Source organism: Rhinatrema bivittatum, chromosome 9 (genome assembly GCF_901001135.1).
Source record: "Rhinatrema bivittatum chromosome 9, aRhiBiv1.1, whole genome shotgun sequence".
Classification (NCBI taxonomy): Eukaryota; Metazoa; Chordata; class Amphibia; order Gymnophiona; family Rhinatrematidae; genus Rhinatrema; species Rhinatrema bivittatum.
The window spans coordinates 192,047,610-192,191,788 of NC_042623.1; the positions used below are offsets into that span (position 1 = coordinate 192,047,610).

Consider the following 144,179-nt stretch of genomic DNA (forward strand, 5'->3'; position numbering starts at 1 on the left):
TTTATAATAGAAATAATATTATTAGCAAAACTGCAGAACTCGGGTAGAAGGGTGGGAGCCATCAGGCTACATCTCTCCAGAAATCAACCAGGTCAATGCCGATGGCTTGGTGGTGGTGGTGGTTGGATATCATTCAGCAAGACCACAGGAACCTAGGCAACCAGATGTCTGAGCAATAGTCCCGCTGGTGTTTAGGCAACCAGCTCACTAATTTTGGTACCTGTTGAGATGACTACAAAGCTTGGTATGTTCTACCCAGAATGGCAGAGAACCAATCACGGAACTAATACAAACTTAGATATGGAGACATAGCCTACAAGCAGTGATGCTTCTACAGCTGGCAGCTGGGACAGTAGTGCGCAAAGGAATAACTGGGCAAACTGGATGGACCATTTGGTCTTTATCTGCCATCATCTACCGTGTTACTAGACCTGGGCACCAGCACCTGAAAACTGTGCATGCAGGGAACTTTCCCACTTTTTTTTTTTAAGTAGATCAACAGATGTTCAATAAATATCAATGTGTTCTTGGTTGCTTTCCTACAATTATTCTGCTCATGTCTCTTAGAATTCTTGTTTCTATCACTGAGCAGGATCCAGGTAAGAACCAGCTCAGTTTGGGGTCATGGTAGGTTTGCCCTGGTTGCCTGGTGGAAGCACTCTGCACAAAGGGCTGGGATTTGCAGGGTATAGGGGCTCACTACACGAGCCTGGCTGAAGGAGCTGGCTCATCAGACTCCTCATAAATAAACAGGCCCAAAGCTGCCTGCCACGGACGTCGAGCTAACGGCAAATCCAGGTCATGCCGAAAGGGGCCAATTCCTACTGGAGCTCCCAGCGCCTGCATCCTCCTCCCCTGTCTACTCACACACAAGGCTGACTGAGCTAGTCTGCGGGGGGGTGGAAGACACTGGGCTCCCACGCTGACCCAAGGGGAAAATTCAGCCTTGGAAAAAAAACAAACCAATAAAAGCAAGAAGAAAAGAAAGCGTTCTTAGCTCTGAACGATTGATATAATCATTACGGCAGCCAGATACGGCCACACACTGCACAGACGGGTAACCCTGCATGATAATGAATGGAATGGAGACCAATTGGTAAGACCTTTAGGGAAACTCACCCAGAATATGCAGCGGCGTTAGCCCTTCTGTTTAAGAGCTGTAGGTTTACGCTGGTGAGGACAATTTTCCAAAGGATATTGTTTATTTGTTTTTTTTTTATTTTTATAAATTGCCATCCCTTACCCAGGCAAAAGGGCGTGGAGAACATGTGCAGTTTTACCTGGGTAAAAGGTAGGAGGGCTCGGCGGGGGCATGGTTAACAATACGCGTGCATTAGATTTCCAAATGTACGTGCGCTGCTCTGAAGGGGAGAAATTAGCCACAGAACAAGCAGGTGCAAAGCTCTGCGGGGATGTTTTGAAAGGGAAAGTGGACTCAAGTGTTCTCTTTGGGAAGTGGTGCAATCCACCCAGATAAGTGTGCACCAGATAGGCGTGCACACAGATAAGTGTGCACACAGATAAGTGTGCACCCAAATAAGTGTGCACAGATAAGCGTGCACACAGATAAGCGTGCACACAGATAGGTGTGCACCCAGATAAGCGTGCACCCAGATAAGCATGTCACATTGAAACCAGAATTTGCATGTGATCTGACATGTGCGTCTCCTTGCGTCCCACGGAAAGAACTCCTGATACTATCCTTAGCAGCCCATGAGTTTTCTAACAAAAGAAATCCATGGAGTCGGATATCAGTTTACGGCTTCATCAGAAAAGCAAATAAAACCCTTCCCTCCACGCTGTAAAGCAGGGATGGATCGCTGAGGTGGGAAACTTTGCTGAAATTAGTGAAGTTCGTGAATGCCACCCTGTGCTCTCAGTGACCAAGCAGCTATCAACCCTTGCCGGACTCATGTCCAGTTCACTAATGAAGCTCACAGTATGGGTTATCCATTTCACCAGGGGACACTCGGAGGACAATGGCCTCCTGTTCTTTCGGGTTGCCAGCTCAGTCAGCACCAGGCTCTATGGTAAGAATTCACTTTACAACTATCTGTGATTCCCCCATCCCTCCCTCTCCCTTCCAATAATTACCTTCCAGTCCTCACAACAATAATCCTCGGCCAGTCCTTCCCTTTGAAGCCCACTATGTAGATACCCTCAGTCTAAGTGCTGCCACTAGCTGATGACCTGGGGCTGTGAACGCTACCTCCGCAGAATACCCAGAATCCCGGCCTAGTAATCAAACACAGGCCTCCCACGTGGCAGTGCACCGAGCCACTGGGCCAGCCCAGAACAACTTGTACAATGTAGAGGGGCTTGGAATGTGGGTGGGTGGGGGGAGGGGAGGGGAGGTTGTCAATTTTGTGTCTTTTGGGAAATTACTTTGTAAATCACGCCCACGTTTCGCTTTCACCCCATTTCGTTTCTAAATGAACAAGTTCTCTGCACGCACTTTCACGCTGCTGCAGGAGGCTTGGATATTCCTGATTCAGAAGATATCATGCCATAGTCCCATTTCCATGAACTGCTGGGAGCAAAGATCCCACATTAGCTCCCGCTCGCTTGCTCCGATCGGTTGACGGCGGGTACGGGGTCGTGCGCTCGCCGCGACAACACAGCTGGGACAAAACCTGATCACGCGCTGGGATGCATGAAGAGAGGCGCCGCTGGCGGAAAGAGGGAGCTGGAATTATCCCCGCTCAGATCTCCAGTGAGACCCCCCCCACTTTGAGCACTCACCGCATCTATAAAAAAAAGGCATTGATGAGGCACCAAAAACAGTACACGGCCTGCACTGTAAGCCAGACATGGAGAGATTTAAGCAGAGAAAGGAGGGGAATCTGATGCAAAAGTTCAAGTATCTAGCAGTCTATAAGGTACAGAGAGGTCACATTTTCCACAGAATGAAAAGCTCAAGGACAAGCTGAAGGGAGCGAAGGTCAAAAGGAATGTGAAAAAAAACACCTTTTTTCACTGACAAAATAATAATAATAATACTCTGTTATGTATATTCCACCTTCAAAGTGCATTACATTCAGGTACTGTAGGTATTACCCTATCCCCCACAGGGCTTACAATTTTACATTTTTACCTGGAGAGGCAACAGAGGGTGAAGTGACTTGGCCAAGGTCGTAAGGACTATGCTTCGACCTGCTGCTCCAGCCTCTTAAGCTAATCGTGGAGCAGATGTCCAGCAGAGGTGGCAGGGAAGCTAAAACAGTGGTAGAAGTCGAACAAACCGGGGACAGGGGGAGCGAGGGGGGAGACCACAGGCCGAGGAAGACCCGCGACAGTACAGTAGGTTAAGGTAAAAAAAATGAGCAGAATGGCAGAGCCAAGTGGTTTCATCTGCTGCTATCTTCCATGCTTGTCATTCCAGAATTAGAGAAGGGAAGCAGTAAAACCTAACAGAGAGCAGAACTGCCAGCATCCCAATGTGGCGAAATTATAATGTGCTCTTTTCCCTAAAAGTCCTAAAATTCTAAAACATTCGATTGAGAGAAAGAAAAAAAAGTCCATCCTCCTCCTCCTCTGTTTCTTAAAAGCTTTGAAATGTTGGCACATGTACAGAATGCAAATAGAAAAATATATAGGAAAGAACGAAAATGCATTCTGATCTCTTTCTATGCTGCGCTAGGAGTGTGCAGAGTCAAAAGATGTTTTGGTTGGTTCATTCGTTTCGTAGGTCACAGTCATTCATCAGGTTTATCTCAAATAACAAAAAAAAAAATGTTAGTTTCTTCGTGTCATTCGTTTTTTCATTTTGCACTGAAGTCAATGGGGGAAGCAATCCATAGACCCCCATTGACATCAACGTAAACGAAAAAAAGGGACCGGGTCAGGTCCCATTGCCAAGGCCAGGGTCTAGGCACACACCTAATGCCGGGGGGCCCGTCCCGTTGTGGAGGCTTGGCCACGAGCCCTGAGTCCCATTGCACAGGCCCAGGCCTGACGCTGAAACCATGGCCTAGGCCAAGACCCTGGCTCAAAAGCCCAGGACCAGGCCTTCTTTTCTTCTTCCATCAAATAAGCCCAACAATCAGGAACTCTTTGCCGGGTTTTATTGACACTGTCTTCTTGTACCAAGGACTTTTAGAAATTATTAAAAACAAATATGTTTGAGCTAGCTTTTAACACCCGATGCTCCAGTGAAGGTTGCAGTGTGCAGCCTGTCTGCTTGTATTATTTGATGCTGACGTTATGAGCCAGGTGCCGAGATATTTTCGTGTATTTTGTAATGAACATTTTATTGTGTAAACTACTCGGGGCTTTGAATGTGCGGTATAAAAGAACTTTTAAATAAATAAATGAAAATGATACTGTTACATTCAAGCAGATAGCATCTTTTGTATTTGATGGAAGAAAAAGAGAAGATGGCAGAAGACCTGGTCCTTTGAATGGGCCTAGGCCTGGGCACTGGGGGATGGGACCCACCCTTGGACCAGGTTCCGGTGCTGGGTTTGTGCCTGGGCCTGGGCCTCGGTGACAGGACCTGGCCTCAGGCTTAAGTTCCGGGTTCAGAACCTGGCATCGAGCCTGGGCCTCCAGGTTGGGCCTTGGGCTAAGTCTAGGCCTGGGCCTTTGTTGACGGGGCCCGGTCTCAGGCTGTTCCCTGGCATCAGACCTGTAGCTACGACTGGGTCTCTGTGACAGAACCTGGCCTCAGGTGGGCACTAGCAATGGGCTGAGCCTGGGTCCAGGCTTTAGCCTCAGGCCTCAGCCTAGTCCCACCAGAGTCCTGTTGTTTTTTTAAAAAGAAAACTACCCAAATACGAAAATACCTGAAAATTTTGGGGTATTTTCAACAGAGGCTATTTTTGGTTCATTTGATTCGTAACAAACCGAAATGGCCTCATTTGTTATATTTTACTCAACACGAGAAGTTGCCATACTGGGTCAGACCGAGGGTCCATCAAGTCCAGTATCCTGTCTCTCCAACAGTGGCAAATCCAAGTCACAAGTTCCTGGCAACTACCAAAACATTACATAGATCCCATGCTGCTGATGCCGGCAATAGAACATCACACTCATTTCTTTAAAACAAATGTGCATCCCTATACTGGAGGAGCCTGGAAAGGGTCTGGGGTCTGACTTGTAAAACGGTCTCTCACTGCCTCAAAGGAAAGAAGGCATTTAATAAAGGAGTTAAATTAAAAAGAAAGAATGATAGAGAAGGCTCCTCGGTGCAAGAATGGACTCCTCATGCTGTATCCCATTCTCACAGTCTCTCCATGCTCTCTTGTTTTCGACATCCTCCTTTGCTCTCCAGAATCCTCAGTCACTCCCTGCCCTCTATCCTTAGACCCCCCCCCCAATCTCCATTCTCACTCTCCCATACCCCTTCACCTCCTCTTTCTTTCTTTATTAAAAATGTATTAATCGCCTAAACACGCGGCGATGTACGAAGCAAGAACATGCATACAATTTCAATCAAACACGGGCAAACAACATTCCACATTGTTAGAAAGTGAATAAAACGCAGCGTGGGCCGCTAGCAGAACGCCTGCCTGAACAGGCCGTGCTTTCGGAGGCTGCTTAAAGGACTTTCAGGCTGTCCGCCAGTCGCAGGGGGTCTCGGGGAAATGCGTTCCAGAGATCCGGAGCCACGGTGGAGAACGCACGGCCTCTCTCTCTCGCGCGGCTGAGCCTGGCGTGCGCAGGTGAGGGGCCCCTCCAGCAGGCCTCCCCCCACTCCGAGAGGAGCGAAGATAGCGGGCGGGGCGGAACAAGCGCAGCAAGGCAATTACAGCAGCAGAAATTAGTTTGAAAGCAACCACTGCCACCCCCCCTGTATTCGAGACGCTCAGAGATGGGGACGCCAACGCCAAGTCACTGAGAAGCGGGGGGGGGGGGGGGTAATATGTTCTCGTCTTTTGCTGCCAGTAATGTCGGGCCGCGGCATTTAGAAGCAGCTGGAGAGGTTTCAAAGTTGGCTTTAAAGTCGCTAAGCCCACCAAAACCTGAATTACCGTAGCGTGGTGGATCCCAACATGGGAAGGCAGAATGAACAGGCGCTGAGTTTTAGCAATGTCGAGGGGCAGTTTGTTGGCGTCTTGATGGCTTTCATACCAGGAAGGACGGGCCCGGACAGAAAACTGGATCATCATCTGCGCAAAGCTTATAGCCGTCACGCAACCCGGCTAGAACGTTACGCAGAGGAGCCAGGTAGAAATGAAACAATGGTTGCCGAAAGGGGCCGAGCCCCTGTGGCAAGGCCGGTTGGTAGCTTGGCCCAGTCAGAGTATTTGTTCTTGAACTCAACTCTTACGAAACGATGTGAAAGAGAAGATGAGAAACCTGTTGTAAAACTGTCCCGGGTAAGCCACATTCGCGGAAGCGAGGAAGCGAGGATCGCATGGCCGATGGTATCGAATGCAGCTGTAATGTCTAAGGGAAACGAGGATGTAACTATTGCCAGAATCTAATCCTCTTCTAAATGAATCCAGCAGGGACGGTATTAGTAATTTGGCTTTCCGTCCTTAACTCTCCATATCTCTCCATCCTCAGATCCCCGCAATCATGCCCTGCTCTCCATCCTCACTCTCCCAATCACTCTCCATCCTCCCCGCTCTCCATCCATACTCTCCCAATCACTCTCCCTGCCTGCCCTCCCTATGTGCTCTCACTCCCTGCCCTCCATCCTCACCTGTCCTGTCTTTCCTTGCACTTCCCTGTCTTCCCAACTCTCCATACTCACTCTCCCAATCTCTCTCCCTGCCCTCCCTTCTTTGCTCTAATATCATTCCCTGCTCTACCTCCTCACTTGCTCTAATATCTCTCCCTACTGTCCATCCTCACCTCTTCTAATATCTCTGCCCTGCTTGCCATTCTCACTCTCCCAATTTATCCCCTGCTGTCCATCCTCTCTCCCAATCTCATAAGAACATAAGAAATTGCCATACTGGGTCAGACCAAGGGTCCATCAAGCCCAGCATCTTGTTTCCAACAGTGGCCAATCCAGGCCACAAGAACCTGGCAATTACCAAAACCCTAAGAAGATCCCATGCTACTGATGCAATTAATAGCAGTGGCTATTCCTTAAGTAAACTTGATTAATAGCCGTTAATGGACTTCTCCTCCAAGAACTTATCCAAACCTTTTTTGAATCTAGCTATACTAACTGCACTAACCACATCCTCTGGCAACAAATTCCAGAGCTTTATTGTGCATTAAGTGAAAAAGAATTTTCTTCGATTAGTCTTAAATGTGCTACTTGCTAACTTCATGGAATGCCCCCTAGTCCTTCTATTATTGGAAAATGTAAATAACCGATTCACATCTACTCGTTCAAGACCTCTCATGATCTTAAAGGCCTCTATCATATCCCCCCTCAGCCGTCTCTTCTCCAAGCTGAAAAGTCCTAACCTCTTTAGTCTTTCCTCATAGGGGAGCTGTTCCATTCCCCTTATCATTTTGGTTGCCCTTCTCTGTACCTTCTCCATCACAACTATATCTTTTTTGAGATGCGGCGACCAGAATTGTACACAGTATTCAAGGTGCGGTCTCACCATGGAGCGATACAGAGGCATTATGACATTTTCCGTTTTATTCACCATTCCCTTCCTAATAATTCCTAACATTCTGTTTGCTTTTTTGACTGCTACAGCACACTGAGCCTACGATTTTAAAGTATTATCTACTATGATGCCTAGATCTTTTTCCTGGGTGGTAGCTCCTAATATGGAACCTAATATCGTGTAACTACAGCAAGGGTTATTTTTCCCTATAATGCATCACCTTGCACTTATCCACATTAAATTTCATCTGCCATTTGTATGCCCAATCTTCTAGTCATGCAATCTCCCAATCTCTCACCCTACTCTCCATGCTCATTCTCTCAGTCTCTCACCCTCTTCTCCATGCTCACCATCCCAATTTATCCCCTGCACTCCATCCTCTCTCCCAATCTCTCCCTGCTCTCCATCCACAGCCTCTCAATTTCTCCCCTGCTATCCTACTTCATTCTCTGAAACTATCTCCTTGCTCATCATCCTCCCTTCCTCTGTTCTCTCTGCTCCCCATCTTCACTCCGCCAGTCATCTCCCCTGCTTTTCAGCTTCCCTTCCTGAGTCTCCACTGCTGCTTTCTGGCTTTACTGGCCCCGCCCACATCTTCTGTTTTACTCTCCTAATGACTTTTAGGAATGAGCATTTGTTTGAAACGAATGGGTACTCCGAATCAAAATGGCCCATTTTCAGTTCAGTTCAGATAACCCGAAACAAATGCATTCCCAAAATGAGAACCCCCAAGGTTTTTTGGGGTATTGTTCATTTCTGAAAATAGTGTGCACACATCTATTTCCTAAAAAAAGGAAAAAAAAACCCCACGCACACTGCCATGAGTCAGGGCTGGGGCCTGACCGGCTGGGCTAAGCCAAGCCCAGCTGGAACCGGCCCCCCCCCCCCCCCCCCCCGGACTCCTTCGACCACTACCTGCCGCCAATATAATGGGATCTACCTGGCTGGGCTGAGATGATCTTAGTTGGGGTCCTCCTAGGGCCCCGACAAATCTTCTTCCACCCCCAAAGATAACCACCCTGGTCCCCATTTACCCCTTCCTTGGGAGTCCATAACCAAGAAAGGAGCAGGAGCAATACCTCCCTCCTCCAGCCCCTCTGCAATCCTTTTATAAATGGCCCCGGCGGCTATCAGACCGACGCTGTGTGATGCCAACATGACATCAGTTTCAGGGCCGGCTTGTGCTACTTTGACTTCACGCTGCAGCGGTTTCAGAGCCACAGGCACCATTTTTTCAAAGGATTACACTGGAGCAGCGGCACGTAGGCATCACTCCTGCCCCTTTCTTGGTCATAGACCACCCTGGAAGGGGTAAAATGGGGCTTGGGGAGGTCCCTGATCCTGGCAGATTTCTCATGTGATAGGAGGGGGCGTCAGAGGGGGGGGGGGGGGTCTGAGGAGGCCCTGGATGGGTTCTGCTCAGCACAGCCAGATAGGCTAGGACCCTGAGATGTGTGGGGGGGGGGGGGGGGGGGGGAGGGCCGGGGAAGGCCCAGGACCAGCTGGAAAGCAGTGCTGAGGGCCCAGGAAGGCCCCAGCCTATGTTTGTTTGTTTGGATTTTTACAAAAATGTTTATTTTGGTTCGGCAAATGAATCAAACCGAAATAAACCGTAAACAAAATGAAAACAAAGAAAAAAGCGAACGAACCCCCAAACAAACAAACTGAAACAAAAATCACTTCCCTGATGTCTGTCTGTCTGTCTGTCTGATCGGCTGCGATCACTGCCGATGCTGCGAGGCAAAGCTTCCTGTTTCTGGGCCCCTCTCAGTGGTTTGTGTAGAGGCCCAGGATTTGCTGTCCTAGTCGGTCAGAGACCCCCCCCCCCCTGCGTCTTCGCTGCTGCTGTAGATAGAGGCGGGACCCCTGCCAGCCTCGGCTGTGAGTGCTACTGCTCATCTGCCAGAAACCCACACAACCTCCCCTCCCCAGGTCTTCATCTCATAAGACACAGGCGCCCGATAATTCAGCGCTCTGCGGCCTGCTCCTCCACAGATGCTGCGGCAGTGAGCTTCGCTGATTTATAGGCCAGCCCCGACCTTTTTTTACGTGCTTGCTATGGTTTATTAATATTAGGCGGAAGGGTGCAGTTTTTGGGAGACTGAAAGAAGGTTTCACCCTCGCCGAGGCTCAGCCAGCCGGCTCCGGCTTTGGACCATCCTGCCGCCATGAACGCCTGCGGGTAACTGGGCTTTAACGACCGCCAAGAAGAGCGACAGGAGGGCCTTGTGGCCTCAGCACTCCCGTTACAGACCTATGTCAATCCAACAACTTGAGGACAAACGCTTTATCCGGAGAATTAAGACAGGCCCACAGGACCTCCAGAGATACGTAAAATGAATCGAGAAAGATGAAGTCAGACCCAACTGAGCAGCTGACGTATGCTTTCTATGCAGTGACCTCAACTATAAAGGAGGGGGCAGGTTATTATCTCTAAATGTCCTTTCAGAATCCCCCTATGAATTAAGCATGAGCTACTCGGAGGCTGGGTCTTTGCTGACATAAATTTATCTGAGTGATGATGACTCTGATCAATGATTAATATATGAAACCGTGGTTGCATTAGCTCTCCATTCCCCCCCTCAGAATAAAAATAAACACAGAGGGATCGCAACTCATGTCTGCAAAATAATCAGAAGAGTTTGATTTATTTTTTTTTTATATATATTGCACTGAACTAATCCTGATTAACATTCAGTGAGTGGGGAGAGATAAGAGGATGGATAGTGCAGCAGTACGTGCATGGTCCAGCCCTGCTTTAATCTCATTTCATGTAAATTTGCAGCTGCAAATCTTTTTTTTTCCTTAAGAAAAGCAGGTGAAGTCCACGGATATGGTACAAGAAAGATCGGGGAACTGACAGGTACTTGCGACCCGGACTGCTGAGCTCGATGGAACCCTTGGTCCGACCCAGCGCGGCACTTCTTCTGTTCTTGTTCCCGCTGGTAACCCCCGTGCTCTGGTTGAACCGTTTGTACTTCACGCTTTCACTAGTTTCTCAGGTTTTCACAGGTGGTGCCACCTCACAGGTAAGGCCTTCTGGACCTTCTGAATGTGTTCCCCTCACCCGCCTTGCACTTCTCTTTCAAATTCGGCAGGGTCAAGTTAAGGGGGGCGCAGCAGAGGTGAATCATGGGGGCACTTCATCTCCAAGCGGTGAGTTACTGTGCTGGGATCTGCCTGGATAAACGCTGGACCCAGTAACCCTGTTCTAATCAGGGAGCTACATGTCCTAAGCTGCAATGAGAGAGAGAGAGAGAGGTCACAATGGGCCATCTTTGGCACAGGTTCCTCTGCCAATGGGAAGAAACAAGATTTCTCTGAACGTATGGAATTTCACAGGCGAATAATTTGCCCAAATTACCTCTAGCATTCTCATCCAGCTCTGATTTTCTTATGCTATAAAATTTAGCAACTGGGACGGCTGTAGAAGACACAGATGCCATGAGGTCCTGTGATCCCGGCACCCACTGTCAATGTTCCCTGCACAACCCAAATACAAGAGGACGTGCACACGGAGGCTCCCGCAGCCGCTCACGGCTCCGGAAATAGCTTACCTTCGTGCCTTTGGGAGTGGCACTGCCATGACAATTGGCCATCATCAGCCCTTGTTGTAAACGCTAGAGTTTATTGATTAACAATGGCCTTCCAACTGCATCTGGGGATTATCAATCCTTTTTTTTAATGTAAAATCCATAAATACTGTGAAACTGGGTATAAGGCAGTCAAAACGTAACCAGTTCTGCCAGGGATTAGTGCCATTGCTGCTGGGTGGAAACAACAACACCAGCCCCCTTTTGATCTCTGCAGAGTTTGTTTCGTAGACACGGTAAACTCTGATTGCACAAAGCCCCAGTAAATTAAAACCACCACTGCTTCTTTTCTCGTCCTTCTCGTGAACAAGCTGGTCCTCTCGCCGCGCAATCAGTGAACTCCCTTTAGTCAGCAACATTGCACGAAACGAGATTCATACATCACTGCCTGGCATGTGGCACATTGCATCACAAAAGCCGAATCGCATGGAAAAAAAAAGGAAGCCAGGAAAGAGAGCAATCTCGGAGAAAGGCCAAGCATTTACTGTACAGAATTAACATCTATTGTTCGGCATTAAGCTGCGATCAGGCAAGAGAGCACACACATACACAATACGACAAGCTGCTGGCTGCTGCCGAACAAGAGCTCCGTCTGAGACGCACGCCCACACAGCCGAAATTACAGTTATCCAGACTGCATTGTCATTCCGGGCTCCTCAGCATGCACTGACACTTAGGCCCTCAGACCCTCGCACTCCCAGAATAGCACAGTGCAATACATACACCAATGGATAGGTGGCGCAGCAGAGCGAGGGGGGGGGCACGTCTGCAGGCGCAGCGCCGGCACTGCTTCTGTAGCCGGAAGGCTACAACGGCAGGGGAGAGAGACTGATGCTTCACGCTTATCCAGCATAGCTCTCTGCTTCAACGGCAGGGAAACACTGATACTTCACGCATATCCAGCATAGCTCTTTGCTTCAACGGCAGGGGAGAAAGTCTGATACTTCACTTTCAATGCATATCCAGCATAGCTCTCTGCTTCAACGGCAGGGGTGAAAGTCTGATACTTCACTTTCAATGCATATCCAGCATAGCTCTCTGCTTCAACGGCAGGGGAGAAAGTCTGATACTTCACTTTCAATGCATATCCAGCATAGCTCTCTGCTTCAACGGCAGGGGTGAAAGTCTGATACTTCATGCATATCCAGCATAGCTCTCTGCTTCAACAGCAGGGGAGAAAGTCTGATACTTCACTTTCAATGCATATCCAGCATAGCTCTCTGCTTCAACGGCAGGGGTGAAAGTCTGATACTTCACTTTCAATGCATATCCAGCATAGCTCTCTGCTTCAACGGCAGGGGTGAAAGTCTGATACTTCACTTTCAATGCATATCCAGCATAGCTCTCTGTTCAACGGCAGGGGAGAAAGTCTGATACTTCACTTTCAATGCATATCCAGCATAGCTCTCTGCTTCAACGGCAGGGGTGAAAGTCTGATACTTCATGCATATCCAGCATAGCTCTCTGCTTCAACAGCAGGGGAGAAAGACTGATACTTCACTTTCAATGCATATCCAGCATAGCTCTCTGCTTCAACGGCAGGGGAGAATGTCTGCTACTTCACTTTCAATGCATATCCAGCATAACTCTCTGCTTCAACGGCAGGGGGAATGAAGAAAGGTGGATCTATATACAGACAACAACCAACAAGGACTGAATTATTTAGTCTGGGGTGGGCAGGTGGGCGTGGCTTGCTTATTGCAGTGGTTGCTACCCCTAACTAATTGGGCTAGATATTTCACTTAGATGCAGTTCCAACACTGCTCTCTACATTAATGGTGGGGGTGGAAGGGAAAAAGAACCAAAAGGTTACTAAGAGCCAAGAGAAACAGATAAGTATGAGAAAAAAAAAGTGTGAAGCTTGCTGGGCAGACTGGATGGGCCATTTGGTCTTCTTCTGCCGTCATTTCTATGTTTCTATGTAAAGTCACGTGCGGCGCTGAATAAATAAATAAAACCCCAAACCTTACAGGCGCTGTCAAACACCAGCGCTTGGTTCAGGCTGAGAACAACTGCACGGGCACAAAAGGTTTCCGCCGGCAGATCTAATCTCCCAGTGAGACTGCTGCACGCCAGTCCCGACAAAGACAGGCTTAGGACACTCAAAACGTCCTCGCCGGAGGAAGGGAGGGACAGGGTAGAAACAGTGCATTGAGGATTTGACAGACTTCAATAAAGGATGGGAGGGCGACATTTTCCATAGTGAAAGGAAAGTCAAGGCACATGATCTGAACTTGAAGGTTCAGAAGAAGATAACATAACCAATTCTAAACTGCAGGGACAGATTTAAGATTTTGGCACCTACAGGCAGACTGCAATGGTGGCTTGAAGTTGTGCTGGCGCACGCCCCTAATGCCTGCACATCTGCTAATGCCTAATGCCTGCACAGCTGCCTATGTTGTCTGTGCCTAAGTCCAGACCTAACCCCCTACACTAATACCTAAACCTCACCTCGAGTTACTAGGTGGGCCTCCCATAGGGATACAAATACCTGTCTAGGGAGAGGACATTATGGCCAGTCTCTCTCTCTCTCTCTCATGCAGAAAATACAACAGGTCTGGTAATTAGCAGAAATTGCAATAAACTGTCTACTAGCATGTAAACCACACCCCTTTTGCTATCACATTTTGATAAATCCAGGCCTATGGGAGATGCCTGGATTAGCCGGACCCCGCCACCGAATCCCAAGCTCGCTTGAGTCAGATATCGAGGGCAATGGTAAGAATAAGGTTAGACGTGCAGCCTTCTAACCCTTCACGCACTCTGCAAGGGGGGAGGAGGGGAGAGAGGGAATTCCAGCTAGGGGCACGTTGGCCTTCCTATGCACTCCTTGTGTCGGCCGGGTCGGCTTGGCAGGTGAACAGCAGCTGGGTTTGTCTTAGCAGGTGGCAGCACCTGAGATCGGGGTAGAAGACGCGGTGCGATGGTTTTAGCAATTGTGTACAACTGAGCCACAAGGGGACAGGAGCCGAGAGTGTGAAGTGCAACAGAAGTTAACTTAAGACTGTGGACCCAATATCCTATACGCAAGCAGCCAAGCTTCTACAGTTGGCAGCTGAAATATATCTTTGGCAGTGTGTAGACCAGAGAAAACGCTGGGAAGACTGGATGGGCCAATTGGTCTTTTATCTGCCTTCATGTACTGTGTCACGTCATCATTAAAAGTATCGGCCTAGAGGTACTAGGGTTCTTCTATCATTTTGTCCCCGTGGCAGGAACGCTCTGCAGCACGGGGCAAACGGACTTCATAGGGACAGGAGGTAAAATCCTATCCAGAAATGGCTATTGTCAAAAATCCTTGGCTGGGCCATACAGAAGAGCTGAGCCGGATACTCAGGCCAGGTTTCTGTTGCTCGGGTTGGCTGGGGACTGACGATGCTGCGGAGGCGATGCTCACGGCCCCTCCCCGGACGGAGCAAGGACGTCCCGGTCATCACACAGCCCGCCTCCCTCCCCCTGCACTTCCCCACCAGGTACCGCCCCCTCCCCAACCTCCATCATCAGAGACCCCTCCACTCCCATCCCTCTCCTTTTGGGCACCTCCTTCCTCATTAGCCACTCCTTCCCTCCATCAGGCACACCTTCTCATCAGGCATTCCTCTCTCCCCCCTTCTCCATCATCCCCTTCTCCCCTCTCCCTGAGACCCCGTTCTCTCTCTCTGCTTCCCAGAATTCCGGCCTCTTCCCCCCCCCATTCCGCACCCGGTACTGCTCCTCCCTCCCCCCCCCATTCCGCACCCGGTACTGCTCCTCCCTCCCCCCCCCCTTTCACACAGTTCAGACAGAAGATCACTGAAGTGCGCAGGAGAGGGGGGCAGCTCGGAGGGGAAGGGGGCCAGGGAGCAGCGGGACTTCAGGGGCCCCCGCCTGTTTCGTCATCCTGGATCTTCACGGCTGCTGCTAGTGAAAGCATCGGGGGGGGGAAGCCGTGAACGTGCCCTTCTCCTGCCTCGCCGACGCCTTCCTCCCTCACCCCCCCCCCGGGGGACCTGGATACCGCATGCAGTGCCGTGCTACGCCGGACACCTACGACTGAGGCCCTATTGGCCACAGGCCAGCTAAGGTACTGCCGAGGATTGTCATCGCAGGGGCAGGGCTAAGGGAGGGGCATAAATAGGGTGCGGCTGCTTTTTTTCCCCCAGGGCACGATGGACAGAACTGGGCATCTGAGGAGAGCCTGGGCTTGGAGGGGGACAACTGAAATAACTCGCGGGGCCGTCGTGCGGCTGGAGCTTCGGCATTTTGGTCACGGAATCGGTAACTTTCTCGTGCGCAAAACAGAAAGGGAGCCCTCGTGCCAGCCACCGAAGGGATGAACAGAGAGGACGTGCGGTGCTGCGTCTTCAGTGCTTTTTGCATTATTGTCGTCACAAGAACTCCCTTGGCTTAACAAATATTTCAAGATGCAAGGCCTTGCCTGAGGGAATTTCTTCAGATGTTCGGCAGCCAAAGAAAGGTTAACGCGCTCCACCCAAATACTTTTATCACGTTTGGTTTCAGCTGTCCTGCTCTTACACAGCAGCAGTTCTTTTGAATGAAATTTGGGTTGTTGTTTTTTTTAAATCTCAGTTCCGGAGACGCTGACCTTCACAGCTCAAACTTGCAGCAATGTTATCCTTGGTTTTTTTTCTGAATCGCGGGCCGGGTTTCAGCGGTAGTCTGAGCAGGCGTGGTCCTGCCACGGGAGACGCGCCACGCGGAAAAGTCAGATGTCTCATTTTTCAAACAACGGCACGCGCGTTTTAAAAAAAAACAAAACACTCACGCGGAGGAGGAAGCAAGACAGGACATTCCAGGAAACAAGAGCACAATCTGACTCCACATCAGGAATAATGATGGACTTCCCTATGGAGGTTTATCCAAGCAGTCTTAATTCACGAGGTTATGGTGGCACTGAACCACAATAATGTTTTAGGTCTGATCTACAACCAATTTCCTCTCTGACGTTTTTAACCGTGGCCGGTCCGGAACCGACAGCCTATCCTCACAGCCCTCCTGTAATATTGTAAGGAGAACGCTTCGATGTAACGGGATAACCAGACAAGACCAGGTGTTATCCAGAGCAGAGATATCCATCCCGGCACCTCCTGCAGTGCCCTGGGCTCCGGCAAAGGCTGCAGGTGAACACAGGTGTGAGCGCACCAACTCTGCTCACCACCTCCGTCGCAGAACGGCCTATTTTTCCCAGCAAGCGCACAACTGGGAGGAAGGTGAGGGAGGAAGGGATTCAGTGAAATAAAGATGAAGTTAAAAGGACATAGTCCATTAGTATAGTTTCAGTAAACAGAGATCCATGAGACTTGTTCCTCAAGTTAAAAATAATCATATATCACATTGTCTATTTAATTATGTAGTTTTCTCGTATGAAGTTAATTTCTACTATGTTAAACCTTCCATTTATATGGCTTTGTTATTACTCTCTTAAGTTGGAAAGTTATATGTAAAACACTGCTGCTAATCCCGTTGTTTATTTAGCGCTGTTACGAAATATTGTTGGATGTGAACCGATGTGATGTTACTAAACGAATGTCGGTATATAAAAGCCACAAATAAATAAAATAAATAAAAAATAAATTTCAACGTAACTTTTTTTTTTGACTGAAATTCTAAGTTATCATTAGGTAGCATCTGGACCGATTACAGGTTATGTAGATTGCTTGGAATCTGCCTTGCACAATGTATTTGAGAAAGGTGAAACAGAAAGATGTTTAAATTATACAAATAAATATTAGTAAAGAGGAACTCTGATGAGACATGACCGTTTAATAAAAAGCAGACTCGAACTGGGGAGCAAAGACCTATTTACTGCATCAGTGCTAGTGCTCAGGACCTGATTTTTACTCTGGTGTGGCAGGATGTCAGTAGAAGGGAGCCTCACCCCAGCTCTGTGTGCCATGAGCTTTTCCCCCAGAGTTTGCGGCTATCCAAAGGCTGCTGCACATCAAGACAACTGGCGTTCAGACCTGCTTCCTGTATAATCATTCCACGTCTTCTGTTGTCAGAAAACTGGTGAAGAAAAACTTCTCACCAGAACGTGAGAGGTGCCGACCTGAGACAGGCCAGCGGGTCCGTCGAGCCCGGCATCCTGCCTCCGACGGTGGGGGCAGCCTGGGCCCGCTTGGAAGAGCTCATTGGATCCTAACAGGGGAAAACCCATTCCCTATCGCTCGCTCCCAGAAGTTAGGAACGGATTTCCATATCGGTTTGCAACCCTCGATCCTTGCAGGTACGGGACCTCCGTAACTCCTCCTTTCGTGCTGGCCTTCCTCAAAATGCCCTTGAGATCCCTTCAGCTCGTCCAAGACTCTGCCGCCCGCCTCCTCACCAGCACAAAACACCAGGATCACACCTCTCCCGCTTTCTACTCTCTCTTCCTTGGCCACTCATGCAAAGGCGCACAAGCATATATCGTTCACAACCTTCTCCGTAATGGTCAATAGCCCGTGGATTAGTTTCCATTTTGCATTTCTAAGTCCCCCACCCATGAAATCTCAAAGATCAGCCAATCCATTTCTTCTTACGGTCCCCTTGGCTAGGCTTTGCCCATGACTGCCAGCCCCCACTGCTTGGGGCTCAGTTCCACTTCCTTATCCGGGGCTCTGAGCAGCACTGGGGTGTTGGAGGGGGGGGGGAAGCGCTAAAAACCGTTCCTGAAAAGCGCCTGCTTACACAAGGACTCCGCAGCCTCGTCCTCTCCATCTTAAGCCATCGACGCCGATCTGTACGGCACGGTCGGCCCTCTCCAGCTCCAAGATGCCGGTGCTACCCTTTCGTTCTTATTCTCATTGTTGGCTTGCTTGCTTTTATTAGTTTCTTTTGTGGCCCGCCCCGAATTCTGGAGGGCAAGCAATGCTTTTAAATAACTAAAACAAACAAACTAACTAATAAGTATGTAAGTAGAGACCACACCCCACCACCCCCTCAAGTCTGTCCGGCTAATAATTGTTTCTGGATCCATTTGCCGGAAACTTGTCCAAAACCGTGTTTTTTTGTTTTTTTTTTAACTCAGCTGCATTACTATTCATTGTTTTACTATTACTATTATTACTATTCATTGTTTTAGATTTTTATTTTTATTATATATTTTTGTAATTTTGAGCTTTTATAATTTGATAATCTTTATGTTCTTTTAAATTTAAATCTTTATTTACATTTGTTTTTTATTTAGTTATGTAAACCGTTTTGATTAAACACTGTTTGTAAAGACGGTATACAAACACTTTTAAATAAATAAATAAATAAATAAATAAATACTAGCCTTCATTCTCGGGCAACAAATGCCATTAAACAGTCCTAGTCCTGTTTAATGGAGCAGATAACCCCCCTCTCTAATAACTTGTTCCACACCACTCATGACCTTGTAAATCTCTCTCCCCTCTCTCCTCAGTCATCTCTTCTCCAAGCCCACCAGCCCTAACCTATTTAGCGTCTTCCCCCCTGCTACGTGCGCTCAGCATGACCCCCCACACCACAGGCGAACTGGGAGCGGTGGATATCAAGAAGCCGGGACTGACCACAGGCGCCGAGAGTCCCCCGAGACACGGTTTTCTGAAAAAAAAAATCCCGATCCCTGTAATTCTCGCTAAGGCCGTACAGAAGCAAAGTTTACCTTTCTGCATCCTAACATCTGCGTAATTTAAAGCCAGACTAGCGAAGAGGGCGCCTATCGCTTGATGCGTTCTCTAGAACCGGCAACTGTTCTCCCCCCCCCCTGTCCTAGGGCGTCCGGCAAGTTTGAGTTTACGCCTTTGCGAGATTTTTTTTTTTTCTCCTCCAAATGACGCGAGGAGCTGGGACCCCGCGAGTCGGTGGTACCATAAGCTGGCGGGGGGCTGGAAGAGGCCTTTCTCTTCGCTCCAGCGGGTCTCCTGAGATGGGGGCTCGTCTGGGCAGGGGATGGGGGGGCTCCTCGGCAAAGCTGTTCGTTCATTCTCAGGCGACTCTTGTACTCACGAGAGAACCACCACTGCCCATACCGGCATCTCAGCTGTAGAGCAGGAGGCTTAAATGTCTGTGGGTGAGTTTTTAAACCGTCAGCGCGAGGAGCTGCTGCTGCTATCCAGAAACAACTCTGGGCAGGATCACCCCCTGGCCGGCGTGTCAGGAGAAAGATTTGCCTGCTCAGAGCCGCCAGAGCAGATCCCTCAGGGACTCGCTCCAGCGTTCCTTAATTTCAAGACCTGATCCAGAGGATTCTCAACGGGGGAAGATCTCAGGGCCTGAGATAGAGCGAGAGGAGCAGCGCCTGACATCAGGTCCCCTTGCCTGGGTGCCCTGACTGAAAGGGACACGGCACTTAATACTAATCATTTCTATTTCTGAAGTTTGCAATGCCAGGGATAGTAAAATGGGACCACAATTCCAGCAAATCCTTTCTCTGGGTCGGAGAGGTCCGGAAGATTCGTTAGGCGGTAAGGACAAGGCTCTCTCTAACCGGATCTGAACCAGGGGTCCCTCAGGCTATGCTATGGAAGGTGCTCATTTTATACCGGCGCCGTGTTTACCAGCTCGGTGCACAGTGCCGACCAGGCACCCCGAGGTGAGCAAAACAATTCTGCACTGGAGCCGAGTATGTCCCCAGCTGCCCTGAATATCTTTTTTTATTTGTGTGTGTGTGTTTCAGGAAAAAAAAAAAAATGCAATGAGGCCACAATGGTTACCCTCAAGCAAATGTCATGGGCAATAGTGAATACACAAACATGTATGGAGGGCTTCTGGCAACCACACAGGGAGCTCTAAGAGCAAGTTTGAGCAATTTATCATCCCCTGCGACCCTTGAGATTTGGCTAATACATTAATATACATTAAATACGATCATCTGCTTGCATTTTTGCTGGGCTGTATAGGACTTAACATTCAAAACCGGATGGCACCACCGCTATATAGAAACGAAGGGAGATTTCCTCGGTCACGTAGAGACAGACAACTTTGTGGCAAGCCCCTTTATAACAACCATTGGCTATAACAAACATAGGGCCTTGTCCTCTAAATTTAATCTTGCGGTCAAAACCGACTGTACAGAGCAGCCTGTCTGACACTCACAATACCATTTATCATTTTATTCTCTGTTTCTTCCTTCTCCTTTGGGCCTCCAGCTCGTTCAGTCCGGGGGGCGCCAGGAGCCTGCCCAGGGGGAAGGTTTTCCCTTTCATATCCTCTCCCAATTGACTTGGCCCTCTCACCGCTCGGACAGTCCTCCACCAGGGGCCACGCCCCAGGGCTCCTGCCGGGACCTTGCAACCATAAGCCTCACAGCTGGCCAGTGGGTGTCACTCTTGTGCAACGCCGGAGACTCCCTTCCCCCCAGGGCTGTGAACGCTGCCTCCCCGGGAGAGTCCCTAGCCCCTTCCCTGGCCCATTTGTATATTCATTTAGAAATGAAAGCGTCCAAACCCCAAATCAAAGTTTTGATGGCTAATCAGATCTTCATCAGCGTTAGCAATTATTTAAAAAAACAAAAAGCCATCCAATTTGGGGGAGCAAGGCTGTATGCTTTTTGCCTGAGTCGAATCCGACAGCCTGCTACAATGAGGGAGCAGGAGATGCTTAGGGTGGACAGCAGGGAGGGTGAAACAGCGCTGTATTGCTGTATAAGGTACCAGCAGAACTCTACATTGGCGACACCTTGACGAAAGAGGGCACGACCCCCATCAAAGGCACTAATTTATGGTTTTCTAATTTGCCCACTCCATAGTCGACCTGTGCTTACAGTGGGGTAGCATCGGCCTGCAACTCTTCCTTAGTCTCCCTGGGAAAAGCTAGAGGCCTCTGGTGGGTGGGGGGGTCTAAGCTCCCCGTGTAATAAATGACCCTTGCGCTTCTGACTCTAAAAACGGCACCGCATGACGGGCTGTTTGCATTCCTGTGCAGTTCGTTTGCATCAGCAGATCATTGGTTAAAAGGAAGCAGGCTCAGAAAATCACTCCCAGCCCGAGGAGGTTTCATCGCTGCCTACTAGTGCTACAGCTCTTGCAGCAGTAGGGTCAGTAAGCGCGAATCTCTCCCGGCTAATCACGTCTCATGTTCAAACACTTACCTGGTCCCCCTAAAACTAGAGATTAGCACTGTCCTTACTGGAAACTGATCTGAGGCGAGCGCAGCCGCCTGCTCGCTTATCAAAAACAGCATTCAAATGTGTTATTGCAAACTGCAGTATCCGACAGAAGGCTCGCAGGGAGCCGGCCCGAAATGCAGACGTCGGTACTCCCTACCGCACGTCCTTAAGGCAGGAGAGGGAGCTCCCGCCAGAACGCGATTTGCACGGCTCCACGGTGCGCTCTCGCTATTCTGCACCGGTTTGCGCGGCGAGATGGTGAATGTTACTCCCCCCCCCCGGGAAAGGCGCTGAGCGATTTCTCGCTGCTGGAAACCCCCCCTCCGGGAAACCTCGTGCAGGCTGCCCGTGCCGGAGCTGGCGCTCGCCTCCAATGCTGCAGTGTGCAGCCCCGTCCGCAGCCTCAGTCACCGCAGTGTGCGCCCACGGCCACCCCCCCCCCCTGACACCCCCCCCCCCCCTTACCTTTGTTCTCCATGTCCGCCCTGGCCAGGTGTCCGGAACTTTAGGCAAGTTGCAGATCTGGGGGGGGGAAGGCTGGCTCTCGCTCGCTCTGCCTTTAATCTCTGGTCCCCCAGCCCCCAGGCCAGGATCCGAGCCCGAGTGCCTTCCGCAGTGGCTCCCCCCACCACCCCAGTCTCTTCTCTTCCCCGGGAGCTGCAATCGAAGAGGAGAGAGAGAGCGGTGAGAGGAGGGGGGGGGGGGAGCGGCGCTGGGGCGGGGGCTGCCGCAGGGCGGGGGCTGCCGGGGCGGGTTACCTGGGTCCGGATCGGGAGCTGTCCTCCGCTCCTGGTGCTGCAGGTGGAGCCCCAGCGCTGCCGGATCCCAGGGAGAGGAGGGGGGTGGAATTTGCATAGGGGGCCGCGGTGCGCAGGCGCGAGAGACTCCCCGTCCCTTACCGAGCGAGTGAAGCTTCAGGGTAGCGCCGGATCGGGGGGGGGAGAGGGGGGGGCAGCGTGCCGGGAGGAAAGTCCGGGGCGGATCGTGGAGCCGCAGGCAAACTCCGGACCGGATCGTGGCTCTTTTTTTTTTTTCAAGCGCCTTCCTTCGGTGGAAAGTGGATGAGCTGCGCTTTCCGGACCGACTCTGGCCAATGCCTCACCTCCGCAGCCTCTCCTTTTTGCTAGCATGCTGATTGTGTTTATTCTGCTTTTCCGCTTTTAAATTCGACCTGATTTCATTGCACGCGCATGTGATTGCTCTTTTTTTTGAGGGGGTCATTTATATATATAATTCTCAAAAGGTGCGTTCACTGCCTTAGCCATAAGCTTTGGAAGTATTTGGTTATTCCACTTTTCACGCTGGCCTGGATTTTGCTTTTTCTGGGGGGTGTTTTAAGTTTGGTTGTGGGTCACATAGTTGTGTGATCCGGTTCCACCCTTCCTGAAATATAAAGATGTTCAGATAATCCACAGCAAAGTAAACTATAAAAAAAAATATATATATATAGATATATATACATTCATTATTTATAAAAATAATATTGTTATATATTGTAACTCGCTGATAAAGCGTGTGCTAGATAAGATGTCATTTTTGGCTCTTGTGGTTGCCCTGTTAAGAATTAAGGAGCGACAGACAAGTTGTAGGCGAGCCCTTTGGCATCTGAGGAGAGGGTGCAGGCCCGCTGGGCTGCACCGCATTTGGAGCTCAGGGAAGGGGAAAGGATGGGATGTTAGACTTCACGGTTACAGGGAGATCATGTGTCAGAAAGCCGGTGTCCTCAACTGCTTTTTATGTTCTTTTGCAAAGCTTTTGCTCACCTTAATTTCAAATGTTTTAGGTTCTTGGGTACTTCTGAGATTACCTCTAAGTACTCCCCTTGCGAGGTTTTCCAGGAATGGCTTTTTTCCCCCTTGAGAAATATTCACTCACAGAACTGTCATTTTGTTCTCTGTAATGAAGGTTTATTCTTGTCCTTGTTTAACCTCCTCACATTTCATATAGGCGCCTGAGTGGATAGCTGTATACTCCGGTTCCGACAGTCCCTGCCACAAAAAACGCTGTAACAAAACACCCCCTTCTTTCTACAAGGGCCTGTCTGCATTTCTTTTCTCTATTCTTTAATCTTAGAGGATTTTTTTTTTCTGGGGAAACACTGGTAAGATTTATATGGTTGTGGCTGGTGCCAGGGGCTCCCACTACATAACCATGCTGACCCTGATTTTGCCCCGCTGCGTGCATGCACTCGGCAGCCCTACCTTTCCTAGAGAAATCGGACTTAGGAGGCACTGGATCGGCCTGTCGGGGTTGACCTGGGTCAATCTTATCCATGACGGAAAGAGAGATGGAGGCCTCTGTCCATACACTGAATCGGAGACGTTAATGATAGTGCTATTTTTTTTTTTAATTTATATTTTTATTGATTTTCAATTTGCATTAACATAATAAAAGTACAAAAAAAAAGAGAAAAAAGATATACATTCCAATGCAATACTTCATATAATCATAGGTAATTAACATTCTTTGAGAAACCATATTACATGAAGAAATAAAGATGATTTGTGATTATACATCTATATTATAAGGATATAGGAGATCCAAAATTTCCATAATTAGGCAAGCAAGAAATATAATATAGTAAACATAAGAACATAAGAAAATGCCATACTGGGTCAGACCAAGGGTCCATCAAGCCCAGCATCCTGTTTCCAACAGTGGCCAATCCAGGCCATAAGAACCTGGCAAGTACCCAAAAACTAAGTCTATTCCATGTAACCATTGCTAATGGCAGTGGCTATTCTCTAAGTGAACTTAATAGCAGGTAATGGACTTCTCCTCCAAGAACTTATCCAATCCTTTTTTAAACACAGCTATACTAACTGCACTAACCACATCCTCTGGCAACAAATTCCAGAGTTTAATTGTGCGTTGAGTAAAAAAGAACTTTCTCCGATTAGTTTTAAATGTGCCCCATGCTAACTTCATGGAGTGTCCCCTAGTCCTTCTACTATCCGAAAGAGTAAATAACCGATTCACATCTACCCGTTCTAGACCTCTCATGATTTTAAACACCTCTATCATATCCCCCCTCAGTTGTCTCTTCTCCAAGCTGAAAAGTCCTAACCTCTTTAGTCTTTCCTCATAGGGGAGTTGTTCCATTCCCCTTATCATTTTGGTAGCCCTTCTCTGTACCTTCTCCATCGCAATTATATCTTTTTTGAGATGCGGCGACCAGAATTGTACACAGTATTCAAGGTGCGGTCTCACCATGGAGCGATACAGAGGCATTATGACATTTTCCGTTTTATTCATCATTCCTTTTCTAATAATTCCCAACATTCTGTTTGCTTTTTTTGACTGCCGCAGCACACTGAACCAACGATTTCAATGTGTTATCCACTATGACACCTAGATCTCTTTCTTGGGTTGTAGCACCTAATATGGAACCCAACATTGTGTAATTATAGCATGGGTTATTTTTCCCTATATGCATCACCTTGCACTTATCCACATTAAATTTCATCTGCCATTTGGATGCCCAGAAAAAAGAAGGCAGATCAATATATATCCTTATATCCCGTGGGAAGATCAAGTAGCGTTATTTACAGCAATACGAGAATCAAGAAAATTACGTAATTCTTGAGGATCAAAATACACATATCTTTGAGATTGAATTTTTAATACGCATTTACTAGGATATCGAATAACCATATAAGCGCCTAGGTTTTTAACTTCCTGGGCCATTAGTGCTATTTAAATTGAATTATTATCAACACGTTTCTCAACTAATGCTAAGGAGCCCTGCCAGTGAAAGAGTGCTCCGAATGGAAGGGCCTGAGATCCCAGGCTAGCTGAGCGAGCCTTTTAGATCAGTGGTCTCCAACCCTGTCCTGGGGGCCCACCAGCCAGTCGGGTTTTCAGGATAGCCACAATGAATATGCATGAGAGAAAATTTGCATGTGCAGTGCATGCAAAGTTTCTCTCATGCATATTCATTGTGGCTATCCAGTGCATGCAAATTTTCTCTCATGCATATTCATTGTGGCTATCCTGAAAACCCGACTGGCTGGTGGGCCCCCAGGACAGGGTTGGGGGACCACTGTTTTACATGATCTTCCTCGCTCGGAGCATTTAACCAGAAACAAGAACATGAAAACAAAGAAGCTGCTGGTCCCTCTGGAAGGACCGGTTTCAGGTTCCACGTGAGCACCGTGCTCAGCATCCACGCAGCTTTCCCGCAGAGCTCTTACAGCAGGCATAAAAGCAAGAGGACCAGATGTGCCAAGCACGTTTCATCTACAAGCAAAATGGGAGAAAGGGCTTGGCGGGGGGGGGGGGGGGGGGGAGGGGAGGTGGCACTCCCAGAGCCCTGCACCTGCAAGGAGAGAGCTCGCGCTCAGAGGATTTCCAAATCCTAAGGCATACGCTTCCCACAGGCTCTCGCCTGGCATGTGCTTGTCTTGACTCGATTCTAACTCCGTGGATCAGGAAGCGCCTCTTAGGCAGGTCCGTATAGCACTGTGCACATCTAACGGTGCTTTAGAAATGGGAAAAAAATACTTTTTTTTTTTTAATTTAATTTTTTATTTACATTCTGTCCTTCGTGACTGGTCAGTGACTTCGGTGCGGATTATACTCGGGTACCTTGGGTTTTTCCCTCTCCCCAGAGAGCTTACAGTCCAAGGGAGTCATTTATTAAGCATTTTTCTCACAGCGTAGGAGAAATCATGCCCTAAGTTTGTACCTGAATGGTAAAAACTCATGGTCTCTTCTAACACAGATTTCTGGTGGTCATAAGGTGGCCTCCTCACCCCGGGTTAAGGGAACAGGCTGGTCTAGGCCTGGTGTTGCCCTGTTGCATTGTAAAGAGGGAAAAATTCAGCGCTGCAAATCCACACATGCAATGGGAGAAAACCAGACCGGGCGCAGCCTGTTAGATTGAGGTGGGGCAAGCAGAGATCTTCATTTTTAGTTTAAATTGATTTCCACCTAAATTGGCAGGCGTTGAAGTGTGTGTGTGTGTGTGTGTGGAGGGGTCGCAGAAGCCATAGCAACAGCCACAGTGTAATAAACAAAGCCCCTGGCCTGCTGTACCCCCCATGTCCCGCTGCTATCGCTAGCCCGGCCACTCGCCCGGTGCTGGCCTTGCAGTGCCTCGGCCCCTCTTCCGCAGCTGCCGACGCCTGAACAATGTCACCGGGCACGGACGGCCACGGAGCAGGAAGAGGGAGGTCTGGGGGAGAGAGGAGGGGCTGAAGGAGAAGAGGGGTGGAGATAGAGGTGGGATCCTGGAGGAGGGCTAGGGGCAGGAAGAAAAAGGGGGCTGAGGCCTGGTCAACATTTGGGAGGGGGGCTCTCTTCTCCTTCCCCCCTCCTACCACCTCTCCTATCTGTAGCCTTATCCTTACCCTCCACAAGAAAAACAACAAAGGTTTGGTAGGCTCAACGTAGTGCCTTAAATTATGTTGGGGCCTCTGAGCCTTCGTTGCTGTTCTTGGGGACAGATCTCTCTTCCTGCCCCTCCTCCCCCAGACCTGCCTCCCCTTCTTTCTCTTCAGCATCCCAACTCTATCCCCATCCCCTTTAAGCATCTCATCTCTCCCCCTATCTCCACTCCTTCTAGTTCTCTCTTGCTCTCTCGCCCCTTGTGTCAGTCCCTTCACCCTTCGGCCTCCCTCCTTTTCTCTTTCTCCCTGTCCTGCGCCCTCCTGCCCACCCCACTAAGCTCCGATATTCACCCACTAAAATGATGAGTAATTTTTTTCCCCACTGATTTTCTCCCGTTTTTTTATTCATGTTGAAATAAACCCTGGTAAATTCCCAGGAAAAAAATAAAAATCGGAAACGAAAGGTCCGTAGGGATGAGGTGAGACCGCCGGGGGCTGAAAGCGTGGTGTGACTGCGTGCTGGGAGGCCACCTTCGAGCGCGGCCTCCGTTACTGCTAGGGCGTCTGCTTGAGAACAGGAAAGCGACTGGGGCAACCCTGCCAACCTCCCTCTTCTGCTGCACGCACGACACCTCCCAGGCCAATTCACTTGCCACTCCCCGTTTAACTTTATCGGCTGAGTTCCTGCAAAAAAAACAACAACAAATAAATAAATAAAAATCCTAATACAGTTCTGATTCATTTCTAAAGCCATAATGTTAGAAATTTGTAATTTATAGCTTTCTATTGATTCAGGGCACTAGGTTGAAATAAACTGTTATAGAGTTTATTACATAAAGGCTGCACTATTAACAAATTCATTTTTTTTACATAATTCAGTGGGCAGTCAAGATAATATCATTAAAATCCCCTTTTTGCTTCTTATTTAATTTCTAAGATGGTATTGGAGTTTAACAAGTTTGCTAGGTTCTTTCCCCTCCCCATCCCCCCTCCAAATCCACGTATCCACCCTATCATTAGGAATGGAAGTGAATAGCTGCTGCTGTGCTGATAGTCATCAGAAGGCCATGAAGTCATGTGAGGCATCGGTGGCAGGGCGATTTGAAGAGAGGGTTCAGGGGCGGAAGACTTTTAAACACAAGACTGGTGGCCACAGTAAAAGGTGCACCGTGCATTCGTTATATTCCTAAAACTTATAAAAACATAAGAGATAAGATTATCACGGAAAAGCAAAAGGATACCGTGAAATAAGGTAAGGACCTGGATGTATAGCCTAAGAGTCAAGAATGATATTCTGAGGAATGTAGAGCGTGCTGCCGCTGCATTTTTTTTTAAATTAACATTTGTTGTTTCAGAACATTTTAGTTAGTGGAGTCTACTGCGTGGGGTTCTAGGAGGTACGAAGGTGGTGCACTTTGACTCCAGGGAAAGATTTGACAATTACACACTGGCCCTGCACTAAATCATTTTCTTGCTCTGTTTTGTTTTTGCTGGCAGCATACTGTGTGTGTGTGTCTGTGTTAATTCCATACCCTATAGATCTTTTTGGCCATTATAGGCTCACCACACTCCTCCACAATAAATAAGGTGTTTTGTTTTGTTTTGTTTTTTTACTTGTACTTTAATTCACCGTATTAGTTCCAAGCCAGCCCTGGGTAGAAGTTTCCCTCCAGAGATCTCTATAGCATCTGGGTCCATACGAGCGAGTGAGTGATCGGCTCTCTGCACTGTGACATACTAACCACGGGGGGAGTTTTTAACCTGCATTTCAGCTGAAATCTGCCAAAAAAATATTAATAATTAAATAAAACTCCCTCAGTAAGGCAGACGTTCCTTCCGGTCATCCCACCCTCATCATCGTTAGATTTACGGAGGATTTTCCCCGTAGACGTGAACGGTTTAGGAATGAAGACAGTCACGGCTCCCCGGACTCCGGATCGTGCGCAGAGCTCGGGACGGGGCTCTGCTCTTCTCTTTGGCTCCTTCTCGCCCGCAGTCTCCACCTTAAACATCGAGACCCCGCGCGATTGGCTGGGGGCGTGAGAACGGAGGAGGGGGGGCGTGGAGAGCACTGTCCAATCAGAGGAGCGCGTTCTCCGCTGTAAGCGGAGTCCACCCCTGAAGAAACCAATCAGGGTGCAGTTAAGGGTTGAGCCAGGGCTTTACCCTGGAGGCGTCCCGGCTGGGGGCGGGGCTTTGCTATGGGATTTGGCCCAGAAGATAAACATCAAAGGTCCCTGCAGCTTTCAGGCTCCATCTCCCCCCCCCACACTAGATCCAGTCCTGGTTTTCCGCACCCCCTACCCCTCCATAGTGCATGCATGGAGACCTAGGAAAATCCGAGCTCTAGCTCCAGGCATGCAGCAGGGCCAAAAACCCGGGACTGGCTCGCCTCCTCAGGCCATCGGGGGGGAGGCAGCAGTCCAAACTGCAAAGGAAACAAAAAAAAAAAAAAGGAGGCTCCAGTTTTTCAGCTCCCACGCGAGGTGGGCGAAGATTTATGCGACCCAGCGCAGAAGAAAAATTATACAATGTCTGGGTTTCCACAAACTTCTACACTTGACTCCTGAATAGCGAGGCTCGGGGGTGAGAAGGAAGCAGAAAGGTCCGTGGAGCCAAACCACCTTGTTTTGGTTGCTGTCACCCTCGTGCGCTTCAGGTAAGCAAAAGGTAACTTCACTTTATTTTTTCCCAGCACCGCCTGTGCCCTACCCTAGCCTGCCCCTTCCCTAAGGTGCTCGGTTCTGTAAGAGCTGTGAGCCTGCCGCCCCCCTCGGGCTGTTCCGTGTTACTAGGGGGAATCTCTGGCTATAGGATTTGGTGTAACCCCGATGTGGTTTATTGCACCCTTTACGCCACTACGGTTAATGCTTTCAACAAGCATTTTTCCTTTCCTGTAGAGGCTTCAGCCTCCTGCAGCTGTGACAAGTGGTAAATACCTACATGTTCTTATGATTGCTCGCGATGTTTGTTCGGGGCTGCTGTGTGACATCTGGAAGCGCGACCAGAAACAATAAGGAGTAGTAATAGTAGTTCGCAGGTCGTAGGCTCAGACATACGGGTACTTTTTATATTAAGTATGCTTGGAAGGGAGGTGGGTGGCGCTGCAAGCATTGCCACCTCCCCTCGGGTTAAATAAACCGGTTCTGGCTGTGCCCCGTTGCATGCATGGAAGTGTAGTTCCGCTTATCACATTGGTTTCCCAAAGAGAAGTAGACAGGTTCTATTCCTGCTTTGGTAGAAATTGGGAAGGAGACTGAAAGTGGGTACTAGTCAAGCTTTTCCCTCTTTCCCATCAGCGGCTCACAGGTGCATGCCTGGCAGTGGCCCCCCCCCCTACCCCTCCCCTTTCTCCCAAGCCTCTGCGCATGGTACATCTTTAGCCAGCTGTGTCACATTTTTGTGATCTTGTTCAGACCTTTTCTTCTGTGTCCCCTGCGGGATGCAGGGCACAGTTATTTGTCTCATATTTCGGTGGGAGAGTGGGCTGGTGCCCCTCTCCCGGGCATTTTTCTGTACGGTCTGAAATAGGCCCAAAGAGAAGTAGAACCTCCTATTCTAAGCTCAGAACTTGGGACACCTCTGGCCAGCTATGTCACCTCAAAATCTTGTGACTTATGTTCAGGCCAATTAGCGTGGCCCTGCGGGATGCAGGACCACAGTCGTAAGTCGTATATTGAATCTTGTCGGGAGGAAGGCTAATGCCACCCTCCCGGATTGTAAAGGGATGGCCAGAAATAGTCCCAAAGAAAAGGAGGCCAGTTCCAGAGGAGCTGGCTGGGGTGGTGCAGGGGTCAGGGCTGGGTCTTGTCAGCTCTGGACCCGCGCTTCAGTGGTACCACAACCTTATGCATGTGATTCGATCCCACGAACCCGGTTCTTTACCCTGACTCCCCTACCAGCCCACCTCCTCCTGCACCCTTATATGATCAAATTAATCCCTCCCCCCCCCCCCCCCCCCCCCAAGACATCGCATCTTACCTTTACATCCCTCACTTGCTTTGTTAGATTTCTTCATACAATAGTGCAAAATTAACATTTAAGTTTAATTGTAGTGCACTCTGACACTAATTTGGAAAAGGCAGAATATCAAAGATCTTTGGAAAAACACAGTGATGGACCTCCGTTTTCGTTTTTTCCCCGATGGAGATGGCAACCCTAGGTGCTGTCCCTTTAAAAAAAAAAAAAGAAAACAAAAACGCAGGTTGGCATGATTGTGACTGAAAGTGACCATGTAGAGACTGGCCTGCCGGTCTTAGAGTCCGTTCTTGGCTGGCACAAGCGCCTGGCTCCAGGTCATAAGGAGCAGGTGAGGCAGCTTAGATTTTTCATCTCCTGTGCTAGGAGTTTTTCGGAACACCCTACCTCAACACCTAAGTTCACTCGGTGACATTAAATCTTTTAAAAAGGAACTCAAAACCTGGTTTTTCAACCTAACTTTCCGTGACGGAGTCGGCTAAGCCGTCACTCCTCTCCACCCCTTAGCAAGTCTTTACCGATTCCCCCCGAATGTCCTCCCCCCCCCTCTTCTACCTCCCCCCGCCCTTTCCAGATCCCACCCCCCCACATCCCCAACACTTTCTTCCCCCGGTTTACCCCGCCCCTCCCCATGATTTCTGCCCCCTGTCCCCCGTCCCCCCCCCCGACATTATACGAAGTCACCGCCTGCTGTAAAGTAACCTTTTCAGTTTGTTATCGTTGCTCTCCCTTTTAACCCTTCCCCTACTCTGTTCACTGTTGTTTAAATCGTTCAAGTGTTACCAAACTGTATTAAGTTGTTATCTTGTAAACCGGAGTGAAGGCAACCCGCTATACTTCGGTATAAAAAAAACCCCTCGAAATAAATAAATAGATAGAAAAAATAAACCTTACTCCTGCAGGAGTCAATCCATGATAACCTAGGCGGTTGCTTATGAGGGTGAGTCAGCCAATTTCATTTCAGCTTTCGGCAGGAGCTACTGCGAAAGGTCGGAGCAGTGACGCGGACCCCCAGCGTGGGTGAGAGGAGGTTGCTGTAGCTCATACCAATCCCTCCAGACACGAGAAAGAAGAAGCAATTTAAGGCTATTTAACACATTTCTCAAGCATTCACGCTGTTACCACCGGCAGGGTTCACAGCAAGTGTGGGCCTTCTTTTTATGGGTGGAATGCAAATTGTTAGAAGCACTGCTCGTGTCGAATAGCTCTATGGGATTTTTTTTTTTCATACTGCAGATTGGTAATCCACTGTCGCCGACAAAGCTGATTGCCCTAAGAAAGTGATGCTACAGCTCCACGAATGCAAAAGGGAGCAAAACCAGGACCGGAGCGGGTTAGCTATGCGGTGGTTTGGAGGCGCATTTTGGACACGCTAATTCCCGTATTGCGTCGGGGGTTACGGATGCCTGTCCAAAAGGCCTGTCCAATCGCGTGTTAAGCCATGCACTAGCCGCAGCACACGGTATTGCACCGATCTGTGTGTGTGGATGGTGGGGAGGGGAAAAGCAGGTGCGAGTGTGTGGATAGGGGGAGGCGGGAAGAGACCCCTTCCCCTTTGTGCTCCTGCTTTGGCAAATACTTATCCTAAGCCAGTATTTTGCTCATTTGGGTACTGCTGAGGCCGGGTGGCGCGCATGTGCCTATCATGGCATTAATACTTGACTCATCACTGCAAGCAAGCTCAAATGCTGAGGGGCACATTCTCGGATTCAAGAGTATGTATGTAGGTATGTGTGATCCTAATATGCATGGGAACAGCTCACGCTGGGGGATCATGGCAGCAGGGCGAGGGGCTCCAGGATCCCGATGGGAACCCCAGAGGCTGGCAAAAGAGAGCAGGCCTCAAACAGAACCGCAGGCAGAAGAAAGTGTAGGGAGATAGCCCATGTTTTACTACGGAAAGCACCAACTATGAATCAGAATAGGCAAGAACTATGCAGACCACTATACTGACAGGCCAAAACCCTGTCACAGCTAAAGGAGAGAAACTTTGGCCACAAGCACTGAAGGATACTTATCAAGATCTGACTGTTTGTAAGGGCCTGTGTAAATAAAACCAAGGCAGAGGGACAATGCAGCAACTTAAGCTCATAAGCGGGAGTCATGGACTGGCCACGGGAGTCCAGAGGTCAGAAGGACCCCTACCCTTGGAAGAAGGGGGGAGGGCAGTCTCAGACACTGACTCTGTCATACAGCTTGCCATACGTGGCAGGACCCCCCCCCCCAAAGAAAAGGGGAAGGGGGAAAGACCTGCAATGCGGCAAAGACCCTCCACCCACCACGTGATTATGCATGAGCTTATGCATATTTATCAGCTGGAAAGTATAAGGTGGGGGGCAAATAAGGAGAAGCCGCCACCCTGAAAGAAAGAGTGGACCTGAAGTAGCCCAGCTATCGAGGAGGGAGAAGACTTAAGGAGTGGCCAGGAGACCGGAGAGGCCCTGCCCAGGGTCTGACGGTGGTACGGAGCCTGAGGTGAAGGGGAGCCAAGAGCAGCCCGACAGCTCTGCCAGTACTGGACCCAGAAGTAACCCAGTAGCTTTGCCAGTACCAGACCAGAAGCAAGTCTCCTCCCCTGCCCACCTTCTCCAGCCGGAGCCTGCTTCAGAGGTAAGCAGGGAGATCGCCTGAAGTTGGGACCAGGGATAAGAAACTCAGCCATAAGCAGGCTAAGGTTTATGGCATGTTTGAAACCCCCTATGCGACAGAACTTTCTTAGGGTAAATTGGTGCTTAGTGGCCAGGATGTTAGAGACAGGAACTACTGTTATCTTCTAAATGCTAAATCCTGCCAAACCTGATAAATAAAAGTCTATTTCTGGGGAGAACACAACTTTTTCCTGCACTTAGGATCATGAAGTAAAGTGGTTGGTGAACTGGAAGTGTCCTGTAGCAGACAGGTCCCTGCATCCCTAAACTTACTTACAAGAGCTGGTGGAAGCCTCTGGATTAGAAGGCGGCGAGAAAACTGGAATAGCAAGGCTCAAGGCAGTTGCCTCAGAGGGAGCCAGTGAGACAGGTAGAAGGGAATGAATGCATAAGCAGGGCCAGTGCTAGCATTTTTGCTGCCCTGTGCGAACAATTACTGTGCTGCCCCCCTCCTCGCTTTTTTTTTTTTTGGTTTTTTTTTTCACAGAATGCCTCACCTTAGTTATACATGCAGAACACAGACTCACCCTTATCAAATACAGAATAAAGAAAGTAAAAACAGAAACAACTGGAAATTGCAACAAGCCAGACTCTGTATTCAATACAGCAGTGGAGAAACAGAAACATCGCCAGTTCTCATAAATCATTCCTCAAACAATAAAGTCAAGGAATATAAATCAGTCCTATTCGTAAAACTATACTTAGAAAAGGAGTATTTCCAACAAGCTAAGGAATAGAATAACATCCAATAATTAAAACTGCTACAAAATTTAAAAAATTTTCCAAACAACATTTCAAAATGGCAGGCACACACCCAATAATTAAAAGCTAAGGATAGAAAATTAACCGCTCTTCATACCTGAAAACTTCATTTCCAGTCATTCTAATTATAATGAGGATTAGCGGAGCGGCATCAACTTTCTTCACACACGCACCCAGGCAGAGCCCTCTCCTCTCACACGCTCACAAATACTCCAGGACAGGTTCCCATTCACACACACACACACACACACACACACACACACACACACCCTAGTCAGATTCCTACTCATACACAACACCAGGCAGGTTCCCATTCTCTCACACACACACACCCTGCTCAAGCAGGTTCCCGTTCACACACACACACACACACACACCTCGCGCTCAAACAGGTTCCCATTCTCTCACACACCACCCAGGCAGGTTCCCATTTTTTTCTCTCTCTCTCACACACACACACTACAGGTTCCCATTCACACACAAACACACCCTGCTCTCACACACACATACACCACCCAGGCAGGTTCCCATTTTTCTCTGTCTCTCACTCACACACACACTACAGGTTCCCATTCACACACACACACACATACACCACCCAGGCAGGTTCCCATTTTTCTCTGTCTCTCACTCACACACACACACGACAGGTTCCTGTACACACACATACATCCCAGTATTAATTGCATCAGTAGCATGCAATCTTCTTGGTGTTTGGGTACTTGCCAGGTTCTTGTGGCCTGGTTTGACCTCTGTTGGAAACAGGATGCTGGGCTTGATGGCCCCTTGGTCTGACCCAGCACGGCAATTTCTTATGTTCTTAATGCACTCATTCATTCACTCACACACACATATACACCATTGGGAGCCATTCTGCTGCTCCTCCTTGTGTGCTGGCCCCTGCAATAATCACATCTCACAGGGTTAGCACTTTCTCTGTGCTGATCTCGTGCATCACAAGATCAGCATGGAGCACATGCGAGCTACACCCGTTTTAGCCAGTGCATACTGGCATTGAGAAGGAGCAAGAGAACAAACTCTTTTTTAAAAATTTCTTTGGCTGCCAGTGGGTCCACTGGCAGCCTTGCAGGCCTCTTCCTCTTCTAGGCCGCCAGTGGGATGGCAAACTGCCTCTTCTTCCACCGCCCCCTGGGGTGTGCATAGAACGGGTTGGGTAGGATAGAGGTGGGTAAGAGAGGCTAGCATCGAGCTATGGGCAGCTATGGGGCAGTGAACATCCAGGGCAGAGACCATGGGGGAGGGGGGAAACAAGAGTGCCTGGCCTGGGCAGTGGGAGGGACTGGAGTGCTTGATGGGGAACGGGCAAAGCATGCTGGGGTCAGGCTAGGGCAGAGGGTGGGCTGGGGGAAGGGAAGGTGGAGGTCAGACTAAGGGAGAATGTGTGCAGAGGTCAGGCAGGGAGAGTCGCAGTGTATAGAGGTTAGGGTGGGGGGGGGGGAGTTGGAGGAGTGAATAAGGGGGAAGTCTGTATCTGCATGCCTAAGCCAGAACACAAAGGGGCGCTTAGTACTGAGCGCCTGTTTTCTTAACGTGTGCCCAGCCACCTCTCCTGGGCGCGTGATGCAATATTTAAATTAGGGGTCGCGAAGTGGCATAGATGGGTGGTGCAGCTTTCGTGGTCCGGCTTATTTATGTTCTTACCTGTTTCCTCCATCGAGATGCCCCCTAAGTGCAAGGGGAAGGTTAGCGTCTTCCCTTCAGACCCTTTCCCCTCATCTCGGCAGCCTAATATCGTCCGCTACATGAGCTCACCAGTAGTTTTGGGAACCGGGGACTCTGATGTGCAACACGATGAGGGAGAGCTGCATTCACCTGCAGAAGAGGCATCCCTTAGTCCAGACCTTTGTCTGCCTCCGGCGCATCGTGACTCCCAGGAGAGCGTTCCTGCGGCACACAGAGACGATGCGCCGTTCGCGCTCGCAGCAGAAGGGGTGACTTTTCGAACTCTGCCAGCTGGATCGGCTTCTCCTTCCCGACCCGAGAGCGGTGGTGGTTCTTGTGAACGGGCCACTGAAGCTGCTCTGGTGGCGGGATTATCATCCTCGTGGGTTGGCAACGGGATGGTCCCCGCCCTGTTCATCTCGGGAAGCTGCGGCTATTGAAGGTTGGCGAGTCCTTCGCTTTTCCATCTCGTCCGGAAGCTGCAACCTTAGAGGCTTTGTGGGACTTGGTAGCTGGCTTCGGGAAATCTTTGAAACTGCGTAACTCCAAGTTGGATTTCCTCTCCTCAAACTATCATCAAGAAGCATTAGAATTGCAGAAGCAAGTTAGCTCTACTTCTTCTAAGGTTTCTGAAGTTGAAGGCAAGATTAAATCTATTCAAGAATTTAATCCTGCTACTTTCGCTTTCCAGATGTATCGAATCTCTACAAAGTACCACGAGACATCTTAACTTGCGTTTTCTGAATTTCCCGAGTTGCCGGGGAAATTCCTTTTTCAACATTGAAGAGGTTCTTGCAAGACGTTCTTGGATTCACGCCTGAAAATATGCCTTCTGTTAACTCTTGTTATTTTCTTCCTAAAAGAACCACCTCCGGGCACGGCCGCAAGCGTTGGAATCCAGGACTACTTGTCCAATTTTCTCAAACTCTACCTTGGAGGTCCTGGCTAGGAGCACTTTTATTTCTACGTTAGATGTAAATAACGTGATGCGTAATTTCTTTAGAAATCTTTCCTCTCTGTTTTATGGTCAGCCTGTGAGGATTGATCCGGATTTGGCTCAAGTAACACAAGTTAAGAGGAGGGGGGTTCCCATCTTTTCGGCAAGAAGTTATTTCCCTTGGCTTTTCTTTTAGATTTCGCTACCCCTGCAAATGTGTTATTAAAAGGGGTGAGGAATGTTTTATTTTTTTTTTTCCTGCCCAAACAATTATGATCTTTTATAGAGATCCAGAGCCCACTTACCTCCTCCTCTTCACCTCCGATAACGTTAGTGCTACGTTATTGTGAATTCTTGACTTAAGTTTTCTTTAGCGTCCTCCCATTGCTTTTCTCTTTCCCCCTTTAGTTTCTTTCTGTTTTTCAGTTTTGAAATGGATGTTTTCATTGTAAATGCTTTTATCTTAACTTGTTATATTTTGTTGTCTTTTTTGTTTTCTTTCTTTTTTCAGATTTCTATTTGTAAACTATCCAAGTATTTCTGGTACAAGCGATTCGCTTTGTAAATTTAAAAATCTTATAAAGAATTAAATAAAAAAAAATCAGGGGTCGCGCCAAAAAAAAAAAAAAAAAAAGGCGCTAGGGAACGTTTGTATGTCCCTAGCGCCTCCTCGGCATCGGGTGCCCAGGAATGATGGCTGTCAAGCGGGTTGGGAAAACGGACTCTCAATTTACGAGTATCCATTTTCTCCTGCTACCGGTATAGACACGCACAAGATGCACGTCCTGGACCGCATCTCTTGTGTGTATCTATTGGACGTCTAGAATAGTTTTCAAAAATGTTTTTTTTTTAAAACTAAATCTGCTTTATTTGTTTTCTCCTACTTAGTATCGTTACGATACTATAAGGAGGAATCACGCAGCAGGATTTTTCAATGCACCCTTGAGCGTGGCATGCCTTTACACTAGCCCCGGGCTGGCGTAAAGTTTGCCGCATTGCACTGGGCGCATTGGCCGCGTAGGAAACCTTTTGCATCACGGGGATTAGCTGATAGCCTCATCTACATGGAATTTATATGCCAAGAGCGCTATTAGCTGTGTTGTGATTTGGACGCGCTAATCCCCGTATCGCATTGGGGGGGGGGGGTTATGGACAGACGCGCGCCCGATCGCATGTTAAGCCGTGCACTAGCCGCTGCACACGGTATTGCATCGGCCCCAAAGGGAGCTGAACCAGGACCAACAAAGGTCAGGCCTCTTCCCACAGTGTGAGGACATTAACCTAGTCATATGTAGAATCTTTGCTGCAAGAAATCACTGCAATTGCTTTATGTTGAATTTTAACTATTAAAATCTGTTTTGCCTTTATTTATTATCATAATTATTTACTACAATTTTTGAAAAAAAATTTTTGGAGAAAATTTTTTGTGATAGAGAGAAGACCTCAGTGTTGGCAAGAGATCCGAATTCTCAGAAACTTCTTATAAGCCAATTGTTCCAGTCACTGGTCTTTTGCTCTCTTATTTTTATTTTTAATAAAATTGCTTGGAGTCACTCTTTGTTAATCACAAATTATAGTACTGTTGTGTTTCCAAATAAAGTTCTTATGATACCTTTTGTTGATCTTTTTTCACACAGCTATAGAGTTTAATATCTTCACCTGATGTAGATCTTTCATGTATTGGTATCTTCAATTTTTGCAAACTTAGACCGTAATTATAAATTTTCACCACAGCAAATCATCTATATTGAATTTAACTTCAGCCCTTCTTAAGTTCTGAATGAGAAACTTTGATGCCGTTCCGAATAACTTTTCATTTATATGTCCTGTAACGGGTACTTCATTCCCAACAAAATCCCGACAAGTTTTAATGGCAAGGCACTTATCTTTTTGCTTGTCATGTGTTGATTTTTCTTGACCGCATAACCGTGCTTTTTGCCAAGAAATGCTTGTTAACCGCCGCCAACGTGGCCGACGTTTCGCTATAACGCTGCTTCAGGGCGGTCAAATCTAACCCTCTTCCCTGGAGGCCAGCTCCCCACAGTCGATCAGGACCTGGCCCAGGCAGGTCTGTCCACTCAGTCTTTTTCTTTAGGTCCAGTATTACGTCGTTTTTGTTCTTCAAGGTTAGAACCAAAGCGTGGAGTTTCGCCCATGGGTCTTGATTTATAAATCAGCCCAGGGATTTTCTCCTAGGTTTTTGGACACACTGCCCCACGTCTGATCATGACATCAACGGCCTCGAGACCAGGAACCCATCCAGAGCCCTGCATGAAGGGTTGTAAAATACAGCGCTCCCGTGCCCACTCTTTAACAATGACCATGGCCCTCTTGAGAGCGGATTCGACCACTACTGACTGGCAAGGCAGCTGGCTCTTATCAAATCCGGCAGTCTTTGGGACTAGGTAGACCCCGTCTGTGTTCTTGTTATGTGAGGGGGGTGGTTCCCATATCCTCAGCAGTAACTCCTTAAGGATCTCTGTACTGGGACTGCCAGTATCTCCTTAGGAGGCTTCACAAACTGGAATATCTCTAGCATTTTTTGCCTGGCATCCTCCTCTGTCAAATGTTGAGGAAAAAGGGTGGCCTCTGCCATCACTCTCACAAACCTTGCGCACGTTAAGTCCTCAGTGGGAGACTTCCTTCGTTCATCTGGAGGAGAAGGATCTGATGGGAGACCATCAGAATCCTCAAAGGAGAACACTAACCTCAGATTATCCCCCCCCCTGGGTCAAGGGACCCTAATCCTCACTGCATGCCATAGAGGATGGGGCCCTAGATGCTCAACCTATGTCCAGAGGTGCAGGCACCAGTGGAACTGGACAGGGGGCTACAGGCCTCTGTGTCCCTGCCATCGTCAGTGGAGCTCCCTCCTTGGAGGAACCAGCAAAGACCACTATATCAATAGGGGGAAGCCTCTGTGCCTCACCGGGCATCGATGCTGTGCCAGGAACTGATGTCAGCTGGGTCAGTAATGCACAGATGAGGACATTGAGCTTCTCCATAAGCAGCACGAGGACAGGCTGCACTGGATCTGGTGCCATCGATGACACAGAACTGAAGCCCTGCAGTGTCTGCTCCACTGCCAGCTGAACTCGGAGCTCCAGCTCCTCCTCAAGCATTGCCGATACCAACACCAACTGGCAGGAAGGAAGGGTGGCCAGATCATCTTTGGACCTGTGAGAGGAATGGGCGACTGGCACTAGGACCAGTGGAGACAGATGCAGACCCTGGGCATCAATAGAGGATGGGCTCTCCTTGCCATGGGATTGCTCGGGGGCATTGCAGCAAAACCCAGTGCATCGATGGGGACTGGTAGTGATGTTTGTTTCCCTCAATGCTCGGCCCGGTTTTTCCCCAGCATCCTCGGCCTGGAGAAAAAAAAAATAACGGTTGGTCTCCAGCGCCCTTATCCACCTACAGCATCGACGGAACAGATGGTGCTGCTGATGGCGATAGCATTATGTCCATCAGTGCTGCTCCAAGGTCCTTTGATGCTGATGGCTTGGACTTCCTCAACCCAAAGAGCTGATCCATCTTGTTGAGTCAAAGTTGATGTCTCTTCGGGGTCATTTGGGTGCACAAGCGGCAACCCCGGACATCATGCGATGCCCCCAAGCAGAGGATGCACACCCTCATGAGGATCAGTGATAGACCTGGTCCTCGGGTACTGGGGGCATTAGTGGAAACCGAACATGGCCATAACGGGGCAAAACAAAAGGGCCGCAAAGTCGGGCAGCGGGTGTTGATGCCCTGAGGGCAAGAGGCACTGCCACCACAGGGGGAGTCGATTGCGAAACAAAAGAAAAACTTACCTAAAACGCCAAAAACCCTGACTAGGGACACTATGGGAAGGCACCACTGAGGGACCCAGAGATGGCGTGAAGGAAAAAAAGCCATGAAAAATGCGAAGAGCAAAAAGTTTTCCACAAGGCAAAAAACAACCAGTTGAGCTGAATCACACTGCAAGGCTTACAGTTCTGCAGAAGAGACTGAAGAGGGATCCAGCGTGGACGCTTGGTACAAGGCATGCTGGGCACGCTCAGTGGGCCTAGCCAAAGTTCTAGAAGTTTTCCGCATTGTGGCTCCATCCGATGATGTCACCTATGTGTGAGGACTAATAGTCTACTCTCCTCGGAGAAATGTTTCAGTATTTTTCTTCTTAAATTTGGTCTACTATGGTATAAACATCACATTTTGTTCTTGTATTAATATTGTACAAAATTTAAATTTAATAAAGATTAAAATCAATAAAAGTGCTCAGGATAGGGCCATGGGGAGAAGGAAGGAGGGAGAGAACCAGGGAAGGGACCACAGAAGCAAGAGAACAGGAGGCAAAGTACTCAGGAAAAAAGGGGTGGAAAGGCACTTGGGAGGACCCATGAGGAGGGAGGGTGCAGCACTCAGAAAGCGGCCGTGGAGGATGAGCAGAGGAAGCAGGAAATGCAAGAGGGGAGCACTCATGGGGAGGCCTCAATGGGGAGGACCAGGGAGGGGGGGAGACACAGGAGGGAGAAGGCATTAGGGAAGGGGCCATGGGTCACATGAGGAAGGCAGTAGGGACAGAACCAGAGGAAAGAGCAGGAGGGAGAGTACTCCGGAAGGGTTCAGTGGTGGAGGGAAGCAGGACCGGAGGGAAGGCAGGAGGGACAGAACCAGACGAGAGAGCAGGAGGGAGCATACTCCGGAAGGGTTCAGTGGTGGAGGGAAGCAGGACCGGAGGGAAGGCAGGAGGGACAGAACCAGACGAGAGAGCAGGAGGGAGAGTACTCCGGAAGGGTTCAGTGGTGGAGGGAAGCAGGACCGGAGGGAAGGCAGGAGGGACAGAACCAGACGAGAGAGCAGGAGGGAGCGTACTCCGGAAGGGTTCAGTGGTGGAGGGAAGCAGGACCGGAGGGAAGGCAGGAGGGACAGAACCAGACGAGAGAGCAGGAGGGAGCGTACTCCGGAAGGGTTCAGTGGTGGAGGGAAGCAGGACCGGAGGGAAGGCAGGAGGGACAGAACCAGACGAGAGAGCAGGAGGGAGCGTACTCCGGAAGGGTTCAGTGGTGGAGGGAAGGCAGGAGGGAGAGCACATTTCCTATATCAGGAATCATTCCTTGTTTAATATTAAAGTTTTATACCTTACAAATGATTCTGGAGTGCACATTATTTATCTCATTAAATCAGTTTTGCATAAGGTATTCAACTGCGCGTAAAAATTAAGCAGATGTATGCGAGGACCCGTAAAAGTTTTGGAGGTTAAAACAGGATCCACGCTCCCCAGAAGGTTGGGAGCTCCTGGCCTAAATATGAAATTTTCATGAACACTTAGATGAAATGTGGATTGAATCATTACGACTGTACGCAATGTCAGACCTGCATGTACAGCAGGGGGAGAGCGAAGCCTTTCTGCCTTCCGTCAAACAGTTGTGTGCACATTTTTTTTTCATCAGGGCACAGACAACTGCAGTTGTTTGCCACCAGTGGTGAAAGTGGGGATTGGGCCAGACTGTGACACCTGCTCTGTCAGCCTTCCTCCTGGCCCTGCACGCAGGCATCTGCCGGGGCTGGGCTTCAGCCACGTGGATTTACCTGCCCCAGTGAAGGCACCAGGTGAGTACTGGGGGGGGGGGGGGGGGGGGGGGGTGTTACATGGGATTAGGAGACTGGAAAAAAAAAAAAAAGGGCTTCGTGTACCCCGTGGAAAATCATTTAATTCACTTGCCATGCTCAGATAAACAGAGGGATCAGACTGGTTTAATACAGTGGGACCTGTATTATTATTGTAGTATTTGGCCTGTTGAGTTCGACTTTCAAATGTAGAACCGTTTTCTATCCTTTTTTCCTTCCTGTACTTAGCAGTGTCTGCAAGAGAATCCAAGGCTATCTTAAAACTGAACTGGTGGCCAGTCTGGGCTGCCCTATTTAAATAAATAAAAAGGCACAGTTCACTTTTCCGACAGATCCTTGTGGAAATGGCTGTCAGCAGGTTGGAGAGGAAAGTGAAGCGCGAGCAGTAAAATGGGGGGGGAGGGGAGGAAAAAAAAGAAACCAGTGATCGGCGTTAAGATGAGATGGTGAAGACCGTCCCCCTCCATTCGCAAGGCTCAGACTCTCTGGTCAAGGCGTGTATAGAGCCCAAAGCCCCAAGTCAACACCCAGCACCAGGGCCAGATTAACGGGCAGGTGGCAAAAGCACACGCCCAAAATCAAGGACCTCTCCAGTTCCCTGGTCCTGCCTGCGAACACCAAAATCTGAAACCCAGCCCTCTCCCACATTGAGGGCTTGATCCCGATTCTCTGACTATGGGAAAGGAGGCTTGAGAAAGTGGGCCGGAAGCCAACAGGCAGCACCGTCTCAGCCTTGCAATTTAAAGCCCCAATTTACGACGTTGGTGCAGCTGTAGGGGCTTCCGGGATCTAAATCCTGCATTGCCCGTGACTTTCCGGCCTTCCAGGGCAGCTGAGCACCAGCCGTAGGTGGGTAAATCCGCCTGTAGAAATCACTTTTATAGCAAAACAGTAATCCACGTTATACCTCATAGTTCAAAAGCAAATTACAAATGTTAAAGTCTTCCCCCCCCCCCCCCCCCCCCCCCAACTCTGGAACAGCGCCAGCCCAGCCTTTTTCGGGCATTATTTATGGACTATCGATCACTTGGCGAAGAAGGCCTCCATTTTACGCTAGGATGGGGCCTGCAACTCTAGATCCAGCCTCAGCTGCTTAAATAACACCACCAGACTGCCAGTTAGATACGAAGGCTTTAATTATTTCTCTGAGTCATATAAAATTTCCATGTGTTGCTTCCATGTTGACAAAGAGTTCATGAACCAGCCATGGGATCGGTTGAAGGCCTGACGTTTCTCCACAGTCTGGAACGCCACCGCTGCTGCATCCCCAGGGCTGGTCCTCGAGTCAGTCCCAGAAACCCAAACCTTAGCCCAGGGAGCCAGGCGAAACGTTGTCCGGATCTTGATAAAATAGGCTTCATAATCTAGTTACCTTGTACAAGCTTCTCAGCGAATGCCCAGGCCCTCGTAGGTCATGAAACCCCCCCCCCCAATCCACAAGTCACGGAAGACTTCAGTGATCTCCTTGAGGCCCGAGAAGCCAAATTTCCCCTACACCTAGGGAACAGACGTTATGGTTCCTTAAATTACAATAAAAAAGCAGCGGTAGCGCCCATCAGTCAGTTAGTATTTTCCTCCCACTCCCACCCCTCAACAGCGAGCGCTAGGGATTCACAGGCTGACGTGTGCTTTCCAATCGGCTCCAGCTCTTCGGAAGGTAAAGCACCGAGTGCAGTGTTCGGGCTGGACTCTGCAGTGTTTATTTTACACTTCTCGCCATCCGAAAAAGTTTATATAAAATGTGTACATCTTAAAATCTGCTAGCAGCACATCCAGGAGCCTGAAATATACATCTCTTACGGTTTAGGTTTGGCCATCCTGCATATTATACAATAAAATCTTTTAAGACAACGGAGACGAGGAATCTTCTGCAGACTGAATGCAAGATCTGCAGGAGCACCACACACACACACACACAACTTTCGCTCAACTGTGTCAACGAACTTTAAAAAAAACCCCCAAAAAAACTCCCCCACCCCAGAAATGGTCATTAAAGCAAGCAGACCCTCAGCATGAAACCAATGCATGAAGGTGGGGGCGGTGATCTGAGGGGGCAATCAGAGCCTTGCTTCCTTGCACTTTATCATTTTATTGTATTATTTTTACCAGGAACCGTTGTCGGGTGGAACAGGGCTGTTTTCGGTTCACAGATTGACTACAGGTAGGTTTTAATGCTTTTTCCCTGGTTAAAAAGTCCCCTCTCCTCCCCCAGAAAGCCCGTTTCTGTAAAATTGCTCCCTTGTTTACCAGTCTGGGAGGTAGCAGGAGCTGCAGGAATGGTTTATTCTGCTCTCCTCTAGCAGACTAACAGGCCGACTGTTAACCCGCGTTTGACGCGCTAGCTTTACCCCTTATTCAGTAAGGGGTAATAGCGCATCAAACGCGCTTCCAACCCCTCCGAGACTAATAGCGTCCGCAGCATGCAAATGCATGTTGATGGCCCTATTAGGTATTCCCGCACGATTCAGTAAGTAAAATGTGCAGCCAAGCCGCACATTTTACTTTAAGAAATTAGCGCCTACCCAAAGGCTGGCGTTAATTTCTGCCGGTGCCGGAAAAGTGCACAGAAAAGCAGTAAAAACTGCTTTTCTGTGCACCCTCCAACAATATCATAGCGATATTAAGTCGGAGGTCTCAAAAGTAAAAAGTAACTAAAAATTAAAAAATTTAAATCAGCCCGCGGCTTGAAAACCGGACGCTCAATTTTGCCAGCGTCCGGTTTCCGAGCCCGTGGCTGTCAGCGGGTTTGAGAACCGACGCCGGCAAAATTGAGCATCGTCTGTCAAACCCGCTGACAGCCGCCGCTCCTGTCCAAAAAGAGGCGCTAGGGACGCACTAGTGTCCCTAGCGCCTCTTTTTGCCGCGGGCCCTAATTTCAATAGTTTGTTTTTTTTACTGAATCGCGCACACAGGAGAGTGGCCTGTGCGCGCGCCGGGAGAGTGGGTGCTCTGCCGCGTTTCTTTCTGTATCGGCCTGTAAGAGCGGACAGGCTAAGCCATTATTCCCTCCTGGGATGCGCACACCTGATTCACGCCCAGAGAGCTTTCCAGCTTGGAAATACTAAGTAAACAAAACCATTACCGAGACGGCAAGCTGCAACCTCCCTTTCAGCAGCCTCTACCCTAAGTCTCCTGCATCCTCCGTGTGGAGGGTCCTGAGAACCATCCCGGCCCTGCCACAGCTGGGCCCTCCCGCGTTCCCCCGCCGGTTGCTCTTGGGCTGCTCCACACCAAGGGTTCAGGTATAGGAAACCGGAGCCCCCCCTTCCCTGCAATGGGAAAGGGACCCCCTCATTAAAAATGGGCAATAAAAAAAAAAGTCGCTCGGCCCATCTGCGAGAGCTGCGCGGGGCCTGGAGGTGGCTGCCCTGGCATCTTCGGATTCTCTCTCTCTCATCGGTCTCACGCAGGCATTGCAATGCATCTGAAAAGTCAGAGCAAGTCACGTCTGACCCTAGGAGCCGAAGCTTCCAGAGCGCCCTCTTTCCATTTCACTAGAGATCACCTACAGTCAGCTCTCAAATGACATCCCCCACCTCTTCTTCGAAACCAAAGCAGCAAAAACCCTCCCTCTAGACACGCTCAAAGCAGACATTTTTTTAGGGAAGCTGCAAAGCCCAGTCCTCTTCCTCAAAAAAGAAAAATGGTGGAGATTGCAGGTCATTTTTTTCATCCCCACCCCCACCCCCACCCGAGGTCCCAAGCTTTTCCCCCTGCTCCCTGACGAGACCGCACCTGCGCACTTGCCGGCAGCCTTCACGCACCGGACTTGCTTTGGTGCGCCTGCACGGGAAGGCGGCGCATCGCCTCTTAAAAAAGCCACTCGCTCGCGGCGCGCCGCTTTCACTTCCCATGCTCACGCAAGGAGGGAGGCTGTGCCGACGGTTCTCCCGGGTGGTGGCAGTCGCGCAGCGCCGATGCCTGGCGGCCCCGGCCCACCGTCGCAGGGTTCTGGAGAGAGTGCTGGTGCCAGGCTGTGGCTGCGGTGACCCCGGGCGAGAGGACGCTGGGAGGGTGGGGGAAACGAAGGCTCACGGGACCGAGTCCCAGTTCCCCCCTTTCTGCCGAGGTGCAAGCCCCGAAGGAAGAGGAGGGGAAAAACCGCTGGGCCGAAAAAGCCGCTCTGATTCTCCCGGACCTTCGGTACAGTGCGGCTCCGAGTGCAAATGCTGCCTCTGTGGCTACAGCTACAAAAAAATGGTCAGGAAAAAGGGACACGCAAGGCTAAGGAAAAAAAAAATCTAGGTCTGTGCGGGAGTTAACCGTTAAAAAAATAAAATAAAATAGAACGATTCAAAAATCTGAAAGAATAAAATGGATTTCCACAATATCCCGAAAGCTGTAATAAGTGGGCAGGGAACGTTCACAGTTGCTGGAGCAAAGGTGAGCGCACGACCACCCCCCACAGCGGGCGTCTGGCTGAGACCTAAACGCTCTTGGCTACAAAGAGGCTGCTGCAATAGCCAGACGAGAAGGGGGCGGGGGACAGAGAGAGAACATTTCTGGAGCATGGAAAAGGACTTGGGCCTTGTGCAGCCTCTGCAGGGGGGGGGGGGACAGTGAATTGCATTCATCCTGGAGCAGGTAGAGGGGATGATACAGGAAGGGCATGGGATGGCTGTGAAGGAGCCTGCCACCATCATCCTACCTCGCCTTCCCGTGGTCCCGGCTGAAAGAAAGAGGGGAGGAGCATGGGAAGCGGCTCGGAGAACCCCCACCTGCCACGCCGCCGCACCAGCGATGGTTTCTTTAATTTTTTTTTTTTTTTGTGGGCTGGGTGTGCAAAATAAAAACTTCTCGTGCGCGCGCGGCGCCGTCTGAAATGCCGCCCGTTTTCCCTAAGCGCGAAGGTGCGCTCACAGCTTACGAGGGACGCGGGCTGACGGGGAGCTGGGATTTCAAAACCCTTAGCTGTGAAACCGAACGCAGGGTCCGAACTGTCAAGACAGCGGTTCAAAGACAGTCGCTGTCGTGCACTGTGCAGGCCATGCCAGACAGGAGTCTGGCATGGTTCATAGAAGCGATGGCCCACCGCCGCTGACCACAGACCCGTAGGGACCCCCCTTCCACCTTCCATGGGGTGTAATGCTGCTCTGGGCTGCTCTATGCACTTTAACTTTCATTTTATTCTTTTCTCCCGCAGACCGTTGGGTGCTGCCTCCTCAATCCTTCTGTAACCCGGCCACCGTTGTGGGAAGAGGAATCAGGCTGGTGGGGTCTCTCCCCCCCCCCCCCTGTGGAAACCGGTACCCCGAAGCCTGACCCAGCAGATGGCACTGGTGGACGACCTCTGGGACCCCCCTCCCTGGCTGGACGACCCCAGCCTTTGACAGCTCAACTCTAGCCCTGTGCTAAACTTTTTTTTTTTTTTTTTAAATAAAAAGAAAGGAAAAAAAAAATCATTAAAAAAATACATTTCACTTTTTTTTTTTTTTTAAAAGCCTCCTGTTTCCCTTGCTGGCTGGGACCGGTGGGAGGACTACAGTAGCCCAGCCTATGGTTTATGAGCCCCGGCCTGCAGGAGGAACCTAAAGGAAGGCATTAGTGATTTAAAAACAGTGTTATAGGTAAACACATATACTGAGCAAACGAGAAAGGATCAAAGAAACATTGCACATACACAAAAACATATCGTCATCTATTTCCCCCATTTACTCGGTGTACATAGCATAGCCCAGCTGTCCATCTGCCCTTGGAGGCCGGGCCCCGGCAGCTGAGTACAGAGCTCGTGCAAGTCAATCCAAACTGAAAGGGGTTATTTCTAAAAGTGTTTCCTCAAGGAGAAGGAAGCTGAGCCCCCGAAAACAGGAGAGAAACTCCGACCTAGGTGAAATGCAGCTGCGAAAACAGAAGAGGGGGGCCACTTTCGCTCTGACTCAGCTTCTCCTTTTAAAAACTGCTTCCACTAAAAATCGGAGCCAGACGCCAGCGAGCGATTTATGGTTTCAAGTCGCACGGAACCACCCTCCATTCAATGAATATTCCCCCCCCCTCTCCACAGGTCCGATCCGTGCTGGATTATGTAAAACAAGACATCACAAGACACTACACCTCGTAAGTCTTAGAATAAAAGAGCAGCAAAAGAAGAAAAGAAAAAAAAAAACACTCAGAAAAATTTATCGTCGATTCGGAAGTGGGGCCTGGTTACATCGTCGGGGTTGATGAAGACGGAAATGGATTTCCCAGGGTTCTCAGTCACGAGCTGCTGCAGCTTTTTGGCTAGGCGGTCATCAGGCTGGCCGCTGTCTCCTCCGTCCGACTGAGGCGAGGGGATGCTGGTGGCGCTCCCTCGCCGCTGGAGCTCCACCGTGAGGCGGTTGGCGGCCTTCACGTGCTCGATGGCAGTCCGGAGGTGCTCCGCCGGGTCCGAGCGGACGGAGGACAGCTTCCGGGCGTGCAGCATGACCGTCTCCTCCGACAGGTGCTCCAGCATGTTGCACTGCGGGATGAAGTAGTTGGGGCACATTTTGTTGACCAGGCAATGCTGCAGGTCGTCGATCAGCCCCAGCAAGAAGTGGGCGGCGTAGTCCTCCTGGGCCAGGTAACTGGCGGGAAGCCGATCGCAAGCCCAAAGCATCATGCTGCGAAGATGATAGGGGCTGATGGCCTTGGGCCTGGACAGCAGTTTGATGATGATGGCTTTGCAGGCCTGGTAGGCTTGCATGAGGCTGCTCGAGATGCACTTTTTCAGCTGAACTTCGCTTCTGGCAAAGGACAACCTCCACTCGTTCTCTTTCTTGCCTTTATGGAAGCAGGCCGGCACCAAGTAGAAGCCGCTAATCACTTCCTCTTCCGTGATCTTGCCATCCCAAAAGTGGTTTTCCATGAGCCAGCTCTGCGCCACCGCGGGCCAGCCTTTGAACGACACCACCGGAACGATGTCGTACAACATGCGACTACTGCCGACCCCCAAAATGATGGAGATCAGAGTCCCGTTCTTTTCCACCTTCTCCACCTTGGGCATCCCCCGTTGGGGTTTCTTCTGAATTTCCGACAGCACGATGCTGATGGAGTCGTAGAACCAGTCCGCGACCTTCGTGGGCGAGAAGAAATAGTTGGTGGCGCCGTTGATGTGGTCCACTATCGTGCAGCAGTCCTTCCACTTGCCGATGGTCCCCTCATCGAAGAGCCGCAGGCTGAGCCAGGAGTGGCACAGCGCGGAGTGGCGCATGTCCAGGGTGACGGGCTGGTTGCGGTCGTGCAGCTTGAGGGCCGGCACCAGCAGGGTGAAGTCCATGTCGTAGTCCGTTCCTCGGGCATAGACGTTGAGCTCGTCCAGATCCAAGTCCACGACCCCTTCCCGTACCCCTCCCGAAAGCAGCAGGTACTCGTTGGCGACAGGGAGCTTCAAGTCAAGTTTCTGCACCATTCCTAGGAAGGAAGGAAAGAGGAGAAGGTGAAAAACAGCCCTCTCCGGGGTAACACTGGCAGATTTTAACCACATTACGAGTCATTTTAAGAGGCTTAGGCAGCTGAGAAAACTCACTGGTGCTCTGCACAAATTGATAATAGGGTGATAAGCAGTTTTAAAAAACACAAGGCAAGTTCTGGACTTCCTTTTTTTTTTTTTTTTAAATTGAGTGTGAGAATTCAGATTGTAGGTCAAAGTGTTGCTAAACTAACTCCAGGCTGTTATTAGAAAACCTATAATCCAGTCCTAATTCCAACTCCCCTGCCCTTGGATCGTCCGGTCTTGTCTCATTGCCAAATAACCAACCTTACAAAACGCTGCCTCCTATTTTGTGTAAGCCAGAAACCTGCACCGAGGAGGCAGCTTATGGAATGCAAGCAAAATAGGAAATAAAGTGCTCTGCCAGGAGAGATTTTAGAAACAAACCCTAATCAGATACAGATACTTAAAAAAAAAATGTATTTAATCAGATCTGAGAACTTGTCCATGTGAAACAGAGAAACGTGATGGCAGAAAAAGCCCATTTCCCATCCATCCAATTACTGTGGCTGTATAATCCTGAGCACTTCCTTAGAATAGGAAGCGTCTCAGTGTGTCTGGGACAGGGCAAAGCTAGGGAGGTCAGACTGACAGGCAGGACTAGCACTGCCTGCTTACGCCCGCTTCCCCCCAAACCACTACTGTTAGTGACAACTCAGCGTGGCGAGGGCGGCACCGCGTGTGGCATTCGCTGCCCGGTACAGCCGGAGGCCAAAAACGCAGGATGGGAGTCTGGGACCTCAGGCAGGACAATTCTGACTGTACCAAGCCATTCGGACAAACAAACCAAACGGTCCTGGGATTCGCCACGAGGGCCACGCTGAGGCTGGGGGTCCCACCGGAGCGCCTTCTGCAACCCTGACACTAAGGCACCTCTGCGAGCCGCCAGTGGTTTATAATCTTTTGCTGTCTGGGAGTGGATCCTCTGGAGGGAAGTGAAGAGAATTTGACCGACCCAGGTCTCAAACCCTGCCCCGGTGACGAGCTGGACAGGCTTTCTTCGTTGTCGCCTCCCCACCCACCCCTCTATAAGGCTTACAAGTTCTGCGAGTTTCAGGACACGAATGCACTGCAGCCTGCCTCTTCTTTAGCGCAGTCCTGAGGGTCCGCACGCGCTCTCTCTCACCCACAGCCCTAGCTCGAGCATCACAGGACTGGGTGCTCTCTGGCAAAAGTGCAGAAACAGGAAGCTCCCTGCCGGTGCTCGGTGGACGTGGGGGACAGACGGTGAAGCAGACTCCACTCCGGGCAGACGCACCGCGAGATCCGGATGTCACGGCTGGATCCTGCGTGCAACGCCAGATCTAAGGCAGAGATGAAGGCAGACCTAGAGATGGGTGCGGTCCCCGTCGCCCCCCCCCCCCACAAAAGATCAGACCGCCCCCCCCCCCCTCTTGGATACCGGAGAGCCTCGTGATCACGAAATGCTTGGCATCTCAGATCCCTCACAGGCTGATATCTGTGGCCTGGGCCACGGCACCACATGTACTCTTTAGCGATCACATTTTTATTAAACAGGTAAAAGACGGGACAGAGATTCATAATCTCCTTTTACCAACTCAGAGGCAGCGTCCTAACTCTACATTAGCAAGCTCAGCCCTTCTCACTCCTGCCTATTAATGGGGCAGTTCCCGAGCCAAATGAATTACATGGAACTGGATCATCCTCCCAAGTCCCTACACGTTATCTCCAGATCCCATTCCAGCAGCTTCTCTCCGATGAACCCGAGATGAAGGCCGAGGTCTCGGCTGCCACTCGAGGCCTTTAAAAAAAAAAAAAAATCAAAAGCACCACAGAAATTGCAGACTGGCCTGGGCCCCGTGTAAAAGATGATGGACTGCGGCTCACATAATTCAAAGCCATCACACATGGGGGTGGGGGGGGGGTGGGAGTGAGCTTTCACTCGTAGCCCTTGCAGGTCCGGCCGTGAAGCACAGCTGAAGCGGATCAGGTCGCTTCCCGTATTTCGTAGGCCTGTGCACCGTGCTTGCTGTGACCGTTCCCTCTCGTCTAAAAGCTCGGACCGCGAGGAAGACATGACCATAGCAAGCCTCGCTTCCGGACCCTCAAACTGAGGCGCACATACACACACTCGATCTAGCACAATTCAGGGGATGCAGATCTCCTCTGGCACCTGTTCAGCTATCACTTGTCTAATAGGGTGAAGAGCAGACCCGGCATCCCCAAAGACTGCTCAGCCTGCTGTGCCTTTGTGAAGCCGGGGACCTGCGTAGATCCTAAAGGCTCCGGTACAGCCCACGAAAGCAAACGTCTCTCTCTCTCTCTCTCGTGTGCCAGAGCAGCTTCGGGCTTCACCTGCGCATTATGGGGCAAGCAGAAGGATTCCTGTGACCGCTCTCATCCCCAGCCCATAAAGCTTTTCTAGTCCCCAAAGAGTTTGTTCTTATCGCACCCCACGTACCATCCTTCCAAAGCATAAGGCTTTATTAAAAAAAAAAATCACCAAACATTACTGAGGTCTAATGATTAGTTTTAGGTTTAGTCTATTTGCTTAATCACACTTCTGATACAAATCAAAGCAGTGAAAAATAAAGGAAAAAAAAACCCCCCACATGCATAATCAAGAGATACACAATTAAAAAAACAAAACATCATGTGAATGTCATCCACGCCTGTGGTTCCAATAGTTGCTCTGTCCATTCAGCTTCTGATTATTCAGGTTCCAACACTGAACGTATGTGTGTGTGTATGTGTGCACAGCTACAGAGCACTCACAACACTGCTAGTCAGAAAGCCGGGCGGCAGTGCAGGGTGAGGGACCGATATGTGCCACCCAGGATCATGCCCGATGGTCTCAGGCTTGCCAAATAGTGCAGCAAGGAACAACAGGAGCCAGGGAAATGCCAGGGTGCACAGGGAGAAGTACTGCCAGAAGGAAAAAGGAAGCGGCAACGCCCCAGGAGGCTCCATCTGCAGTGCCGTGTCCAGTTCTGGAGACCGTAGAGATAGTGCCGAGAAGGGCCACCGAAAAGATGCACAGTCTGTACAATAAGCCTTTTGAAGCTCCAGGACCTAAAAATGTACACATGAGAGGAAGAGAGTGATGCGATACAGTCAAGCAGCTCAAAACTTATTAAAAAAAAAATACACACAAGCATTTTCAGCAGAAAGAACTTCCGGATCAAGGAGGTCACGATACGAGGCTGAAAGAGCGTAGGGTAAGGTGTAACCCAAGAAAACATTTCTTCAGGAAAAAGGTGGAAACGGCCTCCCCTTGGAGGCAACTGAAGGCGGTGGTGAAGGTCTACAGCAGGGGTCGGGAACCCATGGCTCGCGAGCCAGATATGGCTCTTTTGAGGGCTGCATCTGGCTCGCAGACAAGTGTCGCCATACTTCGCGGTTCCCCGCTGACCCAGCTGCTCCCCGGTCCTCCGCCGCCCGGGCTTAAAATGCTGTCAGCCCGGGCGGAACGCGGCAGGACAGCTGGAGTCAGCGGCACCGGCGTGCTCTCTTCTCTGCGGGAAGAAGAGACCACACTAGCGTGGTCTCTTCTTCCGCGCAGGCACCCGATGCTCACCACTTCCTCTTCCGGGCCGCGGGGGGGAGGAGAAGAGAGCACGCCGACTGGAGTCATCCGGGTGCCTGCGCGGGAGTCATCGGGTGTCAGCCGGGTGCCAGTGCTGGAGTCATCGGGTGCCTGCGCGGGTCTTCCCGCGCAGGCACCCGATGCTCTCCACTTCCTCTTCCGGGCCGCGGGAAGAAGAGAGCACACCGGTGCTCTCTTCTTCCCGCGGCCCGGAAGAGGAAGTGGAGAGCATCGGGTGCCTGCGCGGGAAGACCCGCGCAGGCACGCTAGTGTCCGACGGGAAGAAGACTGCAGCGCGGCTCGGAGGAAAATGAAAATCTTCAACCGCGGCCGATGGGACTCCGCCTTCGCCTCCGCGAGGGCTGAAAATGAAGGAGGTTAGCGTTGGGAGGTGGCTGCTGCTGCCGCGAGTTCCCGGGGGGGGGGGGGAGAGAGAGAGTGAATGAATGAGCGAGCAAGCATGTGTGTTTGAGATCCTGTGTGTGTGAGTGAGAGATTGCATGTATGTGAATGATTGAGAGCCTGTATATGTGAAAGAGAGTATGTCTGTGATTGAGATCCTGCCTGTGAGAGAGAGAGCATGAATGTAAGTTTACCATTGGGAACCTGTATGTGTAAGTTTGTAATTGAAAACCTGTTTGTTTGAAAGAGTATGTGTGTATGATTGAGATCCTTTGTGTGTGAGAGAGATCATGTGTATGTATGATTAAGAGCCTGTGTGTATAAGTAAGAGAGAGATCATGTGTGTCTGTGTCTGATTGACAGCTGGTTTAGGTGATGGAGCATGTGAGTATGTGATTGAGAGCCTGTGTTTAAATGAGAGAGAGAGACCATGTGTGTCTGTGTGATTGAGAGCTGATTTAGGTGAGGGAGCATGTGAGTATGTGATTGAGAGCCTGTGTGTAAATGAGAGAAAGAGAGGACATGTTTGTAAGCATGTGAATGAGAGTCTGTGTGTGAGAGAAAAAGACAGCATGTATTTATGTGATTGAAAGCCTGTGTGTGTGTAAGCGTGAAAAGATAGACAGCATGTGTGTAAATGTGTAATTAAGAGCCTATATAAGTGAGAGAGAAAAAAACATTTGTATATGTGAGTGACTGAGAGCATGTGTGTATAGGTGTGTCATTGAGAGCCAGTGTGAGAGAGAGCGCTGGTATGTGACTGAGAGAGGAGAAAGTTCCAAGCAAACCACCCCACCTCCTGCTAATTCAGAACAATCTCAGGACACCTGGATATCAAACGTTCCCAGGTATGCAGAGCAAAAAAATTTTTGTATCCTTATTATTTTTCATTACTGGATCTTTGTGTCTGCTATTTTGAAATATTTTGTTGGTATCTGGAAATGTTTTATATGAGTTTTTAATTATTGGATATTCCACTCATCAGCTGTTTCGAAATATGTTCTTTTTGTTAGTACAGTTTTACTGCTGATGATTTTATATTTCTTGATTTGTTTTATAAGGATGTGTGATGTTTCTTTTTTCCTTTGTTACACTGCATACAGAGACTCTGGCTTGTTGCAGTTTCCAATTCAGTTTTTGTCTGCATGCTTCTTGTTATGCGTTTTGGTCTCTTTATTCTTTGTTAGGTGAGGGTCAGCACATGTGACTCGGGTGAGGTTTTCTGCTGGCGTGTAGTTTCTGTGTAGGACTCTATAGCAGCCTGACTTGGTCCGTTTTCCTAATAGGAGATGTATTGGTGTCTTAAGGCCTGGTGTAATATTTTCAGAGACTTATTGTACTTTAAAAGTGTGATCTTACATAAAATGCACACATTTACTTGTATTTAGTTTTAAACATATTGTATGGCTCTCATGGAATTACATTTTAAAATATGTGGCGTTTATGGCTCTCTCAGCCAAAAAGGTTCCTGACCCCTGGTCTACAGTAAGACGTCCTTCATCTTCCAATTCACGTAAGCCTGGCAAAATCACATCTTGGCAGCAGAGGGCGCTGCAGGACAGCCTTCCTTCCAGGCACCGCCTGCTTCATCTCAGCGCCAGCCGGCAGATGATAAAAAAAACAGACATTAAGGATTTGCATTTTATTAGCATCTGTCATCCAACCAGGATGCCAATGAATTCTTGTTATCTGTCAAAGCAGTGGGTAACCTGAGGCACAGCAAGGTTGGTCGACTGAGGCCAGATTGCACGGGGAATGAGTGGGCGATGGGCACACACACAGCCCTTGGGCAGGAAGCACGAGCCCCTGCTGTGCTATCTACACCTTGCAGCACCAGCCGCAACAGCTGGATGCCAACCTTTAAACCAAGCCACCCCAATGAAATCTTTGTACCATAAAGGTAACCGAAGGAGTAGCCTAGCAGTTAGAGCAGCAAGGCTGTAAGCCAGGGTTCAAATCCCGCTGGGCACGTCCCTTCACCCTCCATTGCCTCAGCTACAAACTTAGATTTGGGAGCTCTCTGGGGACAGGGAAATACCCCCGGGGACCTGAATGTAATCTGCACCGAAGTGTCACGATAGAGGGAATATAAATAAATATATTTTTTAAAATGATAAGCAATAAGGTGCAAAAAGTGCACTGCATTCCAAAAACCGTAGATGCAATGTTCGCACATGAAATCCTGGGAGCCGGGAAGAGACCCGTGGGTCGATTTCAGGTGTGGGCAAAAGGTAGGAGTGCTTCCCGCAAAATGTAGCCAGATGCTGCTGCCGTCGTCTTTAATATTAAGTTGCAACACGTGCAGCAGGAAACACAACCAGGGCAGTAGTTACACCGGTGGCCACGATGCAGCCAAGAAGAGAGCCACAAAAAAACAAAACAAAAAACAAACCTTAAGAGTTAAAATAATAATACTAGGCTGCATCCGATGGAAGGCTAAGGCGGGTCAGGAATATTAAAAGGCTGAAAGAATAAAATCAAAACGGAACGGCAAGCACACGCGCTCCCAACTGTGCCGTGGGCAGAATCATGCAGAGGCTGGGGGGGGGGGGGGGGCTCAGTGTCCTCTCCCTCCCCGCACGGAAACGGAGTAAGAAGGCAATTGCCCTGGCGCCAAGCCAGGGAGGAGTCAGTCGAATCAGTCTGCGAGCATGCGAGGGCCCAGGGCATTATTTTACTCTATAGTAACTGCTCTGCTTGGGAGCTGCTCAGGGAGAGACATCCGGGGGGGGGGGGGGGGGGGGGGGGGGGGGGGTTCACCACAGGAGGTTAAGGTTATGATGGCCGGCACATACATATCAAACATGGGCTACTTCAAACTAGAGATGTGCATTCGGTTTTGCTGAATTAGATGATTCCAACGAAATTATCTAATTCGGCATGGTTCGGAGGACCCGAAAAACGATCGAGCTTTCTCCGAAATTTCGGGAAAAAAAATCGTTTTTTTGAGTTAGTGCGCACTAACCTGAAAAACGATGATCCCCGGGGGAAAAAAAAAAAAAAAAAAAAGGGCCCAAACCCCGGGAAAACGAAATTTCCTGCGGCGGCCGAAAAACGAAGCATGATACGAAACTAAAAAAAATGATTCCCATCTCTACGTTCAAACCCTCCCCGCCTGTTCTTCTCTCTCTATAAGCTGGAGGAAAGCAGCAGGGCCCCAGGATCTCCCCGCTGAATACGTACGAGAAACCAGCAGATACTGGGCCTTCCAATGTGTGCAAACGTGTCTCATGCACATTCGGGAGGGAGGGGGGAGTTATCACCAGGATGGTTTGGGATGGGTCTGGATTACGGAGCAGACGGTGATTTCCCAGAGTGACAAACCCACACGCAGTAAGTATGAAGGGACAGTACGGTATTTGGGGGTTATTGCTTTCATGGGCTCATGTTGAACCGTGCACGTTCTAAATCATTCCCATTCCTCAGGTGCCCTCCTCGCTGCCTTTACATGACGTTATCCGTGACGCCAGACGGCATAAACACCAGAAGGAAAAACAAAAAAAAAGGGGGAGTGGCAAACAGGATCCGATTTCAGCGTTTCTCCTCCATAAGAAAGGAAAAAGATAAAGAGAGAGATTGAATAATTCACATCCAGTCCATATGGCATGAACCTCGTGCAACTAATCAAACACACAAATAGCTTAATGAGGCTGCGGGGAGCGACGTTCCTCATTAAATAAACGGGTTTGGAAAATTATTACCGAATCACGCGCTGCTCCGACTAGGAGAGCAACGGCGCAGAAGTCCTCATCAGAGTCATGGCCGCAGGCAGGTCAGGCAACACCCGCATGGGAGGGAGTCACAACCTCTTCTGGGTTTCACCATAACGCAATCAGCTCCAGCACAGACCTGGCTGCTTACACGGGCCGACAATCCGTGCGCCCAGGGAGAAGGAATAACATTTTATTATAAACACAAGGTTTCCCCAACCTTAAGCCATGAAGAGTATACATGAGATAGGTTTGCATAGCCTGGGTCTCCAATGTATCCAAACCTCTGATACGCATGCATATTCACTGTGGCATTCCTGAAAACCTGCGCCTCCGGGAGAGGCGTGGGAAACGCCCTTATAAAACGCAAGGCTCACCTCCCGTAAGTTTGCAGTCTGCCACGGCACCCAACAACTGTAATAATCATCAAGTTAGCAGCACGACAATCTGCCAGATGAAAAAAGGAGGAGGGGACTTCCGTGGCTCTCCCCCCGCATCCTCCTGCCCACGGGCCCTGGGTGGTTCTCTCTCGGGATCCAGCTTTCCTCTCCTGCCGCTAAGCAGAATGACCCAAAACGTCACTGTCTTCTCTCCTTAATGGTACAAGCGGAGTCCTGAATGCAAGACACCGGCCACTTCCATGCCAAAATCAATCAATCGATCTTCTGTTACCCCACGGAGGCCGAGCGGCTGCCCACGGAAGTCAACGTTTTCAAGAAGTTTCTATCTCGGGCTCAGCAACAGATAACAGAATCAGTATCGCAAGCCCTCTGGGGAGCGGGGAAAACACCGAAGGTAACTCAGCTTGAGCTGGCAACGAAGAAGGCACGAGTTAAATCTAAAAGAAAATGAGCGTCCAGAGGTCAGAGTTTTGACCCCCGCCCCGCCACTCAGCCATCCAGCCCTGGGGTTCTGCAGGCTGTAACAATCCGGGCTAGGCCAAAATACCAAAACGGGGAAAACATCCACAAAGCTTCCTCATCTGAAACGGGGGCCGGCTGTAGTGTGGTACTCTCTGGGGAGGAACGGCACACGGCGAGAGAGTCCATGGACAGTCCCTTTTACAAAGCTTTCAGAAGGATGGACTGTGATCCGCTCCTAGAACGGAGGAGCAGCCTAGTGGTCAGAGCAGCGGGCTAGGACCCAGGGAAGCCCGCTGTCGTGACCCTGGGCAAGTCACGTTACCCTCAGGTACAAACTTAAGATTGGAAGCCCTCTGGAGATAGGGAAATACCTCCAGTACCTGAACGTAATCTGCTCTGAAGTGCCGAAAAGCAGAATATAAAAAAACCTAAATAAATATCGATACAAGATTTACCAAAGCTTCAGAAGGGCGAAATGTTTACTTCTCCCTATTTATACCGGGCAGGAGACCCGCCAGCAACGACGAGTTTTGTTATTTCCCCCCCCCCCCCCTTACCCAATAAGCCTTCATGCTGTTGATGCAACTCCATCATTGCTGTCTGCTTCAATGGCAGGGGGAAGAGAGGAAAAGGGGAATTAGATTCAGACATCAACCAACAAGGGCCCTGACTTTGATGGTCTGGGAAACCAAGTATGGGGGTGACCTGTATGGCACAGCAGCTGCTACCATAAGCTTGCTGGGCAGACTGGATGGCCCATCTGGGTCTTTTCTGCCATCATTTCTATGTTTAAAAAAGGGGTTAGCTGACATTCTGGAGGGAAAAAAAATCCATAAACCATTATTAGCCAAGAAGACGTTGCAAAGCTAATGCTTATCCCTGGTTATGAGCAAGGAGGCCTGGATTTATTCTTTGGGACCTGCCGCGTACGTGTGACCTGGATTGGCTATGGCAGGAGAGAGGATGCTGGGCTTGACGGATCTTGGTCTGGGACCCAGTATGGCAAATGTTATGTTCTCAAAAACAGGTCAGAACATAAAACGTTTTAGCACAAAGACATATCCTTTTATACTATGTCTTTAAACAAAAAAAACTCACAAAAGTTAATCTTGCATTATCTCCTCCACAAAAAAAAAAAAACCTGTCAGATCAGAAATTCCTTAGACCTTAAAAAGATGAGAGGTTAGGACAGACTCCAGCGCCAGGCCTTGGCTTGTTGTGGGCGACCACCGTACCCTCTCTGTACCGAAGTTTGCCCAGATGGCACTGCCAAACAGAAGCGCCAGTTCTCCTGCCGGAGAAGCTATCCTGCAGCGTAGGCGGCCCATCCACCTCAGAGCTGGCTGCACGCGCATCTCAGAACCGCAGGACTACAGCGCGGCCCTTACAATATCATCTTAACCTGCTTTGATGAGTACAGAAAACGCAGTGATTCAAGAGAGAAGACGATGCGCTAAGCTTCGGATTCAAAAGCAACCACCGTCTACGGGCAAAGATTATCACGTCTCAGTGTCTGCAGGAAAATCTTAAAATGCTGGGGGGGGGGGGGGGGGGGAACCAAGTAAACAATCTTCCTATGTTGACTAGTTTCTCTGAGATTTGTCCTTGCTGGCCCCACACTTAGCCTCTGCCCAGCTGGCCTGAACCCAAGGAATGAGCCTGCCAAAGAAAGAACAAAAAAGCAAAAGGTTCAGAAAGGTCAACGAGGAGACATCCCCATGTCAGCACCTCACCGTCAAGGATCCTGCTTCTCCTGTGGCAGCGTGGGACAAGGGTTAAGAAACCTCTCTGGCATCTCTTTTACCCCAAGCCTTCAAGTATCTGTCCCACAGGCGTTTGAATTCTGTCGTGGTTTGGTGCTGACCTCCTGGGGAAAGAAGTATTTCCCCAAGGTCTCCCCCTTCTTCTAAGCCTCACATCGGTCTTTGAACTTTCTTTCTTCTGGAAAATTCTACTCCGCTCGGCTTTCCGGAAGCCTAAAAAAACGTGTACATTTCTGCCCGCTGGCGGTCTTGGCGAAGCACGGAAGCGGCCGCGGGTTAAAGAATGTGCCCGCTGTGACCTGTCCGAGACGTTACAGCCGGGCCCCCCCCCCCCCGTGACGAGTGGATGCCTGCAGAGGAGATCCACAACCCCCCACCGGGTGGCAGCCGCTCGGCCCTCACGGGGAGGCAGCTCCAGGGCGTTTCTGAGGGCAGAGCTCTCAAAAGGAGTGGAAGGGGGATGCGCGAGTGAGGGAACAACCCACCGTGCTGACTGCAAGAATCCGAATTAAAAAAAAATAATAATAATAATTCAGCTTCTCTGCTTTCGAGGCTTGGTTTAGTGAAGCGGGCCAGGAAACGGGATGGCATCACGCAGTTCCACCGTCCGTTCTTTCCTCACCCCCACCCACACCACTTAGCCAAATAGTTTTCCAAGCAACAGAGCTTTACAAAACGTCTCTGCACCTCTGAGGTAAATAAAGCAGTGACTTTTCATAAGTCACCAGACCAAATCTGACACAGCGAGCCTCTGCTTTCTGGAACAGCCACGGGTGCTTGCTGCTTGAGGAGAGTGCAGAGCAGGGAGCTGGTACTTAAAATCCCTCCCCATCACCGCTCCCTGTTGCTGCTTTCCCCTCAGCCCTAGCAAAATCGCTGCCGCCACCAATCCAAGCCAGAAACGTTGCAGGCATGCTATATCCTGCCCCCCTTTTTGGAGTTTCAGTTTTCTCTGCGTGCCTGTTTATAATGGATGGTCTTTTATTCTGGATTAGGTAAGTCAGTCTGCATTCTGCATGTTTGACAGAGGGGAGGGATTCTGCTGACTAGGAAACAGATTCTGTGTAGGGATCTCTAGCAGTCTGGCTTGCTTTGATTCTCCAGTAGTAAGTGTACCTTGTTCTATATTTGCAGTCTTGTTTTTTTCATAAGTAAGGTTGTTGCTATTCAAATCCTGGGTGTTGGTATAGCTGGTATGCTATATAAAATTTCTAAATGCTTTTTTTTTTTTTTTAGCAGGTTTTCATGTTATTTTATAAAGTAACTGGTAGGGAAGGGATTTTGAAGTACTATTACTGAGGGGATAACAGAATTTGAATATATTTTTTATATATAAGAATATAAGAACATAAGAACTGGGTCAGACCAAGGGTCCATCAAGCCCAGCATCCTGTTTCCAACAGTGGCCAATCCAGGCTACAGGTAGCTGGCAAGTACCCAAACACTAAGATCATCCCATGCTACTGATGCCACTATAATAGCAGTGGCTATTCCTTAAGTCAACTTGATTAATAGCAGGTAATGGACTTCTCCTCCAAGAACTTATCCAATCCTTTTTTAAACACAGCTACACTAACTGCACTAAACACATCCTCTGGCAACAAATTCCAGAGCTTAATTGTGCATTAAGCAAAACATAATTTTTCCGATTAGTTTTATATGTGCTACTTGCTAACTTCATGGAGTGCCCCCTAGTCCTTCTATTACCGGAAAATAACAGATTCACATTTACCCATTCTAGACCTCATGATTTTAAACACCTCTATCATATTCCCCCCTCAGCCGTCTCTTCTCCAAGCTGAACAGCCCTAACCCCTTTAGCCTTTCCTCATAGGAGAGCTGTTCTATGCCCCTTATTTTGGTCGCCCTTCTCTGTACCTTCTCCAGTGCAACTATATCTTTTCTGAGATGCGGTGACCAGAACTGTACACAGTATTCAAGGTGCGGTCTCACCATGGAGCGATACAGAGGCATTATGACATTTTCCATTTTGTTCACCATTCCCTTTCTAATAATTCCCAGCATTCTGTTTGCTTTTTTCATTGGCGAAGCACACTGAGCTGACGATTTCAACGTGTTATCCACTATGATGCCTAGATCTCTTTCTTGGGTGGTAGCTCCTAAAATGGCACCTAACATTGTGTAACTACAGCATGGGTTATTTTTCCCTAAATGCAACACCTTGCCCTTGCCCACATTAAATTTTATCTGCGATTTGGATGCCCAATCTTCCAGTCTTGCAAGGTACTCCTGCAATTTATTGCAATTCACTTGTGATTTAATTACTCTGAATAATTTTGTATCATCTACAAATCTGATAATCTCACTCGTTATATTCCTTTCCAGATCATTTATAAATATATTGAAAAGCACCGGTCCAAGTACAGATCCCTGAGGCACTCCACTGTTTACCCTTTTCCACTGAGAAAATTGACCATTTAATCCTACTCTCTGTTTCCTGTCTTTTAACCAGTTTGTAATCCATGAAAGGACATCGCCTCCTATCCCATGACTTTTTAGTTTTCTTAGAAGCCTCTCAGGAGGGAGTTTGTCAAGACTTCCCTTGGGTAAATCTGTGTTGACCAGTGGTTCTCAACCCTGTCCTGGGGACCCTCCCAGCCAGTCGAGTTTTCAGGATACCCACAATGAATATGCATGAGAGAAAATTTGCATGTTATGGAGGCAGTGTATGCAAATTTTCTCTCATGCATATTCATTGTGGATATCCTGAAAATCCGACTGGCTGGGGGGATCCCCAGGACAATGTTGAGAACCACTGGTGTTGACTGTGATCCATTAAACCATGTCTTTCTAAATGCGCTGTGATTTTGATCTTTAGAATAGTTTCCACTATTTTTCCTGGCACTGAAGTCAGGCTCACTTGTCTATAGTTTCCCGGATCGCCCCTGGAGCCCTTTTTAAATATTGGGGTTACACTGGCCACCCTCCAGTCTTCAGATACAATGGATGTTTTTAATGATAGGTTACAAATTTTAAACTAATAGATCTGAAATTTCATTTTTGAGTTCCTTCAAAACCCTGGATGTATACTATGCGGTCCAGGTGATTTGTCACTTTTTAGTTTGTCAATAGTGACTTGAAAGAGGAAATTTTCTAACTCTGCTTTGTATAAACTCCAGAAAAGGTCTGAACTTTCAGAGGTTGACAGTGAAATGCAAGAGTTTGTCGGTATCGAAAAACTGTGCTGCATCTGCATAACAGTCCCAGGTTTCTCACTGATGCAGTAAGCAAAGATTAACATTTTTGTGGAAAAAGTGTAATAATGATATGTTATAAGCAGTTATTGAAATTAAAGAATATATTCTGTTTCTCCTGCATCATTTTCAACAATAAAATATCTAGGATTTTTTTTTTTTTTAGTATAGCTGTTAAGTGTAGTGTGTCACACTTGTGTGCATTATCTGTCAGGTGCGTGTGTGGCATGATGGAAAAAAGGTTAAGAAGCAGTGGTGTAGATTACCCTGCTGGGGTATATATAAAATAAAACTATAGCCAGTGTATTAAATGAACCTGGCACAAAATAAGTCACCTCTAATTAAAAGGAAGCTGTAGCTTGAGGCCACAAGGAGGTAGACTGAGAACATCGGGCATTATTTCTTCACATAAAGGGTGGTGGATGCATGGAATGACCTCCTGGAGGGGGTGGTGGAGAGAAAAGTGATACCAGAATAAAAAAAAAAGCATGGGATAAACAGAGAGAATCTCTTACTGGTAAGAACAGAGACCAAGACCATTGCAAAAAAAAAACAAAAAAAAACAAACCCCCAACAAAAAAAAAAAAACAACCTACACAATATTAAAAAAAAAAGTCCCAGATAAGGGAAAACATTTTATTTTCAGTTTAGTGACTGGAATATGGAATACGTGTATGTTTCCTGGGGTAAACTGGATTCTCTGCAGGCTATGCTGGCTCGGCATTGGATCAGTGCAATGACCAAATCATTACACACGAGTTATCGAGATCACAGATCCCCTTCTTCAGATTACCTCATGCCTTCTGTTAAGGGCAGTAACTGCCGCTCCGTGCAAGTTACCCCCATGCAGAAATGTTACACCTAAAGTTAACATAGGTTACCCCTTTTTTCATTTCCAACCTCAAGCCTTTAGAGATCTGCAGTGTTTGTCCCATGCCCTCTTGAATTCATTTACTGTTATTCTCACCACTTCTTCTGTGAATAAATATTTCCTGATGTTGGTCCTGAGCCCCTGTGACTCCTAGTTGTACAGTTTCCTTTCCAACAGAAAAGGTTCAAAGTCCGTGCATCATTAAAACCTTTCAGGTATCTGAAGGTCTGCATCGTGTCCCCCCTGCACCTCCTCTCTTCCAGGGTTGTACATATTCAGATCCTTCAGCCTCTCCTCATAGATCTTTGATACAGACCCCACACACCATTTTCATCTCCCTTCTCTGGACCGCCTCCATCCTGTCTCTCTCCCTTTTGAGATATGGACTCCAGAACTGAACACAGTACTCTACGGCATTATCGCCTCCTTTTTCCTGCTGGTAATTATTCCTCTCTCTCTCTCTCTGTGCAGCCCAGCATTCTTCTGGCTTTAGCGATTGCCTTGTCACATTGCTTCGCCATCTTCGGATCGCCAGACGCTATCACGCCAAGGTCCCTCTCTCTCAAGTCCGTGCACATCAGTCTTTCACCCCCCCATCACATGCAGCTCTTTTGGATTACCGCACCCCAGATGCACGGCTCTGCACCGAATCCCAGCTGCCAAACCACTGCTCTCTCAAATCACTTTCCATTCTTCTCTACTCCTTCAGATGTGTCCAACTTTGTTGCAGATCTTAGTGGCAGACGCAAAAACGACAAAAGAAACTTTTTCCTTTTAATCCCTCCGCCATGTTGCTCATAAAAAGATACTGAACAGAACCGGTTCCAACACCGATCCCCTGTGGCTCTTAACACCTCATTCTCTTTAGAACGGGTTCCCGTTTACCATTACCCGCTGCCTCCTGTCCGTCAGCCATCCGGTCTGTAAGCCGCTCCGCCACCTGGGTGCCCGCTCCCAAGCTCCTCCTCTTATTCACGGGCCTCCTACGAGGGCCACATCAAATATATAAGAAATTGGCAGTACATCACTGGATCTTGCAGGAATCATAAAGTACAGTGCAGCGTATCCCCTTGGCTCTGCCAGTGTAAGTTGGTGTTGATTAAAACACAAAAACCTCACTGTCCCCAGAAGGCCGACAAGTAACACGAGCGCTGTGTGTGTTTTTACAGGATCATTCTCAAGGGGGGAGAGGGGTGAAGAGGGCAGATTGTGATTGCTGAATTTAATTATTAAAATCTCACGGGGGACATTGTACGGGCCTGAAGCCAGCGGCGATCAATTAATTAATTAACTCGTTTTTAAAGTATCAGGTCAGGGCCAGTGGTTGCCTCCCACCTTCTACTCCAGCTGTAATGGGGGGGGGGGGGGGGAAGGAACCAGGATTCCAGGTCAGCGCTGGCAGCAAATCCCCACTGCCGAGCCCCCCCCCCCACGGGGCTATGCACAGAGCCTTTCAGGAAGCCGAACAATAACCTGGGACTGCAGCTGCTTCCCTAAGCCCCTAGCTCTCAGGTCTGGGGACCAGGCCCGATCCAGTTACCCGGGCTGGGCTCAGGCAGAGATGGATCTGCACAGAGTCGTCGCCCCCCCCCCCCCCCCCCCAGATACCAGCCGAGGCCCTTCTGGCAACAACCGATCCTACTGGGCATACGGCACGGGCTCACCTGGGCTGAAATAAAGAGACGTGCCACCACAGATGTTTCGCAGTTTATGTTTGTCTTATTTGTAACCTGCTCTGAGCTACGTACCGGAAGCAGCGGAGATATGAAAGTGACTAAAAGAAATATAAGAAGAGAAATGCCGTGCTTGCCGTTTTGCTTCAGAAGCTTCCTGCTGCTACTTTTGGTCTGCAAGTTAAAAATCACAACTTTCCCCCAGCTCGGGTGATAGCGCATTAGGTCCTCTTCCTTTTTTTTTTTTTTTTTTTTTTTTTTAATTATTCCCTCACTCTCCGCCATTCCAGTGACAACCGGTGGTAGTGGGGGGGGGGGGGGGGGGGGGGTGCCACAGACCGCACCGCCGGTTCCCACCTGCAGGCATCTCTCTCATGCAATGGCTGAGATCTCCCCACATCCCTGTGTGTGTGTGTGTGGGGGGGGGGGGCACTGCTCCCCTCCCCCTGGGCATCTTCAGCCTCCACCAGCCGATAACCAAAAGGCTCTCACGTGCATTGCCAGCTAGGGCCACCGACTGTCGGCTTTTAAATCCGTTTCTGTTTCCAGGGTTGTGTGGTCTAGTCCTGCCCTCTATTAACCCCATCCCCCCCACCCGGCCTCCTTGGCAACCCCTTTGCCTTCTCTGCTGGCACGTATGAGGGGGGAGAACCTCCCACTGCGGTCGCGCTCAAGAGTGACCAGGGGGGTCGCCGAGAACGCAGCAGCGGAGAGCAAGCACGGGAAGCACCAAGCAGAGGGGAAGGCCGGGCTAAAACAGCGCCACAGACAACTGACCCGAGCAGCATTCATCAGGCACAAGAATCAAACCTGTTCCAGTGGGTAGGAAACCGAAGAACTAGGGTTCACGATACGAGGCTCCAAGGCGGGTAAGACGCAGAACGTCAGGAAATATTTCTTCAGTACAATCCCCATCATCATCCAGAGCTGGCAGAATAACCCCTCCAAAAATATACTCACCATCCACGCCAAATGGAAAATCAGATTAAGAGAACGCTGGAGCTGTAGGCGTTCAGATAAAATACAGGCTCCGATGTTTTCAATCAACACACTTTTGATCCGTTAAAACGGGCCATCAAAGAGCTTTCCGAGAGGATTCGAGAAGGAAACAGATTGTAAATTAAACACGAAGGGACGCTCCGGGAGTTTTCCCGTTGCGTATGACAGCACCAGGGGGACTTTAGCGAGTCTAATCGATAACTTTAAGATTGCGAGGTTCGATGAGGTGGATAGCATGCGTTTTTATTGGAGGGTCTGAGATGTACTTAAGACTATTTAACGCTAAACGCCTCTTCCATTTTAGAAACTAGAATCCTGCGGAAAGACGATGTGATTTCTCCTGAGGCAGAAAAACGTTCTTGAAAACCTGGTCAGCATTGAACAGCGACAATTTCAAAGACAATAAAAAAGAACAGAGTAATCGTAGGAATTTTTTCATTTTATATGCAATTAGAAAAATATGCAAGAAAACATATTATCGATGAGCCCTGATGACGAAAAATTTCCTCCACATAAGAAGATTGTGGTGCATGACGACATGATGGTCTCTGCACAACATGGAGTTATATTTTATCATCCTAAGTGGTGGTAGATAATGAGTCAGGAAATATTTCTTCACAGAGAGAGTGGTGGATGCCTGCAATGCCTTCCCAGAAGAAGTGGTGAAGACAAGAACAGCATGGGATTCAAAAGGATGTGGGATAAATACAGAGGATCCCTACTGGCTAGAGGATGAACTGAAGAAACGGGGAAACCTATGGTAACACTGTGCATCGACGGGAGACCGGTGCAGATGCTTCTTAGGCTTCCCTCGATGCTCAGCCCGGTCTTCCCCAGTGCAGAGGCCAAAGATGATGAACCTGGCGTCCTCAGCCCGGAGAGAATAGACAACGGTCGGTCTCCAGCGTCCCATCCGCTGATGGCACCAATGGAACAAATGGTCCTGCCGATATCGATGGTATGGTGTCCATCGGCACGGCTCCAAGATCCATCGATGCTGATGGCTCGGACCTTCCTGGACCCGAAGAACTGATCCATCTTGTCCAGGTCGAAGACGACGTCCCTTCTGGGTCATTTGGACACACCAGCGACAACCCCGGACGTCATGTGATGCCTCCAGGCAGAGGACACACACAGCTCGTGATGATCCATAATGGACATGGTCTTTGGGCACCAGAGGCATCAATGAAAACTGGGCGTGGGCGTGGCCGTGACGAGACAAAAGAAAAGGGACCGCAGACATAAAACAATATCGGCAACTGTCGATGGCCGGCGGGCCCCAGGGCACCACTGTTGTGGGGAGAATTGACCACGAAGGGAAACTTACCGGAAATGCCAAAAACCCTGACTAGGATATTACAGGGAGGCACAGAGGGGGCCCCAGTGATGGAATGATACAAAAAAACCCGTGAAAAACTGCAATGAAAAAAAAAAAAGTTTTCCACTAGGCCAGAAACAGCCAAAATGAGCTCAATCAGACCGCGAGGCTTACAGCCCCACAGAAAAGAAGAGACTGAAGAGTGTGGAGGCTTGGCATAGGGCATGGTGGGCATGCTCAGTTCCTAGTCAAAGTTCTAGAAACTCTGACATACGTTTTCTGCACTGGGGCTCCATCTGATGATGTCACCCATCAGCAGACCCTGCTTGTCCTCGGAGAGTTCCAAAATCTAGAATCATTGCCTGGATGCGGCTGTAATCTTTGCCCTCTGAGCCCCTTTGCAATGTTAATGGATCACCTGGCACTCTGTAACATGCACAGTTGGATTAACAGCCCGGGGCAGGGGATGTTTTTTTGCTCAGTGTGCTGGCACCACGCATCTTTTCGGGAGACGGACCCCAGGGATAATGGCATAGCCCTGGAGGAAAAAACTGAAAACTTGATCTGAATCCCAGCAGAGCAGGAACCTGGGCAGATGATGGAATCACTCCTAGACCCTTTTAATGCTTAGACGGGAGGTAGTGAAAGAGCAGCCCAAGCAGACAGCTGTGAGCACGGCTTCTGAGGCCCTTCCACACCTTGGGCCAGCATTTCTGGCTCACAGGAGTAGAGACCTTGATTTCCTCCCACTGATCATAAGAAAAGAGCTGGGGCTGCATTCGGACCCATGCTCTCAGGTTCTTTTCCCCCCCCCCAACATGGCAGAAAGATAGAAAAGTCTTTCATGGCCCTTAGAGCAGGGGTAGTCAACCTCAGTCCTCGAGAGCCACAACCAGGCCTGGTTCTCAAGATATCCACCATGAATATGCCCGAGATATTTGCATACGGTGGAGGAAGTGCATGCACATCTAATGCACAGTCATTGTGGATATTTGAAAACTAGACCTGTTTGTGACTCTTGAGGACTGGAATTGGTCACCCTTGCTTGGAGAATGCCTGGAGGTCCTCTGCCAAGTTTCAGTATAATGAGAGAAAGAAAGAACGAAAGAAAAAAAAAAAGACAGATGCACCACACCAAGTTGCAGGTGCAGTCTGGAACAGTGCATTTTAGTATAGAAAGGAACAGCCAAGGAGTCACAGACACAGTCACTGGTAAATCTGCACTCCCTGGCAGTAGATACTCTTACAAGGGACCCTCCCTGGGCACTTCCCCCTAAATGGGGCTTGCAGACTGGAGGCAGACTCCTTCCCAGTGGAAAAACTGGATATTCGGAAGAGTCTCGTTCGACAAAGTCGTTCAACGTCCAACTCTGCAAGTGCACTTCCCAGTCCAACAGCCCTCAAGCCAACTCCCACCCTTCAGAGCTCTTGGGCAATCTCCCACAGCGTGCGAGATGTACGGGACCACGTCCCTTCGTCCTTTGGATCACTTCTTGGTCCTTTCCGCTCTTAAGATCTTCAGAACAGAGGGGAAAAAAAATCTCCCAGATCTTAAGGTCTGGGAACCCCACCCTCTGGTCTCAGCCACAGGAGACTGAAGAAAGGGAACGCGAGCCAAACCGGGCTCAAAGCAGACATCTCGTGCCGGGGAGTGTGAGAACAGTGCCCCTCTCCTCCGCTCTCTGACCTCAGATTCAATGCCAGAAGACTCTGACGCCTTTAACAAGGGGCCCCCTCACATCGCTAAACGTGTGTGTGTGCGCGTGTCGGAGATTTGTACACGTTACCAGACGGCAAAATCCACCCCTCTGGGAGATTCTGTACAAAAAGCTTTGCGCCCCCTCTGCTGAAAGCTGCGAGACTGCTTTGAGAAGATGGTAGCTTGGACAATCAGATATCTACGCTAGATAGTGCTCGAGGGCTATAGGGGGGAAACTATTGCCCTCTCCCCCCATATTAGATGCCAGATGACCTGTCCTGAATGGCAGGAAACATTTTTTTACCTGCACTCACACCTCCCTCTCCTCTGTGACCTGCTTAAGGTGGCAACTTCTGGGAACAAGCCTTTGTCATTGAGGGGGGTCATGCTACCCGTCTTATCTCTCATGCCAAGGACTTTTTTTTTTTTTACTCCAATCTGCATAATCAAATCATAATGTTTTCAAAGTCAAAACACCTATCTACATTTTAATAAATTAAAAAGATTTTAATACAAAACAAAAGCAGCCTCATGCTTGCTTCATTTCGATTTTAATAGAAGTCAGAGAGTTACTGCTCACTGAAGCGGGAAGCTGGATTTACCATGGAAATGTCCCAATTTAGATTAATTTATCAGATAACAGCACAGCTGGCTTTTGGATCTTGGCTGTTTGAGCAAAAGAGTTATAATTGTGCCCAGCAGGGAAACCTGTTCTAGTCGACTAATCACTAGTGGCAGAGCTGTTTACATCGGAAAGCGAGAGAGAGAATGAAAGCTCAAATCTCTGGAGAAAAAAAAAAAAAAATCCCTTAATTTCTGACGTCTCTTCTCCATGCAGCACAGAGAGCAATAAAAAAAAAAAAAAAAGCAAAACACACACAAAAAAAATACCCACTGTCATATGTTGTGTGCCAAGCAGAGGATCTTCTACTAGCACAATAAGGGCCAGCTCCCCTTTCCGGAAAGCTCCCAACGTCACAGAAAAAAGAGCGACAGTTTGCAATGAGGGAACCGAGGAGGCTCGGGGAGAATAGGTGAGGAAAAAAAAAACAAACCCCAAAACACAGCAGCCCGTTTTCCAAAATAGGCTGGAAAAATGTGGATGGAAGTGCCAGTGAAAAAAAGAGAAGAGTGGTGGAGGATGTGGGAGGGGAAGCCTCTCTGGAACCAAGGTAGTCCAGGAGCTTGGGCCCTCTCGTGAAATAAAGCAGAGTTGCTTACCTGTAGCAGGTGTTCTCTGGAGGACAAGCAGGATGTTAATCCTCACACGTGGGTGACATCATCAGGATGGAGCCCGGCACGGAGCTTTGATCTCAAAGACTCTAGAACTTTCAGGCATGCCCTACTGAGCACGTGCAGAGAGCCATCACCCTGCCCCTTAGGCAGAGTCCATGATATAGCTGATAAAAGGAAAAACCCAGCTCCCAGGGGAGGCGGGTGAGTTTCGGGAGGACTACCATCCCGCTGTCCTGGGAGAACACCTGCTACAGGTAAGCAACTCTGCTTTCTCCCAGGACAAGCAGGATTGGTAGCCTTCACACATTGGTGATTCCCAAGCTATAAACTGTCCGAGCAGGACAAAGCAGGAACCCGCACAGTGCTCAAAGCATCACCTCTCTCTCCCTTTTGCCTGTGAGGCAGTCTACCCATAAGGGGGTCTAGGCGGGAAAAGAGCTTGGGTTCTACAGAGAGAAAACCATAGGACAGACCGGAGACCCCGATGCGTAGCAGAGGAGGGATGTGAGTGCCAGCAACAAACATACTCCACATCACGGAAAACGTTACAAGCAGGGTTTATCAGAAACCCTGATAAAAGACAGTAGGTCTAGAACCTCCTGGATACAGGAAAAAGTCTAGAGATGTAAACAAGTGAAGGACGAAGGCCGCACAGCTTCCTTCAGCATTACAAGACAAAACCCAGCGGGGGGCCTAAGAGCTCCCCAGAAAGAAACTGCAGTCCACTGGCATCTGAAGGACAGAAAGCATCTGCAGAAGTGCGCCCTATGTTTGGCTGATAGGCACCACGAATGTCCTGGCTTTTCTGACCTCTCTCTCAACGTTCCAACTGGAAGTCAGAGGGAGCAAAAGAACACAAGGACTGCAGGGGTAAGAACAATGTATATCTCAACCCCAAGTGAATAACTCACTGCTGATTCCAATAGGGAGTTTCCCACCGAGATAAGAGCCCTCAGCCTGCTTGGAACAGCTGAAACGGAGGGCAAATCCCTCAGGAAAGAAATCCCTCCACCAAGAGACAAGAAAGCCAGAGTGCCACAAGTGCAAACCCCCGTTGAAGAGGATTTCTTCACCGGCCTGGAAACCCTAAAGCGTACCAGGGCAGAGAAGTGAGATCTTGGCTCAGACGGCCCACGAACCTGGCTTAGGTATTAATACCTCTGCCATGATTACACTTACTTCCTCTCCAAGGAAGCATGCGGTCCAATAAATGGAACAACCGTTGCATGAACCAGGACTCCCCCGTCCGCAGACAGGGCTGTCCCTAAAATGGGGGATATATATAGCTTGCAAGCCACTGCAACCAAAGTGTAGCACCTCTGTTGCGGGGTCCCTCATCCCCCCAACTCCATCAGCTATGGATATGGCGATAGGTTGAAAGGCAATTAGATGGACTGAGGCGAGAACGACTGGCAATGGTGGTCTTCCATGAAAAACGTCCATTGAGCTCAGCAGGTGTCAAAAGGTGACTCCCGGATAGGAGAAACCCCTGATCTTCATCAGTGAGTTACCCGAAAGAGGTGACTCCTAGTATGACGGGGAATGGCTCCCTCGTGAACTAGACCTGCTGTGCCTTAGGAAGACCTAAGGAAAGTGCTACAACCCGGCTGGCTCTCAGATCGCATGAGGAACAGACAGACTGCCAGTCAGAAGCAGTAACATCCCTTCTCCGGGAATCGGAGAACAAAGCACCCCCTTGAAGGGGTGCACAGCCAGGCTTCCAGAAGGGGGGCCCAGAAGGGTCGCTCTGGAAACTCAGTTGTACCTCCCCTTCTTGAAGGGACAGGAAAGCAATGGGAATCGGGGCCTCCCGATCCGGAAAAACTTTCCAACGCTCCAATTGAGAGTCGAGTCACAGTCACTGATCACGGAGGTTCAGAAGCAACCAATCTGCCGCTTGCAGCCACCCTGGTAATCAATGGAGGGAGCCCAGCAAAAAAACACAGTCCAATGACCGCCGCTGCTGTCCCCCTGACCTGGCCTACAAGGAGATGCACTGATTCAAAAGAATTGAGGCTCCGGTATGGCAATAAAGCCTGTAAGGGACGAAGTCCCAGGGGCCTCCCCACAAAGGGAATTTCTAACACCAGAGGAGTCGAAAGAGAAAGTCCTCTTCTGAGGAATGGGAAGACGACACTACCCTCCTGGTATCCATTCCCATAGGAGCTCGACCAGGGATGCAGTCTTAGTCAGTCCTGAACTCACCAAAAGGGAACCGCACACACCACCATACAGTAGGGGGCAACTGGAACAACAGTACCCTCCGCTGTAAAAGCTCGCTGACTGGTACTCATACAATGGTATTCCATCCTACGGCCTAGAGTCCCATGGCACAGCAAGGACCGAGCACCAGCTGTTATAGTCTGTGGCAGCGCTCTGCCAAAAAGCAGTCACAGAGTGCGTGATGGCGCCCTCCTCGCCTGCTACAGCACAGTCGAGGAGGCAGATACCTTGACACGATGATGGCAGAACCCGGTCATGGCTGTGTACTGCACAGACAGGGAGAATGCCGCCTGCCAGTGCTTGAAGTAGATGCCCTGCTGTACCCAGCCACTCATACTGCGCTCCACTGTCACACTAATTCCCAATGGTGGGGATAGGAACAGTGTTGACAACAGCTCTCCAGTACCCACTGGGGCTCTGGCTGTAACGTGGCTGTGGGTGGCGTTCTATGGCATCACCCCCCCATGGCACTCCCAGTGCCTGATAAGGCTCCAATAGGCTGGACGCAGCCCTTGAAATTGTGTCGGGAATGGCTCACACACCGCTTCCATCATGAAACGGCAGCAGCGAAGTCCATGGTGAACAGACGCTGCTTCTGGTGCTCTGTGGTCGTGTCCTGTGGTATCTGACCATGTCCATAGGGCCCATAGCACTCTCATGCTCACCGACAATGGATCGCATTTCGCATTAATGGCACCAAATGATGCTGAACTCATGTCGTCTTGATCAGTTTGATGGTATATAGCGCCATCCCCGCACCACAGGTGCCCATGGACATCGATAGCCCTGCGGCACTGATAGAGACCCCGGTGTCTGAAGGCTTCGATGGACCGGTGGTACTGAGAATGCCAGGGCTGCTTGCAAACAGACGCTCTGAAGCCCCAACATGCCTCATCGATGCCCAAAGAAGCCAATGACTGCTGGCGCCATCGACGGTTCCCCTCGGCTCACCTATATGTCCAAGGGTGTTGATGCTGCGAGCTCGATGGCATCCTTCACCAGCAGCTATAGCCAAAGATAATGAGCGTTAGTGCTCATTAATACCCATGGTGCACAAATCCAGGCAGGGCCTCTGATGCCCCTCTATCCCAGCGGCTCAGGGCCCTCGAGATCATCGGCATGCATGGTGCCCGATAGCCATAGGCCAGTGATGGGATAAGCCCGATGACCCGACTGTATACCATTAAGGAGCCTCAAGGGCACCGGAACACCGTACATGGGTACCTTGAGAAGATGGTGATCCTTGCGCTCGACAGCACTGAGTCCATCCAAAGTCGAAACCCCTTTCGCCCAAGGGCTTCAGTAACACTTGAGGGCTCTCAGACCCCGGTAGTCGATGGCCTCCAGGGCAACTAGGATGCTCAATGGTGATCCCAGTGCCTCAATGGTGCTAGATATTGTTGAGAACGGCAATGAATGGTATCGCTGGCTAACATGCTCCGCACCTCGATGGCATCAAGGGTGTCTGCAGCAGAAGGTACGCACTTCGATGGCCCATGCATGCACCTCAGTGGGATCGATGGCATCTCTGATGGCAGAGGGGAACCATGACGCTCGATGGCAGTCCTGATCCCGAACACTAGAGGTTGGTGCTGCTACTCCGCCACATCGAGGCCCAAGGTGCTTGACTCCAGTGCATCGAGTCCACAAATGCCTATGGCACAGAAGGCCTTTATGGCATCAAGGGCGTCCTGGCATCTTGAGGGTGTCAAGAGTGACCATGGTGCTCCATGGCAGTCCTGGTACCCGACGCGGTCCTGATACTGACATGTCAGATCATCGGTACACTGGTCACAGATGTGTGCGGGCAACTGTTACTGGGCATGGCACCGAAGATGCATAAGCAAGCCACTTGCCCAGGCTCCTGCTCACTCTCTCACAAGGGCTCCTGCCCATGCAGTACCTTTGAATGTGGGGGGGGGGGGGGAGGAGTATGAGCTCTCTCCCCCCACTGGTGTGGTCCTCAATCTCTTCGTTGTCTGAACCTCGATCAATACCGATCAATCAGTGAAAAGACATGGAACTCCTACTTGGGTAGAACTGAGTGAGTCCCCAGGCTCAGCGACCTGCACGGATCACCCATGGACTGCATTCTCTCAGCTCTGCTAGCACCTGACAAAGGTACAAAAAACCAGAGAGAGCAAGGAGAGGACACCGATATCAAGCTGCAGGTGCGTTATTTATTTAATAAGGGATAGTCTTAGACTCTGCCAGGCTGCACAGCGACTAAGGCCCACTATGCGGCTGGCAGACAGTGGAAAAAAAGAAAAGAAAACTACAGTAAGGTAAGGGAAAGAAAAACAGCTGCAGCTCTAGATAAAAAAATCACTTACAAAAACTGTGAGGAGAGAGCAAAGCTGAATACTGTGACACACACGGCTCCCACGACCAAACTCTGCCTAGGGGGCAGAGTGAGGACATCTGCACATGCTCAGTAGGGCATGTTTGAAAGCTCTAGAATCTCTGAGATGAAAGTTCCATGCCGGGCTCCATCCGATGATGTCACCCACGTGTGAGGGCTACCATCCTGCTCGGCCCCGGAGAAAAAGGGATTCAGTTTCCTACCCAGGCTCCTCTCCACTGTCATCCTAAACCTTTGGCACGAGTAGAGGGCACCACTGCCCTCCCAAATCGATCAGGAAACGCGAGAGCTCCCGATCACATCCAGGAAAAAAAAAAACCGGCCGACCACAGGGCTGAATCGGCCGACATTTTGCTTTCAGATCAGGAGGGACTGAAACGTCATCTCCCGGAAGGGATGGACTCGAGGCCCCGCTCAGCTGGCGCACAAGAGAACGACAGCAAGAAGGACGGGGAGGTGTGAATGAACAGTCTTTGCCGGCGCTCGCTTCAATTAAACTCGGACTTTGTTTGCAATTTGACCAAAATTTGCACAAGAAGTAACGACGGCACAAATCCATTTTGATTTAAATAAAATCCAACCTCTCTCTAGATGATTTAACGCCATAATGTCTCATGCCAAGTGCAACCTCTCAAAACACGATTTGGTGAAAAAGAGCGGAGCGCTATCAGAAAAATAATGCAAAATGGCGAATCTGGGAGCGTTTTTGCAAAAAAATGAAAAAAAAAAAAAAGCCCTCAGCACTGTGCAGGGAATGGGCCACTGCTAACAGCTGAAAAATGGCTTTTTTTTGGGGTTTTTTTTCAGTGTCCCCTTTGTTATTCACAGACAGCACAACTAATCTCCCCGTATCATCTACCCCTCGAAGCTCTCCCTGCCGGACCGGGCTTTCCACCCACACCCACGCTGCAGACTCCCGGAACCCTGCAGCAGGACACGGAGGAAATCCAAGCACCACACGACGAAACTTTTTTTTTTTTTTTGTGTGCTTTTAACAAGGGATTTGAATGATTTCCAGATTCTTTTTTTATGCTGCATTTACACAGTAGCACAGTGAATGAGGACAGAGAAAGATCCAAGTGGGCCATCCAGTCTGCCCAGCAAGCTTGCCGCTCTGTGACGTTTCCTGCTCCCCTCTCGCACCTTCCGTTAGGGATTAACTGCTGCTGCCTGCGGGTTACCCTCGTGCCTTCTCATTTTTCAGTGCTAAACACCGTGGGGTGACTTTTCTAAGGAGTTACACCGGCAAAGTCAGCGCACGCACACATAAGGAGCTCGTGCGCGCATGCATGCTATTTTATAAACATCGAAAATACGTGTGGCGTTTTCAGCTTTCCGTGCACATTTAACCTGCATAAAATAAGGGGCAGTGTGGTGGCGTTCCGGGGCAGTGCCAACAGTTACGCACATAAGCTGTTATTTTATAAGAGATGCACGTGAATACACGCGGTAACTTATTCGTATAATCTTACATCTGCTCGTTATTTCATTTATTTATATTCCGTCTTTCAGACACTTCAAAGCAGATCACATGCTGGTAATGGATGTATTTCTAGTGCCACGGATATCAGACTCGTCTGTCGTCTCCTACTGGCTGGGTGGGAGGTCTGGGTGATGTGTGGGGGTGGGGATTCAGGAGTGTCTCTATGACCTGGAGAAGGACCTGGTGAACTATATACAGTATGTATATATGCGTGCGTGTTTAATAAAACAGGGAGGAAACGTACACTTTTTTTGTAAGCATGGCAGGCATTTGCACGGGACTAAACATACTGAGAGCTCCGTCGGCAGTTGAAAAGCGCCTCACCACCAGGCGCCGCACGCCAAAGGGGCGCGACAAAGGGGTTCTCCCCTTTGTGCACCCCTTCGTGCAACCCTTTGTGCTTCATTTAAAATTCTTTCATTTATTTTTTCTGTTAATTAACTTTTTTTCCAAGTTCTTACCTTATGGCTTGTTAACAATTTTTTATAAATGTTCATTGTATTTGACTATGGAAATATATTTCCTGCTTTTTCTGTTTTATGTAAACCGGTATGATTTGCATTTGATGTAAGAATGTCTGTATATAAAAATTAAAAATAAATAAATAAAATACGCACTTATGTGAGAGGTGGGGCAGACGTGAATATTTTATAATCTGTGCGTACCTGCATGCACAGGTTATAGAATACTGCAGTAGATCTCCGCACAGCCGAATATGCACACACACGGGGCCAGGCAGAGTTCTTTGAACGTCATCCTCTTGTGTGTACCCTAACTAAACCAAAACATGCACTGGCAAAAAAAAAAAAAGTCAGCATTCACTGGTTGTCAGCCTATACAGATTTCCACTTCCATTATAGATGGAGAGATTCAAAATAAAGTTTGCCCAAGCACCGTGACCAAACAATTACTGGGAGATTGAAAAGGTGCTCATTCATCACCATTCCTGGGGTCTAATCATTTAATAGTGTGTCACTCCCATTAGCTACCTGGGCAAATCTCAATCCTATTCTGCAGGCCCAGCTCAGAGGAATGGCCTAGTGGTTAGAGAGCAATGGGCCCAGAACCAGGGTTCAAATCCCTGTGACCTCAGGCAAGTTACTTTACCTTGCCTCTCCAGTACCTACTTAGATCGTAAGCTCTTTGGGGCAGGGACTTATTCCTGCGTTCTAATTACGTTGTAAACCACCTTGAGCATCATTTGTAAAGGCAGGCTAAAAATCCAAATTGTTACACCTTAGCAAGACAACCCCCAAGGAAGAGGCAGATTCATTGCGGGACCCTGAAAACCCAACCGATTAGGTTCCCCTCTCCAGGACGGGGGTGGGACCCAGTGCTACGAACATCCGCCACTGGCCCCATGCAGCAGAATGGTGGGGAGGGTTAAGGACCTGGGTTGTACTGCCCTTTACGAGCCAGCACAGGCACATCCAGGACCGGTCCTCGGCAGCACCCGTTGTGCAATGCGCCTGCAAACACCTCCATCAGCTGGCAAGGAAAAAGGACCCCCCCACCCCCAATGGCTGATCGGCAGTGGTGAGCAAGTCGATTAATTAGAAACAGGCTGCACGAATAAGATAGCGGTTATTAATTATAATCCATCAACGCAAGAGGTTCCTTGTTAAAAATATTTCTTTAAAAAAAAAAAAAAAAAATCAAATCTCGTCTTTCATGCCCAACAATTATTTTCTACCTTCTAAAAAGAGATGGACAGGAATTCTGTGCTGGCCTATTTTACGGTGCCCAAAAGCCGTGCCCCCTTCTGAAGCTTAAGAGCCAAATGACAAATGAGGCTCGCAGAGGAGTTATTTCGGGAAGGCTGAAAAAAAGAGAGAGCCAGGGCGCAGGTCCTCATCCTGACACCAGCACGCCGGGAGGGGGAGGGGGGTGCAGGGCGAGCGCTGGACGGGCCTGCAGGACCCCGCTGCCACACTCCAGCCTGGGACAGCAGCTGCTATGTCCTTCCCTGGTTCTCCCACCGTCTCCCGCTTTCTTCTAAACTCGAAGCATTAGGGGAGGAAAAAAAAATATCATTTGCAGCAGAAGCAGCCATCTAGACAGGAAAAAACAGGGGGGGGGGGGGGGGAAGGGCTGAGACAGGTAAGACCCCCTAACCCAGGGAATTCAGATCCCAGAAATGAAAACTATTCCCGCCAGGCAGGGCTGCCCGAACCTGCCCCTGAGGACCCCCGGCACAGCCAGTCGGGTTTTCGGGAGATCCACAACGGGAACGCACGACGCCGGGGAAGACTCGGGTGTACGCAAATTTTGTCTCGCGCTATAATCTCAGCGTGGATCTCCCCGAAAACCCGACTGCCTGGGTGGGTTTCCCCCCGGGGACGGGTTCGGGAAGTCCTAGCCCTAAGGAGCACCAGAGGCTGCCGAAAGAAACCCGCCTCGTGCACAGCGAGGGGAAAAGCGAGACTGGACACGGAGGAGGGGGTAAAAAAACCGAATCCCAATTCCTAGCACGCTTCCGGAAATCTGGTTCGGGATGGGAAGAGGATCCTCCTTCCGGATTAATTAATATAGAAAAGACAAAAAAAAAGGTCTTGTGACTTCAGCCACGCATAACGTACAAACTGCTTTCCACGCCCTGACCACTGGGCCCCTCTATGAGCTGATCTCACGGGATTCGGCCGGGGGGGGAACCAGTGCAAGCTCACAGGCCCTGCCAGTGGCCCTAAATCCTCCTTATGCAGAGCTTCCTGTTACCATAAAATAACTTATACTATTAATGCAGCTGCCAGACGAGGAACTCGTGTCCCCAGGTGACCCACAATTTGGGAAGCCCTGTTTCAGCTAATGCAGCATTCAAGGGTGAACGAACAAGTTGCGATCGAGACTTCTGGATTGGACTAACTTCGCTGCATCCGTGAGGCGCCGAGGGTGCACTTACACTGGGGTTTAACTGGCACAGAGAGGGCCCAGTGCAGGAAGAGCCGCTCAGCGGAGTGCGCAGCTTTACTTACGGGGGTGAGCACGTGCTTTCTGTGCAGACTGTGCTGTCTCTGCAGCAAGGAGCTTTGCACCCTAAAAATGATGCAGCTCAAACCGGGGGCACTGCTTAGCAACCTCTCGGGGCAATTCCATGCAAACGAAGGCATTAACTCAGTTTTTCTTAGCGCTGGAAACTTTTGCTCCTGGTCCGAGATGGAGTAAAGTTTCCGGCGCTAGTGTTCGTCTACAGGCAGAAGCTGATTTCGGTGCCAGGACCGTTTCCCCTCTGACCAGAGGAAAACAAAAAGTGAGTCACAAGTGTGTTGAGTTAGTCCAATGCTAAAGGGGGATCAACGGCAGCTTGTTTGTTGCCTCTCATTTCTACATATCCAGGTGGACTAACGGGGCAACCACAATTCCATGCTCAAGGCTACTGTGGATAAAGAGTTTCCTGATTTAAGAGTCTTTGCCTAGTAAACAACAACAACAACCCCATGGCCAAACTCTTTCAATATTCCAGAAGCGAAGATGGCAAAGACCGGGGCCCCCTCCCTGGGCCAATCTGTGCTTAAACAATCTCTGAGATTAACAGCCTCTGCCAGGAGAGGCCTCCTACCCTCAAGACCTTTATTAGTACATAAATCTGCCACCGGCTTCAAAGGACCAGATGGCCCCATTGTCTCCGGGACTTTCTTTACGGGGAAGGGGCTGTGGGGTGTGCGGACATTTGTCACTCAGGCTACTGTACAGGCCCGCGGGCCTTTGTTCCTACTCGGTTTGGGCAATTCCTACATTCCTAGGCCCGTACTAGCAGCAGCGGTACATCTCCAAATGCCCGTGAGAGGAGAAGACATGATCCCACGAACAACAAGAGAAAAATAAGTCTCCCAGAAGAACCACTTAGCAATTGTTTCCTGCCCCAGAGCATTCTGGGATTGGAAGGCCTGCTCTTTCTTGAAGCCCCAAGGCTTGGGCCTTGTTGATTTTTTGATAAGCTTTGCGTGTTTTGTTTTTCTTTCTTCTAATGGTTTGACACATACATTATGAAGAATTTTTTGATTACTTGTTCGTGCATTTTGGAAGGGCCTTAGTTAGTTTCCATGACTAATAAACTTTTTGACGTTGCAATGACTTAAGTGTTTTTTTTTGCGGGGGCAGAGTTAAGCTGGCACATACGTGAGCCCAGCTGCCGCACTTATCAGAAATCACTCCCTCCTTTTCTTTTCCTCCTCCTTTTCTTTTACTCATGAAGTTGCAGACTGTTATATGAAGCCTTTCTGTGGGACTTTAGTCCCTTTGTAAGAACGTTTAGGGGGAAAAAAGTGAGAGCAGCTGTTGGAAGCTGTGTCCTGCTGTCTGTCCGTCCATACCCATTTGTTTACCTGCGTACGCATGGCCACGTGCACCACAGGGGGGAGGGGGGGCGAGAGCTGGGAGTCATGGAGGGCAGGATCAGCGGCAGTGGCGGAAACTGCAGGTGGAGAGGAACCAAGGACCCACCACCCAAAGAGGAAGACGACCACTGGCGGCAGCAGTTGGAAGATTCCCCAAACCTTGTTACCCCAACCACCGTCTTCGTAGGGCAGGAATAATCCCCCAGTTGCTCCTGCCCCCTCTGCTACAGTAAAAGAAAATGGCGCCAGATGGCCGGAGGATTTACTGCCGTACCGCAAGGTCAGCCGACGCCATTTTGTCATAGGGCAGTGGCAGGGCGGGAGTGACCGGGATTACTCCTGCCCCATGAAGATGGGGGATGAAGAATGAGGCTTGGGTAACAGGGGGTCTCTGGCTCCGGGGAGGGCTCCCCACACATGCACACACTCCCCCCACCCCTACACTCCTGAGCAGGTGGAGGTAGAGGAGGGGGTTCTCTATGTGCACCAATGAAGGCCCTCATCAGGTGAATTTTCAAAGGCGTTACACCCGCAGAGGTAATAAACTATTGTAGCAGTTTTCCTGGCGCTGTGCACTTACCCTTGTAAATGCTTTTGAAAATCAGGCCCTAAGCATGCACTTTTTCGAATTGTTGGAGACCAGAATGTATTCATTTGTGAAACGGAAGGGCTTGTGCTCTTTTTATACATTGAATTACTAAGACTACGCAACCCAGAAGGCCCTTAAAGACAAAATTATATATCAGAACTGAATAAAAAATATATATACATACACACTCTCTTTCCTGTTTATTTTCATTATTAGACCCTGATCGATAGTGGTATAAAATATCCTGGGCCCAGGCTGAGCAGTCTCGGTTCATATACAGTCCCCCGAATGTAAGGCTCGACCAGCAGGAATATAAATCTAACGAACAGAAATGTGCTAGCAGGTCAGCAGGGGCAGGCGACCCGATTCAGAGAGAGAGAGGGTTCAATAGGGGCCACCTCATTCCTGGCACAGTGTTACAGGCCCAAGCCAGGCTGGATTTAACACAATTTCACTCCGCTGCACCCACACAGGCCACTCTCTTGTCTATTCCCCCCCTCCCCTCCTTTCGGGGTGCGCGACCTGCACCCCAGCCAAAGCGCACGTTTGTCCAGTCTGTGGCAGCAGGTATCACACGGACCCTCAAGGCGTTCCCCCCCCCCCCCCCCCACGAGGGCAAAGCCCACTTACCTGGAGGGGGGGGGGAAGAGAACCTCTCCGAGTACCCGCCCTCCGCAGCAGCTTCGCTTGTAGCTAAGAAGAGGGGGGGGGGAGGGACACACCGCAGGGGACCCTGGCGTTTGCAAGGCTACACGCGCCGTTAAAATCCACTGCCCGCACAAAGCACGCGGGCGCTTCCAGCATGCATTTACCTGCCAACACCGGATTCCCAATAAAAGGTGCTGCCCGGGTGCAAGGCCACACGTTTCCCGCCATCCCATACCCTGCTGAGGTCACTTTACAAATCAAAAGCCAGGCTTTCACCCCACTTATTTATTTAAGCACCGCAGGATAAAAAAAAAAAAATGAAAAGGTTTCCGTGGCAGCCATCACTGTAAAAAAAAATGGCCAAGTGGTCAAGAGGGTCAGGGGACTCGCTTCCCAGGGCCAGCCTAAGCACTGGGCCGCGACCTCGGATGTGAATTTGGGGAAGGGGGAGAAGGCGGGGGGGAGGTAGCAGCACTGATAGGACCAGTAGTGTGGTATATACGGGCCGCACCACAGTCCACTGCCAGTGCCCACGCGACCTGAGACGAGGGAGGCGAGAGCCGCAAAGAGTGCCTGCCTGCCTGCCCTACCCCTCCACGGTGTGGGCTGTTACCCGCATCCCCCCTCTGTGGCCCAAACTGGATATTTTGTTTTCCTGGGGAGGAGGGTAGGGGCGTCCATCAGACCTGCAATTTCCAGGTGACCTGGCCAGCCACAGGAAGCAAGGTCGTGCATGTAGTGCTGGCGGGGGGGGGGGGGGGGGGGGGTGTCACGTGTGCAGGAAAGGTTCTTCTTGCTGGGCTGAACTGCAGCCCTCCAGGAGCGGAGGAGGGAAGAGGATAAGACGAGCTCTGCCACGTGGGTTTTGTGCTGGTTGGACCCCTCACCCCCCCCAGCTAAGCCAGTAGCAGGCACGGAGAGAAGAGGAGGGGGGGATGAAACTGATGCGGCTGGAGATAGGGAGAAAGGGGGCTGGGGAGAGGAAGATACTGGGCAGGAGAGAGAGAGAAAGATGCTGGGTGGGGAGGAAAAAACCCCCCAAAAACCGGGATGTTACGCAGCAGCACTGCTGCCAAAGGAGGTAGCGATGTATACAATATGCATTTTCAAAAGTTAACCGTGCAGGTCAGGGGGGTGGGGAGTGGTGATAACTTAAGATTCGGCAACCCTGGGGGATCTTCCTTCTCAGGAGGAGAAAGCAGTCAGCTCTCGGGCTGTAAATCACGCAACCAAAAAACACACCCAAACCATGCTTCTACTAAATATAAACCCCCCTACCCCCAACCCACAAATAAAAAGGTGACAATTCTTGAAAAGATGATATCAGATTCACCAGCGACTGCTGCGGAAAAACAGCAACGGAACAAAGCAGAGCTCAGACACTGTAAAAATTTAACCTGGGATGGTTCGGGGACTTTGAGCTAAAGCACCTACGATTTATAACGGTAGTAAACCTGAGGCAATAAAAGCCTGCAGGAGAATGGAGCCCCCCCCAGCCAAGGCAGCTGGTTCAGTAAATCCCAGCGCTCCCCCCCGGGATCAGAGGTCACAGCGCAGCAGTAACTCAACTCTCCCTGCTTCAGAGGCCTCGGGACCGGCCAAGCCGTCGACAGATGGAAAGCTGGCACAGGATCCCGGGTACCCAGGAGGAGGAGATGCTGACTGACACCTGCACCCGTGCCTCTTCAGTTTTCCGAAGAGGGCGAGAACCAGAAGTCCCTGTTTAAAAAAAAATGTTTAATGCCCCGCTAGCTACAGCGAAGCGGTTTACAAGGTACGCACCTAATCATTTAAAACAAAACATTAAAATAATTCACAAAACTAAAAAAAACAAACAAAAAAACCATAAGACATAACAACGCTAATGAAAAAAACAAAACAAAACAGAAAGCCTTACTAATGCAGCTTGACTTGCTAGGATGCTTATCAGAAGGAATCAATACACCGGTAGCAATCTTTATTTCATGCTCACTTTACCGGCTACTAAAAAGCCTGTTTAAACAAACAAGTCTTAGGGTCCCCTCCTGAATGCCTTAACATCAGCAGTCATACGCAGTGAGTCAGGTTAGCACCTGGCACGATTTTGGACCGACGAAAAAGCACGACGTATCGTTATGTCCCGCTTTGGCCATCTTTGGAGCACATTAAAAAAAAAAAAAAAAAAAATCGCAGAGCGTAACGGTCGTGGTGGCTCGTCTATTCGCCGCCAGGCGCAGAGGTCGTCGTCTATCCAAAGTAAAAAAAAAAAAGATCACCATTGAAAGCCTGCACATGGAGGGAACAGATGCGAAGACGCGAGGTATCCGGGAGGGCGCGGTCCCCTCTTGGACGAGCGCCAGTTAAAAGTACGAGCCGCTGCATTCTGGGCCCTCTGCAGCGAGCAGAGCACCTTTTACTGGGATGCACAGGTACAACGAACTGCGGTAGTCCCATTTCCGTTAAAATTAAAAGGTTTGAAGAACCGTATGAAAATCACGGGGGGTTCAAACACAGGGTTTTTAAACAATTTTAAATTTCCCAAAAATGATGATTTTGCTACAGATGAATCGGGAGTGAAACCCCAGTTGCTCCTTGTTGCTTTTGGCAACCCTAAAAGGGAGAGGCCCAAAATTCACCCCCCCACCCCTCTACCCAAGGCTAGAGGAAGGGGTATCGGGCCCTCTTGCACTAACCTGGCCAGCCGAGACAGGAGGAGAAACGTGAAAGAGAGCAACGGCAGCCAGCCAACCTGGGAAATGAGCCGGCACCGGGGAGGAGGGCGGCGGTGGGTGGTGGGAAGCGCATCCTGGCAGCTCCTGCCCATCCATCCAAAGAGCAGCAAGATCTGGCAGGAGACGCACGGCAGAGGTGTCCATGAGATAAACACTTTATACACAACCTGGCCCTATACAGGTGAGGGGGGGGGCCCACGAGCTCTGGGCCGGGACACCGCTGCTGTCGGTATTTTATTAGATCAAGCCCCTGGAGCCCAAGAGACGTTCATGGAAAAGGAGGACAAGACAAAGCGCTTCGGGTTGGGGTGAAAAGCTCCAGCTAGCCACTATTAAAATCATTTTACCGTTTATTTAACCCTTCCACCGCCTCGCAGAAAGCCATCATCCCCGGGGGCGGTTAAAGCCTCTACAAGTGGAGATCTGACCAGGACAGATGGCTGCCGGTTTGCTGGGGGTGGGGGGGTGTTGCACCGCGGCTGGGCTCTGCTGAACGTCGGGGGGAACCGATGCCGGTCACTAGGCTGCGGGCGAACCTCACTGGAGATTAATTTGCAGCGACGGCTTCTCCAATTATCCCCCTTTTAAAGCCTTTGTAAAGTAATTAGCAAAAATGATTAAGGAAACGGAAATGACTGATAAAATATATGTTTCCCTAGTCTTAATTAATTACAGATATTTCTGGCCGCCAACCACAGTTTTCCCTAAAGCCGTTTTATAAAAGTAAATGATCTGACTTTATTTATTTACAGAACAGGTAGAAAGCCCGGCTTCCTGCAGAGGCTCAGGGTTAGATTTCGTGGCAAAAAATGAGCCAATTAAGTGGCACATTTGCATAAACCTTATACCTTGCTGTCTATTTACAAGAAGATTTCTCTATTAATAACTTTAAAAAACCCCACATTTTACTAAATATAGGCTTCCCCCTGGTTTAATGGAGAGAGTATCTGTAGCAAGAGAAAGCTGAGAGGCAATGGCGGAAAACGGCCTCCTGCCACCTCTTGTCAACTTTATTTAGGTACGAGGAACGCGTCCAAGGTCTTTATGAAGCTTCCAGGAAGAAGGATGAACACACGTTTTTTGGTCCTCTCAATCGTCCACAGGAGTCGCCTGGGATTAAGGCGTCGTCCGACGGATCACGGAAAACGGATGCCGATTTAAGTTTTAGGCCTCGGAATCTGGAGAGTCACATCATCGAGGCGGCCGATCCTTCGCTAGCCCAGGTCTGCCATCTGCCTCCGTGTCTAGGAAGTGAGCCTGTTTACCCCCCAGTTCGTCTGAGTCCAGTTATCCTCTCTGGGAGGTGTTTCGGGACACTGGGACGATCCGAGGCTGAGGACTTAAAATGGGTCAGCTCAAAGAATTCTCTCTCCCCGCTAGACCCGTGACCTCTTTCAGATTTATATACTGTCGGGGAGGAATTTTTTATTTTTTTTTTTTAGGTGCTTTACTTCTTATTAATCCTGAAGTTTGAAAAAGAGCTGCCGTGTGCCCGGTTTTTAAAAGGGATAATCTTTGTAAATTAAATATTCTCCCCCCCTCCAGTTACCTACTGATTTCAATGTTGACGACTTTGGGCAAACATCTAGAAGAAGGTGATCTCTCTTCCAGGTTGCAGATTTTCTTACTGCGTTAATATCCTGCACCCGTTATCAATGTGGGTTTCTCCCAAAGCGCAGCACACAGACCTTGCTCCTTTCTCCCCCCCCCCCCCCCCCAATCACCAATTTTCTTTTACAAGAGTTTGACAGGGAGGCCGCTATTGCTGCCTTTCTTGACGTATCCTCAGCCTTTGACACTAATTTTGTTGGCGAGACTAAAAAGCCTAGGAATTGGAGGGAGCGGTCTATTCAAGCTTGCTTTGCAGACTCGGCTTCTCACTGGTTTGCAATGCCATCTGGGGTACCGCAAGGGTCGGTTTTACCTGTGGCCCGACCCTAGGGTTGACCAACCGGCTCCAGATTCTCAGGACAGGTTGATCCAAGTCCAGGTTTTACCCCACTGCATGCTGGGACTTATTCTGATTTCCCTATTGCATGGCCTAAAAAAAAGCAAGACTATAAGTACCGGCATGCAGGGGAGTGAAAAACCAGGACTGGATCAACCTGTCCTGAAAATCTGGAGCCAGTTGGCAACCCTAGCCCTACCTGCGACCATTGCGTTCCATTCTAGAGCAACACTCTTCTGTTTAAAATGTACGCAGACAAATTCTTCTCTATGGGAAAGAATAGCTGCGTCTTCAGCGATGAACGCTATCACAGAAAATCTACTGGTTATTAATTCGTGGATGTGTCAAAATCATTTGATGCTAAGTTCTGGGAAAACAGAGGTTACTTGTTTCTCTAGAGTCAGACTTTTTGGTTAGACAATTTGAGTCTTGGGAAGTATCATTCAATTTAAGGAAATCTGGGCTTTTTAATGGACTAGACTTTCTTTTAAAACCCCAAATCCCAACACAAGAGTCTGTTTCTTGTTTGCAGTAATGGACATGTAGAACAATGGAAAAGCTGTTGAGCGAGGCAGGAGTCGTCTCGGTAGTTTGCAGTATCTCACTGGAAGCAAATCAGCATGTTATTTTTTATTGGGGAGGGGGGGGGGGAAGAGAATAAATGTTTAACTTGCTTGTTTGAGAATACTGTACCATGCTGGTTGTAACTATTTAGTGAGCTCTGGCTATTCATTTGTCATGTTTGCATATGAAAATAAAATGCAATTAAAAAAATAATAATAATAAAACCCCAAATTCAGCAGACTCTGAGATCAGGTTATTTTAAATTCTGTACACTTAGGTCATTTGAAATGTATTTTAGATTAAAGGGATTTTCGCATTGTGGCATAAGCTTTTGTGCTTATAGTTACAGATTACCACAAATTTCCTACATTCTGGGCTTCCTTATTCCTCTCTTAGGGCCTTGCAGATCCTTTAGAATTTGTCCGCTTCCCTTATTTCAAGAAGTTTTGCCCACTGCCCTTCTACTTCCCCCAGATTTTCCCATCCAGCTAACGACTCCTTGGGGTACTCCCCCATTTTGAGAAGGTTACTTTTCCTGACGTCTAGGACCCTCGCCTTAGAATGAAATTTCATCTCATGCGTTCTAATACTGAGCCACACCATCCGGTGGCCGCTGGATCCCAGATGATCATTTACTGCAGATTCAGAGATATTGTCCCCCTTGGTAAGCACCAGGTCCAGTATCGTTCCCTCCCGCGTGGGTTCCGATACCTGTTGACTGAACAGTTCTCCTTGCAGAGGACCCAGGATCTCCCTGCTACTGTAATGCACCGGGGGTCATACTGCTCCGCACTCCCCCCCCCCCCCCCAAAAAAAAAAAAAGACAGTGGGGCAAATGCATCAGTTTCCTCCAAACCTTCATGAAAATATTCCAGTCTATCCGTATAGAAATAAGGCAAGGCGCAAGCGGAACGAAGTGTGCATGGAAACGTGCTCCCGGCAGCAACTTTGATTCTGAGAACCGGGGCTTAGTCTACGGAACAGCCCACTGAGAGGGGCTGAACCCAGACCCCACCACAACATAATACCACCACCCCAAGCAGCTCCAAATCAAATAAGATTACATTCTGTTCAGGTACCCCGCTTGCTGCAACAACACTGAGAGCCCAAAAAAGCTTGATCCGTTACCTAGGAGACATAAGAAGAGTCAGGCGGAAGTAGAGCTTTTTTATTTTTTGCACGGAGGATCAGGAAAAGAAGGGGGGGGGGAGGGGGATTTGGCTTACCAGCTCGCAAGGGGCCCATATTATATTTAGTGCCGCTGACAGCGTTTGAAGAAAGAATTGCAATCCTTGAAAAAAAAAATCCCACCTAAGAAGGGTAGAAGGATCCATACCAAAACCAGGGGGTGCGTCGGTCCTGCACCCACCGAGTTACCTTCCCCCGCTGACGAACCAGTTAGGAGAGCCCCAAAACCAGGCGAAACCTCTGACAGGTTCCCCCCTCCGGTCCCCATTCCCGCATCTTGCTGGGAAGGGCCGGGCTCAGCAAAATCAGCCGGGGACCACTTTCCCTGAGCCTCCAAGCAGCACCAACACAAGTTAGAGGAGACGCCAGGCTGAGATGCCCGAATATGGCAAGTAGCACAAAGGGTAAGGCGCTTAGGCTCTCTTTACTACTGGCGCCATGGATAAAACACTCACTAGCAGCATGCTCCCAAAGGCGTCTGACAACTGTGCGCCCAACAGAGCGCCCCCCCACAAGCGAGCCTGGACAGGGCGCCCCAAAACAAGCTGTGTCCCATAAGTGCCCACAACGCATGCCCGATATTTAGGCCCCCAATCCACAGAGTCCAGGTAGGCACCCACCTGAGCGCCCACCCGAGCGTGCAAGAGTGAACCGACGTCAGACACTGTTTCGCAGCAGACTTGCGTGTAGAAAAGCGTGCGATCGCTGCCACAGCCTACCGTGTGGCGTCCGAGCAAAGCCTGAGAGCTGGGCCTAGCCAAAAGGCTGCTCAACCCGCCGAGCTGCCACGACTCCCCAAGCTCCTTCGGAAGTGGGAATGGACATCGGTTCGGCACACGGAGGCTCGGAGACCAAAAGGAGAAAGGATCCCTCGCTAATTTTTTTTATTTTTTAATTTACTCTTTACCTGAGCTCAGCCCATCCCGGCCGAGTACAGAGTCGGTCTCCGGCTGTGGGGGAAGAGGGCAAAGGCCTTCACCGCCACAAGCAGCTTTCTGCACCCTCTAGCCTCTCAGCTGTTTCTCTCTCTACAGCTAAGTCCATGCCGGAGAACCAGCTACCGGACCGAGGCACTCATCTGAGGGAGGATCCACAGATATCACCTCAGGAAAAACTTGACTGAGGGAGGGACCATAAGGTATCACCACAGGAGAGCGGGCAAATTAATTTCTCTCTTTTTCATTTTTTTTTTTTTTTTAGGCAATCCCCAGTAGGGAGCTGCACATCCACCATCTGCTGGAGACGGAGAATACTGGAGGACTGATGTCAGTGCAGGGGTATGTATACTGTAACATCACCTTTACTCAGTCTCCATCTGCTGGCAGAGGTGCATTAAGCTGTCTGAATGCTAAGAAACTGTACTTCTTGGGCCCAAGGTTAGGCTCCGAGGACACATAACTAAACACCAGACGTTACACGAGTAAAGTACTGCCCACTCCATGAGATGGTTAGACACAGGAAAAAGCGCATGTCGAGTGTTAAGAATCTTTATCAGATGGGTCCTCTTAATGATCCAACTCTAAGGGCCAGACGGATTTAAAGAGCTTTTTCCATTTCATAGCTATGACAGGGGGGGAAAAAAAAAAAAGATTTAGCGTATCTGGCCCTTAGACGGTTCTGTACTCCCTCACCTAACTCTGCTTCAATGCAAACCAAAGAGAAAATGATCCAGAAAACATTCTTCACGAGTGTTAAAAGATGTGGCAGGGCTCGAGAAATTCAGATACCATCCACACATGTAATGCGGCACGGATCCGCACCAAAATCTAGTTTCACAGAACTGAGAAAAAAAAGTTTGCTGCAGGTTCCCTCAGAAATGAAAAGACGGCCCCAGACCAGATCATAGCACCAATCCGATTCTGGAACTGCTCACATTAATCCAATTAAAAAAAACACAGCTTGGCAGGCAGACTGACTTTGTAAGCTGTACCGCCCTCGGCAGCATCTTCTCACTGAGTCTACCAAGAAAGAGAGCCTTGCCCAAAGATGATTTACACACTACTACTGTAAAAAAAACACCACACCGGTCCCTGACTGAAGATAAGAGAAGAAATAAATCTGATGTGCTTGCTGCCAGGGCTGACTGAAGAAATATTAATTCAGTCTTTACGGAACAGGAAAAAAAACAAACAAAAAAAAACCTTCCAGCCCTCTGCCATATATATATATATATTATTTTTTTTTAAATAAAAATATTTGACGTGGATTTTTTTTAATTTTATAGTTAATTATTGCTAAGGTGAGCGCTGTCTTTTACCAACACTGACTTCCCTGATACAGTGAAAGTATTTTCCTGGCAGCACCTAAAACCGTGCAACGTCCCCAGAAGAGAGATGCCGGGCCCGGAAGAAACTGCAAGGATGTGCGGTTTTTTTTTTTTGCTCCCCCTCGTACACGATCAGTGTGAATTACGATTCCATGCGTTCACACTCAAGGAAGCAGCGAAGACGACACTTCCATGATAATAACCCGATCTGCTGAAGTGGACTCTCGTCCTCCAGCCCTCGCGCCTCAATAAATCTGTTTGTCTAAGGCACCAGCGGCCTTGGTTATTCTCTCGCTTCTGGTTAAGTGATGAGAAAAACAAATTCCATCCCAAATAAAGGGGCCAATGTAATAAACTAAGCGCCCAGTTTAAAGGGCAAGGGGGTTTTGTACTCCCTATCTAGTAAACTAATACTATGCTAATGCATTGGGAGTTAAAAACCGCACACAAACTGGAAAACGTGCACAAAGAAAATCATGATTTATGCTAAAAAAAAAAAAAAAGTGTGTTCTGGATGTAATTGCAGGGTAAGTGCTGGGACCTGTGCAGGATTTCTGTGCAGAAAAAGCAGAGTTGCTTACCTGTAGCAGGTGTTCTCTGAGGACAGCAGGATGTTAGTCCTCACACATGGATGACATCATCCGATGACGCCCCCGATACGGAAAACTTGCCTCAAAGTTTCTAGAATTTTGACTAGGTACACTGAGCATGCCAGTGTGCCCCACACCACGCATCCACATGGGGGTCCCTCTCCAGTCTCGTAACATACAATTTTAATTAAAATAAAAAAAAATAGGAGAAACCCAATTCCGTGGGGCGGCGGGCAGGTTTCGTGAGGACCAACATCCCGCTGTCCTCGGAGGACACCTGCTACAGGTAAGCAACTCTGCTTTCTCCGAGGACAAGCAGGATGGTAGCCCTCACACATGGGGGAATCCCTAGCTACAGGCTGCTCTCCAATATAAAAGGGGACAGACAGTTACCCAACCGGGTGCCAACGGGCACAACAACAAAGGAGCGGTTGGTAACAGAAGGGGAGACAGCCTGAACCCAAACAATGGGCCCTAGGTTGGGAGAGTTGGGTTCTACACCTCAAACAGGTTTCGAAGGACAGACTGGCCGAATCCCCCGTCATGTCAGCCATCCCTATCCAGATAATAGTGGGATGTGAATGCGTGGCAAGAACTCCACGTCGCAGCTTTGCAGATTTCCTCCACAGGAACTGCTCGCAAGTGAGCCACCGATGCTGCCATGGCTCTGACAGAACGAGCCTTGACATGATCCCCAAGATGCAGTCCCGCCTGGACATAACAGGAGGAGATGAGGTCTGCTAGCCAAATGGATAAATGCCCAACCTATTCCTATCAAAAGAAACAAAAAGTTGGGAGGACTGTCTATGGGCTTCTGTCCACTCCAGGCAGAAGGCGAAGGCGCGCTTGCAGTCCAAACTGTGCAGAGCTCGTTTGCCTTAGTGCGAAGGGAGCCTGGGAAAGAATGTTGACAGGATGATGGACTGGTTTAAAAATGGAAGTCAGTCACCATCTTAGTCATGATAAAAAAAACTTAGTATAAGGTGGATAAGTCACTAAGGCTTGGAGCTCGCTGTCTCTGCATGCTGAGGTGACTGCCACCAAAAATATGACCTTCCAGGTCAGGTATTTCGGGTCACAGGCTCAAAAGGAGCTTTCATCAGCTGGCCTAACACCACGTTGAGGTCCCAAGACACAGTGGGAGGCTTCGAACAAGCAGGTCCTGCATGAAAAATAAAGCTATAGGCTGTCCAGAGATGGGCGTACTGTCTACACCAGTGATGGCCAACCTTTTGCGCTCAGTGTGTCAAAATTCATAAAAAAACCGAGCATAACTCGGGTGGTGTGTCACTTCTAGAACAATCCATAATTTTGTGATATTTGTAGCTCTAATATTAATAACAAAAAGTTATAATTTTAATATATGTTCTGTATTTATTAATAAAGCAAAAACAAATAATTCTTTACCTTACCTGCTTAGTGACTTTTTTGTTGCTGAATTTCATTGGCTAAATCTTCAATTAAAACACTCTCTCCCCCCACACAAACTCTTACTCCCTTGGATTTTCTCATACACACGCATGCTCTCACACTCACTGGCTCCCTCACATACACACACACACACACCCAGGCAAGCTCCCAGTCAGTCATTCTCACACACACACACACACACACAGAACCCCAGGCAGGCTCCCATTCATTTTCACACCACGCCCGCTCCATCCTCCAGGCAGGCACCAATTCATTCTCACACACACAGACACCCAGGCAGGCACCCATACATTCACACACACCCCCCCATGCAGTCCCATTCATTCACATGCACACACTAAAGGCAGACCCCCCTCTCTTTTGCCAGCAACCTCAGAACCTCTCTCATTCCTCTGCTGCCACTGTCACTGCTGCCGCATGGCTATTGGGGAGGTGCCAATTGCTGCTACTGACACTGAAGCCCATTCTGCTGCCTCCTCTATGCAGGCCCTGTGGGCTTCCACTTTCTCCATGCTGATCTCGTACATTGTGAGATCCGCATAGAGAAAGTGCTATTCTTGCACATTCCCAAAGATTACATGTGCCAATCACTAAAAAGTAATTTATTTTGTTTTTTACCTTTAAGAACATAAGAAATTGCCATGCTGGGTCAGACCAAGGGTCCATCAAGCCCAGCATCCTGTTTCCAACAGAGGCCAAAACCAGGCCACAAGAACCTGGCAATTACCCAAACACCTAGAAGATCCCATGCTACTGATGCAATTAATAGCAGTGGCTGTTCCCTAAGTAAACTTGATTAATAGCCGTTAATGGACTTCTCCTCCAAGAACTTATCCAAACCTTTTTTGAACCCAGCTACACTAACTGAGCTTCAGGGGCATTGCAGCATGAACCAGTGCATCCCTGAACCCGACACCATGCATCGATGAGGACTGGTGCCAGTGCTTCTTCAGCTTCTCTTGATACCTGGCCCAGTCCTTCCCCGGTGCTGAGGCAGACAAGGAACCAGAGGCCTGGAGGTAATCAAGAGCGTTCAGTCTCCAGCACCCCTACTCGCCAACAGCATCAACTGAACCAATGGTCCTGCCAATGTCGATATCTCAGTGTCTATCGGTGCAGCTCCATGGCCCTTTGATGCCGATGGCTCAGACCTTTTTGATCCAAAGAGCTGCTCCATCTTGTCAAGTCGAAGCCAACATTCCTTTGGGGTGATCTGGATGCATAAATGGCAAACCTGGACATCATGCGATGACCCCAGGCAGAGGACACATCTCATGCGGATCAGTGATGGACATGGTCCTCGGGCATAGCCGAAAACTGGACATGGCCATCTTGGGACAAAACCAAAGGGGCACAAACTGAAAACGATGGCAGTGGGGCATCAACCGCGAAAGGATGAAGAAATCGACAAAAACCCCAACTAGGAGCACTACGAGAAGGCACCAAGAGGGACAGGGCAATGGAATAGCATGGAAAAAAAAGACGCAAAAAACGCGAGGAGGAAAAGTTTTCTACAAGGCCAAAAAACAGCCAAAGTGAGCTCACTCACATCGCAAAGCTTACAGCTCCATGGAAAAAGAGACCGGAGAGGGATCCCACATGGACACGTGGTATAGGGCATGCTGGGCACGATCAGTGTGCCTAGTCAAAGTTCTAGAAACCTTTACATAAGTTTCCTGCATTGGGGTTCCATCTGATAATGTCACCCATGTGTGAGGATTATTATCCTGCTTGTCCACCTAGCACATCTTATTACATCGAACTCTAAAAGGAGCCTACCTTCCAGGCTGCATACATCCGCGGTCTGTGAATACGTGTGCATTCTAAAAACGACCCCGTCAAGAAAGTCCTCAGCCACCTCCTTCTCAAATATACCCCGAAAATTAGGCATGGCTAGGACACCAACACAAACTTTCAGGGGACACAGACAGAGCGATCATTTCTTTTAATTTAGATATGCTTAGATGCCAATCCAAGTGTGCTCAGGCAAGTTAGAGTTAAAAAAAATAAAATATATATATATATATATATATATATATATATATATATATATATATATATATAAAAAGTAGTCCCAGATTTACTGCATTAACAGCAGCCATTGTAATGGTTCCTGGAAGACCTCCAGGAGACGTCCTCACACGCACCAAACATTCTCTGAGAGCAGAGCTGGAATTCTAATCCCAGCTCTACCCAGGGATGGTGCTAGCTTTTTTGCTGCCCTTTGCAAAAAAAAAATGACCGTGCCGCCAATCCCCTCCATTCAGTGTCTGTCCCGGGCCCATCCAATGAAGTCCAGCTCCGTCCTGCAATCTATATTTTTAAAGCTGACCTGCCACCCCCACACCAGAACCCACGGATAGGGAAGGATATTGGGTACCCTAGGCAAACCTTACAGCCTTGCACACTCGCCAACCTACACCTCCCCCCCCACCCCACACACACACATCCTTTACAGACATACAAATTACACATTTATAATAAATTTTAAATGAAAGAACATTCAAATGTACAGCCTGCTGAGGCAAAAATATCACTTACAACCTGCATATTACATTTACATGCACTGCTGTGGTGCCAACCAGAAAACTCTGCAAAAAAGACACTTGGAGCTCCTATGGAATTAGACTTTTTGTAATGCTATTGGGTGTGAGCTTGGCCCTCAGAAATCCATGAATAAACAGAATTACCATTATAATAAAGTAAACCTCCCATACAAAAACAATCCTAACAATCTTATCTATGAAAAGGCAGCTCTGCACATATTACACCAGGCCTAGAACACCAATAAAAGCTCTTATTAGGGAAACCAGGCTGCTGTAGATCCCTAGTCAGAAATTACATGCCAGCAAAATACCTCACCTCGGTCACATATGCAGAACCCAGAGAGACCCTGACCAAATACAGAATAAAGAAATCAGAAAGTATAAACAGAAACATGCTGAGAACTGAACTGGAACCCACAACAAGCCAGGCTCTACATGCAGAACAACAATGGAAAAACAGAAACATTACCATTCTTCATAAAACATTAAATAATAAAATCAAGAAATATAAAACAATTATAATAAAATCATATTCATAAAAAGAATTTCACAGTTAATGAACAGAATATACAAAATTTCTCAAACACAAAGAAACTATTTCAAAATATCCGATGAATAAAAAATCCCAATAATTAAAAAAAAAATGTTCTATTCCCCCCCCCAAAAATTAAATATTTTGAAAGAGCAGAATTATCAAATTACACCTAGTAATTAAAACTAATAAGGATAAAAAAAAAAAAAATCTCCTGCTCGCCATATCTGGGATCCAATTTCCAGTCACCCTGAGATTGTCATGGCTTGGGGGAGGTAGGGACGCCCATATTTTATCTTCTCTCTCACACGCATGCACAACAACACAGTCATTCTCTCACACACCCTCTCTCTGACATACACAGGCTCCCTCTCCCTCACACATACAATATGTGCACGCACACCTGTGAGCCTACATGTGACACGCAGGCTCTCACACAGACACACATGTGCATAAACACACACAGGCTCTCAGTCACTCACACACATGGCCTCCCGTTGTCTTTGGACCACGGAGAGATGAGCTCCACCACGGCCCCGCAGGCCTTCCTGTTTGGGAGTGGGGGGTGAGAAAGAGAGGCAATGGAAGCTGTGATGCAACTGGAACATGGGCCTCTCTGCTTTTTTTTTCTCCTGCTGCTGCTGGCTCGCCGCCCGCCCCATGCAAATGCACGGTATGCACACCCGGTCAGGCAGGGCCTGGCTCCATCACTGGCTCCCCAGGACGCCGGGCTCCATGGACCCTTGAGCTGACTTGGCAAGGCACATCTTGTTGTTCTTTAAGTCACTCCCTCTCTCTTGCCTAACTTCCAGCAAATTATTAACCCCTGCGCTCCCCAAGAACTGGAACACTGCAGGATCCCCCCCACCCCAGAAGTGGCCGCTCACAAGCTGCTGCAGCCTGCTCCCACGCAATTGGGAAGCCACAGGCAGTCTGCTGGCCTTCTCACCGCCTAAATTCAGATTACAAAAAAAGGGGAAATTGACCAGAGTTTTGTCGTTATGTTTTCAGGTGGCGTCACTTTTTTGTCATCAGCTCCCAGACGATTCAGCACCAGAAAAAAAAAATGCGTCCAGTTCTAGCAATGAATCTTGCATTATAAAAGGACTTATTTTTTGCCATCCTGCTTTGCCCAAAAAGACTTAAAGCAGCCTTTAATAGCGTTCATTAGCTGCAGTGGGTTGTTTTTTTTAATAGCCTGCATCTGCATGTGCCTGGCAGAGGCAGCAGTGAGAGGCCTCGCTCCTCCATTCAAGCCCAGCCCCATTAGCAATTCAGCCCACGACCGGGCCCTGCACGTTTTGTGCCGAGATGGGGGTGGGGGGGGGAAGATTTCTGCCCTGCACTGCCGGGGCCTGCTCCAAGAGAGTGTAGGAGCCCACCGAGCATCCTCAAATCCACCCGGCTGCCAGACTGCCACCCCCCCCCCCCTACAGCAGTGAAGAGGGCCCGACCTAGGACGACCCTTACAGAAATGCAGGAGGGTATTATCAAGAGGGCGGGGGAGGGGAGAGCCTGCCATCAGTGCTAAAGGCAGGGGGGGGGGGGGGCCTTCCCAGGATCCTGAAAACCCGTCAGCTATGCAGGAGGAGATGATAAAGGAAGGTTCTACTGATTCTAATGGCCCTCGTTTTAAAGGCACTCTGTGTCCGTGTATTCAGCATAGGATGCTGGATCAGCTGGGCTCTCTGGCCAAAATGTTTCAAGTAACGAACAGAGCAGCAGCACCACCACCATTCTGGTGCACTTCAGTTGGCAATGCTGCTATGAAACAACAACTTCATCCGCAAACCTCAAAATGTTCATTTTTCCTTGGAAAGGAACGGTGGGAGAGGAAATGAAATTTCTATTTGTTCATTCTAAAAAAATCCACACACGGTTTTGCTACAATGCCAGTTTGTGGGGAGGGGGAAAAAAAAACAAACCTAGCAAATAAGGCTTGGAGATTAATTTTCAGGCCGAGAATCCGCTCCTAGGAACCTCTTTTCTGCCCACTCAGAACAGACAGATTAATAAAAAATAAAAAATGCGTTCTTAAAGTGGGCTGCCATTACTTTAGCATAAATGTTAACACGGATCTTCTTAATAACCTAATCACCAAATTTTAGTGGCTTTTAACAAGCCTGGCGAAAAATGAGACAGGGGCCTCTGATTGAGCTGCGTTAATGCTTCACTCCTGCTGTTCTAATGGAACCTCCAGAATGGAAATAAATCTTTAATTAAATAACGCTGTAAACAATTACAATGAAGCTTTATCGCGGAGCATACAAGCTGCCTTTTTTTTTTTTTTTTTTTAATTCCTTTGAATCTCGCAATCCAAAACACGGGGAGGCCAGAGGAGCCGCATTCCTGAGATACCGGGGGCGTGAACCGAGCGATTCCCTGGCCCGAGAACGCCCATAAGCGCAGATCCACCCCTCCTGCCCCCGGGTACCCAGGGACGCAGGGCCCCACACCCCCTCGCCATAAGCAGCTGCTACTCCTCAGCTTATTAATTAACCAGGCGGTAAAATCCCCAGCAGGTGCGGTTAAGCACACAGAGGGCTGCCAACCTGGCCGGGAGGCACCGTAAGCTCCCCAATGCCAAGGGCAGCAAGTCCGAACTGAAGGAAAAAAAAAGCGTGCAATTATTCTTTTCTAGTTATACCATGGGTCTCCCAAAAAGGAAACCCAAGGCAATTTACATAATTAATAAAAGCTAGTATAATACCTCAAATAGGAACCATGCGATATGTTTTGTCCTACCCTGTTCCCTACTCTAAGAGAGGCAGGCGACACCATATAAGTAAAATATGACTAAAACTCCCTAACATGCAATGCATGATCAGCATTAACACATGTAACCTCCCACCCTGTGGGGGCACAGGGAACGACAGCATGTCCTGCTTAGGGAGTTCAAAATATTAAAAAAAATAAATAGTCTAACGGATGGGGTAGTGGGACCTGATCTAGAGGCAAGGGCTGTATCTATCGTGCTGGATAAGGGGAAAATCACCTATAAAACTCCATTCCCTTCTGCGACGGCCTCTGAGTGTACCCCCCCCCCCCCCCAAACTTCGTCCATGGTCTGAGGGACGTCGCTCCCGAACCCACTGCTTGTGATCAAGAAGGGTCTTAACTCAAAAGGCATCTTCAAAAAAAAAAAAAAAAACAAAAACAGCATTTTCTGATCCGGGATTTCCAGCGGTAAGAGAGGCCTCCCAAGCTGCTGATTAATCAGGATTCCCAGCTTCACTCAGAACAGAATCGGCCGCAGGAACCACCTCTAACCCCCACTTCCTCTAACCGTTTCCCCCCCCTTTCCTCCTCCTCGCCAGGACTTCTCACAGGCCTCGCACGCACAGCCATCCCTCTCCTCGAAAAACCCTCAGCTCCTTCTGCATGGCTGGCTGGCACTGCCCGGAGAGGTTTACTCTTCCTGTCCTGCAGGATGCTAAGCCGGTGGCTGTGGGAGAAGGCAAAAGATTTGTCTCACCCTGGCTTCATCTCCACCTTTCTGCAAAAGGCTCCTCCAAAGCACAAAAATAAAAAAAGTCCTTTTAACCCAAAGTGCACCCACTCATACTGAACCAGGGTAAAGTTCCACCCCCTCCTGATTCTGTCTCAAAAATACACACTCTCCATCCCCTCACTACACCCCCACCAACCTCAAAAGTAGAGGATAATTGACATCTTTTTAGAATTTCTCCAAGGACAGATTTCTAGTAACATGGACCTGATGGGCCTGCGATTTTAAATTGGGTAAAATGCAGCAGCTGTATTTTTTTAATGACCATTTTATTGTATTTGTGTATTGCATACATTGTTTTGTACACTGGTCCAGTCAGCTTTTGCTGGAGTGTTCGTTATATAAAAAAGTCAGAAAATAACCAAAAAAAAATTTAAACAAATAGCATTCCTGTCATACAAACCAACAAGCGGGGGAACAATCCCTTACCAGGAATACCAGTGCCACGACAGCAGGAAAAACGCACATATCCCAACCCATAAAAATGATAAAAGCTGGTTAGAAGAGCTGTTTTATGAGATCTCTCAGCAAAACGGACGTCAGGCAACCCCCCCCTCCCCCCTCCAAGCCACGAACGGCAAAATGTCCCGGCAGCAGAGAACGCCCTGGTGTTCACGCAGCTTGGGAACAAAGGAAAAGCAGCCAGAGCCGGAACGGCACCAAAAAGGTTTAGCCTACGAAGTAAGGGGACGCCACGTTAAAACATCAACGAGAGGACTCCGTCAGAAGAGAGCCACCAAATAATAAATAAATAAATCGCTGCCTCCAGGCCCATCCTGCTCGGATGCTGCAGGAAGGGGGGACCTGAAGGCCTACAGAAACCTAGAACATTACGGCAGAGAGCGAGAGGCCAGAGGATCCATCTCAAAGCCCACGACTTCCTACTGCATTGGCGCAGAGCCCACTTGGCGTCTGAGAACTCCCTTTCCCTTCTCCCCATCCCCCCTCAGGTTGTCCGGGAGTCTGTTTTCAAGGATCTTTACCTCTTTTATATAACGTTTTAGACTTATTTAAAAAAAAAAAAGATACCTTTTAATAAAATATGTCAAATAAAGACCAAAATGGCCCATCCCATCTGCCCAGCTAGATGCTTAGGGTTGTAACTGCCACTCCGTGCAGGTTACCCTCATACAGGAAAGTTACCAGGTCACCCCAGTGCCTTATTTCCATCCTCTCGCCACAAGAAATCCTCCATGCTCATCCCACGCCCTTCTGAATTCTATCACCGTTCTCGTCTTCAGCCTTATTTCGCCTGGAAACTGAAAAGGGAAGAAAAATCAACAATGATCCTCCCCAAATGCACCGGGAGGCTGCCGGGCCAGTCAAAGTCATCAAGAGTAAGAACCAAGAGGTTGTTTTTCAGGATCTCCCCCTCCCCCCCCCCCAGTTCTTCCGCTACAGCAAACGTCCCGAGTTCATGGATACAGTGAGCAGCAGGCAAACGGCTTCGTGACTGAACGTTGTGGCACATCTTCCGCTACCCTCCCGATAAAGCATCTGAACCTACACACACACACACAATGCAGGGAAGAACATCTCAGAAAGCAAAATTCGGGATCTCAGCAAAGTGATGATTCTCTCCCCAAACGGAATTAATAACTTCGAGGTAAACCGGCCTGTGCCGACTGACTGCCCCCCCCACCCCCCCTAGCTTCTTTCTACCAGCGGGGAAAATGAGAAAAATACAAAACAAATTTGGTTCTCAATTATTTTTTCTAAAGAGCAACCTACACCCACAGAGGAGTAAGGTGAGAATCCCTGCCATGCCAATCCCAAGAGAAAACGGGAACCAGAGCTTCTGCGATGCCTCTCCTGCAACTGGGCAGACGACTCCAAGGTGGAATCAAGGCAGCAAGCAGCTCTCTTCATTATCTCTTTATAATTGAATTTATTTAAAATCAAGCAAACCGCTGTCAAGAGAAAGAATGCACGATCATTGCTAAGAAAAGGAACTCTCACAGAAGTTGCAAGGGAAACGGAAACACGTTACAGGCCTCTCAAATTCAGAAGGAGTGGTGGGCTGAAGCGATTCCAACCACGTCGTCAGAGTGGCAGACCCCCCCTCCGTGGTCTGGGTCGCTGGAGCAGGGGAATAGATATTTCAGGATGCATTTACATCAAGAACACAAGAGAAAAGAAGACCCCCCAGTCCGCATGAATTGGGAATGAAACAAAAAAAAAAAAAAAAAAAGGCCTCTTCCTCTGCGTTACTGACGAAAATTCAAACCCACTGATTAAGAAACAGTGCCTCTCTGTTTAAAGAGCATTCTCATCAGCTCTTCTCTGTCCGAATCCAAAGCTAGCAGGACAGTTAGAGATACCGAAACTCTGAGTCCATATCCAGAAAGTCCAAGCTATTGAGAGACGGCTGGGATTGCAGAGTCTCATTATCCACCGTCCCAGAGAGAGGAGAAATCTGAGGGACAGACGCAGGCAGAATCGTTAGAATCTCTTGCAAACGTCTCCTAAACCGATCAGGAGAAGTTGTAAGCAGCTTTGGGAAAATTAAGGCGCAAGTTTCTTCTTTTAAATCGCATTCTGCATATTTTTGAGCTTGCTGTGGAGAACAAGATCGTCTTTGAGCACCAGCGTTAGAAAGTTGGTATTGAATATCCTCATAAGACTCAACCTTAACCTTCGGAAGAGAATTCCGAGTGCATCGGAGCAGTTCTTAAAGAAACCATGGCCAACCCAGCTGAAAAGCTGCAAACATGTTCACCCAGAGCAAGTTAAGACCCTGCTATGGCTGAAAATTCAAGATAGGGGCACTTCAATACAGAAGAGACTTCCACAGTGACAGCAGCAATCTTAGCCAAAAGTTCCCGTAGCCCATGAGCCTTCCTCCTCCAGCCACGGTAGCTGCTCCAAAGCTTCCAGCAATTCAACTCCCATCTCCCACCATCCTTCACAGCCACGTCAGGGGAGTCCAGAAAGTTGGCTGTTTGCCTGCCCTCTCCAGTTGATGACAAACTTGGAATCACTCACACAATGGATTCTCAGCCAGAGCAACTGGAGGGGGTAGGGAGGCCATTTCCCAGCTACCACAGACCCCAAACGGGATGCAAGCCTGGGCTTTCCCTTTAGGCATCACTATCCGGCGAGTAGATATTCAACTATCTCTAGGCTCCAATTACGCACCACACACCATCCAGCCCAAGTCTGCAATCCTGGCCTCCTCTGGGCCTCTGGCAGCCTACGTTTCTTAGCCTTACGCCCTCATGCCCGCTGGAATGTGATTAAAAACGAGCAGAGAGGAAGCTTAAAGGGGCGCTTTCAGGGTTAGCAAAATGGACATCCGAAAGGTTCTGCGACTTCCATCTCCCTCATCTTGCTAAAGAGAACACTGCAAGCTGGCCATACGCCACACGGAAGTGGCCAAAGGGTACGGGGCAGCAGTGAAGATACAAATCCTTCAACCAAGGAGCCCTGGCAGCATCTCATTCCCAGTGGGCCCATCCTATACCTTAGGCAGCAGACAACCTCCCCTATCTTCAAATTCCCATTTCCCCCAACCCTGTCCTGCTCGGGACACAGGAAGTGGCACGGGCAGACAGACACCCAGATGGCCAAAGTGGTCTGAACCGGGCTCCAGCCGCCTGGATGAGGACCTTCCCCCACCCCTACTGCAAGTCAAGGTTTCATCCAGTACTGATAACAAGACTCCCAGCACCTAGCCGGCTTCAGATCCAGTACATGATAAAGAAACCCCACACTATCAATATTACCGACCACTTCCTACCCATACTGCAGGTGCCAGTCCCTTAAATATTACAAAAATATATAACCAAGGCCTTTCCAAATGACAACTGTCCGCACGTTCTGTAGGACAAAAGAACCGAGGGACAGAAAAATCATAATCGCCTGACGTTGATGGCCTGAAGGGCTGGCAGATTTTCAGGTGCTGAACCACTGCGTGGTGGAGTGGCGTTACTTCGTGTTTTCACGTTGGCACTGCCCGGTACTATTTATGCCCGCTTCCGTCTTCTCGATCACAAAAACTTCCAAACCTAATACCATCGTGGGCAATGCCCCCGGGGGGGTAACTTACATTTCACAGACGTTCCCTCACTGTAATGACTTTTGGAAAAAAAAAAAAAATGCACATAATGGCAAGACACCTTTTTTTTTTTTTTTTGACGGACAGAACAAGCAACCTGAATCTTGTTACTGAGATCGATCCCCCTACAACGAAGCGACTCTTCCACCTTCCCAAGTCCTGCACCTGCACGCGAGCACAGCTTTAAAAACGACCCGAGCAGAGAGATTTTGCAGTGCAGGCTCGCATCTAAAAATATCCAGCAGGCGCCCGCCTCCCCCCGCCCCCCCGTGTCCTCCTTGTAACGTTGCAATGCGGTCACGGCTGCTGGCAGCAGGTATCGATCGGGAAGGCAGGAGACAGCCGGGCCGCGTCTCTTCTGGGAGGGAGCGCTCCCAAGACAGGAGCCGCAGCCGCCGACGCTCACCGCGCGTGCGAGGATTAACGAGCTCCCATCGTCTCCCCCCGCGCCTTACCCTAAAGCCCAACCCGAAAGAGCCTGCACTTCTCACCTTAACTCTAGGGTCTGGACCCAGGAGGGAAGGGGGGTCATTCTTTGGCCTCGGTCCTTCCCGCACAATTTGCTTTTCCGTAAGTTCTCAGGCTGAACCTAAAAATCAATAAAATGTGCCAAGACTGTGTTATTTTCAAGGCCTGGGTTTCTCTGCGACCTGTCAACCTCCAACTCTTCTAAATATAGCTCAGCTTTTCCCCGCTAAGAACGAAAGCCTTTCAAGTCGCTTTCCTTTCTGCCTTCCACCCACCCTCCGCTGATTCCTATGGAGTTGAGCCACAAAGATGGCTACGAGTGTATTTAAATGAGGCAAAATACTGACCACGTGCGAGTGAGCAGCTCTTGCCCGTAGCTTGACCCAGCATGCGGGTGAGGACGCGACGAAACACGGGCCAGGGCGGCAGAGAGAGAGACCCCTATGGTCCAGCCACCTCTCCTGCTCGGATTTACAGTCTCTTCCTCTCCCGTGCTTTCTTGGATTCTGACAGCGTCCTCACCTCCACAGGGGGCTTGCGCCAGGCGTCCACCACTCTTTCTGTGCAGGAATATTTTTTTTAGATTACTTTCTATTTTCACCCTCTCCCATGACCCCCTCGTTCCAAAGCATTTATTTGTCTCTCTCCCCATTCCTCCACGGTATACGTAGAAACATGACGGCAGCAAAAGACCGTACGGCCCATCCAACTACGATGACCCCTTTTCAACCTCATCTCATCACCCCTCCTTATAGGCTTCCAGGCCCTTCCACGGTGAACACCGAATGGAAATATTTATTAAGCAATTTAGCTTTTTTCCTCATCAGTTTCTACATATTGCTCCCCTTCACAGTGGAGTCTCACAGCGCCACTTTTGCACCAACGTATCTAACAAAAAAAAATAAATCTTTTGCCTCCGTTTTACTGTATTTGCTATTTTTCTTCTATTTGAATTTTTGCATTCCCAACTAATTTACTTAATTTTTCCCAGACATCGTTGCCCGCCTTTCTGCCACCTCTTGTAGTTTTACTAATGCTAACCTTTTCAGGAACTTCTCTTTGGAAAACCAGCCTCTTGCTCCTCTTCCCTTCATTTAACTTTCCTAACAAAAGAGAGAGAGTCGCTGCCCTTATGATAAACCTTTAGCTTTGCCCACTGTCCCTACTTCCCCTAGATTTCCCCATCCAGCTAACGAACCCTTCAGGTCCTCCCCCCATTTGGAGAAAGACGAGGATCCATGCATATTGTAACAAGGATGATAACCATATCCTGGGATTTGTTTTAGGGCGGGCAACCTAAAAACCATGTAACGGGAATCCAGGCTTGGTCGTTGAGTTGTGGGGGGAGGGGAAGGATTGCAGTTTGGGCCTGCGCGCTCCGAGCTCTTTAATTTTTTTAATTTGCCCGAGCTACTTTTGTAAGTACAACGTTGCTATCCTTCTGCATGCGACGCTGGAATCCCAACCTCCAGAGAACGAGGAGGTTACTGCAAATTTAAAAATCAGGAAAGAGACCGCACTACATTTCTCAAACCACGAGAGATCGGGAGGCCTGGTCCGTCGTTCCTAGCCGAAGTAGTTAGGTGATCGGCCTGCTTTGTTTTTCCCCCCAAAGTAAAACCCTTGCAGCCTCTCTCCACGCCCTGATTAGGAAGGTCCATTGGAGCACGGCAAAAACGTGAGCACCATTTCCGCACTGCCCGATTTTAACATACGGGAATTGGCAAGGCTTTTTGAACAAGGCCTTCCACGGCCGGCAGTCCAACACACGTGGTCTATGCGAGTTCCAGCTCCTTGTAACTTATTCTGTGAGAGGGGAACCAAATGACAACTTTGTATTTTAAATTCTGTCTGGTTTATTAGCTTTTATTCATTGTGCGTGCTTTTAATTGTTTTGTTTTTATATTATGGTATGCAATCTGCTTTGAACTTTGGTACGGGCAGAATATAAACCTTGTAAATCGATTAGTAATAAACAAACAAGGCTGGTGGAGCCGGCTCCTGGGAGTACCCACTGGCCAGTCTGGGTTTCAGGATAGCCACACCTAGCATGCACTGCTTTTCACTGTATGTGCACGGACCCCCCTTCCCTAGGTCCCCATTCTAGCTCGACCCTAAGCTTAGGCTTTAAGGCAGGAGATGGGAGCTGGCAGACCATCCAGCGAGGCTGTTTGCATGAATGAAGGCAGAGACGGGGAGGTGGCAAGCATTTCCTACCTCCAGGGGATTTTTATCTGAGATTTTGGTGAAGATCCGGGTTCCTAGTCTGTTTGGGAGGAATTCTGGGTCGCCAATGACCGTGTTTTTCTGGATCGGACTCTTTACCCAGGAGGAGGACAGGCACAGCCAGTCCCCATCGCTAGGGGCTCACTTACCACCCCTCGGTTTTCCCTGGCGCATGCCATGTTAAACGACACTCACTGAGAGGGGCAGGCTTAAGACAAAGGCCACTTGTAGGTTTGGTGACAATCAATTGGAATCTTGTCCGCTGATTTTTTTTTAAAGATTTCTTTGTTTATGTTGGAGCACCCCCCCCAACAGAATGTGTCCGGGGTGCTACTGCATGCTGAAGGGGGCCCTGAAGGCAACTCTCTAACTGCCAGTACATCAGTGAGCAAGAGAGACTGTTTCCCCTCATGGGAGGTTAAATCCTCTCTCACTCTGCAAGAAAGTACTCAGTCCCCCAGGTTGGCAAACCGAAACGGAGAGAGAGAGAGACAATCCTGGGACGTAGTATACCCCTGCATTGCAGGCCCTCCCAGATAAAAGGGGCTACACAAGCACAGTAAGAACATAAGAACTTGCCATGCTGGGTCAGACCAAGGGTCCATCAAGCCCAGCATCCTGTTTCCAACAGTGGCCAATCCAGGCCAGAAGAACCTGGCAATTACCCAAACACTAAGAAGATACCATGCTACTGATGCAATTAATAGCAGTGGCTATTCCCTAAGTCAACTTGATTAATAGCAGTTAATGGACTTCTCCTTCAGGAACTTATCCAAACCATTTTTGAACCCAACTACACTAACTGCACCAACCACATCCTCTGGCAACAAATTCCAGAGCTTTATTGTGCGTTGAGTGAAAAAGAAATTTCTCCGATTAGTCTTAAATGTGCTACTTGCTAACTTCATGGAATGCCCCCTAGTCCTTCTATTATTCGAAAGTGAAAATAACCGATTCACATCTACTCGTTCATGACCTCTAAGACCTCTATCATATCCCCCCCTCAGCCGTCTCTTCTCCAAGATGAACAGCCTTAACTCTTTAGTCTTTCCTCATAGGGGAGCTGTTCCATCCCCTTTATCATTTTGGTCGCCCTTCTCTGTACCTTCTCCATCGCAACTATATATTTTTTGAGATACGGCGACAAGAATTGTACACAGTATACAGGGTGCGGTCTCACCATGGAGCGATACAGAGGCATTATGACACTTTCCGTTTTATTAACCATTCCCTTCCTAATAATTTCTAACATTCTGTTTGCTTTTTTGACTGCTGCAGCACACTGAGACGACGATTTCAATGTATTATCCACTATGACGCCTAGATCTTTTTCCTGGGTGGTAGCTCCTGCATTTTCATTGTGTATATCCTGAAAATCAGGTGGGCTTTGGGTGCTCCTGGACTGGTTTAAAAAAAAATATATATATTGGGGTGGAGCATCAGAGCTGCATTAGAGTTACACTTGGTTGCGGTTCCTCTGGTGGAACATGGATTTCACCACATCACACGTATATGAGGTTTTAACTTTTTTTTTTTGCGATTGATCTAGCTTGGCGGGGCTGGAAGTGGGTGAAATCTATCATGGTTAGATGAATGTTCGACTCGAACACTGACTCAGTTGCTGGGAGGTGGAATGGAAAGGTCTTTAATGCCCTAGCACTGGATAAAAGGCTTGGATTCAATGTCTGCTTGATCCTCTGTGAATGGAGAGCCTCCCACAGTGCGATTTTGGGTCTGACGGCACCATCCCCAGATTTGTTCCCCCAACAAGGGAGAGGGGAAGAAGAGATTTCGGGGCCCTCAGCCGCAGAACGCTGAGCGGAATTTCAATGTGAGTTAAGAGTTTACCGAGCCAAAAACCTCTTCAATTTTGCTACGTTGACAATAAATATATTTCGCAGGAGTTGAATCCTTAAAAAAAGGTTCATGAACAGCCAACTGGTAGACTACGGCTTTAAATCCGGCCCACAGCACTGAGGTTAGCGCCAGTTCGTGGACCGGCACTGCCGCCTGAAGATCGGCGGGCATCGCCGGATTTGCCCCGGAGACCTTATTTGGTGCCACACAGACTGTGCCAGGTTCGGTTTAAGCTATCCCCTCGATTTTGGTGCTTTTTTTTACGACGACTCTGCTTTTCCGGAACAAGCAGTCGATTGAAAGAATAACATCCTCCCCCTTTTTTTCTTCGACGCGGTAGCGTTTGATATTTTAACATTGCCAAGTTCTTAATAACTACTGACACTGAAAAAAAAAATAAAAAGACCATGCCCTGAGAGGCTGAGTGGAGCTGACTGTGGATACTGAACTGTGATTGCTGGCAAATCCCTTGGGGGTTTTGAACCCGGTGAGCAACTCTTACCTTGGCACGGCTTTCCCCTCCTCTCTTATTTTTTTGTCCGTCCGTTATTGCCCTCAAATTCCTGGATCACTGAAGTCTTGGGGAGAGTTTTTTTCCCCACGCTATGAATGTAAAAACCATTCATCCTGGACCCACTGGAACCCAAGGGGTTTTCTTCCGGTCTGTGCAGAGGATAAATCAGGATCTTGTGGGTTGGTTTTTTTTTATCCTAAACGCAAACCATTCCCAGAATGAAGCGCGGCACAGCCTCGCAGCTTCGGAAAAAGCAGGTTCAGCATTGAAAAACTGCTTTGCCAGCAAGAAAAAAAAGAGTAAATTAGTGAATAGACTCCGCACTGCCGGTCTAACTCAGCGCGCCGGAGAAGATTATAAATTAACACTGCCTCGAAGGCGGGTGAGCTGAGCTCCTGGGTCCCTCCTGCGAAATCCTCGCCGGAGCGGGGGGGTTAACGTCTCAGCAGGGACGGAGCTCGCTGGGGGCACGGCACGCATCCGAGGGGGGGGGGGGGGGAGAGGCAGCTTCCCCTCCCCTCCCCCCCCAGCACAAAAACACATCTGGCAGGTGAGGTAAGGTGGGACACAGGGTCCCATTACGCTTCAAAAAGTTAAGGCACCCCCAAACAGCAGGGGGAAAATTGAAAAGCTCACTTTAATCACAAATATTCCCCGCTGGGGGGGGGGCGCTGAGCCACCAAGGTTGTTTTCAACATATTTGAGTGTGGGGGTGAGCAGTTATTGGCCCGGCCTCTCTCATTCCTACCCCTGAAAGCGATGGAGGTTTCCATAGCCTGAAAATAAACCTAAAAAGTCCTTGGCAACTCACGTTTCTTCACGATTCTGGGGGCTTTTTAAAGTTGTCTGGGCAGCTGCCTTCCTGGGCCCAGCCGAGGCCTTCAGAAAGTCATTAAAGGAACATCTTGCTTCGGGCCTAGCTAGCACCATCCGCCCACCCTACAGCCCTTCTGCCCAGACCACGGCCCCTCTCGTTCCTTCTCGTGCAATAAAGTGAAATAAAAAAGCCCCTGCCTGGCTGTACACATGGACTACCAGATAAGTCCAGGCTGAGCCCACCCTGATTCTAAACTCCACTTCCTTATCCCACGCGGACCTGTGGGGTTTTTTTTTTTTCTTACATAAATCAGGGCGACAAATTATTATTCATGGCACCGAAGAAAAATCCCCCATCTGTCCGGGATGACTTGGAGCCACCTGAGAACTCCGCGGCCAAGGGCGCACAGTTCCCCAGTGCAAATTCCTACTTTTCTTGAATCCTTAACATCACATCTTGTGCAGTGCCCCCTACCTCGGCCACAAGGTGCTGCTGTGACTGGAGACAGCCCTCCCACCCCCCTCCACCTGCTAACTAACCACTCTCCATTCCCTAATCAACCCGCCGGGTTACCTCCGGCCATTCACCTCCCGGCTGCCACTCCCTCTTTGTCCTCAGCTCGCTGGCTGCCTCCGCATGCTCCACGTAACTCACATTGGTGGCCAGGATGCTTCTCCTTTAAGAGGCCTGGAGCCAGAAGCAGCAGCTTTCATGGCTACAAAGCCATCAGCCCTCTGCTGGGTTTTTGTTTTTTTTGAGAGGAGGCTGTCTGGGGCTTGCGAGTTATTCGTACACGCGTCAGGGTCGTGGAACGCCTATGCCGTGAACCCGGAAGTCGACGGCAGGACAGGAGGCACGTCGCAGAGAAAAAAAAAAGCAGGAGGCCGATGGTGGCGAGAGGGGGGCGTCACGCGGGACCACGACCCGCCGTGATCCCGGAAGGAGCAACGGCGGGCTGGGGTGGAGGAGGACCTCGCGCAGAGCACAGAATACAGACACACCGCTTCCTATCCCCTCCCCCCTCCCCCCCCCCTCGGTCTGCGCACGCAACGACACCGTCCCCCTTCTGCCTCTGGCCGCGTGGCCTGATCAATCCGCTTCCGCCACAGCCGATGATGATGCCCACGGCATCGAAAGAGCCACGTTTCCGATGTCGGGAAGCTGCGCGCGGCTGGTGAGAGGCTGTCAGCCACCCCCATCCTAACGGATAGCTTTTGGGGTATTCCCCTCCCTCTCTCACTGGGACAACCCCCCACCCCCCACCATACCTCAAACTCAAAATGCTGTAACTTCGGCAAGCCCCCTTCTCTAGCATCTTGTTGTATCAGACTGGCACTCTCCTCCCCCACCACCTCGGACTCCTTGAAACTCTCATAGGCAGGTACCGGTTGGGTCCTCGCGCTTTCTCCCTTCCGCAGCAGCACCCCATGGGAACCGGATACACACGCCAAAAAACAGACGCAGCACCAGAAGGGCACCCAGCAGGCGGACTGCATGTTGTAGCACCAAAAAAAAAAACACAACTAACTCACAAATATCACCAGAGCATCCGGTGAGATTTCTAGACCCTAGCTGACAAACCTACACCAGCCAAAAATACAAAACACGTAATTAAAAGGCCAAACAGAAATTGGAAGCTTTCCATCCCCTTACCTCCTAAAATACGGACTACGGTCTACAAACTCGGGGTGTGCAGCTTCTGCCCAACACACAGCAACGCCTCCTTTCCAAAAGCACCGGAACGAGCCACGAGCTTATTCTTACCAACCGCAATGTGTCCTCATCATGAGAGGGACCCGTTGTAACCTAGCAAGGCACCGATGGATCCTTACATACATTAAAAAAGAAAAACCCCAAAAAAACTTTATTGCCTACCTTGGTCACCTTACAAACCACACCTGCCTGGGACTCTCAAGGAGCTGAGTTCTGCTCACAAGTGTGGCAGACGCAATTGAACCTCTGGCAGCTGTAATTCACTGGAGTCCCTTCCCGCTGCCGAGTGTATCCATCCAGTGCCGGCGACAGAGCAAGGAAGCAACTTGTCTGCTTAACTGATACCTCCTTAGAAAGGGGTAGGAAGAGCTAGAATCACTGCTGCCGGCGCAAAACTCCAGCGACAGCTGTCAGGCCATGATCCACACTCGGGCAACCCAGCCTTCCATCTCCCCCGGTACTGAATTTCGGCAACACCCGTTCCGCAGTTTCCAACTTCCATCATGCGTATGGACAGAAGACGGCTGCACTCAACAGGGGCTCTTGCTCCGGCGAGATGTGCCTAAAAATCTTACGGTCACCCCCAATTCGCTCAGCCAACAGCCCGCAGACATCATTCTTCGTGAGCGCATTTCCTGCTTTCTACCTCTGCAAATCAGTTTTTTGGTTTTTTTTTAAATTTTCGCATTTCTTTAACACCCTCAGCACTGTGCAAATTTCATACAGGTTCGAGAGCATCAGCCCCAACAGACAGACGGTCTAAGTGGGTGTAGCAGATAAAAGCGATTTGCCCAAGGTCATGACGAGCGTCTGAAAAGGTAGGATTTGAACCCAGAGCTTCCAAGCCCATTACTCTGACCATTAGGCCTCCCCCCCTCACCATCTCCCATAGCCAGACTAAACCGGATCAAACTTTTCCCTTTGAACGGCTATGTAGGTTCTTGTGTCCCTGGACAGCGCTAAGTCAGACTCTGAGCTTGACAAAACGGTAATAAAACCGTTGCAGAACACAAGTCATCAGGTCGACTTCTAGTTTAAAAAGGAGACCGCACTCCATACCTACTCCCTACTGGCTTATCAACATTAAAAATCAAAACCGCTGGGTCATTCGATAGTAATCGGTTACATTTTGATTATTTTCAAAGTTAAAAAACAAAACAGGATTTCACCTCCACCCTGCAGGCCCACAGATGTCCTTCAAACCAAAACCGAGCCTCTGCTAAGCAGCCTACCCTAGAATCTCTCGTCCCCCCATGACCGAATCAACTCGCTTTCCCACCTGGCCCACACCTTTGCTTGCAGAAAGCCAAATCTTGCATTCAGCGCCCGCGAGGAGCACGACTCCCAACAGTGCACAAAAAAGTGGCTTATCAGATTCAGATTGCTCCAGTTCTCTGCATTTTTTTTCTGACAAACCTTTTAAATGCCTCAAAAAAAAAAAATAAATCTGAAAAGGTGCTTGAAGAAAAAAAAAAAAAACCATAGCAGGAATCAGAGGGAAGTGCTGAAAATGGCTGCTTGACTTCTGAATCCAGCAACAATTCTGAGCCTTTAGAATAAATCAGTAGTGACTAATTTACTGCCAGTTTACATAAATGCTCCCTTGTAATGACTTTCTCACTGGTTATCATTCATCTCTTAAGAGGGAGCCTTCATGCACAAACTCACTGCCCCTTTTTTTTTTTTTTGTTTTTCCTCCCACCTCAGGACAGACACCTGGGAGAGGGAGCCCAGGATGTGGATTTAGACCTATCGAGTTGAGGAGCAAGCCGGATAAGGAGGAATCCCAGGCAGGCAGTCGGACTTCTATGGCTAGTAGCTGGGGCGCATCCTTGGGAATATGGGCCAGAAATTAACTGAGCCAATGAATCTTTTTTTTTTATCTGCAACCTCCAGAGCAGAATGCATTCCTCTCCAGGGCTGCGACCAGATCCCCCAGGACGGGAAGGATTTGATCCGCAGGAAACCAGGGACGGGGTCATCGCTTTCACGTGCAAAACGCAAGGCACAGGGTGATTAGAACAGAGGCTCCGGCACCCTTTAGTACCACACGACCAAGCAAAGAAAAAGTAAAGCTCTGCCAATATGTTGCCTGAAGGCAAAGCATGAAGGGAGAGATAGAAATGAACCACAGAAACCTCAACTCCGCTGTGGCCTTTTACCGCAGAGGAGAACAGCAGGCACGGTTTGGGTTGGGATGGAGCAGAGGGAGGACCCCTCCATCCAACACAAAGCAAAAAATCAAGCAGCACTCGTCCGCCGTAATATTTCAGAAGATCAGACGAAGCAATAAAAGCACAGGTAATGACATGTCCCAAAGGGAGCATGGCCAAAAAAAACCTCATTTCTCATATCTGCTGTCCTTGAAGTACGTGCGCACACTTAATATAAAAAAAAGCAGGGATGGGGACTAGTTTGAAATGGCACAGACAATATTGCTTCTTGTCATTTTCAAAACCTGCATGTGGTTTCCAAAACAAAAAAAAAAAACACAGACAATGAAAATCGACCCCCAAATTATACGACAGCACAGTAATTTTTTTTGGCCTGCATACCCCTTTCTCTTATTGCCCCAGATCCAGGCTGAAGATGCATAGCCTCGCCTGTGAAGAACATCCACTCGCCCCCGGGGAGGCCAAACCCTGTCAATTATGGTATTCAAAAGCGCACAGATTACGAAGGAAGACTTTTCTTCAAATAAATAAGGAAGCAAAGACGAAAAAACTCCCAGAGAAGCCGAGAGCCTCAAACCCCTTTATTCAGCAGAACGACCTACGGGAACAGGCCTATTAGCAGACGAGACCCCCAGAGGAATCGGATACTAAATGGAACCAATCTCCGTTTATTTGAAAAGAAAAGCTGAAATCCCAGTTTACGTTGAGGAAGGCTTTCAATTAACTTTCTAATGCAAGGAAAACACAACTTAGAAATATAATTAAAACAGCATACTGCTTTTTTTCACCCTTAAAAGCATTACACACCCAATTAACACACATACTAAAAAGCCAGCTTAAAATAAAATCAGGGCCTTTTAGCCTTATCTCCTGCACCCTCTCCCCAGCTACCTATGCATGTCCTTCATAGAGGATGCTGTTAAATTCGAGGACACACATATAACACACACACATACGACATCTTAAAAACTGTAAGAGCACGCCTGCGTGGTCACTGTCTAAACCTACATTTTATACAGAAATAAAAGGCGTAGAGATCTCAACAGAAAGCTCCGTGTTCGTGCACACTGGGGCCGATGCAATATCATGCGCGCAAAAAAACGTGCTGTCCAACTTGGATGCACGTTTTTTGTTTTGGGTTTTTTTGAAAGCTCGCACAGCCCCTCTCTCTTGGGCGCTCGATCTGACGGTTTAATGAGCTGGCGCGCTAAAAGGGACGGGCGCGCAATGGATAACTTGCACGTCCATGCCATCGAGCGCCCAGGAGGGGGCGGCTGTGTGGACACTCAATTTTCTGAGCGTTCATTTTAAAAAAAACCGGCGCACAGCTACGGGTTACGAAAATGGATGTTCGTAAAATTGAGGGTCTCTTTTCCTGACTGCTGTCAAGTTTTTTTTAAAACACAGCTCTCTGTGGTTCCTCCTGCTTAGTATCGCTCCGGGCTGGCGTTAATTTTTGAGCATTAAAACATGCAAGCCGCACTTTTTTTTTTTTTTTAATTGGGGGTACTTGCTATTAGCCTCATCGACATGGCATTTGCGTGTGTTGAGCACCATCAGCTACGCGCTAATCCCGATATTGCGTTGGGCATACGTCTACCGCATCCTTAACATGCGAACCGTGCGTTTACCGGTGCGCTGAGCTCAGTGCCCGATATTGCATCGACCCCCCCATTGAGGTTAACAGAGTTCCAGGGCAAGTCAATCTTCATTTTGCCCCACACCATTCCAGCTCTGTGGGTGCTTGAATACCCCCCCCCCCCCCCATTTTGTCTAGGGAGGGGGAATTTGTTTTGAGTTTATCATCCCAATCATTTTGAAGGCTCTGGACCAGTGTCTCACATGAGGATTAAGCCAAAACAGAAGCCCTGAGAGATTAGAGCTGCCTGCTAACTCATACATAGGCAGAGAGAAGATAATTGTGGTTACACTTGTTAAACTGTCTGCTGATTCGGATAAGATCCCAAAACATTGTACTCAATTATGCAGATTTAGTGACCAGAATACCACAAAAAAAATCTCAGGTTCTGCTTGGTCTAGAAAAGCAAGTTACTTAAAGAAACATGAATGCACAGGGCCAGGCTGAATACGAGTAATAATATGGTGTTTGGGAAAACCAAGCCCTTATCTTATGACATCACAAATGAACACTTTTGGAGATCTGATTACATTTACCGTCTCATTTAAATCTTATTCTATGTCCTGACCATGGCCAACCCAGATCACAAGTGTCCTCCTGAGGAGATCCATTCCTTACTACAATCAAGTTTGGTAAAACCCAGCCAGGGAGCCTAACTTTCAAACCTGTCCACGTGCACCTCCTTTAGGGAAAACAGATGCAGGCATTTTAAAGCTTGTGCCCAGTATCGGTCAGGGAGGGCATGCTGGGCTCCATGGCCCTTTGGTTTGACTCGGCATGGCATTCCTTATTTTCTTATGCCCCCTTTAGTGGCAGCGTGGGCTAGGAGACCAGAGGTCATCATCCAGAAGCCATCCCTGCACAGCTTACCTAGCCATGACACATTCGGTAACTCAATGACATAATAGTGCATTTCCTTCCTACATTGCAAGACTGCGCTATTAAAGGAAGCGCAGGCCCTTTCGCCTACGGGGCCAAAGCAGATGGTTTGCCCAAGGCACATGCTACGGCAGGGCCCTCAAGGGAGAATGACAGGATCCCCCCCAACCCCACCCACCCAAGGAGACTTGGGGGCCCGCCGGCGGCCTCTCCCACCTCTCACCTCCTGCAACCCGTTGCATAGAGCAAACGGGCAGATCGGACTCCGAGCTCAGCCTGTGCGGTGGGCTGGGCTGATCCGTACTGGGGAGACATCCGATCGCATTCCGCCGTCTCTCCCCCCTCCCCGGCAGACAGAGCGAATCACAGTTCCCGGGCTGGATCGCCTGCGATCTGCGGCTCGCCGTGCCCACGCCCTGCAGTCCCGTCCCGGGCCGCGGGAGCCCCGGAAAGGTCAGGCGAGAGAGATCGCGATCGCTCCCCCGCCCCCGGAGCAGCCTGTTACCTAGCATGGAGAAGATGAAGTCTTTGGCCGTGTGGATCTCCAGGGCCCGCTGGTCGTCGTACTCCCGCTGGTCGTGCTTGCTGTACTCCTGGATGAGTTTGTTCAGCTCCTCCATGCGAGCTCCCGACCTGAAGTCCAGCTCCGGGAAGGCCGGCTTGGTCCCGCCGATGCCGCCGACGGAGCCTCCGGCTTTGCTGGCACTGGGAGCCGCCATCTTCCGCTAGCACACACGGCCGCCCCCCCTCCCCTCTCTCTCTCCTTTTTTTTTTTCCTCCTGTTGTTCCTCCCCCTGCTTTTCCCTAATTTCTAACGTAGGGAGGGGGAGGCGTCCGTGCAATCGGCGAACGGGAGCTGCTGCAATTGCAGCGCGAGCCGGAGGAGCCCAAGCGGGCGCGCGATCAACAAGCGGATCCTGCTGCTGCTGCCGCCGCCAGAGGGGCGCTTAAAGGGGCAGGGCACCGGCACCCCAGGCCCCCCCCGACCCCCCAAAAAGAGTGCCGGAGGGAGGGGGGGACCCGCTTGCATTGGCTTCGGAGAAAGTGACGGGGAACGGTTTGATCGGCAGCGGGAAGGCGGCCCCCGTCCCTCTCTCCCGGATTTTTGGCCAAGCCTCCTGCGAGCCCACGTGACGCCTCGGCCTGCGGGAGCTGCCGGAGTCGGAGCGCTGCCCCGGGACTGCGGAACCAAAATAGACTCTGCACCTGCCGGCTGGGATTGCTTTTTGCAGGAAACTCGAGTTGCTATAAGCATGTTTTATTCTGTGCTGCGAAAGGGTCCTCCCTAAAAAACTTTCACATCTGCCTTGAAAATAAATATCTTTGCACGAGCGATGGCAGCAAAAAAAAAAAGTTTATTTAAACGCATAATGTAATATTGCATGTTTGTGTTAAAATCTCCAGCCTCCGCCATCATTTCTCTTATTTTGTAAAGGATCATTTTAATCTGGTTATCTCTGCTATATAACCCCGGTGCTAGCTGGATTACCTCAAAAGCTCAGCTTGCCTGTTTTATTGTCTTCTTTCGGTCTTCCACACTTATTTTTCTTATTTTTTTCCCTCTGGAATAAAAAAAAGGTTTGCCTTTGATAGCCCTCTGCTCATTGTTTCTCTTCCTTTGCACGTGCATCCGGGCGATCCCTGCATTAAATGAGGGTCGGCACAGAAGTCCCCTCTTAATTTATTCTCCCATTCATAACCAGTGGTAGGGGTAAGAGCTTATACCACTTTAACCACTGTCACCTGTCCAGACAGGGAAGGAGATAGGGGAGAGAGCTGAGGAGGCCTTAGCTGTCATTTCAATTAACTAAAGCTGTTATTGCTGGTGCTACTGGTTTCAAATTAACTGTAGAAGTAGAGAAGCAAACAGGGTTTGGAACCGCTTTAGACAGCGGTGCTGCAGCATCTGGAGCGCAGGGACTGAAAGAGGCTGGTCTTGGCATTTTCCTAACAGTAAACAAACAAAAAAAACAACAACCCCTAAAGGTTAAAATTAGAAACTCTGGAAACTGTTAGAAGAAATCCAATGTGCCCGCAGGGCTGTGTTTTGGTCGTAACTTGGGGTCAGAAAGCCGGTGACCTTCTAATCAATAGCCGGCGCCTGCAGTGTGTACGTTCCTCATGCTTCCAGTAAATCGCCTGTGGGTTCCAGCTTTTTCCAAGCCAGTGTGTCTGGTTTAAATAATAATAATAATAACCCCCCCCCCCCCCCCAATCTAAAACCCTAGAACCCTCCACCCCTTCCCCCTCGGCTGGTGAGATGACAGTTAACAGACCAAGAGGTGACATCAATGCCCCCAGATCCCACCGGGTTGATGCTGGCAGGCTGCTGGTTCGGCCTGTGGGAGCTGTTCAGAGGATTACAAAGCTTGCAGGTGAAACGTGGGGGAGAGGAGGCGGTGTTAGACTCCGAAGATCTGCGAGCATCTGGCCAGGATGGGAGAGAGATAGTCAGACTGGTCCTAGCTGTGAGATGGGATTTCTCTTTGCAGGCGCAGACTGAGGCGGCCTCTGTATCTGCCCTCCTCGTGCACTGTGTGTTACTATTGTGGATGTTTCTGGTGTAGAACGGCTCTTTAGAGTGAGTCCCTAGTGCGCACTTGTTGACGCTCCCTGAGGTCTGGCAGGGCTGCGAGGCGCCTGCAGGCAGCGCCGGTAGAATAAAGCAGCGCATTCAGGCTGAATGCGAGGCCACCGCTGCCTTTCCTGTGCATTGGATTAGAAGCAGGCAGATCCCAAAAAACAATGGCCTGCCTGTGTCTGAGCCTGCAACAAATACTCTGTCTTTTGTAAAATTAACCCGTATAAAACTCCCCAGTGTATTTAAATACACATTTTCATAATTCCATTCATTTTCATATTGCTTTTTAATTCTAAGAAAACCAAATATTCTGCTAGAAAAAGATACATAGAAAGACAAGAGTGCACTGCTGAAGAGGCGAAAGGCAGATTCTGCAACAATTATGTGCAAAATTTGCTTACATTTGAATGGATTTGGATATTAAATGATGCTAATTTGTACTTTGCTTTCTAAAAATAAAGTTATTTTCTGCTATTTCTCATGTCTGGTTAATTTATTTGGTTCTTTGGTGCAGGGGGTGGGGGGTTGATTTAGTGACCAGAGGGCCCTGCTTGTTGTATTTTGTAGGACTGCAGCAATGTTGCTGACATGTCCCTCACAGCAAGCTATTGCTTGAGATGACCAGTTGGCCAGCAGTAAGACGTGTCCAAATGAATCACTGTTCAGGCTTCAGCTGTGTGACTCTGGAGGTGAAGAACAGCAGGAGGGATGAGACCGGTGTCACCGTGTCCCAGTTTTTCCAATATTCAGCATTCTCACTACAGCAAGTTTCTTCAGCCTTATTCGAAATATCTGGGAACACGCAGTCAGCTGTTTCAGATGCATTTCAGAATTCAGCGCAAGGCATCTCACAGCTCACAAAAGTACATGCAGAGATTTCATTTTAAAATCTCCGGTGTGTAGGGTTGCCAACTGGCTCCAGATTCTCAGGACAGGTTGATCCAGTTCTGGTTTTACTCCCCCCCCCCCCTGCATGCAGGTAAATCAGAATAAGTCCCAGCATGCAATGGGGTAAAACAAGGACTGGATCAACCTGCCCTGAAAATCTGGAGCCAGTTGGCAACCCTACCGACGTGTAATTTTCACAACGCAAATAGCAGATTAGATTTTCAAAGTAAACTTTGTGGAGAGTTCTCCTTTGAAATGAGCAGGCAGACCTGCGGACATAAAGAAACCGCAGCCCTCCTAACTCTTCACCTCTCGCTGCTCGGTCCCCCAAGCCAATCCCTAACATCTCCCCAGCTACCCCCCCCCCCCACCAATCCTTTCTCTCATACTTCCCCCAACCACCACTGATCCCTCTCTCATTCCATCTGATGCCTCCTCCCGCTGCCCAGCACATGTCTTCTGTGCAAGCTCCCAGGGTGCCAGCCGTCCATGGCCTCGCACTGCCCCCAAAGCACAATCCGGTGATTCCAATATCGTGCGCTAGCCGCTGCGCACAGCTTAACACGCGTGTTTTGGGTGTGCATTCATACCCACCGATCCAATACAAGAATTAACGTGTCCAAAACGTGCATCCAAATCACCGCCTAGGTCATAGCTGATCCCCGCAATCCAATATACTTTCCGCGCGGCTAATGCACCCTTGCAAGGTGGCGCGTTGAAAAAAAAAAAAAAGAAATCCTGTTTTCTGCGATTCCATCCTAATGGTGTCACAGCGATACTAAGTAGGAGGAACCAGGCCGAGTATCTTGTGCGCGTATCCGTCGGTAGTGTGAGAAAACGGTCGCTTGTAGATTGAGCGTCCGCTTTCCAAACCCGCTTGACGGCCACCTCTCCTCTGCGCCTGATGTAGAGGAGCCGCTAGTGACGCACATTTGTCCCTAGCGCCTCCTTTTTAGCATGACCCCCTCATTTAAATATTCAGGAGAGGTGGCTGGGCATGGATTCAGAAAGCGGGCGCTCGGTATTGAGTGCCCTGCGCACATTTATTGCATTGGGCCCTGATAGTGGTCAATACCAGGGTCCTCGCTGTTGCTTGCTACCACTACCACTGCCACAACCCTCAAGCCTGGGTTTGTCAATAGTCTAAGGGTCAAAAAATCCTGGGGGCAACAGGCTGACTGAAGATTTGCTGCCTTGAGGCTGTGCCCAATCTCAATCGGCAAAGGATAACCCTCTGCTTCCTAATCCAGCCCCTCCCCTTTTGTCAATTAGGAACAGTAGGAGACCCAGAGAGTGGAAGAATCATTTTGAGAGAGTTAGGAGAGGCTGAGTGAGGCATGGTTAAGGGGGATGAGAGGAGAGGCTGAGTGAGGCATGGTTAAGGGGGATGAGAGGAGAGGCTGAGTGAGGCATGGTTAAGGGGGATGAGAGGAGAGGCTGAGTGAGGCATGGTTAAGGGGGATGAGAGGAGAGGCTGAGTGAGGCATGGTTAAGGGGGATGAGAGGAGAGGATGAGTGAGGCATGGTTAAGGGGGATGAGAGGAGAGGCTGAGTGAGGCATGGTTAAGGGGGATGAGAGGAGAGGCTGAGTGAGGCATGGTTAAGGGGGATGAGAGGAGAGGCAGAGAGAGGCATGGTTAAGGGGGATGAGATGAGAGGCTGAGAGAGGCATGGTTAAGGGGGATGAGATGAGAGGCTGAGTGAGGCATGGTTAAGGGGGATGAGAGGAGAGGCTGGGAGATGTGAGGGGATCAGCTTGGGGGTGTGTGTGTGAGACAGAGGGGAGCAAGGGAAGGGAGGCAGTACTTCTGTATGTGAGTCAGAAGTGATTGGTGCTGAGGATGTGGGTGTGTGAGTGTCAGATGGGATTGGAGGTTAGAGAGAGAGAGAGAATGCAAGGGAAAGCAAAGGATTAGAGCATGGTAGGGAGACCTCTCCCCTCCATTGCAATTCAGAGCTTTTCTCCCTAGTAGTCTAGGGGGAGGGTACTTTTCAAACTTTGCTTTTAACAGGTGAATGACAGGTGGCTCAGCCAATCGGTGTTCACTTATGAGTTAAGCCCGGTCAATCAGCATTCATTTCCAGTCCAAGCTCCACCCCAAGCCATGCCCCTTTGTCGACATTCATCTTAGCCTTGCCCAAACCATTGCCCCCTGACCAGACCCAGACCCCATCCTGCAAATATTACATCAGGCCCTAAAACACCAATACACCTCCTATTAGGAAAAAGAGAAAAAGCCAAGCTGCTATAGATCCCTACACAGAAACTATTCCCCAACCGAATATCTCACTTTGGTCTGGCACAGGCAGAATACAGACAGACCCTCACCAAAAACAGAATAAAGAGACCATAAAGTATGGAAAGAAACATGCAAATAAATTCTGAGCTGGAAACTGCAACAAGCCAGACACTGTATATGAAAAACAGAAACATTACTATTCCTCATAACACATCAAACAATAAAACCAAGAAATATAAAACATAATAGTAAAACCATACCAAAAAAAAAGAACAAATATTTCAAAACAGCTGACGAATAGAATATTGAACAATTGAAGACTCATACATTTTTTTAAATTTTTACTGTTTTCAAATATTATTGGTGTTTGGGAGTCACAGCAAATAATACCCAATAATTAAAACTAGAAAAGATTAAAAAAAAATCCCCTGCTCTCCATATCTGGGAACATTTGATGTCCACTCTCATCCTAAGACTGTTGTGGGTTATTAGCAGGAGAGAAGAGAGTACACAGATTTTCTCCTTCCTTCCTCTCTCACACACACTCAAATGCAAGCAGCTCCCAATCTCTCTTTCTCACAGGCCCTGTGCCACCGGATGTGCATACTGTGCATTTGCATGGGGGGAGGCACACCTGGGAGGGGCAGCGGGCCAACGGTAGCAGGGGAGGCCGTGGGACCGCCGGCAGACCCTCACCCGCTGGTGGCCGAAGAAGGAGAGAGATTGCAGGCCACCGGGCTCAACCATCCCTGGATGAAAACGAGAGGCCCGTCTGCAGTTTATGTGCGTGTGTGTGTGTGTGTGCGCGTGCGCCCACACACAGCTTCCGCAACTTCTCCCCACCCCAAGCAGCCATGGTGGAGCTCATCCCACCATGACCCGAAGATAGCAGGAGGCCAACAGGGCTGTGGTGGAGCTCATCCTACCACGGCTCGACGACATCATCAGATATTTTGAAATATTTTATTGGTTTTTGGGAAATTTTGGATATTCTATTCATTAACTGGTTTGAAATATTCTTTTTATGAATATGATTTTACTTTTATGATTGATGTTTTACATTTCTTGATTTTATTATTTATTTGTTTTATGAAGAGTGATAATGTTTCTGTTTTTCCATGGTTGCTCTGCATATAGAGCCTGGCTTGTTGTGGGTTCCAGTTCAGTTCATCTCAGCACGTTTCTATTTGTACGTTCTGATCTCTTTATTCTGTATTTGGTGAGGGTCTCCCTGTGTTCTGCATATGTGACGGAGGTGAGGTATTTTGCTGGCATGTAATTTCTGTGTAGGGATCTATAGCAGCCTGGTTACTTAATAAGAGCTTTTATTGGTGATCTAGGGCCTGGTGTAATATGTGCAGAGCTGCCTTTTCATAGATAAGATTGTTAGGGTTGTTTTGGTATGGGAGGTTTACTTTATTGTAATGGTAATTCTGTTTGCTCATTTCTCTGAGGGCCAAGCTCACACCCAACACACATTACAAAAAGACTAATTCCATAGGACCTCCAAGTGTCTTTTTTGCAGAGTTTTCTGGTTGGCACCATAGCAGTGCATGTAAATATAATATGTATTTTGTAAGTGATATTTTTGCCTCAGCAGGCTGTACTTTTCAATGTTCTTTTTCATGTAAAATTTGTCCTGAGTGAACCGGTGTGGAAATTGATGATGGGCTGGGGGTTTCAGAGAGGCAAACCATGCAGGTTCGAGCCGCATGGTTCCTCCGCTGCGCCTCAGATAGCTTGAATGGAAGGGAGAGAGGGGAAAATGATAAAACGTTCAAATGCCCTCCTAGGAATAAGTACACTGGAGGGAGATATTTTTCAGCGGAAGGGAAGTTCGACCACAAGAGGGTCATGGGGTGAAGGGCAAAAAAAAAAAAAAGGGGAAAACTGGGGAGCAGTCTGAGGGAAAGAGTGGTGGATCCATGAAACGGTCTCCCGTTGGAGGCGGGTGAGAGAAAAGAAACTTACAGATTTTAGAAAATGAGACAAGCACAGGGGACCTCCGCGGGTGGGCGAAAGGAATGGAAAGGCCACGGATAGAGTTAGGGAGAGTGTGGTAAGGGGGTCGGGAGCGGGAGCAGCCTTGGGCTTTATCTGCCCACAGGTTCTGGGTTTCCGCGAAACACGTCTTAAATCTCCCTCCTAACCCGACAGAGGTGCAGATTAAATAGGAAGGGAAACGGGGTCCTTGCATTTCAAAATTTTCTCCCCACCCTCTCACATTTCCACCCCTGGTCATAATATGAGGCTGGGAGGGGCAGGACCCAGGACTAACAGAAGGTAACTTTTGTTTTTTTCTCAGAGAAAGGGCGGTGGATGCTGTTTCTTGCGGGGGGGGGGGGGGGGGGGTTGGAGGCAAAAACCTTATGGTAAGGTTTTGGAACAGAGGCAGCTGGGTGGCTGCTGGGCACGAGGACCGCTTGATAACTTGCTTGCCCGATGCGAAGGTGGCAGACCTCACGCGTGGCCTACATTTGATTTTAAAGGGTGCCGGGGATGAGCCAACTGGGGTGGTGCACGTGGGATACCAGCAAAGTGGGAAGGTGCAGGAGGGGAGGCCCTGGAGGCTAAATTTAGGCAAGGAAATTAAAATCCCAAACCCCCAGGGACTGCTTCCCTGTTTCATGCACAGGACCCCAGGGGCAGGCAGAGCTCCGGAATCTCCATGCATGGATGGTGCAGGGAAGAGGGGTTTAGGTTTGACAGGAAGTGGGGAACATTCGGGGGGGGGGGGGGGGAGTCTATTCCGGCGGGATGGGCTCCACCTTCACCAGGGTGGAACCAGGCTGCTGGCGCTCACCTTTCAAAAGGAGACAGCGCAGTTTTTAAACTAAATCCTCGGGGGAAAGGTGACGGTCACTCAGAAGCGCGTGGTTCAGAGGGAGTATCTTCCAAGGATACTTGCAAAACAGGGAAGTCAGGGGATTTTCCTGCCCCGGCTCTGCTCCCCCCGGGAACACCTACCCTGAGCATGGGAAAAGTACCTGTAAAATCGAGTTAACGCAATACTTCCCTTTCCTCCCTATCCCTGGTTGATTTTCTAAAGCTGATTTACACCCCGTTAATCAGGGATTTTGTGCATAAATCCTTGTGAGGATGGCCCCCTAAAGGTTCAACAGAACACAATAAATCAGAAAAAGACAAGAAAAGAGAACTGCAGGAAATCAGCTGGCAGGGAAGCGCGTTTAGCTGCTGAATTTAAGTCTTCCTTGGGAGAATGCACCAGAAGCTGCTCTCGTTCAACTAAGGTTCTGCCTGCTGACTCCAGCCCCAGAGAACCGGAGCAGGTTCCGGGCCACCCAGGCTCCTGAATCATTTCATGGAGAACATCCCTCCTCTCATCGGGGTAAACACGGCCCTTGCTTTCGGCAATGCGAGCAGGATTAGTCGCCAAGGCTTAGAGGCAGGTATGCGGATTCTGCACTGGGGACCTGCAGGAGGAAAGCCTAAGAAAGACACAGAAGCCAGGACTTTGTTATATTTACGCAAACCATATTCAGGTACTTGCAGCTCCTAACTCAAATTCAGTGCTTGCTATGGAGAATTTTAAGTCCTGTGTGAACCATATCAGGGATTGGTTACATGGATCACAAACGGTTAGTCAACCCCCAAAGGTCAGAGGCTATTTTTGGGTTGGAAAATGTAAATCTAATGTTAATCTTATTCACAGAAGGGGATAATTTATCATTCTTTTAGTGGAAGAGAGAAAAATCCTGGGGATGAAATTCGATGCCTCTCTATTAATGACCAGACAAATATCCGCCTTATCTAAATCTATGTTTTATAATCTGCGAATTATATGCAAACTATACCTTTAATGACTAAGTAAGGTCTGAAACTGTTATCTAGTGCTTTATATTATCTCGACTTGGCTATTGTAACTCACTGTATTTGGGTATTATTGAAGCCAACCTAAAACAAATTCAACTGTTACAAAATACTGCAGCAAGAGTTATAGTTGGAGTATCCAAATTTGACCATGTCTCCCCCTGCCCTTACTAAAGGTGCTGCTTTGGTTACCAGTTCACTGCTGCATAGCGTTTACAATTTTGGGGCTGATGCAAAACAGCGCGCTCAGCAGAGCGCACTGTTTAACCCACGGTTGAACAGGCATTTTGGATGCATGTCCATAGCCCCTTATGCTATAAGGGGATTAGCGCGTCCAGAACGCGCGTCCAACGCGACCCGCACATTTATAAGCTCAGAAATTAACGCCAGCCCAGAGCAGGCATTAATTTCTGAGCAGCCCAAAATGTTGTACAGAAAAGCAGAAAATACTGCTTTTCTGTACATCCTCCGACTTAATATCATGGCGATATTGTGGGAGGAACCGAAAGGTTAAAAAGTAAAAAAAAAAAAAAGTGCCAGTGGTCAAGTTAGGGAAACGGACACTCAATTAACGAGCGGCCATTTTCCTAACCTGTGGCTATGCACCAGTTAGGAAAATGGACGCTCGTAAAACTGAGCGTCTGCTTTCCTAACCCGCAGACAGCTGATCTCTCCTGGGTGCCCGCTGCCAAGGAGGTGCTAGGGGTTGCGCAATTCACCCTAGCGCCTCTTTGGCAGCAGGACTCCTCATTTGCAGGAGAGGTGCCCGGGCGTGCCTTAGAGGAGCGGGCGCTCAACACTGAGCTCCCACTTTTGACGCACTTTTATTGCATCGGCCCCTTTGTGTATTACATTGAAGGCGTTTCTCCAAGGGGCAAACCTGATTATCTCGTCAACCTTCTGATGCCCTACAAGCCAGCTAGAGCTTTACGTTCTTCACAAAAAGATTCCATTGAGATACCACCCTCTCCCAAGGAAATATTATTAGAAAGTACTACAGAATGTACTTTTCAATATCAGGCCCCCTTAATCTGGAAAGCACTGCCTCTCACTTTCCATTTGGAGAATGACCATGAAATTTAGGGAAATGATCAAAAGTTGGCAGCACAAACAAGTCTTTGACAGTTAATGATGCCATGATTGATATGTTGATGATATTTATTTCGTTTTTTAAGGTATTTATTTAAGCCTTTTTTGTTTTATATGTTTTAATTTGTATGTAATTGAGTTTATTCAATTGGTTAGATCCTAGTTTTTAGTTGTATGGTTTTCTATTTTATCTGAATTTTATTGTAAAACTTTTTGAAATTTGTTTTGAAAATCTGTCTACCAAATAAACTTTACCTCTACTGTTACCAGAAGGTGGCCCATGTCCATGCTTAGTAATTTTATTCTTCTTTTTGGCCCTTCTCCCGGTATCACAACACTCCTGGAATCAGGGATAGGGCACTGCATGCAGGAAGATCACAACACTCCCGGTATCAGGGATAGGGCACTGTGTGCAGGAAGATCACAACACTCCCGGTATCAGGGATAGGGCACTGCATGCAGGAAGATCACAACATGCCCGGTATCAGGGATAGGGCACTGTGTGCAGGAAGATCACAACACCCCCGGTAACTGGGATAGGGCACCGTGTGCAGGAAGATCACAACACTCCCAGAATCAGGTATAAGGCACTGACTGCAAGAAGATCACAACACTCCCGGTAACCGGGATAGGGCACTGCGTGCAGGAAGATCACCTCCCGGTATCAGGGATAGGGTACTGAGTGCAGGAAGATCACAACACTCCTGTTATCAGGGATAGGGCACTGCGTGCAGGAAGATCACAACACTCCCAGTATCAGGGATAGGGCACTGAGTGCAGGAAGATCACATCACTCCCGGTATCAGGGATAGGGCACTGTGTGCAGGAAGAGGTTAGGGCTGTTCAGCTTGGAGAAGAGACGGCTGAGGGGGGATATCATAGAGGTCTTTAAGATCATGAGAGGTCTTGAACGAGTAGATGTGACTCGGTTATTTACACTTTCGAATAATAGAAGGACTAGGGGGCATTCCATGAAGTTAGCAAGTAGCACATTTAAGACTAATCGGAGAAAATTCTTTTTCACTCAACGCACAATAAATCTCTGGAATTTGTTGCCAGAGGATGTGGTTAGTGCAGTTAGTGTAGCTGGGTTCAAAAAAGGTTTGGATAAGTTCTTGGAAGAGAAGTCCATTAACTGCTATTAATCAAGTTTACTTAGGGAATAGTCACTGCTATTAATTGCATCAGTAGCATGGGATCTTCTAGGTGTTTGGGTAATTGCCAGGTTCTTGTGGCCTGGTTTGGCCTCTGTTGGAAACAGGATGCTGGGCTTGATGGACCCTTGGTCTGACCCAGCATGGCAATTTCTTATGTTCTTATGTTCTTATCACTCCCGGTATCAGGGATATGGCACTGAGTGCAGGAAGATCACATCACTCCCGGTATCAGGGATAGGGCACTGTGTGCAGGAAGATCACAACACTCCCGGTATCAGGGATATGGCACTGAGTGCAGGAAGATCACAACACCCCCGGTATCAGGGATAGGGCACTGCATGCAGGAAGATCACAACACTCTCGGTATCAGGGTTAGGGCACTGCGTGCAGGAAGATCACAACACTCCCGGTATCAGGGTTAGGGCACTGCGTGCAGGAAGATCACAACACTCCCGGTATCAGGGTTAGGGCACTGTGTGCAGGAAGATCACATCACTCCCGGTATCAGGGATATGGCACTGAGTGCAGGAAGATCACATCACTCCCGGTATCAGGGATATGGCACTGAGTGCAGGAAGATCACATCACTCCCGGTATCAGGGATAGGGCACTGTGTGCAGGAAGATCACAACACTCCCGGTATCAGGGATAGGGCACTGTGTGCAGGAAGATCACAACACTCCCGGTATCAGGGATAGGGCACTGCGTGCAGGAAGATCACAACACTCCCGGTATCAGGGTTAGGGCACTGCATGCAGGAAGATCACAACACTCTCGGTATCAGGGTTAGGGCACTGCGTGCAGGAAGATCACAACACTCCCGGTATCAGGGTTAGGGCACTGCGTGCAGGAAGATCACAACACTCCCGGTATCAGGGTTAGGGCACTGTGTGCAGGAAGATCACATCACTCCCGGTATCAGGGATATGGCACTGAGTGCAGGAAGATCACATCACTCCCGGTATCAGGGATATGGCACTGAGTGCAGGAAGATCACATCACTCCCGGTATCAGGGATAGGGCACTGTGTGCAGGAAGATCACAACACTCCCGGTATCAGGGATAGGGCACTGTGTGCAGGAAGATCACAACACTCCCGGTATCAGGGATAGGGCACTGCGTGCAGGAAGATCACAACACTCCCGGTATCAGGGATATGGCACTGCATGCAGGAAGATCACAACACTCCCATTATCAGGGATAGGGCACTGCGTGCAGGAAGATCACAACACTTCCGGTATGAGGGATAGGGCACTGAGTGCAGGAAGATCACTGCACTCCCGGTATCAGGGATAGGGCACTGTGTGCAGGAAGATCACAACACTCCTGGTATCAGGGATAGGGCACTGTATGCAGGAAGATCACAACACCCCCGGTAACTGGGATAGGGCACTGCGTGCAGGAAGATCACAACACCCCCGGTATCAGGGATAGGGCACTGCGTGCAGGAAGATCACAACACCCCCGGTATCAGGGATAGGGCACTGCGTGCAGGAAGATCACAACACTCCCGGTATCAGGGATAGGGCACTGCGTGCAGGAAGATCACAACATCCCCGGTAACTGGGATAGGGCATTCTGTGCAGGAAGATCACAACACCCCCGATAACTGGGATAGGGTACTGTGTGCAGGAAGATCACAACACCCCCGGTATCAGGGATAGGGCACTGCGTGCAGGAAGATCACACCACCCCCGGTAACTGGGATAGGGCACTGCATGCAGGAAGATCACAACACTTCCGGTATCAGGGATAGGGCACTGAGTGCAGGAAGATCACAACACTCCTGGTATCAGGGATAGGGCTCTGTGTGCAGGAAGATCACAACACTCTCGGTATCAGGGTTAGGGCACTGTGTGCAGGAAGATCACAACACTCCCGGTATCAGGGTTAGGGCACTGTGTGCAGGAAGATCACTGCACTCCCGGTATCAGGGATAGGGCACTGTGTGCAGGAAGATCACAACACCCCCGGTAACTGGGATAGGGCACTGCGTGCAGGAAGATCACAACACCCCCGGTATCAGGGATAGGGCACTGCGTGCAGGAAGATCACAACACCCCCGGTATCAGGGATAGGGCACTGCGTGCAGGAAGATCACAACACTCCCGGTATCAGGGATAGGGCACTGCGTGCAGGAAGATCACAACATCCCCGGTAACTGGGATAGGGCATTCTGTGCAGGAAGATCACAACACCCCCGGTATCAGGGATAGGGCACTGCGTGCAGGAAGATCACACCACCCCCGGTAACTGGGATAGGGCACTGCATGCAGGAAGATCACAACACTGCCGGTATCAGGGATAGGGCACTGCATGCAGGAAGATCACAAAACTCCCGGTATCAGGGATAGGGCGCTGCGTGCAGGAAGATCACAACACTCCCGGTATCAGGGATAGGGCACTGCGTGCAGGAAGATCACAACACCCCCGGTAACTGGGATAGGGCATTCTGTGCAGGAAGATCACAACACCCCCGGTAACAGGGATAGGGCACTGCGTGCAGGAAGATCACACCACCCCCGGTAACTGGGATAGGGCACTGCATGCAGGAAGATCACAACACTCCCGGTATCAGGGATAGGGCACTGTGTGCAGGAAGATCACAACACTCCCGGTATCAGGGATAGGGCGCTGCGTGCAGGAAGATCACAACACTCCCGGTATCAGGGATAGGGCACTGTGTGCAGGAAGATCACAACACCCCCGGTATCAGGGATAGGGCACTGAGTGCAGGAGGCTCACAACACTCCCGGTATCAGGGATAGGGCACTGCGTGAAGGAAGATCACAACACCCCCGGTATCAGGGATAGGGCACTGCGTGCAGGAAGATCACAACACTCCCGGTATCAGGGATAGGGCACTGCATGCAGGAAGATCACAACACTCCCGGTATTAGGGATAGGGCACTGTGGGCAGGAAGATCACAACACCCCCGGTATCAGGGATAGGGCACTGCGTGCAGGAAGATCACAACACTCCCGGTATCAGGGATAGGGCACTGCGTGCAGGAAGATCACAACACTCCCGGTATCATGGGTAGAGCACTGCGTGCAGGAAGATCACAACACTCCCGGTATCAGGGATAGGGCACTGCGTGCAGGAAGATCACAACATTCCCGGTATCAGGGATAGGGCACTACGTGCAGGAAGATCACAACACTCCTGGTATCAGGGATAGAGCACTGTGTGCAGGAAGATCACAACACTCCTGGTATCAGGGATAGGGCACTGTGTGCAGGAAGATCACAACACCCCCGGTAACTGGGATAGGGCACTGCGTGCAGGAAGATCACAACACTCCCGGTATCAGGGATAGAGCACTGCACACAGGAAGATCACAACACTCCCGGTATCAGGGATAGGGCACTGCATGCAGGAAGATCACAACACTCCCGGTATCAGGGATAGGGCACTGTGTGCAGGAAGATCACAACACTCCCGGTATCAGGGATAGGGCACTGCCTGCAGGAAGATCACAACACTCCCGGTATCAGGGATAGGGCACTGCATGCAGGAAGATCACAACACTCCCGGTATCAGGGATAGGGCACTGTGTGCAGGAAGATCACAACACTCCCGGTATCATGGATAGAGCATTGCGTGCAGGAAGATCACAACACTCCCGGTATCAGGGATAGGGCACTGTGTGCAGGAAGATCACAACACTGCTGTATCAGGGATAGGGCACTTTGTGCAGGAAGATCACAACACCCCCGGTAACTGGGATAGGGCACTGTGTGCAGGAAGATCACAACACTCCCTGTATCAGGGATAGGGCACTGCGTGCAGGAAGATCACAACACTCCCGGTATCAGGGATAGGGCACTGCATACAGGAAGATCACAACACTCCCGGTATCAGGGATAGGGCACTGCGTGCAGGAAGATCACAACACTCCCGGTATCATGGATAGAGCACTGCGTGCAGGAAGATCACAACACTCCCGGTATCAGGGATAGGGCACTGTGTGCAGGAAGATCACAACACTCCTGGTATCAGGGATAGGGCACTGTGTGCAGGAAGATCACAACACTCCCGGTATCAGGGATAGGGCACTGCGTGCAGGAAGATCACAACACTCCCGGTATCAGGGATAGAGCACTGCATACAGGAAGATCACAACACTCCCGGTATCAGGGATAGGGCACTGCATGCAGGAAGATCACAACACTCCCGGTAACTGGGATAGGGCACTGTGTGCAGGAAGATCACAACATCCCTGGTATCAGGGATAGGGCACTGCGTGCAGGAAGATCACAACACTCCCGGTATCAGGGATAGGGCACTGCGTGCAGGAAGATCACAACACTCCCGGTAGCCTTTCAAAAAGAGAAGGGAGAATAGAATCCAGGGAATTGCAAGGGTCAAACCAGGTATGTGCAAGGGACAAAACACCCACGCAAACAGAAATCACTAAGGGTGTATCTTTTTGTTTTAATAGCACTCATCAGAAAAGGATAAGTTACTTATAGAATGAGTCCTTGACTCAAAACTGCTATAGAATTGACCGGGACATGATAGTGTTCACCTCATTTAACAACTAACTTTGATTGAAACTATGTTACCGAACATTATGGCACCTGTGTAAACTAATCGAGGTTAATTGCATTACTTTTGTGCCTTACTCTAATCCGTTGTGATGGTACCCACCTTAACGACGGTATAGAAAAAGATTTAAATAAATAAAAAATTAAATATCAGGGATAGGGCACTGTGTGCAGGAAGATCACAACACTCCCGGTATCAGGGATAGGGCACTGCGTGCAGGAAGATCACAACACTCCCGGTATCAGGGATAGAGCACTGCATACAGGAAGATCACAACACTCCCGGTATCAGGGATAGAGCACTGCATACAGGAAGATCACAACACTCCTGGTATCAGGGATAGGGCTCTGTGTGCAGGAAGATCACTGCACTCCCGGTATCAGGGATAGGGCACTGTGTGCAGGAAGATCACAACACTCCTGGTATCAGGGATAGGGCACTGTATGCAGGAAGATCACAACACCCCCGGTAACTGGGATAGGGCACTGCGTGCAGGAAGATCACAACACCCCCGGTATCAGGGATAGGGCACTGCGTGCAGGAAGATCACAACACCCCCGGTATCAGGGATAGGGCACTGCGTGCAGGAAGATCACAACACTCCCGGTATCAGGGATAGGGCACTGCGTGCAGGAAGATCACAACATCCCCGGTAACTGGGATAGGGCATTCTGTGCAGGAAGATCACAACACCCCCGATAACTGGGATAGGGTACTGTGTGCAGGAAGATCACAACACCCCCGGTATCAGGGATAGGGCACTGCGTGCAGGAAGATCACACCACCCCCGGTAACTGGGATAGGGCACTGCATGCAGGAAGATCACAACACTTCCGGTATCAGGGATAGGGCACTGAGTGCAGGAAGATCACAACACTCCTGGTATCAGGGATAGGGCTCTGTGTGCAGGAAGATCACAACACTCTCGGTATCAGGGTTAGGGCACTGTGTGCAGGAAGATCACAACACTCCCGGTATCAGGGTTAGGGCACTGTGTGCAGGAAGATCACTGCACTCCCGGTATCAGGGATAGGGCACTGTGTGCAGGAAGATCACAACACCCCCGGTAACTGGGATAGGGCACTGCGTGCAGGAAGATCACAACACCCCCGGTATCAGGGATAGGGCACTGCGTGCAGGAAGATCACAACACCCCCGGTATCAGGGATAGGGCACTGCGTGCAGGAAGATCACAACACTCCCGGTATCAGGGATAGGGCACTGCGTGCAGGAAGATCACAACATCCCCGGTAACTGGGATAGGGCATTCTGTGCAGGAAGATCACAACACCCCCGGTATCAGGGATAGGGCACTGCGTGCAGGAAGATCACACCACCCCCGGTAACTGGGATAGGGCACTGCATGCAGGAAGATCACAACACTGCCGGTATCAGGGATAGGGCACTGCATGCAGGAAGATCACAAAACTCCCGGTATCAGGGATAGGGCGCTGCGTGCAGGAAGATCACAACACTCCCGGTATCAGGGATAGGGCACTGCGTGCAGGAAGATCACAACATCCCCGGTAACTGGGATAGGGCATTCTGTGCAGGAAGATCACAACACCCCCGGTATCAGGGATAGGGCACTGCGTGCAGGAAGATCACACCACCCCCGGTAACTGGGATAGGGCACTGCATGCAGGAAGATCACAACACTCCCGGTATCAGGGATAGGGCACTGTGTGCAGGAAGATCACAACACTCCCGGTATCAGGGATAGGGCGCTGCGTGCAGGAAGATCACAACACTCCCGGTATCAGGGATAGGGCACTGTGTGCAGGAAGATCACAACACCCCCGGTATCAGGGATAGGGCACTGAGTGCAGGAGGCTCACAACACTCCCGGTATCAGGGATAGGGCACTGCGTGAAGGAAGATCACAACACCCCCGGTATCAGGGATAGGGCACTGCGTGCAGGAAGTTCACAACACTCCCGGTATTAGGGATAGGGCACTGCATGCAGGAAGATCACAACACTCCCGGTATTAGGGATAGGGCACTGTGGGCAGGAAGATCACAACACCCCCGGTATCAGGGATAGGGCACTGCGTGCAGGAAGATCACAACACTCCCGGTATCAGGGATAGGGCACTGCGTGCAGGAAGATCACAACACTCCCGGTATCATGGGTAGAGCACTGCGTGCAGGAAGATCACAACACTCCCGGTATCAGGGATAGGGCACTGCGTGCAGGAAGATCACAACATTCCCGGTATCAGGGATAGGGCACTACGTGCAGGAAGATCACAACACTCCTGGTATCAGGGATAGAGCACTGTGTGCAGGAAGATCACAACACTCCTGGTATCAGGGATAGGGCACTGTGTGCAGGAAGATCACAACACCCCCGGTAACTGGGATAGGGCACTGCGTGCAGGAAGATCACAACACTCCCGGTATCAGGGATAGAGCACTGCACACAGGAAGATCACAACACTCCCGGTATCAGGGATAGGGCACTGCGTGCAGGAAGATCACAACACTCCCGGTATCAGGGATAGGGCACTGTGTGCAGGAAGATCACAACACTCCCGGTATCAGGGATAGGGCACTGCCTGCAGGAAGATCACAACACTCCCGGTATCAGGGATAGGGCACTGCATGCAGGAAGATCACAACACTCCCGGTATCAGGGATAGGGCACTGTGTGCAGGAAGATCACAACACTCCCGGTATCATGGATAGAGCATTGCGTGCAGGAAGATCACAACACTCCCGGTATCAGGGATAGGGCACTGTGTGCAGGAAGATCACAACACTGCTGTATCAGGGATAGGGCACTTTGTGCAGGAAGATCACAACACCCCCGGTAACTGGGATAGGGCACTGTGTGCAGGAAGATCACAACACTCCCTGTATCAGGGATAGGGCACTGCGTGCAGGAAGATCACAACACTCCCGGTATCAGGGATAGGGCACTGCATACAGGAAGATCACAACACTCCCGGTATCAGGGATAGGGCACTGCGTGCAGGAAGATCACAACACTCCCGGTATCATGGATAGAGCACTGCGTGCAGGAAGATCACAACACTCCCGGTATCAGGGATAGGGCACTGTGTGCAGGAAGATCACAACACTCCTGGTATCAGGGATAGGGCACTGTGTGCAGGAAGATCACAACACTCCCGGTATCAGGGATAGGGCACTGCGTGCAGGAAGATCACAACACTCCCGGTATCAGGGATAGAGCACTGCATACAGGAAGATCACAACACTCCCGGTATCAGGGATAGGGCACTGCATGCAGGAAGATCACAACACTCCCGGTAACTGGGATAGGGCACTGTGTGCAGGAAGATCACAACATCCCTGGTATCAGGGATAGGGCACTGCGTGCAGGAAGATCACAACACTCCCGGTATCAGGGATAGGGCACTGCGTGCAGGAAGATCACAACACTCCCGGTAGCCTTTCAAAAGAGAAGGGAGAATAGAATCCAGGGAATTGCAAGGGTCAAACCAGGTATGTGCAAGGGACAAAACACCCACGCAAACAGAAATCACTAAGGGTGTATCTTTTTGTTTTAATAGCACTCATCAGAAAAGGATAAGTTACTTATAGAATGAGTCCTTGACTCAAAACTGCTATAGAATTGACCGGGACATGATAGTGTTCACCTCATTTAACAACTAACTTTGATTGAAACTATGTTACCGAACATTATGGCACCTGTGTAAACTAATCGAGGTTAATTGCATTACTTTTGTGCCTTACTCTAATCCGTTGTGATGGTACCCACCTTAACGACGGTATAGAAAAAGATTTAAATAAATAAAAAATTAAATATCAGGGATAGGGCACTGTGTGCAGGAAGATCACAACACTCCCGGTATCAGGGATAGGGCACTGTGTGCAGGAAGATCACAACACTCCCGGTATCAGGGATAGGGCACTGTGTGCAGGAAGATCACAACACCCCTGGTATCAGGGATAGGGCACTGAGTGCAGGAAGATCCCAACACTCCCGGTATCAGGGATAGGGCACTGTGTGCAGGAAGATCACAACACTCCCGGTATCAGGGATATGGCACTGAGTGCAGGAAGATCACAACACCCCCGGTATCAGGGATAGGGCACTGCATGCAGGAAGATCACAACACTCTCGGTATCAGGGTTAGGGCACTGCGTGCAGGAAGATCACAACACTCCCGGTATCAGGGTTAGGGCACTGCGTGCAGGAAGATCACAACACTCCCGGTATCAGGGTTAGGGCACTGTGTGCAGGAAGATCACATCACTCCCGGTATCAGGGATATGGCACTGAGTGCAGGAAGATCACATCACTCCCGGTATCAGGGATATGGCACTGAGTGCAGGAAGATCACATCACTCCCGGTATCAGGGATAGGGCACTGTGTGCAGGAAGATCACAACACTCCCGGTATCAGGGATAGGGCACTGTGTGCAGGAAGATCACAACACTCCCGGTATCAGGGATAGGGCACTGCGTGCAGGAAGATCACAACACTCCCGGTATCAGGGTTAGGGCACTGCGTGCAGGAAAATCACAACACCCCCGGTATCAGGGATAGGGCACTGCGTGCAGGAAGATCACAACACTCCCGGTATCAGGGATATGGCACTGCATGCAGGAAGATCACAACACTCCCATTATCAGGGATAGGGCACTGCGTGCAGGAAGATCACAACACTTCCGGTATCAGGGATAGGGCACTGAGTGCAGGAAGATCACAACACTCCTGGTATCAGGGATAGGGCTCTGTGTGCAGGAAGATCACTGCACTCCCGGTATCAGGGATAGGGCACTGTGTGCAGGAAGATCACAACACTCCTGGTATCAGGGATAGGGCACTGTATGCAGGAAGATCACAACACCCCCGGTAACTGGGATAGGGCACTGCGTGCAGGAAGATCACAACACCCCCGGTATCAGGGATAGGGCACTGCGTGCAGGAAGATCACAACACCCCCGGTATCAGGGATAGGGCACTGCGTGCAGGAAGATCACAACACTCCCGGTATCAGGGATAGGGCACTGCGTGCAGGAAGATCACAACATCCCCGGTAACTGGGATAGGGCATTCTGTGCAGGAAGATCACAACACCCCCGATAACTGGGATAGGGTACTGTGTGCAGGAAGATCACAACACCCCCGGTATCAGGGATAGGGCACTGCGTGCAGGAAGATCACACCACCCCCGGTAACTGGGATAGGGCACTGCATGCAGGAAGATCACAACACTTCCGGTATCAGGGATAGGGCACTGAGTGCAGGAAGATCACAACACTCCTGGTATCAGGGATAGGGCTCTGTGTGCAGGAAGATCACAACACTCTCGGTATCAGGGTTAGGGCACTGTGTGCAGGAAGATCACAACACTCCCGGTATCAGGGTTAGGGCACTGTGTGCAGGAAGATCACTGCACTCCCGGTATCAGGGATAGGGCACTGTGTGCAGGAAGATCACAACACCCCCGGTAACTGGGATAGGGCACTGCGTGCAGGAAGATCACAACACCCCCGGTATCAGGGATAGGGCACTGCGTGCAGGAAGATCACAACACCCCCGGTATCAGGGATAGGGCACTGCGTGCAGGAAGATCACAACACTCCCGGTATCAGGGATAGGGCACTGCGTGCAGGAAGATCACAACATCCCCGGTAACTGGGATAGGGCACTCTGTGCAGGAAGATCACAACACCCCCGGTATCAGGGATAGGGCACTGCGTGCAGGAAGATCACACCACCCCCGGTAACTGGGATAGGGCACTGCATGCAGGAAGATCACAACACTGCCGGTATCAGGGATAGGGCACTGCATGCAGGAAGATCACAAAACTCCCGGTATCAGGGATAGGGCGCTGCGTGCAGGAAGATCACAACACTCCCGGTATCAGGGATAGGGCACTGCGTGCAGGAAGATCACAACATCCCCGGTATCAGGGATAGGGCACTGTGTGCAGGAAGATCACAACACCCCCGGTATCAGGGATAGGGCACTGCGTGCAGGAAGATCACACCACCCCCGGTAACTGGGATAGGGCACTGCATGCAGGAAGATCACAACACTCCCGGTATCAGGGATAGGGCACTGTGTGCAGGAAGATCACAACACTCCCGGTATCAGGGATAGGGCGCTGCGTGCAGGAAGATCACAACACTCCCGGTATCAGGGATAGGGCACTGTGTGCAGGAAGATCACAACACCCCCGGTATCAGGGATAGGGCACTGAGTGCAGGAGGCTCACAACACTCCCGGTATCAGGGATAGGGCACTGCGTGAAGGAAGATCACAACACCCCCGGTATCAGGGATAGGGCACTGCGTGCAGGAAGTTCACAACACTCCCGGTATTAGGGATAGGGCACTGCATGCAGGAAGATCACAACACTCCCGGTATTAGGGATAGGGCACTGTGGGCAGGAAGATCACAACACCCCCGGTATCAGGGATAGGGCACTGCGTGCAGGAAGATCACAACACTCCCGGTATCAGGGATAGGGCACTGCGTGCAGGAAGATCACAACACTCCCGGTATCATGGGTAGAGCACTGCGTGCAGGAAGATCACAACACTCCCGGTATCAGGGATAGGGCACTGCGTGCAGGAAGATCACAACACTCCCGGTATCAGGGATAGGGCACTACGTGCAGGAAGATCACAACACTCCTGGTATCAGGGATAGAGCACTGTGTGCAGGAAGATCACAACACTCCTGGTATCAGGGATAGGGCACTGCGTGCAGGAAGATCACAACACCCCCGGTAACTGGGATAGGGCACTGCGTGCAGGAAGATCACAACACTCCCGGTATCAGGGATAGGGCACTGCATGCAGGAAGATCACAACACTCCCGGTATCAGGGATAGGGCACTGTGTGCAGGAAGATCACAACACTCCCGGTATCAGGGATAGGGCACTGCCTGCAGGAAGATCACAACACTCCCGGTATCAGGGATAGGGCACTGCATGCAGGAAGATCACAACACTCCCGGTATCAGGGATAGGGCACTGTGTGCAGGAAGATCACAACACTCCCGGTATCATGGATAGAGCATTGCGTGCAGGAAGATCACAACACTCCCGGTATCAGGGATAGGGCACTGTGTGCAGGAAGATCACAACACTGCTGTATCAGGGATAGGGCACTTTGTGCAGGAAGATCACAACACCCCCGGTAACTGGGATAGGGCACTGTGTGCAGGAAGATCACAACACTCCCTGTATCAGGGATAGGGCACTGCGTGCAGGAAGATCACAACACTCCCGGTATCAGGGATAGGGCACTGCATACAGGAAGATCACAACACTCCCGGTATCAGGGATAGGGCACTGCGTGCAGGAAGATCACAACACTCCCGGTATCATGGATAGAGCACTGCGTGCAGGAAGATCACAACACTCCCGGTATCAGGGATAGGGCACTGTGTGCAGGAAGATCACAACACTCCCGGTATCAGGGATAGGGCACTGTGTGCAGGAAGATCACAACACTCCCGGTATCAGGGATAGGGCACTGCGTGCAGGAAGATCACAACACTCCCGGTATCAGGGATAGAGCACTGCATACAGGAAGATCACAACACTCCCGGTATCAGGGATAGGGCACTGCATGCAGGAAGATCACAACACTCCCGGTAACTGGGATAGGGCACTGTGTGCAGGAAGATCACAACATCCCTGGTATCAGGGATAGGGCACTGCGTGCAGGAAGATCACAACACTCCCGGTATCAGGGATAGGGCACTGCGTGCAGGAAGATCACAACACTCCCGGTAGCCTTTCAAAAAGAGAAGGGAGAATAGAATCCAGGGAATTGCAAGGGTCAAACCAGGTATGTGCAAGGGACAAAACACCCACGCAAACAGAAATCACTAAGGGTGTATCTTTTTGTTTTAATAGCACTCATCAGAAAAGGATAAGTTACTTATAGAATGAGTCCTTGACTCAAAACTGCTATAGAATTGACCGGGACATGATAGTGTTCACCTCATTTAACAACTAACTTTGATTGAAACTATGTTACCGAACATTATGGCACCTGTGTAAACTAATCGAGGTTAATTGCATTACTTTTGTGCCTTACTCTAATCCGTTGTGATGGTACCCACCTTAACGACGGTATAGAAAAAGATTTAAATAAATAAAAAATTAAATATCAGGGATAGGGCACTGTGTGCAGGAAGATCACAACACTCCCGGTATCAGGGATAGGGCACTGTGTGCAGGAAGATCACAACACTCCCGGTATCAGGGATAGGGCACTGTGTGCAGGAAGATCACAACACCCCTGGTATCAGGGATAGGGCACTGAGTGCAGGAAGATCCCAACACTCCTGGTATTAATAGGGATAGGGCACTGAGTGCAGGAAGATCCCAACACTCCTGGTATTAATAGGGATAGGGCACTGTGTGCAGGAAGATCACAACACCCCTGGTATCAGGGATAGGGTACTGTGTGCAGGAAGATCACAACACCCCTGGTATCAGGGTTAGGACACTGTGTGCAGGAAGATCACAGCACTCCCAGTATCAGGGTTAGGGCACTGCGTGCAGGAAGATCACAACACTCCCGGTATCATGGATAGAGCACTGCGTGCAGGAAGATCACAACACTCCCGGTATCAGGGATAGGGCACTGCGTGCAGGAAGATCACAACATTCCCGGTATCAGGGATAGGGCACTACGTGCAGGAAGATCACAACACTCCTGGTATCAGGGATAGAGCACTGTGTGCAGGAAGATCACAACACTCCTGGTATCAGGGATAGGGCACTGTGTGCAGGAAGATCACAACACCCCCGGTAACTGGGATAGGGCACTGCGTGCAGGAAGATCACAACACTCCCGGTATCAGGGATAGAGCACTGCATACAGGAAGATCACAACACTCCCGGTATCAGGGATAGGGCACTGTGTGCAGGAAGATCACAACACCCCCGGTAACTGGGATAGGGCACTGCGTGCAGGAAGATCACAACACTCCCGGTATCAGGGATAGAGCACTGCATACAGGAAGATCACAACACTCCCGGTATCAGGGATAGGGCACTGCATGCAGGAAGATCACAACACTCCCGGTATCAGGGATAGGGCACTGTGTGCAGGAAGATCACAACACTCCCGGTATGAGGGATAGGGCACTGCATGCAGGAAGATCACAACACTCCCCGTATCAGGGATAGGGCACTGTGTGCAGGAAGATCACAACACTCCCGGTGTCATGGATAGAGCATTGCGTGCAGGAAGATCAGAACACTCCCGGTATCAGGGATAGGGCACTGTGTGCAGGAAGATCACAACACTCCTGTATCAGGGATAGGGCACTGTGTGCAGGAAGATCACAACACCCCCGGTAACTGGGATAGGGCACTGTGTGCAGGAAGATCACAACACTCCCTGTATCAGGGATAGGGCACTGCGTGGAGGAAGATCACAACACTCCCGGTATCAGGGATAGGGCACTGCATACAGGAAGATCACAACACTCCCGGTATCAGGGATAGGGCACTGCGTGCAGGAAGATCACAACACTCCCGGTATCATGGATAGAGCACTGCGTGCAGGAAGATCACAACACTCCCGGTATCAGGGGTAGTGCACTGTGTGCAGGAAGATCACAACACTCCTGGTATCAGGGATAGGGCACTGTGTGCAGGAAGATCACAACACTCCCGGTATCAGGGATAGGGCACTGCATGCAGGAAGATCACAACACTCCCGGTATCAGGGATAGGGCACTGTGTGCAGGAAGATCACAACACTCCTGTATCAGGGATAGGGCACTGTGTGCAGGAAGATCACAACACCCCCGGTAACTGGGATAGGGCACTGTGTGCAGGAAGATCACAACACTCCCTGTATCAGGGATAGGGCACTGCGTGGAGGAAGATCACAACACTCCCGGTATCAGGGATAGGGCACTGCATACAGGAAGATCACAACACTCCCGGTATCAGGGATAGGGCACTGCGTGCAGGAAGATCACAACACTCCCGGTATCATGGATAGAGCACTGCGTGCAGGAAGATCACAACACTCCCGGTATCAGGGGTAGTGCACTGTGTGCAGGAAGATCACAACACTCCTGGTATCAGGGATAGGGCACTGTGTGCAGGAAGATCACAACACTCCCGGTATCAGGGATAGGGCACTGCATGCAGGAAGATCACAACACTCCCGGTATCAGGGATAGGGCACTGCATGCAGGAAGATCACAACACTCCCGGTAACTGGGATAGGGCACTGTGTGCAGGAAGATCACAACATCCCTGGTATCAGGGATAGGGCACTGCGTGCAGGAAGATCACAACACTCCCGGTATCAGGGATAGGGCACTGCGTGCAGGAAGATCACAACACTCCCGGTAGCGTTTCAAAAAGAGAAGGGAGAATAGAATCCAGGGAATTGCAAGGGTCAAACCAGGTATGTGCAAGGGACAAAACACCCACGCAAACAGAAATCACTAAGGGTGTATCTTTTTGTTTTAATAGCACTCATCAGTAAAGGATAAGTTACTTATAGAATGAGTCCTTGACTCAAAACTGCTATAGAATTGACCGGGACATGATAGTGTTCACCTCATTTAACAACTAACTTTGATTGAAACTATGTTACCGAACATTATGGCACCTGTGTAAACTAATCGAGGTTAATTGCATTACTTTTGTGCCTTACTCTAATCCGTTGTGATGGTACCCATCTTAACGATGGTATAGAAAAAGATTTAAATAAATAAAAAATTAAATATCAGGGATAGGGCACTGTGTGCAGGAAGATCACAACACTCCCGGTATCAGGGATAGGGCACTGTGTGCAGGAAGATCACAACACTCCCGGTATCAGGGATAGGGCACTGTGTGCAGGAAGATCACAACACCCCTGGTATCAGGGATAGGGCACTGAGTGCAGGAAGATCCCAACACTCCTGGTATTAATAGGGATAGGGCACTGTGTGCAGGAAGATCACAACACCCCTGGTATCAGGGATAGGGTACTGTGTGCAGGAAGATCACAACACCCCTGGTATCAGGGTTAGGACACTGTGTGCAGGAAGATCACAGCACTCCCAGTATCAGGGTTAGGGCACTGTGTGCAGGAAGATCACAACACTCCCGGTATCAGGGATAGGGCACTGTGTGCAGGAAGATCACAACACCCCCGGTATCAGGGATAGGGCACAAGTTCTATCACATTGACTGATCAGTGATCACATTACTTTTTTTGTCAAGCTACCAACCGTTTCCACCCATCCTCCATATATTAAACCGTCACCTCAGTGGGAACCTTGGTAACATCAATAGATAAGAGGGCAGCCAGCCAATAGGAATACATATTCATTCCTAACTGACTTAACTGACCTTAACTTGACCTGAAAAGTGTCAAATTGTATCATTTTCTGTTAGTGTGCACTAACTCCTGTTAGTGCGCACTAACCAAAAAACCTGATTTTTCACGATAAATCGGTGGAATTCCTATTGTCTTGAGTCCCTTACCGATTAATGAAGATTTTAAAATTATCGGACGATAATTTAAATCGTTAAATAACGATTCGCATCCCTATTGGATACATAACCAGTAGTAGATGATACACTGTAATGGTTTCTATGCAACAGAGAGTCTTCAATATATTCAGGAACAGGAGTGGAAGGTGAGTACTGGTTCCTATATGCAATCTGGAATGAGAACTCACAATATCTGTGTATGAGATATCTTCTGGAATAGGAGAGAGTCTTTGGA

The 144,179-nt window shown here is 49.4% G+C and overlaps 1 protein-coding gene and 1 long non-coding RNA gene across 3 annotated transcripts; one reads left to right on the plus strand and one right to left on the minus strand.

Moving 5' to 3' along the window:
• Positions 1-28,626: 28,626 nt before the first annotated feature.
• On the plus strand, positions 28,627-47,478 carry LOC115098706. 2 transcript variants are annotated; one of them, XR_003858591.1, is made up of 4 exons: positions 28,627-29,156; positions 41,941-42,100; positions 44,228-44,279; positions 47,262-47,478. It is a non-coding gene; the product is annotated as an uncharacterized LOC115098706 (long non-coding RNA). The 2 variants fall into 2 exon arrangements; XR_003858592.1 differs by having other exon boundaries at positions 28,627-29,167; positions 47,262-47,397.
• On the minus strand, positions 47,476-117,356 carry MB21D2 (Mab-21 domain containing 2). Its single transcript, XM_029615531.1, has 2 exons — positions 116,637-117,356; positions 47,476-49,489 (listed from the first exon to the last, which is right to left on the minus strand). The coding sequence occupies exons 1-2, from the start codon at positions 116,848-116,850 to the stop codon at positions 48,225-48,227; spliced, it is 1,479 nt and encodes a 492-aa protein (XP_029471391.1). The 5' UTR covers positions 116,851-117,356; the 3' UTR covers positions 47,476-48,224.
• Positions 117,357-144,179: the final 26,823 nt, after the last annotated feature.

Excerpts from the sequence above, each read along its gene's own strand:
- MB21D2 (XM_029615531.1), bottom strand. The coding sequence starts at position 116,850 with ATGGCGGCTCCCAGTGCCAGCAAAGCCGGAGGCTCCGTCGGCGGCATC. Across the intron at positions 49,490-116,636 it reads CTTCATCTTCTCCATGCTAG|GAATGGTGCAGAAACTTGAC; the intron begins GTAACAGGCTGC and ends CTTCCTTCCTAG.